This window comes from Puma concolor, chromosome A1 (assembly GCF_028749965.1).
Source record: "Puma concolor isolate L17-30 chromosome A1, mPumCon1.1.hap2, whole genome shotgun sequence".
NCBI lineage: Eukaryota > Metazoa > Chordata > Mammalia > Carnivora > Felidae > Puma > Puma concolor.
Window position 1 is genome coordinate 96,519,055 of NC_141667.1, and position 128,884 is coordinate 96,647,938.

At 43.3% G+C, this 128,884-nt stretch overlaps 1 protein-coding gene and 1 long non-coding RNA gene across 2 annotated transcripts; one reads left to right on the forward strand and one right to left on the reverse strand.

Annotated features, from left to right (window-relative positions):
* The first annotated feature begins 323 nt into the window (after positions 1-323).
* SERINC5 (serine incorporator 5) lies at positions 324-99,999 on the forward strand. Its single transcript, XM_025924768.2, has 12 exons — positions 324-521; positions 43,089-43,256; positions 69,495-69,673; positions 70,587-70,669; positions 72,354-72,447; positions 78,560-78,771; positions 81,505-81,600; positions 85,332-85,458; positions 92,426-92,492; positions 95,444-95,483; positions 96,099-96,243; positions 99,027-99,999. The coding sequence occupies exons 1-12, from the start codon at positions 495-497 to the stop codon at positions 99,172-99,174; spliced, it is 1,386 nt and encodes a 461-aa protein (XP_025780553.2). The 5' UTR covers positions 324-494; the 3' UTR covers positions 99,175-99,999.
* LOC147584313 (uncharacterized) lies at positions 32,295-33,330 on the reverse strand. The gene is made up of 3 exons (XR_015248355.1): positions 33,006-33,330; positions 32,833-32,919; positions 32,295-32,425 (listed from the first exon to the last, which is right to left on the reverse strand). It is a non-coding gene; the product is annotated as an uncharacterized LOC147584313 (long non-coding RNA).
* Positions 100,000-128,884: the final 28,885 nt, after the last annotated feature.

Sequence of the window (128,884 nt, forward strand, 5' to 3'; positions counted from 1 at the left end):
GGATTTAGGCTTTACTGGAGCTAGCAACCAGCTCCTTGACTGGAGCTGGGGGTCAAAGGGGCGCTGCGCTCTCCTCAGGACCGAGCGCAGTCAGGCCGGCGCGGGAGCACGGGAGCGCCGGGCCCGCCCGACGGTGGGCGGACTTCGGAGCTCTCACTGCACCGGGAAGTGATGGCAGCCGCCCCGCCGCCTGACGCCAGCGGAAGTGCGAGCCCCGGGCGAGCCTGCTCCGCGGCGGACCGCCTGGGAGGGGGCGGGCACGGGGCGGAGCAAGGGCTGTCGTGGCTCGAGGGGGCGGGCGGGGTCTGCAGCGGCGGGGCGGGGTTTGGCGGCGGTTGTTTTCACCCTGGCGGCGGTGCCTGGCGCTTGGCTGGGGCAGATCGGCGTGGAGGCGTGAGCTGGTCCAGAAAGGGGTGATCGCGGCTGGAGGGAGCCAGGAGGGCCGGAGGGACGCGGGGAGCGGGCGAGCAAGCCCGTGGTCGTCAGCCGCCAGGATGTCAGCGCAGTGCTGTGCGGGCCAGGTGAGCTGGAGAAGCGTGCGGCTGGGTGGGGGGTGGGGGGAGGTGGGTCGGGCTACGGGGTGGGAGCCCAGGCACCTACGGCTTCTCTGGGTGCAAGTCCCAGATCCAGATCTTCGGCTGAAAGTGAGGCGGGTGGTGGGTCGCCCGGGGCTGACACTGCGCAGTCTAAGTGAGTGAGTGCCTCGGGCCCGAGCGCGGCGCTCAGCCGTCGGGGAAGCCCTGTGCCGCGCGCGAGCTGGAAGGCACTCGGGGAAGCCCAAGACGAGACCCTGAGGTCTTCCCGTCCGGTCTTAGGGACTTCGCTTAGGGCGGGGCAGGCAGGGCTCGGGTGAAGGATCCAGACTGCTCCTGGAGAGTGTCGCCGACCCCTCAAGGCAAGGGTATGTGGGGTTGAGCCCCGTAGCCCACCAGGTTCGGCTTACCTGATGAGTCCAGAAAAAGACGTACGTTTGGGCAACGTCTTCTTTCTCATGCGGTGAACAAAACTCGGGTCATATGGCGCAGGCAGTTTGCCCTTGGCATCTTGCAAGCCTAGAGCATTGGCTCTGTGCCTTCCAGAACGTCTCGAAACCTTGTTTCCAAAGTATGGTTCTCAGGGCCGCGCGCAGGGAAGACTAACCCAGCTCTGCTTCCTGAGTTTCCCGACGCAACCCTCGCTGCACGCTACCTGCAGCCTGGGCAGAGCTCGAGCCTTCCCGTCCCTTCTTTCAACTGAACTTGCCAGTTACCCCCATATAATATCTTAAAATATATTTGTCTACTTTGGATAGGCGACTCCTACTGGTTAGTAGCGCATCTGGGCAGAATTACTAGGTTTTAACTCTTTAATGCTAATTTCACGCCTTCCTGCCGAGTAAGAAAAAACGAAGTAAGCAAAGCCTTCCGGATGTCGAACTCCCTCTTGCCTATCCTCCCTATTCTGTACAGCATTTCTGCCCATAATTTTAATGGGGTGTTTTTGTTTGTTTGTTTTCAAATGAATGTAACTCCGGGGGGCATTCAGGTACGGAGATATTCTTGCTTCCGAATCCAGTCAACCTCACGGCAGTCAAAGCCTGCCGGTAAGTGATGCAGGGGTTAAACTGTGAGTTTTCGTTACTGGCCGATTATTCTGGCAGATAATACGCCCTCTTTCGAGTGGCCGTGTGACGCTGAGAGGTCTAATACTGTACCTGACATGCATTCGCGTTGTTCTTCTTGGAGATGAGGAAACTATTTTTAACTCGAGGTGTAATGCCTTGCCTTGAGTACGGCAAGGAGAGAGAGGATGCTTACCCCCTTACCAGGGCTTCTGAGACCAATGTGGACTGGAAAAGCTATTTTCTGAATGTTCCCAATCTCAAAACTTTGCACATCTTTCATTGTTTCCAGTTGCTTTCCAATTTGATGCCACACTTTCCATTATTTAGTAATTATAGATATTTAGGAGCATCTGTCCTCCCCTATTCCCTTGAAACGCCCTTGAGGCCTTCTGTGACTCCAAACAGCTAATTTAGGGCTTTGAAAATGATTACCAGTACTGAAGTGGGTCTTGTAAAAGAATTATTGGTATGGTTGATATTTTGGCAGGATTGAAGGACTCGTTTCTAAAATCCCCCTCTCAGGACTTTGGAAAGAACCAAATCCTGGCCATTCATCACAGGAAAGTTAACTTCTGCTTTCTCTGGACTGCTTGAGGCAACACTGTGGTGGGTCTCAACACAGTGAGGGGGTGATGACACTATGGTTTCCTACGAATGAGGCTGTTAGGTGTACATTAAAAGGACTCGGCATATTGTAATTAAGTCTACCTACCTATTTATTTAAATTAATTAATTAACTGTGTTATTTAGTTTATCTTTTATTCTACCAAGCTTTTGTTTAATCTGAGCACCTACAAACTTTTTACTCACAGCATTTCTGATACCAAATGTGTGGGGTTTTTCCCCCCTCATACCAACCAGTTTCCCAACTCCCTGGACACCAATTGGACATACAACAATTCAATTCAATTATGACACCACCTGGATTTAGTGTCCCACAAGTTAAGGGCTTAGTTGGGTAAGACTGCCCCTAGCCCTGAATTTCAGAAGCCAGTCACAGGTCTCCTTGGCCTCCCATACCAGGGAGGAAGAAATAATCATATTTCTGGCTATCTCACGATATCATAACATCTGTTTTGTTCCAGGAGCTAGAGATAGGGCAGTGAGCCAGACAAAATCATCTCTGCCCTCAGGGGTCCATTTATTTGTGGGTGGGAGTATTCCGCAAACCATGTAAACAATGAAACAGTAAGTGCTAGTACTGGAACAAGACCTGGTGGCAGAGTGCCTTTGGGTGGGACCGAAGGGAGTCCAGGGGGACTGGAGTATCATCGGTGAGGCCGGTGAGGTAGAGAGGCAGGCAGGTCCCGATGCGGCCAGGGACTGTCAGCTGCCTTTGGAGTTTGGGCTTTGTTCTTGTTTCAGTGGGAACTGTGGTTTGATTTACACTTTGATCACTTCGGGAGCTGTGAAGACTCAGCCATATTAGGGACTGGAGTGGAGGTAGGGAGAGCAGTCAGAGCTGTTCCTTCAGTGAGTATTTTTTAACTGCCTGTTCTGTGTGGAAGCAGGCTGCAGCAGTGAACAAAAATGCCTCCTGATGGAGCTTAAATCTTGGCGATCTGCTGTTGCTATAGCCCGAGGAGGAGAGAGTGCGGTACCTTAATGTAGGCTGTTGTGCTTACAGTGGGATGTTGCTGGCTTCTGGGCAAATTTTAGAGGTAGAGCTGCACTTTTGTGTGGATTAGAAGTAGGGTGTGGGAATAAGAACGATTCTGTATTTGGCTCCAGCAACTGGACTGATGATGGTGCCATTTATGAGGTGAGATAGGAGGCTTAAAGGGAGGAGGAGGACATTAGGGAAGGAAGAGCCATAGTTTTCTTTTGGCTTTGTTACATTTGAGATGCCTATTATAGATATTTGTTTGTTTGTTTATTATTTATTTATTTATTTATGTATTTATTTATTTTGAGAGACAGAGAGGACAAGCATGTACACATGTGCAGGGGAAGGGCAGAGAGAGACAGACAGACAGCCAGAATCCGAAGCAGTGTTTGCACTATCAGCACAGAGCCTGATGTGGGGTTCGATCTCGTGAACCATGAGATCATGACGCCAGCCGAGGTTGGACACTTATATGACTGAGCCACCCAGGCGCCCCGAGAAACCTATTATAAATTAAATGGAAAGGGTAAGTCACCAGTTGGATGTTTAAGTTGGGAGAAGTGTGAGGCTGGAGATAAAATTTTGTGGGCTTTAACTGAGGACGGGATGATGTGTAACTCAGAAAAGAGCCTGGGCTATGGACTCACGTCTGGGTTTGAATTGGGAAATCTGGACAACAAGGGCTGGTGTGAATGTGCACCTACCTACCTACCCTCTATTAACCTCAGTTTTCCTCAACTGTAGAATGAGTGTGATAATACTTCCTGGGGTTATGAGGATTATATGTGATCTAGACATAAAGTCTCAAAGTACGTGATTTAGCACACAGTAAGGAATCCCAAAACTCTTAGTTTGTTAGTGGCCCGTACCCACCTGCACCTCACCTCTAGTTCATCTTATTTTTGCCCTAACTCTGCTATACACTTAGATTTTGCTCATGCTGTTGCTAATGGATGCTAACGTAAGGAGAGATTACAAGAGAGAGTGGTCACTCAACACTTTTGGTCACTCAGCACTGTGGTGGTAGGTCCCTGAGGACTGGATGATGAACAAAGAAATTCCTTGCTCTCCTGGAACTTAAGGGCTAGTTAAGGGTGGAAGTGTGGGGGAAACTTGCTACAGAAAATGACACTATACACCGTCAGGTGAAATGAGATGTGTAAGTGAAAAATCCAGAGGTGTGTGGATGCCTCAGTCAGTTAAGCATCCGACTTTGGCTCAGGTCATGATCTCACGGTTCGTGAGTCTGAGCCCCACATCGGGCTCTCTGCTGTCAATGCAGAGCCTGCTTCACATACTATGTCTCCCCTTCCCCCACACGCGCGACGCTCTCAAAGATAAAAATAAAACATTAACAAATTTTTTTTAATTTTTAAAAAATTTAAAAAAAGAAAAAAAGTCCAGACAATGCTTTCAAGGCAATTTGAGAATAAAGCTTGGCAGGGTTTACGCCAGGCAAGTATAAACATTTATGATAGTAAAAGCAATAGCTGAAGTTTTAATTTCATGTCTACAATGTGCTACCTGTTTTTACCTACATTATGTCATACATTTTTCACAGCAACCTTCAGGGGCAATTAATGTTCTAATTGGCCTTCTTTTGCAGGGGAGGGAGCTGAAGTACAGAGAAATAATTAACTTGACTGATGTTACCTGGTAGTGGAGCCAGGCCTTGAACACTGGCCCACCTGACTCAAGTTGGGGCTCTTAACTGCAAGACTGCCATTCCTCTTTATTCTTGCTCTGTATAAATAATGAGTAACTGTTGCTTATTATGGTTGCCTATAAAGGACCAAAGGCAGTTGCATACGTAGCTATTGGGCTGTTTTGATAGATATTGCTAGCTGCCAGTCGTGGGTGGATAAGGTCTAGCTTCTTCCAGACCAGATTTTGCTGTTCTAGCCAGCACCTGAAACAGGCCCCAACCTCCTTTTCTTAGAGCATTTACCAAAGAGGGCTTACAGTTGTGCATTCTTCCTGTCCCTTTGAGATGTATAAGTATTCCCTACAGCTCAGAGCTTTTCCAGACTAGAACTGAAAGGCAAAAGACAGCTGGGTCATCCCAGGGATGCAGCCTTAGGCTTCCAGAGGCCATGTTAGAGTTTGGTCAAGTTCCTTCATGCAAGGGTTTGTGAAGAGTGGCTTTGTGTTGAGATTTCTTGTAATTTCCACCGTTTCTCACTATTAACAGTGGTTAACAAAACCTGGGTTCCTCAGAGTTAGAGGTAACCAAAGCCCACACAGGAGACTCTTAGACTGTGGCCTCTGAGGAAGTGGGAACTGGAACGGGTCTTCCTCATCAGGGCATCTGATCACCTCCAGATTGTAGCTGAAAACACACACACACACACACACACACACACACACAGAGTGGATGAAGACTTCCACAAAAAGTAAATAAGCTCAAGAAGCATTTCCTTAGGAATGATCTTCCCTGAGCTTTGAGAGTTCTCTCTGAATGTGCACTTAGATTTGTCCACACCACCTAGTACTTGGTCATCTGATGCACAGGACTTGTTTCCTGGTTACTGCATGTATGAGTTTCCTTTCTCCCTCTAGACGGAGTACCTATCATGAACTAGGTGATCCCCCTGTTGAGTGCTTTTGTTTTTTTTTTTTTAATTTTTTTTTTTTAATTTTTTTTTTTTCAACGTTTATTTATTTTGGGGACAGAGAGAGACAGAGCATGAACGGGGGAGGGGCAGAGAGAGAGGGAGACACAGAATCGGAAACAGGCTCCAGGCTCTGAGCCGTCAGCCCAGAGCCCGACCCGGGGCTCAAACTCCCGGACCGCGAGATCGTGACCTGGCTGAAGTCGGACGCTTAACCGACTGCGCCACCCAGGTGCCCCTGTTGAGTGCTTTTGGATGGAAAACTCTCCCGATAGCTCTTTGTTGATAGTGATTGGAAATATTAGGTCCTCATTACATCACATGATGCTTCCACCCTTTGGAAAACATCCAGGCACACATTCTGTTCATGACTGATGTGCTTTTGAATGAATTGGGGGTATTTGTGAGACTCAAAGGGAAAAACATCACACTTACCACACAGAGAACCATATTCTGATATTTTATAGTCCAGTCACCCATATTTAGTATATGTGATTTTACTTAGCAAAATTAAGGTTATACTGTAGGTGCTGTGCTGTATTTGGTCCTACTCTTTTTGTGAAATATTGGGTGATTGAGGAAGTTTTGTTTCTGTTTGTTTATTTATTTGTTTACTTTTGAAAAATACTTATTTATTTTGAGAGAGAGCATGCCTGAGCTGGGAAGGGGCGGATAGAGAGAATCCCAAAGCAGGCTCCTTGTTGTTGGTGCAGAGCCCTACATAGGGCTCATGAACTGTGAGATCATGAGCTGAGCTGAAATCAAGTCAGACGCTTACCCAACTGAGCCACCCAGGCATCCCTTGTTTATTTTTTTAGAGTAATCTCTACTCCCAACGTGGGGCTCAAACTCACAACCCTGATATCAAAAACCGCATGCTCTGCAGACTGAGCTAGCGAGATGCCCTCTGGTCAGGGAAGTTTTTAACAGGCACTGAGTACTGCTTTGCAGCCATTCATGTTTTCTGAGCTAACAGTCAGGTGTAGGTAGTCTTTTGCCTTCAAACATGATGAATTCTCCAGAGGTGTTAAATAAAGTTGGATGAGTGGAAGTGAATTCATAAGCATATGTGTTAATAGGTTTGTGTGTTTTTCTATTCCTAAAATACCAAAAATAATGAAGGAAATCTGAATTACCCTCTTTCAGTATCATTGAAGATTTATTTCAGTCATTTTTAACAATTTCTTTAAATTTGATTTTCTTTATATGTATAGATTTATATAGATACTATCTACCTAGATGGTGTTTGAGTCATTTTTTTCCTGCTGTACGAAGGTGCCCATCTCTGTTTCAGTTACATTAAGTTTGAGTCTTGTCGTATCACTAGTATCAGCACTTTTATTTTTCTGTTCATTTTTGAAAAACACAGGCAGAATGCAGTAAAGTGCCCACATAGTTGCTCTCCCACACTGACAAAGGGTGGGACAAGGGGACTGGCTGATGTTGAACTCTTGACTAATATAGCTCACTGGTGAGCTGATACAGAAAGAACGTTCAGAGATGTGTAGTTAGCCAAGTTCAGGTTGTTATGAACACCAGTCTGTCACTTACTTTAAGCAGTAGAGAGTGAAGGTGGCCATGTTGGTTGGAGAGTTAGCTTGAGGGGTGATCACTCAGATTTGTTTTCTTGGGCTGCTTTATAGCTGACCTGGGCAAGCTGACAAATAGCTTTCAGCTGTGTGGGATGCTTGGCTGGGAGTCTGAGTGGGATGCCTTGGCTGGGAGGCCTGAAGAGGGCCGACCTGTAGGGAGTGGAAGGCAGCCTCTGACTGTAATGAGATAATCTCTTCTCCATTGTTTGCTTCTGCCTGGTTTTCTGTATAAATGTCACCTGTAGATTTGCTACAGCTATTCAAGACCTGGGAGTGAGTCAGCTGTGATCCTTGGAATCTTACCTTTCCATGTCCTGGGTGTTTTAATGTGAACTGCAAGGGTAGAACAAGAAGGATGGCATCGTCTGCTTACAATTCAGAGTACGTTGTGGCCAGTTCATCCATGATAGATAGTTTGACATTAAAAAGGAAGTCCTTATATAAGATGGGATGTCTGCAGAGCTAGCCATTGGATACAATTACATTTTATCTTTTGAGTTGTTTTCAGTACCTGTAATTATAACTGTCGTTAAATTAAAAAAATTTGGGGCACCTGGGCGGCTCAGTTGGTTAAGCATCCAACTTAGGCTTGGGTCATGATCTCAACGGTTCGAGAGTTGGTTGGACCCCCACATAGGGCTCTGTGCTGATAGTGTGGATCCTGATTCGGATCCTCTGTCCCCTCCACCCTTGTCCCTCCTCCCTCTCTCAAAAAATAAATAAGAAAAATCATTTAAAAAATTCAGTTGAGTAAATTCTAAAGATCTAATTGGCTTTATTAATTGTTTCACGAATCAAGCTTATCCCATCTAGCAAGTAGAGGGGAGCATCACAGAAATACAAGAAAGGAAGGTTTTTTTAAAGAAGAGAGGGGTGGAAAAAAGGAAACTATTAGCAAAGAATCCATTGTGTTAGGCAAGGTCGCCCTCTTAAGGGGAGGGGAATGGATGTATCAGTAAATTTCCTAGTGCTGACCAGGAAATTCTCATGCCAAGTGGTTAAGATTACATATTTGGAGGGTTGAAACTGCACTTAGATTAGATGCGAGGTCTTGGTTTACTGACTTGGGGGTCTTTCTTTTTAACACTCTAAAGATCCTGTGTTCTGTGTGTCTAGTGAAATTTCCTTACATGTTGAGGTTGTCAGTTGAATTTGGGTTGAGATTGGCTCTTCAGAGCAATATTAATCCAGTTACTAATCTAAACCACTGTGATTGTCTTAAATGATCAGGTTTTCCAAGTAGTCTAAAGTGAGCCTTTGCAAGATTTTAGAACATAATGTGGGAATCAGTGTAGTGTGTGTGTAAGGAAATTCAAATAGTGGGTTGGTCTGGTTACATAAAACATCTGTTTGAATTTTAAAGGAAACAGGATTTTACTTTGGCTTTTCTGCTGTAGTTTGCCTTGTAAGATTAAAGTTGAGCTGATTGTTTAAGGAGAGCAGCTGTTATGGAAAAAGTTAGAGGAGGTTTTTATCACAGAATAGATTTTGAAACCACTTGCGGGTTTGGAGTAAGGTTGCAGTAGACAGTGATTAAACAACATTTTTTCCCCCTCATGAACACTGTCCAGTTGAAACAAAAGTGGGAAAAACACGTACACACAACCCCTTAAATCTTATTTATGCAAAGATAACTAGGAGAGCTGGAAAATCAGACTTCGGTTTGTTTATCGTTTTTATAAACTGGTCAGCTACACTTTGAAATAAAGCCCACAGGGTCTTCATAGGATTTATTTTCCAGTTTTTTGTTCTTGCCTTGTATCTCCATGATTTCACAGAGGACTGTGTCTCCTAATGCTGGGATCCTTGGTGTGTGTAGTTCACCAAAACTAGGAAAGAATTCAGTCTTTTGGGGTTCACTCCACGCTCATTGAACTCCTCCTGTGGTGTTCTCAGAAACAATGGCAGTATTTTGTAACCATAGTAATGAAAATGTTCTCTGTAATAGGATTCTTTTTTTTTTTTTCAACGTTTATTTATTTTTTTGGGACAGAGAGAGACAGAGCATGAACGGGGGAGGGGCAGAGAGAGAGAGGGAGACACAAAATCAGAAACAGGCTCCAGGCTCTGAGCCATCAGCCCAGAGCCTGACGCGGGGCTCGAACTCACGGACCGCGAGATCGTGACCTGGCTGAAGTCGGACGCTTAACCGACTGCGCCACCCAGGCGCCCCTGTGATAGGATTCTTTATCAGCACGAATTTTCTTCAGCTTTGGTAGCATTATTCCTGTTAAATAACAAAAGATTCAACCGACTAAATTTTAAAGACCTAATTGGCTTTACTAATCGATTCACGAATTGGGCAGCATTCCATCCAGTAAGTAGAGGGGAGCTCCAGAAGTCTACAGAAAAGGAAGCCTTTTTCAAACGTTGGAGAGGGGAAAAGGAAATTATTGGTATAGAATCCATTGTTTTAGGCAAGGTTGCCTTCCTAAGGGGAGCAGAAGGGGGAGGGTTCTATCAGTAAACTTCTAGTGCTGATCAGGAAATTCCTTGTTGACTGGTTAACAGTTACATTTTCAAGGATTGAAACTGCATTTAGGTTAATCTAAGTGACACAATTTTGGGCCTGTGGTTTTCTTTTTAACGACACTGTCAACTTCTTTACTGTTAAAAAAAAAAAAAAAAGCTTACAACTCTTAAAGCAATATGTCAGTTGATAAATATTCATTGGGTACCTAGCATAATATTAGTCCAAGGCTACTAAGCCTACTTTCATGCTTGGGAACAACTAGTGAATTGATGCTGGCTTTTTTTAGTATAAGATCTCTCCTGGGGCAGAACATCTTCAAAGACTTATTTGAGGTTTGTATATCTCAGTTTTGGACCTTTTTTGCCTGTGAAAGGGTCCACTGGGGGAGATGCTTCCCTAGGAGTAAATGAACCAACCCATGGGGACATGTGGGGGAACTGGGGTCCTCAAGAATGTGTTCTAGTGGTTTCCTGCAGTTACACAGTTTTTCTGAATACTTTTCCTGGAAGAGAGTTCTTAGTATCTCTCAGCTTCTCAAAGGAATCTTACAACCTGGAAAAACCTAATGTAGAATGAGAAGGGAAAGACCAGCAGTGGAGACCTCTCCATTTAAAAGGCAGGCAGGCATTCTGAGGCATCTGGCTGGCTCGGTCAGTGCATCAAGCGACTCTTGATCTCCAGGGTGTGAGTTCTAGCTCCATGTTGGGTGTAGAGATTACTTAAAAAAAAGAAAATCTTAAAAAAAAAGAAACCCAAAAGTTAAAAGGCAGACATTCCTGTAGCAAACATAGAAAGAAAATAAAGTGATGGAGGTTACAACCTGTCTGAAGAGGAAAGAATCTGGGGGTTTGGGGTGGGAGAAGCTTGGGTTTTGTCAGACAGCACCCTATACTCTAGAAGTTAGTAAGGGGGAGACCAGGATTCCTGGGGTTTTTGGCATCTTTGGTTTCCAGAGAGCAGAAGCTATGGCACTGGGGGTTGGAGAGTACTGGGGAACTAAGGAATTGAAGCCAGGGAGGGGAGGTTATGATCTTTTAAGACCTTTGGCAATGGAGGGGAGACGAGTAACTAGTGGGGGATGTGGCATTTCAGTGGAATGTGGTTTGGTGTGTTAAAAAACGTATATCACCTGAGTAAATATGAAGATATAATTGGCCTTACTAAACACTTCATGAATTGGGAACGCCTGGCTGGCTCAGTCAGTGGAGCATGCAACGCTTGATCTCCGGGTTGTGGGTTCGAGCCCCACATTGGGCATAGAGATTACTTAAAAATAAAATAATTTGAAAAAAAAAAACCCAACAATTCATGAATCAGGCACATCCCATCTAGCAAATAGAAAGGAACTTCAAGTTTTATAAAATGGAAGATTTTTATAGAAAGGAGAGTGGAGCAAGGAAGTTACTAGCCAAAGAAAAGAAAGAATTGTTTCAGGCACTGTCACTTTCCCTTAGGAGGAATAACATGGGGTCTTAACTTGTAGATTTCCTCATATCCTTTGGGTGGGGGATAGAGAGGGCCATGCAGCAGATGACCTCATTGGTGCTGACTGCAAAATTCCTGACTAACTGGCTAAGACTATATTTCTTGATGGGGGTGGGGGGGAGGGAAGACTACCTTTTTCAGAGGGGTTGAAACTGCAATTAGATTAGGTATTAAGCCCTAGTTTGGTTACTTGCCCTGGTGTCGGTGACTCTGTCATGGGCCTGTGGTTGATTTTAGAGAGGGATGTGAACAGATTGTCATTGTGAAAGAGGAGCAGGTTACATACAACCTGAGTAGAGTTGGGGCTGGCCCTTGGTATGAGTAGTGAAGAGGTTTGGATACTTCCTGTCTCCAGATTGCAGGATGCTGAAGTTCATGTACTCTTAAGTTCAGTAACCTGTCAAAATTTAGTCTGGAGGTAGCCTCCATCCCCTCGATTTTTCTCTCCCCCTCTAACTTCCTTCCCCTTATTTTTCTGTTTAAATTTCTTTGATCCATTTGGATTTTATTCTTTAAAAACATTTTTTAATGCTTTATTTATCTTAGAGACAGAGCACAAGCATGGGAGGGGCAGAGAGAGAGGGAGACACAGAATCCAAAGCAGGCTCCAGGCTCCGAGCTGTCGGCACAGAACCTGACACAGAGCTCGAACCCATGAACCAGGAGGTCATGACCTGAGCCAAAGTCGGCTGCTCAACCGACTGAACCACCCAACCGCCCCTTTTTGGATTTTATTCTTAGGAAAATCCTGTTCAGTGTGGAGCCCAACACAGAGCTCAAACCCACAGACTGAGATCATGCCCCGAGCTGAACTCAAGAGTTGGATGCTCAACTGAACCACCCAGTCTCCCTTGGAAGACATTAAAAGGCATCCCTTTTAATTCCCCATCTGAAGCTTAGATGTCTTTTTATTTTATTTATTTATTTTTTTAAGTTTATTGTTATTTATCTTGAGAGAGATGTTGAGAGCAAGTCACGGGAGGTTAGAGAGAGAGGGAAACAGAATCCGAAGCAGGCTCCACACTGTCAGCGCAGAACCCAATGTGGGGCCCAAACTCACAAACCATGAGATCATGACCTGAGCCAAAATTAAGAGTCAGGTGCTTAACTGACTGAGCCACCCAGGCGCCCCCTAGATGTCTTTTTAAAATGCCCTTTCTAATTTTTTTAATTTTTAAAAGATTTTTTATCTTTTTAAAGTTTGTTTATTTAGTTATTTAGAAGAGGGGTAGGTGTGGAGAGAAAGAATCCCAAGCAGGCTCTGTTGTGAGTGCAGAGCCCGCTGCAGGGCTTGATCTCACGAACTGTGAGATCATGAATTGAGGTGAAGTCAGTTGCTCAACCGACTTGAATCACCCAGACACCCCTCTAATTTACTTTTGTGGTAATCAAAGAACATATTCTGTACATATTAATTCCTTTTAAAGCTATTGTTTTATGTGAATGTTCCATGTGCTCTTAAAAAGAACATATATTCTACATTTATTGGGTACAGGGTTCAAGTTGATTGCTGGTATTGCTCAAATCTTCTCCATTACTGATTTTTTGGTGGTGGTGGTGGTGGAAATCATCTAATTCTCTCAGTTACTGGGAGAAGGGTGTTTTCCAAACATGATTGTGTTTTTTTTCTCTCCCATTCTGTCATTTTTTATTTAATGTATTTTGAAGTTCTATTAAGTGTACACACATTTATGATTGTTGTTTCCTTAATGAATTGATCCTCTTATAAAATGATCCATTTTATCTCTGGTAATATTCTTTATCTTCAAATGTTTGTCTGATGGTTATGCCATACTTTTAACTTTCACCCCATTTTAGCCTTTTTTTTAAAAGTAAGCTCTATATCCAATGTAGCACTTGAACTCAGAGATCAAGAGTTGCATGCTCTACTGATCGAGCCAGCCAGGAGCCCCATCAACCAATTTGTGTCTTATACTGTAAAACCTTGGTTTGTGAGCATAATTCATTCTGGAAGCATGCTTATAATCCAAAGCACTTGTATATCAAAGCTCATTTCAAGAACCATTGGCTCAGTTGTGATCATGTGATATTTGGCGTCACATACTAATCGTATTGCAAGACATGGCTTGTTTCTCAAGTTAAAGTTTATTAGAAATGTTTGGTAGTCTTATGGAACACTTGCAGAACAAGTTACTCGCAATCCAAGGTTTTACTATATTCAAAAGTGTGTCTCTTATAAGCAACATGTAGTTAGGACTTGCTTTTTGATCCAGTCTGACAATCTTTGCCTTTTAACTGGATGTTTAGATCATTTACATTTAATGTAATTATTCATGTTTGAACCTGAGACTATGTATTATTGGCCATTTTCATTTTCCCTTCGGTTCTTAATTTTTTATCTTTTTTTTGAGGAGGGGAGCATTCATTGAATGTTTTTAAGTAGTCTGTCCTCCTCTATTGCCTTTTTATTTCTTAAAATGTTGTAAGCATTATGGTATTGTAGCATCTTGAAGAAGGGATATAAGTCAGAAATTCACCATTAGTAATGGAATCCATTATAGGTGCGTCAGTACTAGATACTGACCAAATCTTTATAGCAAATGATGAATTAAGTAACATTCATGATATTTTAAAACTGTATTTCTGCCTTATAAAAAATAATACATAGTTATCAGAGGAAATCTAGGAAATAACAGAAAATTATAAGGAAGAAAGTAAATATCATTTGTAATCCCAGAGAGAACAAACCCTGTTAGTATTTTGTTTTATTTCATTCTAGTATTAAAGTACAGTAAATTAGGGTTGCTTGGGTGGCTCCGTCAGTTAAGTGTCCAACTCTTGATCTTGGCTCAGGTCATGAACTCACATTTCATGAGATTGAGCTATGTCAGGCTCCGTGCTGACAGTGTGGAGTCTGTTTGGGATTCTCTGTCTCCCTCTCTCCCTCTCTCTCTCTGCCCCTCCCCAGCGTGTGCTCTCTCTTTAAATAAATAAATAAATAAGTAAACTTAAAAAAAAAATGCAATAAATTAGACCATACTGTATACACTGTATGTATGTATGTATGTCTGTATTGTGCATGAGTGGGGAGTGGGGGCAAAGGGAAGGAGAAAGAGAAAATCTCAAGCAGCCTCCAGGCCCAGCTCAGAGCTTGATGTGGGGCTTGATCTCATGACCCTGGGATCACTACTTGAGCTGAAATCAGGAGTCAGATGCTCAACCAATGGAGCCACCCATGTGCCATGGTGTGTACTATTTTATATCCTAACTTGTTATCACATGACATTGTGAGCATTTTTACATAAGAATTCTGTTTACATATATTTTTGAGAGAGAGAGAGGCAGACAGACAGACAGACAGAGGATCACAAGCCAACTCTGCACTGACAGCAGAGAGCCTGACGTGGGGCTCGACCCCACAAACCACTAGACCATGACCTGAGCCGAAGACCAACGGTTAACTGAAAATTCTTAAAAGTAAACATTGTAATTGGTGTATCGCATTTAATCTATCATATCAACATTTATTTCATATTTTTCTTTTATTAGTGTATCTCTTTTTCTTTTTCTTTTTATTTATTCATTTTTTAAGACTTTAAAAGTAATCTCTGCCCCCAACATGGGGCATAAACTTACAACCTGAGATCAAGAGTCACATGTTCCACCAACTGAGCCTGCCAGGCACCCCTATTGTATTTCTTACAAACAAAAACAAAAACAACACCACATACACACACACACACACACACACACACACACACACACACACACACATACACACACACACAATTATTATAAATAAGTCTTATGTACTCTTTCTCTATGCCCTGCCTCTTTAGGTTAGAGCTCTGGAAACATTCCTGTTGTCACACAATGTGAACATGCATTCCTAAAAAGTCACACTGCAAAATTGCGTAATAAAAACCACAGGCCTGGGGCGCCTGGGTGGCGCAGTCGGTTAAGCGTCCGACTTCAGCCAGGTCACGATCTCGCGGTCCGTGAGTTCGAGCCCCGCGTCGGGCTCTGGGCTGATGGCTCAGAGCCTGGAGCCTGTTTCCGATTCTGTGTCTCCCTCTCTCTCTGCCCCTCCCCCGTTCATGCTCTGTCTTTCTCTGTCCCAAAAATAAATAAACGTTGAAAAAAAAAAAATTAAAAAAAAACCACAGGCCTTAAGGGAAAATGGGGACGCCTGGGTGGCTTAGTCGGTTGACCCTCTTTGACTCTTGATTTTGGCTCAGGTCATGATTTCAGAGTTATGGGATCAAGTCCTTTGTGGAGCTCTGCACTGAGTGTGGAGCCTGCTTGGGATCCTCTCTTCCTCTCTCTCTCTCCCCTCAATCCTCATCTCACCCCACCTGTACTCTTTCTCTTTCTAAAAACAAAACAAAACAAAAGGCAAACTATTTAAAATGGTATTACGGTTTTACAAATGTTAAGTGGTTAAGAAGAAATACATAAATACTATGAAAAGTTTGGTGCTTGATCTCAAAAAGATGGAAATTTGTGGAAGTGGGTGTTGAAAGAGTTGTAGCTTATGAGTTACTGTGAAGTTGTGGAAAGAGGGTTATCTGAAATTGGATGTGTGTAACACCACATGTGCTTTGGAAGTTCCTAAGTGCTGTTTGAACTGAGGCATGCATTTCAAGTATTCCTGTGTGGCTCCATTCAGCTGAGTGCAGTTTTCTGCCTTCAGTGAGTGTCTCCCACAGACATAATTACACGTCTTGCTGTGTTCAAATTGTTCTCTAACATGGCAGGGGAGGAAGAAGTTTTCTTTGACTTTCCTAGTATGTCTGGCTGACACAGACAGATTAACAGGAGAAAGCCATACACGTTTATTTAATATAAGTTTTATGTGATTTGGGAGCCCTCCGAATGAAATAAAGACCTAAAAAAATGGCATAACCTGCTTGCTTTTATATTAGATTGAACAAAGAGAGGCAGGTGTGGAAAAGTGACTTAACTGTGTGGGCAGATCTACTAGAAAGAAAAGAATTATTTTAAAGTTTGTATATTTATTTTGAAAGAGAGAGAATCCCAAGCAGGCTCTGCACTGGTGCAGTGGGGCTCGGAACCCACAAACTGAGATCATGACCTGAGCCGAAATCAAGAGCTGGATGCTTAACCAACTGAGCCACCCAGGTGCTCCAAGAATTATTTTCACAAGGAATGTTTGTTTAGGATTTGCTCCATCTCAACTTCTGGTCCTTCATGGGTCCTTCATAAGAATGTCTTCCTTCTTCCTGGTAAAGGGAGGACACCTTACGGGAATTATCCCCTGCTTTCAAGGAGAAAAAGGAAGGCCAGAGTGCCCTTCTTGTACCTGCTGTTTCTCGGGTGCCTTTAACTCAAAATAATCAATATAGCAAAGTATTGTATTTTGGGGTGACATGCTCTAAAGTCCTTTAGAATCAATTCTCTTGGAACAAATATAGCTCAGAAGCCCCGGGCATTGGAGATGTTCCTCACTAAGGGTGAGCTACCAATTCATGCTCCTGTTAGCCGTATGAGGGAGGAGTTGGCCCCCCTGCCTCCCTTTGGACTAACTCCCAGAAAGTTGGTGCTGGAAGTGGCTGGAAGGGTCTTCTGCTCCTCCTCCCCAATTGTGCTCAGATTTCTTGTACTATAATAAGCAAATAACTCCAGAGACCGGAACTTCCTATCTTTGGAAGCAGCTCTCCTTCATTTTAGGGAGCTCTGGTTTAATTCTTCCTGTGGGCCTCCCAAGGCTGAAATGACCCAGTGGCTGGGATCTTGGAGGGGGAGGCAGTCATTTTGCATAGTAGTAAGAAGAGGCAGGCAGTGTTGAAGGTGGGCACAGGCCATAAGAGGACCACAGTTGGGGGCACCTGGGTGGCTCAGTTGGTTAGGCGACGGACTTCGGCTCGGGTCATGATCTCACAGTTTGTGAGTTTGAGCCCCACGTCGGGCTCTGTGCTGACAGCTCAGAGCCTGGAGCCTGCTTTGGATTCTGTGTCTCTCTCTCTCTCTGTCCCCTTCCCTGCTCACATTCTGTGTCTCTCTGTCTCTCAATAATAAATAAACTTTAAAAAAATTTATAAAAAAAAAAAAAAGAGGACCACAGTTGTATTGATGCTGTTGCTTATGGGAATCCACAGAGTCTATCCAAACCATATACTGAAAATTGGGACATGCTGACAAAGGGGAATTGGGCCTCTGGGTATGAGAAATTTCAGTTGGAAGCCAAAATATTTGGAACTTTTAGTAGACTTAAATAGTTTTTAAGGATAATGGTCAGGCAGTTTGAAATTAGAACCATCTTGGGATATCTTTGGTTGGTGGCAAGTCACCTAAAGTCTCACTGCTGACTTTCTAATGGGAGCAATAGCTGTCACTCCTGGTCGTGGGTTACTGTTTTCACAAACAAAACACCCAGGTGTCCCATCCCCTCTCTTCTCTTAAACTCCCACGTAATTGTTTAAATTTTTTTCCCAGCGAGGCACCTGGGTGGCTCATTCAGTTGGACATCCAACTTCGGCTCAGGTCATGATCTCGTTGTGGTTTGTGGGTTCGAGTCCCATGTCGGGCTCTGTGCTGACAGCTAAGAGCCTGGATCCTGCTTGGAATTATGTCTCCCTCTCTCTCTGACCCTCCCCTGCTCATGCTTGCTCTCTCTCTCAAAAATAAGTAAATGTTTTTAAAATTTTTTTCCCTAGAAAATTCTACTCTGTCTGTGAGTCATGGGATTTAACAGAAAGCAGTTTTTAAGAATGTGCTTTCTTACCCAGTGATGTAGTTTGTGAAAGTTGCAGGTTGCTGAATACGGGATATTAGGCCATTTAGAAAGAGCTGGTTAACCAATGAGCCACTCTATGCAAATTATCGTGCTCAGCAGTAGCTTCTGGTTGCAGGCTTTGAAAAGCATGAAGTAGTAAATTATTTCCTTATGATGAGGGGAAGAGAGCAATGAGGGTTGTCATGGGATTACATTTTCTTTTTTTAAATTTTTTTTTTCAACGTTTATTTATTTTTGGGACAGAGAGAGACAGAGCATGAACGGGCGAGGGGCAGAGAGAGAGGGAGACACAGAATCGGAAACAGGCTCCAGGCTCCGAGCCATCAGCCCAGAGCCCGACGCGGGGCTCGAACTCACGGACCGCGAGATCGTGACCTGGCTGAAGTCGGACGCTTATCCGACTGCGCCACCCAGGCGCCCCATATTTTCTTAGGAGCAAGAGGTCCAGCAGAGCTGAGTCTCTGACTTCTTTTACCTGCTGTGGTGTGGCAGAAAGAAAGCAGGGCTTGGAGTGCTGGAGAGGAAGGCTAATTAATGCTCATTCCACTTGCCTCTCATTATGGAGAGTCTGAGGGTATTCCCAGGTTACTTGGGAGATGCCCCTCCTCTCTTCCAAGTAGCATTATCCATCCATTACCTCTTCCTGATGTTTGTAAGACTTTGAGAATAGTAACTATTAGTACTGTTAATAAAGTCTGGAGCTCCTGATCACATATTATCTATTCTATAAGGCTGTCATTAGAAGAAATAAAGAGAAAGCTGTAGACTGGTTAAATGAGCTATAGCATTTGGAAGGACGGATGTGAGCTAGTGTGTCCCAGGGCAGTGCTATTGGTATGTTGGGTACGTCAGTTCTTTCTTGTGAGGGACTCTTATGAAGAGCTGATATATAGCATTCTTAATAACCCTCAGATGTCAGTAGCACTCACCAGCCTTTGTGAAAAAACTGTCCCCACCTTTATGACCTGTGACCCACAAAGCCCCAGGAGGATGGCCTGGTGCTGCCTAGATAAGAACTACTGAATGCTCTGGGCTTGATTTTTTTTTTTTTTTTTTCATACAGGTTAGAGTTCTTGCAAAACAGACTGAAAATCCTCCCCAGTGTGGTACAGCTATAGAGATGAAAAAGGACACAAGCAAAGTAGATTATTCTCTCCCACAGCACCACCTTGACATAAAGGAAATACAGTAAAAATTTGACACAATGATGGCAGGTTGTACTTTGGATGTGGTTTACTTTATTATTATTATTTTTTATTTAAAAAAACTTTTTAAAGGTTTTATTTTTGAGTAATCTCTACACCCAATGTGGGGCTCGAACTCATGACCCTGAGATCGAGTCGCATGTTCTACCCACTGAGCCAGCTGGGCACCCCTGGATGTGGTTTACTTAATTGTTTTATTTTTTAAAGTTTATGGGGCGCTTGGGTGGCTCAGTCGGTTAAACATCCGACTTCGGCTCAGGTCATGATCTCACAGTCCATGAGTTCGAGCCCCGCATTGGGCTCTGTGCTGACAGCTCAGAGCCTGGAGCCTGCTTCAGATTCTGTGTCTCCCTGTCTCTCTGACCCTCCCCCATTCATGCTCTGTCTCTCTCTGTCTCAAAAATAAATAAACATAAAAAAATAAAGTTTATTTATTTGCGGGGAGGGGGAGACAGTGGGAGGGAGAGGGGCGAAGAGAGAGAATCCTAAGCAGGCTGGAACCCATGAACCGTGAGATCATGACTTGAGCTGCAATCAAGAGCAGGGCGCTTAACCGACTGAGCCACCCAGGCACCCGGATGTGGTTTGCTTTAAATGTTACTCAGAAGTATTATATTAAGATTTAGTGCTTTAGATATGCAAGTTAAATGAGCTTATGTTTGATAGGAGAAGGAAAAAGCATGCTTTATCGTGGGAGAAAGAATTCATTTAGACCTATTTCTGGTGTGCATTAAAAAAATTTTTTTTAATGTTTATTTATTTTTGAGACAGAGAGAGACAGATCATGAATGGGGGAGGGTCAGAGAGAGTGGGAGACAGAATCTGAAGCAGGCTGTCAGCACAGAGCCCAACATGGGGCTCGAACTCACAGACTGTGAGATCATGACCTGAGCCAAAGTCAGAAGCTCAATGGACTGAGGCCACCCAGGTGCCCCTTTCTGGTGTGCATTTTAAAAAGGCTTTATTGTTGTTGTTGTTGATAGTCCAGAGGCAGTATAGTTGAGTAGCTGTGATGGGCAGCTTGAGTTTAGATGTAGTCTCTGCCCCTTACCATTGGTGTGCCTTTCATTGGTCCTTTAGTTTACTTACCTGTGAATGTAGTCACTGATATCTTCACAGGATTTTGCATTTGGAACAGACTCAGAATGTGGGTTCATAAATGTTCCCTGTTAGGGGTGGGCTGGCACTCTTTGTTGGGATAACAGTACCCAAATTCTAAGTTGTGAATAAGCCTCTTTTGAGGTTTGATCCGTGCCCTGTACATCAGAATAGATAATGTATAGCTCTAATATTTAACCATATTAAAGTAGGTTAAAGGGATCCAAAAAAGTCTTAAGAGAAAAGATTAGTGAACTTCTAAAATAATGATCTTGGAATGCCTAAGGTTTTTCTAGTTGTGATGAAGATACATAAAACAAATTGATGAATTTGACTATACGAAAGTTTAGGAACTTGTCCTGAGTAAAAGATAAATAAAGTTGAACAAAGTGATTTATAGGAAAAAGGTCTGTTTTCCTTAGTGTGCCAAAAGAGTTTTTATAAATCAGTGGAAAAGACACACAGTGGAAAAATGGACAAAGGGTAGGGATAGATACCTTAGGGAAAAAAAAGAAAATGGGAATAGCTGGTAAATATGTGAGAAGGTGCTCAGTCTTACTCATAACTAAAAGAAAAAAGTTTTTTAATGTTTATTTATTTTTGAGAGACAGAGCATGAGCGGGAAAGGGGCAGAGAGAGAGGAAGACACCGAATTTGAAGCAGGCTCCAGGCTCTGAGCTGTTACCACAGAGCCCGACACGGGGCTTGAACCCATGAACTGTGAGATCATGACCTGAATTGAAGTTGGATGCTTAACCGACTGAGCCACCCAGGTGCCCCAACAGTCTTACTCATAATTAAAAAATTCAATTAAAAATGGAGATATTTTTTCACTAATCAGATTGGTAGTTAAAAAGTATAATACCCTTGGGGTACATGGGTGGCCCAGTTGGTTAAGCATCTGACTCTTGATTTTGGCTCAGGGCATGAACTTACTGTTCCTGGGATTAAGCCCCGCACAGTACAGAGCCTGCTTGGGATTCTCCCTCTCTAATAAATAAATAAACATTAAAAAAAAGAAGTATAATACCCAGAGTTGACAAGGTGATAGAGAAACCAACCTTTGTGGGTTCATGGCTCATTCATTTCTGAAGGAATATTTAAATTAGCATAATCATTTTGAATCATCATTAAATTGGTCTGTTCGTGGATCTAGTAATTCTACTGTTTTTTTGTATTGGAAGTAAACGTGGAACATCTTAATTCATCATTAATCATGAAAACTGATTTAAAAAAATTTATTAGTCTTCCATCAATGGAATATTAGGTCGCCACTAAAAAAATGAGGTAAATTTGTGTGTGCAGACAGGGAGAGATGTCTAAGATGTGGTGTTTAATAGGGATTAAAGAAAAGTGTGTGTATAATGAACCCAATGTACAGGGGTTCAAAAGGAATAGGCACATATGTATGTAAGTATGTCAGCATTTGTATATGCATAAAAATTTCTGAGCGTTTTAAAGACCTATTGTCATGTGTAGAAACTGTTACATATGGAGGACTATATACTGTTATATATACAAGATATATATAGAAACTGTCAACCGTGGTTATTGCTTTGGAGTAAGAACAGGAGGTTGGGCGGTAGGGGATAATGTAGGGAGCATTTGTTTTTCATTTGATATCTTGATGGGCTGTTTGAATTTATTGTGAGCATGTGTTGGTTACTTTCAAAATTTTCAGTCTTAGAGTGTAGCAAACTGAAACAAATGTGTGAATTTCAGCATGTTGTATAATTGCGTTTTCTGGCACTGTTTTCATTCTTGATACTACCTCTACCCCTCAAGGAGATGGTGGTGGTAGTATATATGTTATATATATGAAATGGGTTTAGACATAATAGATTTAACTCATTTTTACATTAAGACAGGAAACTGAGATGATTAATTTGGCTGCACAGTTGGTACAGATATGTAGTGTATCTGCATTATCCACAAGTTGCCTATGTAAATATAGATTTTTCATAACTAAAGTATACTAAAGTGAATAGAGCTAGAAAAAAAAGAAGATTATAGTTAAACTGTCAAATCAGTTTTTGTAAGTGTCTCCAGCTGGCTGTGGATTATTAGGATGCATTGAAAGGGCTGCTTTGATATGACGAGAAAATTGTTGGAGAAATGGGAGCTCCAATATCATCCATTGCCATTGTACAGTCTCTTAAGAAAACTAAATGTTGAAAGGTCCATGAAATACTTTATGTAAACTTTACAAAGCATTTTATAGCTGACCAATAAGTTAAGCACATGAAACAATTTCAGCTTTTCCAAGCGCTAGGTATTTGTCCTTGGGGACACTATATTCCTGTTTAAATTAACAGGTGTTCAAAAAAAATCTCATAGTTTCATTTTTATTCTTAAAGTGGAGTTGGAGAAATGCCTAAGCTTTTACTTTTCTGTTGTGGAATATCCAACTTTAAAAAAAATCATGGGGATACTATCTGGGTGGCTCAGTTGGTTAAGCATCCGACTTCAGCCCGGGTCATGATCTTGGGGTCTGTGAGTTCAAGCCTCTCATTGGCCCCTGTGCTGACAGCTCAGAGCCTGGAGCCTGCTTCGAATTCTGTGTCTTCCTCTCTCTGCCCCTCCCCTGCTCATACTTTGCCTCTCTTTCTCTCTCTCTCTCAAAAATAAAATAAACATTAAAAAAAATTGAAAAAAGTCATGATTTGAGGTTGTCCCCCCCACTGCCCTGTTTCTTTTTAAAAATAATGCTTAATTGTTTTTTTAACATGTATTTATTATTTATTTTTTAAGTTTATTTATTTTGAGAGAGAGCAGGGAAGCGGCAGAGAGAGAGAGAGAGAGAAAGAGAGAGAGAGAGAACACCCAGAGCCAGATGCGGGACTTGAACCCATGAACTCTGAGATCATGACCTGAGTGGAAATCAAGAGTCAGAGTCAGACACTTAACTGACTGAACCACCCACGCACCCCATAATGTTTATTAATTTTGAGAGAGAGAGAAAGAGCATGTGTGTGAGTTGGGAAGAGGGGCAGAGGGAGAGGGAGAGAGAGAGAATCGTAAACAGGCTTTGTACTGAGAGCTTGATCACACCACCCTGGGATCATGACCTGAGCCAAAATCGAAAGTCAGATGCTCAACTGACTAAGCCACCCAGGTGTCCCTGTATGTCCCCTCACATTCTCACCAACTGTCATTGTCCTTTTTTTTTTAAATTAAAAAAAGTTTTTTTAAAAAAAAAATTTTTTTTAATGTTTATTTATTTTTGAGACAGAGAGAGATAGAGCATGAATGGGAGAGGGTCAGAGAGAGAGGGAGACACAGAATCTGAAGCAAGCTCCAGGCTCTGAGCTGTCAGCACAGAGCCCGACACGGGGCTTGAACTCACAGACTGTGAGATCATGACCTGAGCCAAAGTCGGACGCTTAACCAACTGAGCCACCCAGGCGCCCCTAAAAAAAGTTTTTTTAAACTAGAGTCACCCTAGTGGGTATGAAGTGGCATCTCATTTTGATTTTGATTTGCATTTTCCTGATGAGCGATGATGTAGAACATCTTTTCAGGTGCTTACTAACCATTTGTATATCTTTGGAGAAATGTCTGTTCAGATCCTTTGCCCATTTCTAAACTGGGCTTTTTTTAAAAATTACTGAATTAAAAAAAATTTTTTTTAAGTGTTCATTTCTTTTTGAGAAAGAGACAGAGTGCAGGGGAGGGTAGATAGAGGAGAGACAAATGCAGAATCCAAAGCAGGCTTCAGGTTCTGAGCTGTCAGCACAAAGCCCAACATAGGGCTTAAACCCACAATACCTGAGCCAAAGTTGGATGCTTAACCGACTGAGCCACCCAGGTGCCCATTTTATTACTGAATTTTATAAGTTCTTCATATATTCTAGATACCAACTCCTTATAAGGTAGGTAATTTCAGATATTTTCTGTTACTCTGGGAGTTTCTTTTCACTTTCTTGATGATATCATTTGTAGTATAAAATATTTTAATCAGTGTAGTTCAGTTTATCTATTTTTTCTCTCATTGCTTGTGCTTTTGGTTTTGTACCTACGAAATTTTTACCTAACTCAAGGTCATGAAGATTTAGTGCTGTGTTTTGTTCTAACAGGTTCATAGTTTTCACTAATACGTTTAGGTCTTGGGTACATTTTGAGTTAATTTTAGCGTATGGCATAAGAAAGGGGTCCAACTTCATTCTTTTGCATTTGCATGCCCAGTTCCAACATCATTTTTTGAAAATACTCTTTTTTTCCTCCATTGAATTATCTTGGCCCACTTGTCAAAAATTCATTGGACCATAAATGTTAGGATTTATTTCTGGCCTCTCAATTCAATTAATTTCTAAAAATTGACTATACATTGGAGGAATTATTCATCTGGGATTTAGACACAGTGGGACTGTCAATCAGTGGGCTGGAAATTGCAGTTTGGTGACTGGTGACTAGTCACTCTTAGATGGTTGACTCATCTCTGTGTGATCATGAGGTTAAATATTACAGTGGTTTAATTATAAGTAACACAAGACTGTTGTTAGAGGCGTGAGAAATGATTTTCTTTGTGCAAATCACAGAATATAAATACTGCAGCAGTAGAAACCGGGGCCATTCATATATCACAGTTAAACTGCTCCTGGGTAATGGAGTTGTCAGGATTAAAGTGCACTTCCTTGCCATATGGAGCAGTAGCTGGTTCTTTATTTGATATTTTCACTTATCAAAAAATAAGTTGGGGTGCCTGGGTGGCTCAGCCGGTTGAGCGTCCAACTTGAGCTCAGGTCCTGATCTCACCGTTCCTGAGTTTGAGCCCCGAGTCGGGCTCTGTGCTGACAGCTCACAGCCTGGAGCCTGCTTCGGACTCTGTGTCTCCCTCTCTCTCTGCCCCTCCCCCGCTCGTGCTCTGTCTCTCTCTCTCTCTAAAACAAATAAAACATTAAAAAAATAAGTTAATTGGAAAATGAATTTTCATTCAGTTTTCCAAAATAATAATTTTTTAAAGCGCTATTACCTTTTTCCTTTTTAGCTTTTTTTTTTTTTTTTTTTTTTTTTTAAGTAATCTCGACCCCCAGACATGGGTTTCAGGCTCATGACTCAGATCAAGAGTTGCATGCTCTACTGACTGCGCCAGCCAGGTGCCCCCCCTTTTATATTTTCTATATTCACCTGGTTAGGTGGTTAAGAATGCTGACTTTCTTTTTTAGTTGAAGAGGGCTGGCTTTGAAGTCACGTCTGGGTCTGGCCCTTGTCCTCACCCCTAATGAGCTGTGACCTTGGGTGACTTATTTTCTCAAGCCCAAGTATGTCATTGCTACAGTGGAGATAATAATAAAAGTAACTGCCTCCTGAGTTGGGAGAGATTGTCCACATATAACAGAGCCATCAGAGCACTTGGAACTGAGTGCTGCACAAATGGGTGTGGTTGCCTTTGTTGTAATTTTTTAGATAGTTCTAACCTCCCGCTCCCTGTGCTCCCACCATCCCCCAAGCCCTCTCTGGAAAACGTTGACAAACAGGAACACTGAGGGGATTCGCTTTTTGGTCAGATGTGACCTTTGGGTGATGGGGCTAAGAGTGCTTGAGCTGCATGTTCCTGGAGCAGGTTGAGCTGCTGGGAGGAAGGGAACCACTGGGAGTTTCCTTGAGTGTTGGGAAGCAAGCTGGCAACCCGGGAAGTCTTCCTAAGCGTCAGCTTCATGTTGAGTGCGAGGAAATGAGATGATAGCTGCTTTGGAGTAGCTAGGTTCACATCCTAGTCCTGTAAATCTCCAAGCTTCTTCCTTTTTAAGAACACTAAGAATAATATCGGTCACTAACATTGTTGTAAGTGCTTTGAATACCTTTTCTATCCCAATAATCCCATGATGTGGGAAATACTATTATTTCTATTTTGTACATGAGGCGACCAAGGCGCAGAGTAGTTAAATAACCTTATAGTGAATGGGATGAGCGTTTATTATTTTTTTTTAAGTTTATTTATTTTGAGAGAGTGTGCGAGCTTGCAAGCGGGAGAAGGGCAGAGAGAGATGGAGAGAGAGAATCCGCACTGTTAGTGTGGAGCCCAGCTTGGGGCTTGAACCCACAAACCATGAACTCATGACCTGAGTCAAAATCAAGAGTCAGTCGCTTAACCGATTGAACCACCCAGGCACCCCTGGAACGAGCATTTAATATAAGCTGCTGTAGAACACTGATTTATGTGCCAGGCACATGGGCTGATAAATAAGCACTTTAGAGGGCTGATCTCCTGTAATCCTTACAGATGTTCATCATCATAACTTTGATCATGGGGGAACTGTGCCTCGCTGGCTAAGAGATTCTGCCTTACGTTAGGGAGCAAGTTTCTGTTGTTCACTTTTACTCTTTTATAGTGTTGACTTAAACTACAAATGTTTAATGCAGGGGAGTCCAAATTCTTATTTGTTTCTTTTGATCATTTTTCAGTCTTTTTTTTAACTTTATTTTTGAGAGACAGAGAGAGAGACAGAGACAGGGTGTGAACTGGGGAAGGGCAGAGAGAAGAGGGAGACACAGAATCCAAAGCAGGCTCCAGGCTCTGAGCGGTCAGCACAGAGCTGGACATGGGGCTCAGTCCCATGAACCATGAGATCATAACCTGAGCCAAAGTTGGATGCTTAGCTGACTGAGCCACCTAGGCGCCCCTATTAATCATTTTTCAGTTATTTGCTAACTTCAAGGTTGGTCGCAAAACTATTTTATTTCATGCAGTCTGAAAAGAGATGATTCCAAGATGTTAAATTGGCAAAAATTTGTTTCTGTGTATGTAAAGTCTTCAGGTGATATGTGTAAATAAAAAAAATATATATATGTATGGTAATTTTTATATGATCCATGATCTTGGAAGGTGGTATTTTGAGGGAAAGGGAATTTTCTGAACTTATCACTAAATTTGCTTTAAGCCTACGTATAATTTTTGTTTTCTGTCTTTTGCTTTTGAATCAAGTTGTAATAGTTAATTTCCTATGTATCTTAGAAGGAGTGGAAGGTATTCTAGTATTAGCAATGGGAAAAGTGAATCATGGGACATTTTAGAAATGGACGTTTTGTACAGAATCATAATGAATGAAAACGGAAGCACCTGTAAAATTCTGTACTTACTAGTTGAAAGAAGGCGGCTAATGGTACAGGAGACTTGGATTATGGGTTGGATTCTAGACTCACTACAAGTGCCAAGCTTGGTTTCACTCTATTTTATGCTTAGTGTCTGCATTAAAAAAAAAGTTTTTTTTTTTTTTTTAAATGTTTGTTTATTTTTGAGAGAGAGAGTGCACGAGCAGAAGAGGGGTAGAGAGAGGGGGACAGAGAATCCAAAGTGGGCTCTGTGCTGACTGCCCAGAGGCTGATGATGCTGGGCTCAAACTCAAGAACCGTGAGATCACAAAGTCAAGGGTCAGACACCGATCTGAATCACTCCAGGTGCCCCAGTGTCGGCATTTTTAACTGGGGCCCCAAATAATTGCTAGAAACTTTTGAACATTACCTCTCTCTGTAGAACATAATTTTATCACGAGCGTGTATGTCTGCAGATCTTGATGGCTGCTCCATTTTAGAGGTGGCACCGGAGAAGTCTGGGTAAGTTTTAGGGCATTGCTGACTGAGTTCATACCTCAGGACCGTAGGAAATTTCCTTCTCTTCTATCTGCCTCAGCTTTCTCATGTGTGACAAAATGGAATCTACCTTCTTTTTCTGTGTCTTTTGTTAAATAACAGAAATTCAACCAAGTCAATTTTAAAGATTTGGCTTTATTCATCCATTCATGAAGGGCGACATCTGATCAAGCAAATAGAGGGGAGCTCAAATGGCTAGAGAAAAGGAAAGGTTTTTAAAGGTAGACAAGGAGTGGAAAAAAGGAAATTACTAGCAGAGAATCCATTGATTTAGGCAAAGTCCCCTTCCCCCTTCCTAAGGGGAGTGGAAGGGATCTGTCAGTAAACTTCCTGGTGCTGGTCAGGAAATTCTATGTTGATTGGTTAAAGGTTACATTTCCGGGGAGTTAACACTGCAGTTGGGTTAGGTATTAAGTCTTGGTTTACTGACCTGGGGTCTTAATCTAAGTGACACCGTTTTGGGCCTGTGGTTTTATTTTTACCACATGGCTACTTTACTATTTTGTCTTTCCAATACCTTTTTAGAGTCCCTATAGCTTATATAAGTTTTCATGCCAAAAAATTAAGTGATACTTTCTCATTTGTGAAAAATGGCAAAAATGCCAATGAAAAAATGGTTAAATGAGTATCTATCTTGTGAGGTTGTGAGGATGAATTGAGTCTATGCTGCGGCGCCTGGCTGGCTCAGTTGGTGGAGCATATGATTCTGGGTCTCAGGGTTGTAAGTTCGAGCCCCACATTGGGTGTAGAGATCACTTAAAAATAAAAACATCTTTAGGAAAAAAAAATATGAATCTATGCCAAGAACTTAGGACCCTGCCTGGCCCCTGGAAAATACATAACACAGTTTTTTATTATTTAAAGTATTAGTATTACTACCACTGCCAGAATTTATAAGAAGAGTGAAGAATGCCTTTCAGAAACACGGGGATGCCAGAGGCTGTGTCTGTGTTCTTACAGCAAGCCATCGGAGTGGTGGGGGCAGATCAGGAAGTTGCAGGTCTAGCGGGCTCTGCCTCAGGCCTTACGTGCATGTATCTATCTGCTTTACCATCTCTTGATTTTAAATTTTTTTTTTTTCAACGTTTATTTTTGGGACAGAGAGAGACAGAGCATGAACAGGGGAGGGGCAGAGAGAGAGGGAGACACAGAATCGGAAACAGGCTCCAGGCTCTGAGCCATCAGCCCAGAGCCCGACGCGGGGCTCGAACTCACGGACCACGAGATTGTGACCTGGCTGAAGTCGGACGCTTAACCGACTGCGCCACCCAGGCGCCCCTACCATCTCTTGATTTTATGTACCTCTGTGGGGTCAGGTGCAGGAGGCTTCAAAACCCTGCACTCCAGGTCTCCTGGAGATGTGATGATGTAGCAGAACTGTTTTTGGAATCCTCCTGGTCGTTGAAATCAGAAAGTCAGGTTTCCTCATGTGTAAGATGAGGATTGTGACACTTACAACATAGGGCTCTTTTGAAGATTAAATGGAGGAATGTCACGGAAGCACCTTACTGCAGTGCCTTGATACAGAGGAAGTGTTTAAGAAATGGTAGGTAAGTATTATTTATAATGAGTACAGGGTAGAAGGATCCGGTTGCCTGAGACAGTCTCATCTTTAATTATCAGTGTTTAGTAGCAGCGCAGCATATAATTCTCTGCCTTAAGTTATGGAATTCTCTGCTTAAATTGTGGAACTTGCTGCAAAGTTTGTTTGCCCTTCTTGAATTCACGTGCTCCGTGCACAAACATGCTTACATATGCAACTGCATATTATACCTGCACAGGAAATAACCCTATGCTCTCAAGGCAGTATTGAAGTTATCTCAACTGCCTTTTCTAGTGTTAGCGATCTCCACTCTCTCCTTGGTGCCGTCAAGGTTTTGCTGCTCATTACCCTTATCCTTGCACTGTGCTATGTTAGAATAAGAATGAATTCTGAAAGGGATGTAACTTACCTAGGCTTTACATTCAAGTCTATAATGGGAATAATGCTACTCTGCCTGCTCATCATGTAGGGTGGTTAACAGGATAGAACAAGAGGAAGTTTGTGAAGGCATGATCCAAGTGTTACCCTTGAAAAAAAATTTATATGTACGAGACCAGTGCTCTAACCCCTGAACTACGGAGCCAAAAAATTTATATGTATACATACATATGTATATATTTAAATGTTTCTTTTTGAGCGAGAGGGAGGGAGAAGGCAGAGAGAGAGAGAGAGAGAGAGAATATCCCAAGCAGGCTTGCACTGTCAGCTCAGAGCCCAACACAGGGCTTGAACTCATGAATGGTGAGATCATGACCTGAGCCAAAACCAAGAGTTGGGACGCTCAACCAACTGAGTCACCCAGACATCGCCAAGTGTAACCCTTTGATGGGAGTGTAAGAATGGAGCGTTTAGCCTCATGCGGGAAGTAAGTACAGGGCTCAGCAAAGAGTTCAGCCCTTACGAGTGAATGAAGTCAGGGTACAGGCCCCTGGAACATAGAATTCACACAGTTCTGATTCCATAATAGGCCTACCTGCCGTTATAATCTTTAAAATGAAAAGAGAGGAGCACCTGCCTGGCTCGGTAGGTAGAGCTTGTGACTCTTGATCTTGGGGCCATGAGTTCAAGCCGACCATGTTGGGCATAGAGCTTACTTGAAAAAAATAAAATGAAATGAAACAAAAAAAAATTAAGAGGCAAATGCCTTCTCTTAGGTGGTAGAAATATTTTTATATTTGTCTTTGGTCTATGCCAGACATTTGGCGCTAATAAAAAAACAAATAAGCAGGCAAAATAAAACACGACCTGTCTCGCGAGCATCCTTGATGACCTCAGTTCAAAGTAGCATCTCCCTCTTGGGGAGCTGCACCATTCATTTAGCTCTCTGCCGGTCCATCTCATACGAGTTACTTCAATAAGAGTTCTGTCTCTCCTGGTAGACAATGAGCTTCTGAAATATTCAACAGATATTTACAGAGCACCTGCTTTGTTGCAGGCCTCAGGCGAGGCACTGCAGACATTGCCTAGAATGAGATGGACAGTCTTTGCTTTGATGAAATATAGAGTCTAGTGAGGGGGACAGATTTTAACTAAATCATTCCCAAGAGACCTAATTCCAGTGTGATTAGTTTTATGAAGTTAAGACAGTTTATAAAAGGAACTTAATCCAGCCAGTAGGATTAAGCCGGTCAGGCAGCAGCTTGGGGAAGCATTAGCCCTAGGGCCGCCATATAAGGTTGCGTAGTACTACGCAAAGGTAACCAGCTGAGAGGGAAGGTGGGAGCTGAGATGCTATGCCTGCTGGCTTGCTCATGCTGTGCCTTTTTCTAATTTCCAGAAATGCTTCGTGTAGAATACCAAGGGGCAGTTCCTGTTAACCGAGCCCCCCCATCTTTTCCCACCCTCCCAGCCCCCCGCAAAGGTATTACACTGATAATTACACATTATAAAGCAGTGGGAAGAAATTGACTTAGAAGGCACCCAACTGAAGCAGAAACCTCAGTTCTTTCATTTACTGGGTGTGTCTTTGTTATTTGATCAACTTTCTCATGCATAATAGAGCTGGATAACACCATAGGGTTATGGTGAACATTAAATTCTGTAACATATGTAAAGAGTTGAGTAAAGTATATGATGCACAGAATAGGTACTCACTAAATTGTGTTCGTAACAAACTTGTCAGTTGCTTATGTTAGCATTGTTGCTGTTACCCATTTTGTCCTAAGTTTTCTCAGTATTTCCCCAGTTTCTTCCTTGCCTTCTTTGGGAAAACTGGACATTGGCTAGAATTTCTGCATCACGCCTTCTTCCTTTCTAGTTGTTGAATGGGCAGTTGTATCATCAAAGGTTTAAATCTTCCGGGTTTCTGCATGTATGTCTGACAACTACTTTTTGTTTTGTTTTGTTTTTCCTGCTTTGGATTGCTTCATTTCAAGGTCTCCTGGATGCCTAAGGGTAACCTGGAATTTAGTCTGCAAAATGAGTTTTAATTTGATCAGAGCATTGACTCTCAGACTTGTTCTCGGAGTGGGGATCCGAGAAAGTAAAGTCTGGTGTCCCTTACGGAGTATTCTGAAAAACTAGATAAGTTTTTACGGCAGAACATGATTATTATATATGGCCTATAAAATCCCAACATGTTTGTTCATGAAAAAGCAAGCTAAATATCACCTTCTGATTCCTGGTATTCCATTCCATGAATGGTTGTGATGTGTTCTTTCTGCTTGCCCTCTGCCTGTATACCTAATTAATTGAGAGTAGGTGAAGTTTCCCCAGGCCTCCTCCTGTGGCATCCACACGACTCCTGAAACAGAATGCTACGGGCACCAGTGACTGTCACAGCAAAGTTTATTGCAACGAGAGGCAAGGCCGACGGATCAGGACTGACACTCTTGATCAGAGTGCAGCCTCGAACAGCTGGGGTGCAGTTTTTATAGTCGACCACATCGTCTTATCATCACCTAGGAACAGAAAAAAGAAATAGTTCCCAGATGGGGGTGGAAACAGTTCTGCCCTTAAACCACAACCAGTTGACCTCCTTGACCCTGCCTCTGGCGCCCCTTTTAAAACAAGGCTGTTATCTCTTAGCCTACAGTGTCAACCAAAGCTGTTATTTTTCAAGGCTACAGGTTAGCCCTACACTACAGTTTAACCCTTACACTCCCACCATCACCAGCAAGTCTGGGTCCAGACAAGTTTCTCAGTTATTTCCTACTTTATTGCCATCCTCCCTCACCCCTCAGCTTCCCACCTGGGAACTCAGGCACAGTGCTGATTCCTTGGTCTCCATGGAGGGTGGTGGTACCCACTTAACTGGCAGCCCCGCCCCAACCTGTCCCACCCCCTGGGGTTCCCTGAACTACAAGACCTTGGATTTCTCTGGTGAAGGAAGGAGGGGCGAGACAGGTCCAGAATCTTCAAAAGAGCCCTCTATTTGGTCCATCACCCACTTTGCCTAGATGAGAAATGCTAGGTTTGATTGAACAAATAACAGTAATTAAGGTCCATTTTCTGAACTGCCCACCCCTGGGGCCTGTTTACCTTGTAGCCGGATAACCATTCGTTTGGTGTGTGTGTCAGCCTAGTCTTGTGGGCCATTGTGTTCCATTTGATGCAGGGTAACTTCAGTCTAGAGCTGTTGGAAGAGCTCTGTCTTTATAGTTTTAAAAAGCAGAGGGAACACCACTCCCAATATGAGTAAGTAACTTCCTGCATTAAAAAGAATGCCCCAGGGGAATCCTCTCTCTTAGGCTCCTCTGCTCCACCTTGCACTTGGTCACATAACCAGTGCTCGGATGAGTAGAAAATAAGAAGGCAAAAGCTGGGGTAGGGTCCCCTCTATGAGAATATTTACATTTCTGTTGGTATTTTGATAGAAAAAATGTGACTCATAGGTTCCTTCATTTGGCCCTGGTTCCTTCTGCAAATTTTAGGAACAGCAACAGGACGCGTCTCAAATTGGGGGTTGGTTGCAGGGGAGGAGTTGCACGTGTATGACACTTCTCTGCTGGTTGGTATCATCGAGGCAGCTATACTTGAAGAAAAGCATCATCATAAATGCTGCCTTGGACTTTGTGCCAGCTGGCTTTGTCATGAGGACCAGGCTCACAAGAGGGGGTGGTGATGAAATTCGCTGGGCATCTGCACAGCACTTCAAATGAAAAAGGCAATTAACTGCAGATATTTGCTTGGGGGGGAAAGGCATACACCCATTCATTCCTTCCTCTTTAAGCTAGAAGTGGGAGACAGAGAGAGATTTTGAAGATGAAAGGAGAGTAGAATTGATAAGGCTTCCTGAAGTTTTGAAGGACTGAGGAAGGGTGGAATTAATGGCAAGAAAGTTTTTTCTCAGCTGTAGGAAAGCAGTACAGCTGTTACTTCAGCTCCAAGAAAAAGCTGTTAAACCAGGAGGCTTTCATCCTGAAAGATAGAGGCAGTTAGAGGGTGGAGGGCGGCCAGTGGGAGGGACGTGAGTTTACCCATGAGAAATGAGGAGTCCAGGCCAGCGTGGGCCTTTCCTCTGTCCCCCTCCTCGCTCCTGCCCCCAAGTGCTGGAGCCCTCCGGGTCCGCCCACGGGTTTTCCAAACCAGAGGCCCCACGCCTGACATTTTTGTTTCCAATTTATGTATTCATTTACTTGCAAAGAGGTTCTAGATGTCACCTTCTATTGGGCTCTTTTGTGAATCTTAAAAAATAGGATCGAATGAAATCCTGACTGCTGGAAAACCCGAGGTAGATGGTGCACACAGGTTTTTCCTTGCACAGCTAGACTAACCTTCACAGAGAGGCATCTTGCCAGCGTGCGGAGGGTCAGAGGTGTCTCTTGAGTAGTGGCTCCTTTCTATGGCCTGGAAGAGGACTGGCCAGCACTTGACCCTGCACTTAGGTTGTGTGTGAGATTGGGGGTGGGGGAGGGACTTCCTGCTCTCTGTCTTCTCAGAATGGGGGGAGGGGAGGGGAAGGGAGGTGCAACAGGGTACTGGGCACTTACCAGCCACAGCCTGTGGCTGTTCAACAGCATTCAGTTTTGTGGCCACCCCAGGGTTAACTCATCGTGTGCCAGCCTTTCATTTTAACTGTTTTGTGATGGAAACTTTTCAAACTGTACTAGACGCTTAGACCCTTACTGCCTTCTTACTGTGGTCAACAGTGTCATTTAAACCAATTTGTGGAGGGGCACCTGGGTGGCTCAGTCGGTTGAGCGAGCATCTGACTTTAGCTCAGGTCATGATCTCACAGTCCGTGAGTTCGAGCCCTGCATCGGGCTCTGTGCTGACAGCTCAGAGCCTGGAGCCTGCTTCAGATTCTGTGTCTTCCTCTCTCTCTGTCCCTCCCCTGCTCATACTCTGTCTCTCTCTGTCTCAAAAATAAAAAAAAAAACATAAAAAAAAATTTTTTTAAACCAATTTATGGGGACTTCATTTAGTTGTTTTGAATATCCGTTAGTCTTTGGCACTATAGATACAGAGGTGTGGGATCCAAAGGCTTGTCCCTCCTCCAGATGTACTCAGTTGTCTCAAGTGGCGCGTGTTTCCTGGTCCACTGATGCTCGTCACTGAATTTGTCCTTGAGCCAAATCACCTAACATTTCTGGGCCTCAGATTTCACATCAGCAACATGAGAGGACTGGACTGGACCAGAGGCTTTCACCCTAAGTGCTGGGTAGAATCTGGGGAATGCTGAATTTGACCTAAATCGACTAGAATGCAAGCTTCATGAGGAACTGTACCACCCGCCCCTGGTAGTGCCTGGTCGCCAGTAAGCATTAGGTAAATTTGGTGTATGAACACGTAAACACATTTGTAGTATTATAGTGCATCCGTACGTTTTATACATTGGAGTTGCACAAAGGCTTCCATTTGTTGGGGAGAGGAGTGCCCTGCCAACCCACCTGAGCTCTGAGGTCACCCCCGCCCCAACTGTCTGATCCGCTGAGACAGGCTCGTTTCTGTTCTCCATCCCAGAACATCCTTGCATCAGGTTGGCTCTGTGGCCTCCATCCCCAGCCTGGGAAGTGCTCCGTGACTCGGCGGGGTTTGGGGATCAGGCTGGCAGGAGGCACCTCTTGGAAGGGGTTTGGCAGATTTTTCCCGTTGCAACATAACCCCCATGACAGAATTAGGCAAATTTTGGGGTTTGTGTTTCAATAATTGCTTGTTGATAAGTAGAACAAGCAGGATTTTTCCTCTCTTATTTTGATGAGAAGATTGAAAAAGTTTTAAAAAATGAACACCTCTCTTCCCATCCTACACTTACAATTTTGAATTTCAAGGTTTCGTTTTCTTACACTTTTTTTTCCTTCTCCCTCCAGAACTTGCTTAACTCCTCCTTCTTAGGTCTGTTCTGCTGCTGGTATTTGTGGCTTCAGTGGGTGCAAATGAATGTTCTGCCTGCCTTGTTTGTTCTTTACTGGAAGCAAAGTACAAAGACGGCTGTAGCTTTTGGCGGGTGGGAAGTGCTTCTATGTAAGTGGTCCAGCTTTTTCCCAGGTTGCTAGGATGCTCTCCTGGGTTTGGATCTCAGGAGCTTTATTCCCAAAAGTAGTTTCCTTCCAACAGATGGATTTATCAGCCATGTTAGAGCAGGAAATGAAAACATTGCTATAAAAGAGGTATTAATCATTTGGTCCCACCCCCCTCTCATCCTTACGTCTTTCTTTAGAACCTCAAGGACCAAGGAGAATGGGGATCTAGGGAGGAGGGACATGACAGACGGACTGATGATGTGTATACCTGGCTCTTTTTTTTTTTTTTTTTCCTATCACCTTGTGCCAGGCTCTGTGTTAACTTTATCTGAATTGTCTCATTTAATCCTACTAACAGTCCTTTGAAGTAGATGTTTTTATTCCCATTTTACAAATGAGGTCATTAATACTTAGGAGGTGGTAAAGAATTGGTGCACGGCCACATAAGCAGGCAGGATTCAAGCTTGGGTGTGAACCCAGATGGCCTGACCTCATAGCTCTTGATTTTAACCCTGAAAGCTGTGGTTTGCAGCAGAAGGGGGGAGGCAATTGTTCGAGGCATTTCTGATTGTCACCACTTGTGAAGGAGACAGGGAGGGTGCTCCTGGCATCTAGTGGGTAGAGGCCCAGGAGGCTGCTTAACATCCTACCATGCACAGGACAGCACCCCAACAAAGACTTACAGGGCCCCAAAATGCCCTAGTGCCGAGTTTGACCTGCCTCCCGGGAATGTTTGTTTTCTGTTGAACTGCCAGGAAGTGGAGTTAGTTAACCTTTTAACCTTAAACATAATAGATTCTGTCCTCTGACCTACAGAACTATATCAAATGTGGTGTTTTTTAGAAGAGATATAAGTGGAGGGTGGCATGATGGAATGAGTCAAAGAATCCAGCTGCTGAGGACCGAGAACTTGATCAGCTTTTTTTTTTTAATTTTTTTAATGTTTGTTTATTTTTGAGAGAGTGAGAGAGACAGAGCGTGAGTGGCGGAGGGGTGGAGAGAGAGAGACATACAGAATCTGAAGCAGGGTCCAGGCTCTAAGTGGTCAGCACAGAGCCCGATGTGGGGTTCGAACCCACGGATCACGAGATTATGACCTGAGCCAAAGTTGGAGCTCAACCGACTGAGCCACCAGGCCCCTCCCACTTTGTTTTTTGGGTGCTGAACGTAACCCTAACCTTGTGAGAAAAGAGACTCTCAGGGAGAACATTTTTGTCCAGGTACCACTGTTCCCCAGAAGCCAGCGCTGGCATCGTGTGTGTTCATAGCGTGCCTGTTTCAGACTCAGTCCCTGGGTACCCAGTGCCATTTAAGGAAGGACACTGACCCTTGACAGTGCTTTTCACTGAAATGATGTTAAGGGTAGAAACCAGTATATTCTGGTATGTCGAAACCTGCGTGAGAAACTACCTGTCAGAAACTCCTTTCTGGCAAACCCCCAGAATCTGGTTCCCACGGTCATGGCCAGGATTGTAAAAACCTCAGAGTTTTAAGGGATTCTTGAACTCAAAAGAGAAAAACTTAACAATTTTATTTATTTTTGATTATTGTTATTAATTGTTTTAATGTTTATTTATTTTTGAGAGAGAGAGAGTGAGCAGGGGAGGGCCAGAGAGAGAGGGAGACACAGAACTCAAAGCAAGCTTCAGGCTCTGAGCTGTTAGCACAGAGCCTGACATGGGGCCCGAACTCACGAACTGTGAGATCATGGTCTTAGCTGAAGTCCTATGCCCAACCAACCAAACCACCCAGGCACCCCGAAGAACTTAAGAATTTTAGATGAAGGAAATATAAGAGCAGATTTTTGGGTTAGGCAAATGTATAGCTTCTTGTTCAACTCCTTGAACTTTTAGGTAGTTGTTTAATTTTTGTCGTTTCATTTTTATTTGCTTCAAATTCCACCAAGTAGAGGTTTCCTTATATGTATTAAATACTAACAAATATTACAAGGGTTAAGGAATTATCACTTTTCTATTGTGGTAAAAAATAGAAAATTTACCATCTTAACCAATTTTAAAGATACAGTACAGTAGGAATTTTCTGGTTTTATCCCCCCAGTTACAGAGATGGTTCACTCTGGCTTTTCTCTCTCATATAGCTAAATTAGTAGTTTTCTTTTACTTATTGGCTGATTAAATTAATAAGTATTTGAATGTTTACCACCTGTGAGAACAGAAACTTTGTTTTGTTTTCTTCCAAAATAGAAACGTGTTGTCATGTTTTTCTAATTAGAAGCTATGTGCTTGTTGCAAAGAGCTTAGAAAATACAGAAAAACATAGTTAACTCCTAATCCTACAGGTCTATTAATGACTGTTGCCATATTGGTATATCCTTTCAGATTCCTTTTTTTGTTATTGTTACTGCTCTAGGTCTGGGTATATTGTTACCTCAAATGCTTTCATACTCTATATTGTTGTGTGTTATTTACTTTCAGTTAATACATTGTGTATATCTTTCCATGGCAATAAATTTTTCTGTATCCACTATGTAATCATTGTGGTGGGTGCATTGAATTCAGTGATGTGAATGTACCATAATTTCAGTGGTTAGTACTCTTTCATTGAACATCCAGGTTTCCTTTATCTTTCCAAAATGGCACGTAGATGGTCGTTCTTAACACATATCTTTGTATTCTTGCTTAGCGAGGGAAGAAAAAGGTCTCTTGTTTTAATTGCCTCATTCCCAGGAACTAATGCTGTGCATAGTAGGTTTGTAGCATAATAAATATTAGTTGAGTGAATGAATGGCTTAGTTATTTCCATAGGATTGGGAATAGGGCTTTTAACGTGGGGTAGGACGCGGTGGTTCAGGGAGCTTGGTGATTGGGGGTGTTGAGCTGCTTGGGGCAGGGCTGTATTTAAGCGGGATCATTCAGGTCCACTGAGGCCAGAGATTGCCTGCGAGAGTGAAAGGGGCACAGAGAAGGAGATGCCTTCTTCAGATATTTGTTGAATGCTTACTGCACACCCAAGGGCAGGCAAGAAAAAGCGCTTCCTGTCTTGCTGCCTCCTTCCCACGCAGCCAGCTTCCCTTTTGTAGGGAACCAAAGTTTCAGGCCAGCGTTGTCTGTGCCGCTCATCCTCTCTGTGCCAGCAGCAAGGAGAGACAACCAGATTCAAATTCAGGCTTCCCCACTCATCAGCCTTCTGACCTTAGGTTGCCTAACCCCTCTGAGCCCCTGTCTCGGCTCTGGAACTTTGGGGTGACAAAACAGCTAATAATACTATTTGTGCCTTGCAGCGAGTAAGAGATCAATAAGTGTTAGCTATTGTTAGCTAATATGATAAACTAAATAAGCTTTAGTAAATTGCCCTATGTTCTTTTGTATGGGAGAAATCCACTGTAAGCCCCAACCCAATTTACTAACGCAATTGTAGCATGGTTGAGTTTCCGACAGCATGATCATTTTGTGTGTTAGGGACTACCTGCCAAGTGTATTTGTTCTTTGGGGAGCTCCTCCTTTATTGAGCAGAGGGAGCTGCGTGTTCTTGACCTCCTAGTTTTCAAGTTTTACCATTCCCTTGCACAGCTACCACTAAAGGACAGCACGTGGCCCCATGCTGGCAGGAATTGAAATTTACCACTACCTCTGCCTTCTAGTAGTAGTGAGAGATGTGTACAAGTTTGATGGGAAGCTGTTTTTGCACTTGGGGCCTGGAGAATGAGCTGCAAAATGTTGGTTGGGGGCTCTAAAACTTAAATAAATATTGCTTGTCCAAGTGGAATCAGTTGACTATCTCTCTGCTAACCCCCGGTGATTCATAGGTAAGCCTAAAACCTCAAAAGAGAAGGAAGGAAAGCAGGCTGTGACATTGTATGTGAAGTATTGTATATTACCGAAAGATGTGGAAATCCAAATTTAGTTAAAGGATAGAGAACGCTTTTTACCTGAATTAAAAAAAAAAAAAGGGGCGCCTGGGTGGCTCAGTCGGTTAAGCGTCCGACTTCGGCTCAGGTCATGATCTCACAGTTCACGAGTTTGAGCCCCGCATCGGGCTCTGTGCTGACAACTCAGAGCCTGGAGCCCACTTCCGATTCTGTGTCTCCCTCTCTCTCTGCCCCTTCCCTGCTCACATTCTGTCTCTCTCTCAAAAATAAATAAACATAATAAAACCCAGTTTTATGCTTTAATGTTTTTCTTCTATTTCTTTGATGTTATAAGCCCTGCAGCATGCTCAGGAACACCTGGGTTCTGCTTTTCACAGCTTCAACAGCTTCAGTATTTGGGGAACTTCCTTACTGCTGCCCCCTCTCTCTCCACCATTTATTAAGGGACAGTATTAGAATTATTGTAGTTAACAGAAGTCTCTGATGTCTTTCCTCTATTCTGCTAGGGCTCCCATATTTCTGAGTTGGGAAAACCAACTGAATGACAGTTGGTGTCAGGTCAAGATTTCTTTCTTTTTCCAGTTGGGACTTAGTTTAGACAAACCAAAGCCAACTGGGCTATCCAGAACTCTCAAGGAGTAAGTCTTTCTGAATGAAGGTTTTCCACATTGCTTAGGGATTTACATGCTCCTAAACTAAAGCAGTGGAAGTAAAACATGTGACCCTCTTTGGAATGGTTCTTGCGGCAGAAGTATCCTTCTTAGCCTTCCCAAGAGGAATGAAGGGGACGTGGTGAATGAGTTCTCACAGTGCCCTGTGAGCTATACCCTGAATGCACAGGCCCCAAGCAAGTGCTGCTCACTTGCTCTAGTGGGAGGGCTCCAGTTGAAATGTTAGGTGTGTGTATATATGTACACAGATACACTCACATGTACATGTACACACACCTACCTGTATATATACACACAGATACACTCGCACATGTATATGTATGTTTTAAAAAACATCATAGCACTATATAGAGTGAGAGTGAAATGAGAAAAGTTTGAAAAGTCAAATCCATACAATGATACATGACTTTAATGATAGGATAGGATTATTCTAAGTAAGCAGTGTGATTTTCATTTCACAGTTTGCATGATCACATTTCTTTTGTTACTATTTGCCTTTGAATAATAACAAATAATATATAAAATAATTTATATAAATATATATAATAAACATGATATAAATAGAATATATATATGTATATATATATTTATATATACACATAAAATCCATTTATTTTCCCCCTTCTGTGGAGATAGTTTAAATGTTGATTGTACTATGGGAATGGCTATCATGGGAAGGATTAACTGCTTTAAAAATATTTCTTTTGGGGCACCTGGGTGGCTCAGTTGGTTAAGCGTCTGACTTCAGCTCAGGTCATGATCTCGCGATCTGTGGGTTCGAGCCTTGTGTCAGGTTCTGTGCTACAGCTCAGAGCCTGGAGGCTGCTTCGGATTCTGTGTCTCCCTCTTTCTGCTCCTCCCCTGCTCGTGCTCTGTCTCTCTCTCAAAAATGGAACAAACGTTAAAAAATTGAAAGAAAATAAAAGTATTTCCTTTCCCAAATAGAATAAGTATCTTACTGCATTTGAATTTGAAATGCAGTCAGTAAGACTGGTTATTTAAGACCATAGAACTATGTTGAAAAAAAAAAAAATTAAAAAAAAAAAAAAAAAGGGGCGCCTGGGTGGCGCAGTCGGTTAAGCGTCCGACTTCAGCCAGGTCGCGATCTCGCGGTCCGTGAGTTCGAGCTCTGCGTCGGGCTCTGGGCTGATGGCTCAGAGCCTGGAGCCTGTTTCCGATTCTGTGTGTCTCCCTCTCTCTCTGCCCCTCCCCCGTTCATGCTCTGTCTCTCTCTGTCCCAAAAATAAATAAATGTTGGAAAAAAAAAATTAAAGACCATAGAACTAAAAAAAGTTGGCAGGCAACGAAGGAGACAATTGGGAAAGAATTTGGGAGGCAAGGAGGAGGAAGGCAAGGCCCAGAGAAAAGCCAGCCCTGCCAGTGGGAGGAGAGGGGGAAATTTGAACAGATGGGTTGACAGAGGCCTGTGACATAGGGATAGGGAATGTGAGTGAATTGTGAAGGAAGGTGGCCTATCAGGACCCCATACAAGCAGTAGTGTTAGATCTCACCCATGTGATCTGTTAGCCCCGCCCGAGTAGAGTAACTTAACTTACAAAGCAGCCTAGCCTTAGGATTCCAGAAGAGTCTTGCGAGGAAGATGGTTTGGAAAACAACGTAAGATGGAGGGAGCCCATTATAAGCATGTGAAATGATGAAATACTACACACAGTGCTCAAACAGTGGTGTTACTGGACAGAGCACCTGTTCTGAACTCTGGTTTGGCTGCTCGCCTCTCAAAAATCAATACTTGAGAGACAGGTGATGGTGGGAAAGGAGAGGTTGGCATTACTGAAGAAGCCAGCAGCTTCGGAAGATGGCGGACTAAGGTCCCAAAGATCATCTTCTCGTCCAGGCGAAGCCGGAGGGTTTTAAAGAGGAAAGTGTGGGACACTGGGGTTGGGGGTGGGCTATCTGGAGGAGAAGGTGGTGCCCAGGCATTTAGTCTGCATATGCCGACATAACCTTCAACAGGCTTGCGGGCGCCAGCAGCAGCTATTTTCAAATGTCGTCAGGACTTCTCTTCTGGGCAAGACTGGTCCTTCTCTCCTCCAGGCCAGTGGTCTGCAGATCTCAAGGAAGGTAAGTGAGTCTGGCTTACTCAGACCAACGGAGTGCATAAGCTTAATGCTGGTTAAGCCCTAAGACCTATTGGAGTGGTGTTACAAAGGCAGTTTCCTGCAGTAAATGAAGTAAGATGTGATTATAGCCTCTTGTCTGATACCTATGATCTCTTCTCATTGGCAGTGATGTTTACAGTGTGATGCTTGTTTTCAAACCATTGCAGGGTCCTGAAGTGCCTTCCAAATCATCACCAAGAGATTGAATTTTTAGGTTTTAGACTTCTTCTCTTACTCCTTAGCTGATCCCTGAAATCTTTGTTTCCCCTCAGAGTAATGATTATAGTGCTTCAGGTGAACTGTGACTTTTCTTTTTTAATGATTGGGCATCTCCCAAGCCACAGTCCCTTCTTTTTATTAAAGACAATATCAGACCAATTCTGGTGAAAGCTTCATTTGCACACTAAACTGTTCCTGCACGTTCTGTAGGCAAGATGGCTCAGAAGACTGATAGCCTGGGAGGTCGACCTGCAGCGGTCTGGGGTTAATGGGTCTGTAAATCAATGGCTCTAAGAGGATGTTTTGTGTTCCTTTCCTAGTTGGCCTGCTGCTGTGGGTCCGCTGGCTGCTCCCTCTGCTGTGACTGCTGCCCCAAGATCCGACAGTCCCGGAGCACCCGCTTCATGTATGCGTTGTACTTCATTCTGGTCGTCCTTCTCTGCTGCATCATGATGTCAAAAACCGTAGCTAATGAAATGAAGGAGCATGTAAGTCTGCCTCATCCTCCCTCCCTCCCTCCTTTTCTTTTCTTTTCTTTTCTTTTCTTTTCTTTTCTTTTCTTTTCTTTTCTTTTCTTTTCTTTTTTCTTTTTCTTTTTCTTTTTCTTTTTCTTTTTCTTTTTCTTTTTCTTTTTCTTTTTCTTTTTCTTTTCTTTTTTTAATGCTTTGGATTTATTTATTTTGACAGAGAGATTTAGAGCATAAGCAGGGGAGGGGCAGAGAGAGAGGGAGAGAGAGAGAGAGAATCCCAAGCAGGCTCCATGCTGTCAGCACAGAGCCCGATGCCAGGCTCAAACCCACAAGCTGTGAGATCATGACCTGAACCGAAATCAAGAGTCGGATGCTTAACCAACTGAGCCACTCAGGCGCCGTGGCCTCTTTTTAACTCTTCTCATTTGATGATGATTGGTGAGGGTGTGTGGGAAAACTTTCCCTGTAAAGGATGGGGCCCAGCCACGCTGGTGTGGGTAGGGGTATACTCATTATCTCCAGACCTTCCTGAAGCCTCTTCAGTGCTTTCCTGCCAAGCAGGGGAACCATTTAAAGTCTTGAACTTTAGCAGTAGAACAGATACAGTCTGTTCTTTGGTGTATTGTGTGTTTGGTCTATGCCTTGTTTATAACTGTTCCTCCTAGATGTACAGTCTTTTCTTGTAGACTTGGTACTTTTCCCTTGTTGTAAGGATGGCTTCCAGTGTCTCAAGTAGCAGCTGTTATAATAAACTCTATTTGGCCTACTTGGGAAGCCTGATAAAGCTTAGAAAATTCCACAGATGATGAGGAGTGGGCAGTAGGGTGATTTTTACTTTGCTGACATGTCATTTGTGGTTCGGGTGTCTCCAGGGGTGAGGAGTGGATTTTTAGACATTTCTTGGGCAATGTATGCAGAAGTAAGCCTGGTTTGTGATGCTGATGAAGCAGGGCGTTTTCCTGGACTTTCCCCATAGAAGGCATTTTTTTTTTTTTTTTATAAACATTTTTTTTTTTCCGACGTTTATTTATTTTTGGGACAGAGAGAGACAGAGCATGAACGGAGGAGGGGCAGAGAGAGAGGGAGACACAGAATCGGAAACAGGCTCCAGGCTCTGAGCCATCAGCCCAGAGCCCGACGCGGGGCTCGAACTCACAGACCGCGAGATCGTGACCTGGCTGAAGTCGGACGCTTAACCGACTGCGCCACCCAGGCGCCCCTAGAAGGCATTTTAATCAGCCAGATGACAGGGGCACGTGTTGGGGTTTTTGAGGGAGCCCAGTAAATAACATTGCCCCTCTTAGTCTCTAAACAAACAGGCAAAAAAGACCGAAGTGTCAGTAGATAGATGCCAGACATCACCCTCTTTCCCTCATAAAGCTCATATGAGAGAGTATGGCTTGGATCTGCAGAGAAGTGGGCCTCCTAGTACTGAACCCCAAAACAAGTTAGACTTTTCCACTGAGGGAGCCTACCCAGGAGCCAGTCCCCCTAGGCTGGGCCATACTTCCCCTGCAGAGATACAGTTTCCCGATAAGAGTGGCAGGGGCACTCTTTGCCAGGGGCAGCTCTTGTCTAAGGGAAAGGGGGAGAGCAAAGGCTAGCTATCCAAACCCCATTTTCCTGGGGCCCAGCAGAATGAGGAGGGAGAGAAGGCTAGGGCCAGCACTCTGATGGAACCCCATCACCAGGAACAACTCCCGAGCAAGTGTCTCTTTTCCCCAACCTCATGGTGAAGCTACAGGCTATCTTAAATATACTCTCAGTGTAATGCCCCTGATTTCGAATCCGAGAGACCACCAAGGAGCCGATACCGATGGAAACGCACGAGGGTTTATTTGCAAGCTCGAGCTTGGGCCCAAGTATACCTGACACAGCGGAGCAGGGACTTGGACCCCTAGGTTAAGAGGCGTAGCAGTTTTATAGGGGCCAGTGGCCAATGAGATTGTAACACACACAGAAAGTTGCATAGTCATGTCGGTCCACACGCAGGTGGCCAATTGAATTACAATTTACCCTATAGTTTGAACTAGCCTATCACTCTGGTCATAATTGGCGCGCAAGTTTGGCGGGCAAAAGGTGGGGTTTAAGAATTGGCGTGCACGTTTTGCGGGCAAAAGACAGGGTTTACATTCTTTGGCGGTTAGGGGTTCCGCATTCCTGTATGAGCCGGTTTCCAGTAAGGGTGTGCTCAGCGGCTTGACTGGGGTGGGGGAGTGTCTTAAGCAATAAGTAGGTCATGTGGGGGTTATACATGAGATGGTGGGTGTAGCACAAAATGGAGTTAGTCTTGCTCTGCTTGTCCAGGGGTAGGGGATTTTTGTTAAATTCCTTGGGTCCCACATCAGGGGATTCAGAACAACCATTGCCTTAGAAACACTCGACATATTCTTATCCATTAGGCTCTCTGAAGTTTTCTGTTGTGCATTACTTTTTTTTTTTTTTTTTAATTTTTTATTTTTTTAAAAATTTACATCCAAATTAGTTAGCATATAGTGCAACAATGATTTCAGGAGTAGATTCCTTAATGCCCCTTGGCCATTTAGCCCATCCCTCCTCCCACAACCCCTCCAGTAACCCTCTGTTTGTTCTCCATATTTATGAGTCTCTTCTGTTTTGTCCCCCTCCCTGTTTTTATATTATTTTTGTTTCCCTTCCCTTATGTTCATCTGTTTTGTCTCTTAAAGTCCTCATATGAGTGAAATCATATGATTTTTGTCTTTCTCTGACTAATTTCACTTAGCATAATACCCTCTAATTCCATTAGTTGTAAATGGCAAGATTTCATTCTTTTTGATTGCCAAGTAATACTCCATTGTATATATATATATATATATATATATATATATATATATATATATATACATACATACATACATATACACACCACGTCTTCTTTATCCATTCATCCATCGATGGACATTTGGGCTCTTTCCATACTTTGGCTATTGTTGATAGTGCTGCTATAAACATGGGGGTGCATGTGTCCCTTCGAAACAGCACACCCTTGGATAAATGCCTAGTAGTGCAATTGCTGGGTCATAGGGTCATTCTATTTTTAGTTTTTTGAGGAACCTCCATACTGTGTTCCAGAGTGGCTGCACCAGCTTGCATTCCCATTGGGCATTGCTTTTATAATTGCGAATGTATGGTCTGGAATTTGGGGAAACTACTGTCAAAACCTGTGACACTGTACTTCTCCCCTGATTACTTTAATTTTTTTTTTTTAATGTTTATTTTTGAGAGAGAGAGAGAGCGCGCGTGCAAGGGAGGGTCAGGAGAGAGGGAAACACAGAATCCATAGCAGGTTCCAGGCTCGAGATGTCAGCACAGAGCCTGATGCGGGGCTCAAACTCGTGAACCATGAGATCATGACCTGAGCCAAAGTCAGATGCTTAACCCCTGAGCCACCCAGCTGCTCCGTGCTTTAAACATTGGATGTCTCCTCAGTAAGGCACTGCAGTGGGAGCTCTGGGGCATTCAGACTTGTGAGAAGTGGAGCTTATCATCCATCAGTCATCTGAGGCATAGAACAAGGGGGAAATTAGTCAGTGCCATATGAGAGGATGCATGAAGCGCTTTGGAAATTTGGAGGTGGGGAGACCCAGATCTAAGACTGCCTCGTTAGGCTACATCAGGCTGTACTGCACCTTGGTGGTAGTTAACACCAATTGTCTTCCGCATGCCATGGTTTAATCTTGTATGTTTGTGGCAGGACGTTTGAGAGGAGGAAAACTGAAAGGGCATTTCATCTCCCTTTTATTACCTTTGTTTTTCAGGTAACGCCATATTCTCTTTGTCAATTCAGCAAGCATCAGTTTGAGGATCCATTGTGGTTGTGATAGGAATTCTCAGTGTGTGTCAGTTGCCTGTGGTGCATTTCCAGCCCTTAAGAAGTTTTCAGTCTTGGTAGAATTTAGCTTTGGATCCAAGAAACAAAACCTGAAAGTATACAAATGTGTAGTGGTGAACCCATGAGCAACATTACTGGAGGTAGGGTTCATTTGGGAGCCACCGGTATACATTTTAGGACATGACTTTCTTTTTTTAAATTTAATTTTATTTTAGAGAGAGAGGGTACAAGTAGGTGAGAGGGGCAGAGAGAGAGAGAGAGAGAGAGAGAGAGAGAGAGAATCTTAAGCAGCTCCATGCTCATGAGATCATGACCTCAGCTGAAATCCAGAGTCAGATGCTCCACCAAGTGAGTCACTGAGGCCCCCCTAGGATATAACTTTCATAATACTAATTTTAATATTTGATTGCCATCCAACAAACCTGCCCCATGAAATAGTCCCTGACAACTCCAGCTAGCATGTATGGTTTCTAAGTGTTGGTAGAACATTTAAGAAACAGAAAGCGTTTCACTAAGGGAGTGGTATCACTAAGGGAGGCTTGATGGAAGTGACTTGTGTGAGAATAATGAGTACTTTAATTGCTAATGTTTATTGGGTAATACCACGCACCAGGTTTTATTCTGAGCATTTTACCTGAATTATCTCGGTTCATCACTGCTGCACTCAGCTAAGCATTATTCCTGCCTTACATATGAAGAAACTGAGGCATTGCATCCTTTAAGTACCTTATCCGAGGTCTCCAGCTCTAAGGGGTACAGTTGGGATTTGAACCCAGGCTGAATGCGTTCTTAGTGATTGGCTGTGTAGGTTGACAGGAGGGAAGAGAACAAGGACGAGGCACGTGTAGAAGGACAGAGGTGAGACATGGGGAGGTAAAATGACCTTGCGGGAATTTTATTGCCAAAGTTAGGCATTTGACCGTGGTCTGATGGCCAGTTGGAAGCTATTATCAATTCTTGAGTAAGAGTATGTCCTTGTCAAAACAGATGGATATTTAGGGAGGTGAGCCCAGCAGTCCTGTGTATGTACAGTGTGATTTGGGGTCATTGCAGAGGGAGGGACGGAGGAAGGGAGAGAGCGAGAGGGAGACGGGGCTGCCCGGACACCTCACACTGGCTCTTGTAAATGTTTCTATGCCTGTCTCCTGAATGTACTTCTTTAAAAATGGTTTGGCTGGGCTTTCTGCATAAGGAATGAGGTCCCTGTGGGCGAAACCAATCCTTTTCCATCTTTAGGGCTTCATAGTGGGCAGGCCAGCTGGTCACAAAGTCAGCTTGTTTGCAGCCTATAGAGTAGAGGCTGACCTCATCCTCAGGCGATGCTTGAGGGCGGGCGTTGAAAGGTCCCCTTGTGGGGACACACACTGGGCTTCTGCTGCAGTCCTTCCCCCGCTTTGTTGGGCTGTGGTAACGTTTGAGGATGTGACTGGAAGAGGAGAAAGCGTGTGTGCTTGTAACTGCCCAGATGGGAGTGTATAATTGCCTCCCATCCGGCATTCTCACCTTTATGTGCAAGGGACGGGGGCTGCTGGGGTTAAGAACACGAGGGCAGCCCTCCTATTCAGTTGTTTTCAGTGTTTGCCTTGGTTTCAAAAGGTGGCCTGTGTTTAAAATTGAGCAAGAGGGAACTGCAGGGAGCTGCGGGGCCGCACTTCATGCTGCCTTGTGTCACTAGGCAAACTCCTCTTTCCCGTGAGAACTTGGGCTCAGAGGAAATTGCTGTGCTGGTGGAGTGGGGCGAGACTTCTGTCTTCTCCTGGAGTATGGTTCCCATCTTAAATGGAGGAGCCATTTTACTGCAGGACATTCATGTCATTAGGCATGTAATTCAAGCAGGTATGGTCTTGAGATACTTGATGCCTAGGGGATTAAAAATCCATTTCAGAATATAGGGTGACCAAAAAAACCCCCACAAAACAACAACTCCCAAATGGGGAGGGTAGGTATTTTGAGAGAGATTTAAGTCTGCTGACCTGCACCACTAAATCAAGATGGAACTTCTCTGGAAGCAAATGATGACACTTTGAGGTTTTGACCCCCCTGTAATCTGCACTGGCTCCCCCCCCCCCCATTTTTTTTTTTTTTTTTTTTACATTTATTTATTTTTGAGAGACAGAGACAGACAGAGCACAAGCAGGGGAGGGGCAGAGAGATAGGGAGACACAGAATCCAAAGCAGGCTCAAGGCTCTGAGCTGTCAGCATAGAGCCCGATGTGGGGCTCAAACCCATGAACCATGAGATCACGACCTGAGCCGAAGTCGGACGCTTAACCCACTAAGCCACCCAGGTGCCCCTCCCCCCACCTTCAATAAATGTTTATTCACTTTTGAGAAAGAGTGAGCAGAGGAGGGGCAGTGAATGGGGGACAGAGGATCTGAAGCAGGCTCTGTGATCATCACCTGAGCCGAAGTTGTACGCTCAACTAACTGAGCCAGCCTCCCAGGTGCCTCTGCTGTTTTTTTTCTTTCTTTCTTTCTTTTTTTTTTTTTTTTAATTTTTAAAAGTTCTTTTTTTTCCCTTAATTTGAAAGAGAGAAAGAGAGAGAGCGCATGCAAGCAGGGGATGGGGCAGAGGCAGAGGGAGAGAGAGAATCTCAAGCAGGCTCTACACTCAGTGTGGGGACCAATGTGGGGCTAGATTCCATGACCCTTGGATCATGACATGAGCTGAAATCAAGAGATGCTCAGTCTGCTAAGCCACCCAGGTGCCTCTGCACTGGCATGTTGAGAGGGACAAGAAAGAGAGGTTCTTGTTTCCTGTGGAGGAGGGGCCTCTGAAACCAAACGTACATTGGAGAAGGAAGGACAGGTGATTGATATGGCCCTCGAGCCTTCTTCCCTCTGAGCTCAGTGAGCCAGGCCAAGTAGGAAGAGCCCTAAATGCACCTGATCAGAAACTTCTTAGGTCCTTTCCTTCACTCCCATCCTATGTTATCACCACACTGCTCTAATCCTTGAGATGGGTGGTAGGTCAGTACCTGAGATGGCTGGACCTTTGCGTTTTGTTTTCTTCAGAACCAAAACACATCTTCCACATTGTGGAAGACTGGTTTTTGTGCTGTATGTTTGTTTTAAATTTAAATTTTGAAGAATTAGTTTGTGTATCGAGAGGAAAGGCTACTAAGATCTTTTGTTTTTGATAGCAGCCTTTTTTTTTGTTCCTTCATTTGTTTTTTTTATTTGTTAATTAAATAATTAAAGTAAACTCCATGTTTAACATGGGGCTCGAATTCATGACCCCAAGTTCAAGAATCGTGTCCTCTTCCAACCGAGACAGCCCGGCGCCCCCCTTCATTTGTTTTAGAAGGCATTCTGCTTTGTTTGTAATCTTACTTTTGGAAACATGTTTTACTTTTTGTGCTATTTTCTCCTCATGGGTTTAGGTCCATTTTCCTTTAAGGGAGTAATAATGGCAGAAAACTGCAGTGCTCCTGTCATTGGTTATTCTTGCCCTGGATGAAAAGAGCTTTTTGTCTATTCAACACAGGGTAATAATGCTACAGGGTAGAGTGGGCTTTAAAAGAACTGTGGACCAGGTCTAATAGGATCGTGAGCAGGACTCTTGGCTGCAGTTTCCTCAGTGTCTTAAAAGCATTTTCTAAACTCCATTCTCTCCCTGAACTTGGTGAAAGTTAGCCAGTCTGACGTTAGAACCCTGCCCTTGCCATCAGCCAGTGCCACTCCCAGAGACTGCAAGTGAGTCTGGCCAGTGGTTATTATCGTTGTTGGTGTTGTTATTTTAAAATTTATATTTGGCTCCTTCAGAGAGGGCGAGCATGCCGTAGCTCATCATAGGTCCCAACACAGGTTGTTTGCTTACAGTGTCTCACACATTTACCTTTACGCCTTGCCCCGAAGAAAGGCATTTGGATTTGCCACTCCTGAAACAGCTTAAACTCTTGAGAAAAAGCTGTAAGTATGAGAGTGGACACCAGGCTTCTCTTCACCCAACCTCTGTTTCGGTGAGCAATAGGGAAGTTGCTGAGTGGAGTGTGCTAGAGCGGTCTGTGCACGTCTACACCCGTAGCCCCAGGCTGAGATCCAAGGACCCCTTCTCCACCGGAACTAGTCTACCCCTTGCTTACTGCAATCAGGCATTTTTATCCAAGTAACTATTTAGAATTTTTCTTGATCCCTTTGGTCCACTGGGCTCAATGGACCATTCCATTTCTGGACTAATGTGTGGTGGAGGTGGGACACTGAGTTGGATCTAAACCAGGCCCTTTCTTTCCCAACTAATAATCATCACTACACCCCCCCCCCCCCGCACCCCACCACCACTTTTAAAATCTTAACTACATACTGTAATTACAATTTCTACATTTATTGTGAAGTCCAAAATGCACCAGGTAACAGGAAAGGAGGTGGATGTTAAGGCTGCTAACTGTGGATTTAGGCTCTTTGAACAAAGGTAACAAGATAGGCTTAAAGAATTTTTCTCTATTTATTCAGAAAATTCTGTCTCATGACACATTCCCTAGTGTATGCTATATAATTTTTTTTGATCTGTATTTTTCAGTAATTTTCACTGTTCATTATTATCTTAGTTAGAAGGAGAAAGGAGAAGGAGATGTGGTATCAGGAAATTCATGTATATTACCAACATTAATATAAAATTACGTGGAAGTAGATGAAAGCAAAATAGTTAAAGAATTATTTTAAGCCAGGGGCGCCTGGGTGGCTCAGTCGATTAAGCGTCTGACTCTTGATCTTGGCTCAGGTCATGATCTTAGGGTTCATAAGTGTGAGCCTTGCATTGGGCTCTGGGCTGACAGCATGGAGCCTGCTTGGGATTCTCTCTCTCCCTCTTTGTCTGCCCTGTCCCCACTCAGGTGCACAACATACATGTGTGCTGTTTTTCTCTCAAAATAAATGAACTTGAAAAAAAGAAAGAATTATTTGTAGCCAGTTTAGTGCCAAGGCCACATCCAAATCTTGTAGTATCCATCATCCAGAACAAAGCGGTCAACTCCTCCTTGCCTAAGCCTGAGACACGGTCCTCTGCCCTTCTCATCTGCTGCCTTTCCCCTTTCCCTGGGGCAGCTCATTCATTTCTAGCTTCGGTTGTACCTGTATGGATTATCTGCTAGTTAGGGCATGCTCTTCTCAGGGCTGTGCTGGGGACTCTGGGAGTTGCCTTCCCCTTCTTTTTTCCAGATCTAGTGCTGACCACGTACTTAACCACAGACAGGTCATAAAAGTATTGGGTTTCCACTGTGCATTCCAGTCAGTTCTGATTCACCTCTACCATGCTCCTTGATGTCACGTTCCAGTTGTGTTATTTGGATTTGGATTGTTCCTGAATGTCCCCAGCTTCACACGTTCACTTCCTTTTGACATCTTTCTCCAGGTGGCTAAATCCCATGAATGACTGCTTGCCATTTGTATTTCTCCCAGATGACACCCCATTTCCAAATTCTGTTCTCACCACAGTGTACAGATGAGCTTTCTAAGGAAAACTACTTTCCTTAGAAACAACTTTGAATTCAGAAGGCTTTTTACAAGTACATGCTTTAGTCCATTGACATTTAACAATACTTCGGTAGTTCCTAGTGTTGACAGAGTTCTGATGCAATATGTTTGAGGCTCTGAAATTTGGTAGATGAGCATTTTACTTTTATTTTTAACCTGTAGTATGAAGAGGAATGTGAAGGCATTAGAGTTGGTATTGTTGGTGGGAAAGCCCTCCCTGTGGTAGTCACAGGCGATTTAAAAAGAAAGAAGGAAAGAAAAAAAAAAAAGAAACACTGAAACACAGTTTCTAGGCAAAGGATCTAGTTAAACAGATAAATGGGAAAAAAATCCAGCTTACATTTATGATGTGTTCTACTTTGTGAAGAGACAACAAGTATCCTTTGGTTATGATATGATAAGGTTTATGCAGAGAAAATTATTATCTCTTTTAGAATATGATTTAAATGATAAGTTAGAAGGTATTTTGGAGTTTTTGTTGTTGTTGTTGTTGCTTTTAAAGGTTTTTATTTTTGAGTAATCTCTCTCTACACCCAGTGTGAAGCTCCAACCCCCCAAACCCAAGATCCAGAGTCACATGCTCCACCAACAAAGCCAGCGAGGTGCCCCAAAGGTTAGAAGTTTTAAAATGGGAGAATCCTAACATCTTAATCCTAACCAGACCCCTCTTTTGCCAGGTGAGTGGGTGGGGCCCCGGGAAGTGGCTTGTCCAAAGCTGTGACCCCAGGTAGAGCTGAGACTAGAACCCAGGAGTGCTGGTCTCCTGGCTGCCTGGCCAGTGCCTTTTTCTGCACCGCTGGGTCTGGTTGTCGCTTAGATGGTGACAGAAGTATAACAGGGAAGGCCTTCACAAACTTCTTCCTCCTGACTGCCAATCTTTTTTCTGTAGCCAGTGGAGGAGGAGGATTCCTTCTGGAAACTACCATCTTTAGCAGCTTTCTTAGCTTATCTCCCCCACCTGCTTCCTTCCTGTTGTGAGAGCCAAAAGCTGGGCTCAAGGGACGACTTGTTGGTCTGAAGTAGAAAATAGGAGCAGTCACAAATCTAGTATTTATTTATCCAGGGGCTTTGCATGTAAAATAGAAACTGCCTTCAAGTTGTGTGTGCTGTAATTATATTTTAGAAGTAAGCAAACAGCAATGAAAAATATTCCAGTTTGATCCAAAACATTGAGTGGTTTGTCCCAGCATAGAATGGCAGGTATTCACACCGAAGCTGGAAAATCTGGCTCTTATTTTGATTTTGATGTTTACCGGCTGAATGTTAAGAAAAGTGTGTACCTGAGACCTGGCAGGTGTTATTATGGAGCGTTAGAGCTCTGTAGAGTAGAACTCCCCATTCTTAGCTGGCATTTTATGTTTTTGTGTTAGAACAAGAGTCACATTAGCAGAAAAATAATAATAATTGCTGACCTGACCCAGTTCTTTGATTCTGGAGTTTGTTCTTTTTGTTTTGTTTTTGTTTTTGTTTTTAAATTCAGCTGGGATAGAATGCTTCCCAGAAGTTGTCTTTCTGAACAGCAGCTGAGTTCATGGTACTGTTGTGCCTTGCATGTGCCAAGTTTATCAATGAGTATGTTTCTCAGGTTAAAGGTGGATTTGGGCCATCAAACCCCAAGTCCTTTGTGAGGACACCGTGGGAATATTCTCACTGTGCCCTAATGAAGATTTTCCTGTGGGGAGCTGGTAGTGAGGTTCCACCTCTTAAATGCTCTAGGTCCCCTCCCTTCCAAGGGGGAGGGACTTTGGGGACACATGTTTCCAAACAGTTTTATCTTTGGTGTGAATTCCATCTAGACCTAACAACATGTGGGAGAAAACAGAGTCCCTGCAACCCTCCCATCCCTCACCCCTCCCCTCCCTCAGGCCTCACCCTTCTGCACACAAGTGAATTCCGAATTCCAGGGGGAAAATGATGGTGGGAAATAGTTCTGTACTACAAGCAGTCATTTGAACTAATGGATACCCTGCTGAGAGTCTTTTTTTTTTTTTTTTTTTTTTTTTTTTTCCAGTCTGAACCAAGGGCAGAGAGGTTTGATCCTTGTCCAGTAATAATGAGCTTGCCCGGAGCCAGAGAAAAAGAAACAATAGTTATTGTCCTTAGACCTGCGGGTCTGTTACCTAGAAACTTTGGGGGAGGGGCATCAGGTGTTAAGAGGATCACTGTTTCAGGGTGGATCTGGCTATGGGAAGTGAAGAAATGATAGGATGTGAGAACTCAAGTTTTCCTGCCCCCTTTCTCTGTCATCCTCAAAAGCATCTCTTCAGCAGCTGTCTGCCAATGGGACCTTGGAGCGCTCCGCAGATAAATAGGGCAGACAAGAGCTTACAGTTGGAAATGAACAGTTCTGTCATTATAAAAATGGGCCCGAGGGAGCAGACAAATGGCACAATACAGAGGGAACTAGGAGTGGGTAGCCTCAAAACGCTACATAAATTTTTTTTTTTTTAAACGCTACATAAATATTGTGAATAGTTGAGTCTTGATGCTCTTCAGAATTTAACAGGGTGATCGTGTTACTTGGTTACACTGTAATCTGAGTTCGTGCTTGAAAAAGTCTTTTAAGTCCTATAATTCCTTCTTTCCTCCTGTCTTTCCTTCTTTACTATGTAGATGCCAAGCACTGTGCAAAGTGCAGGGGATGTAAGTATGAGTAACAGGGTTGTTGTCCTTAGAGAACCAGACCTCAGGTCGGGGAGAAAGAGACCAGTTTGGTGAGTGTATGCAGAAGGAACCCCTTGATGTGAGAGAGGCCGTATGCACGTGGGTGTGTTTGAAAGCTCCAAGTACGAGAACTCCATTAGCGACTTGGAGACCTTGCTGTCAGCTTAGCCATCATTTCTATTGACCTTTGGGGTCACATTAGCACTCAGGAATGTTTTCTCTGCGTCTTTGGACACAGCGAAGCTAAGGTGAGGTGGGAGGTTTGTAATGGAATGGAGCGTGTTGACCTCTAAAGCAGCCTTGAGCTTAATCACTAGGGGGTCAGGCATTTTGGGGCTGTGGTTTTTACATTTCAGTGAGACTGTTTCTACAGTTTTAAAATAAGTCTAAAATTATCTTCCGAAATGTCGGCTTTCATCAGTATGGCTTTTATTTTTGGTTGCACATGGTGTGTTTGCATAACAGATGTGAGGACTTTTTTCTGTTAGAGCTATTGAGGGCTTTTGGCCTGCAGAGAGGAGCATTGGAACTCCCAGGCATGTCCTCCCCCCATCTCCTCCACCACCCGGCAGATAAATTAAAACACTTAATGTACTGCTCTAAAAATGGCATATAGGAGATGTACAGTTGAATTCATTTAAAGCAATAGTTCCATTTTGGGACAGCAGTGCTCTGGAGGAGGGAAAGAATCTCAGTGGAGGTGAGAAGGCAGGGTGGAGTCCTGGACACTCAGAAAATCCTCCAAATGGACCTCTCTGTTCTCTGCTGGTCCTTTGGCTTTTGATCTGTAGAGTAAGTCATCACCACTTGTCATTTGCCTTTGAGATGTTAATTTTATTCACCCTTGCTACACAACTCCTCAGCTGTTATTTCTGGTAGTCTAGGCTGTTAACTTTTCCTGTGGAGAGTCAGCTAGAAAACATTCTCTGCTCTGAGGGCTTTGTGGCCTGTAGCAACTACTCAGACCCTGCCATTGTGGGGCAAAAGCACCCAAACAATGTGCCAACAAAGGAGCATGGCTGTGTTCCAATAAAACTTTATTTGCACAAACAGAAGCTAGCTGAATTTGACCCATAGGCTGTGAGTGTTTGATTCTTGTGTTTGTGGCTCTATGCTTGTCGTATGCAGTTAATTCTCTCCTCTCTGGGGGGAGAAATTCAGTGGCTTAAACTTTGTGTTGAAGACACCAGAGTCCTGAAGTTGCAGATAACTGGGATGGGTCAACCACATGTTGTGTCAACGAGACGAGAATAATGTACCAATAAATTTAGTGTGACACGTTTAACAGTCTGTCTTATTCTATGTGGCCTTTTGAAATAAATGGTAATGATTAAAAAGAAAAGAAAACTTACATTTTTTTTATATAGCCAAACCAAGCATTTTGGTGGTCAGCAAGAAGTGGGGATGGAGAAAATGAGATTGTGGGTCCCCTGTTGCTGGGGACACCCCATTCCAGGTCCAATAAATGGCAAAATGGGAAAGATGCTGGGTCAGAAACCTGAGTGTCTGCCATGTCCTGGTCCTCAGTACGAGGACTGGGGACTAGGATCTCTCAGAAACTTGAGGTTCTGTGTATGGTAGAGTCCGATCCTTTGGGGATTTTAGATTCTCATGTCCCACTTAAGGCAAAAACCATGCATGAGCAGTGAAAATTAACCATGAAAATACCCATAAAGGAGAGCACACGTGGTTCTGTGTGTACAACATTTCACTAGAAAGTTAGCTTCTTGTCAGCATGGATTTTATTATTAATATTATTATTATTATTAAGTTTATTTATTTTGAGAGGACAGAGACAGCACAAGTGTGAGAGGAACAGAGAGAGAATCCCAAGTGTGCTCTGCACTGTTATTGCAGAGCCCAATGCCGGGCTTCAGCCCATGAAGCTGTGAGATCACGACCTGAGCCGAAACCAAGAGTTGGATGCTTAACTCACCGAGCTGCCCAGGCACCCCAGCATGGATTTTTTAAACCCATTTTATTCACTGCTTGTATCCCTATAACCTAGCACAATACCTGCACATAGTAGATGTGAATGAGTGAGTGAACGATGATCTCTGTGCTATATTGTATATTGAATTGTACAATGTAATGCGTAGTATGGAAGAAAGATTGCACATGCAAGCTCTAGTTTCGCTGGTTTAAAGAACTTGGTTATAGAAGACGGTCACACACAGTTGAATTTGTGTATAACATGTCATCGCTGTATTGCAAGTCCACATATTCACAAAGAAAGCCTGTTTGGGGCTCACTTAGGCTACAAGCATGTCTTTTGTCTGATAAGTTATCCGAATAGAAAAGTGTTCCTGTTGAGATGTTTAGTCTTCTTGTTATAGAACCCCCAGCATCTCTGTGTTCACGAGTGATTCTTTATTGACCTTTCTCCTCCCAGGGCAGCAGAAAGTTCTGCATCCAGACCCTGTGTTCTGTGGGAGGAGTAGGGGGGCAGTAACCACTAAAACAAAGTGCAAACCTCTGTAGTGAGTTTTAAGTTGTTTCTGGGGTGAAGTGTAGATTTTCTCCTTGATCTCAGAGGGTCCCATTCCCACCCCACTTGCCTTGATTATCGGGGCAGTGTGTAATGGGTGAAGACACTCAGGAAAGAGGATTGAGATGCTGACCCCCAGGGGGCCAGTGGAGGATTTCCTGGCTCCCAGGAGTATGTATGTGGCTCTCCTGACATTTTCTTTCCTTTCTTCTACTCACCCTCTTACTCTAACCCTACAGTTCACAAAAACCCTCCCTGGGGAGAGTTTGGCAATATCTGTTAAAATTTAAAACATACTAAGTTTATGACCCAAAGTTACCTTCTTGGTGTCTGCCCTCCTTAATGTTTTACACGCATGTAGAGAGATATGTACAGTGGGGAAAATATCCATCATGCATTTTTTTTCAAGTTTTTTTTTTAAATTTGATTTTTTTTTTTTTTTTAAGTTTACATCCGAATTAGCATATAGCGCAACAATGATTTCAGGAGTAGATTCCTTAGTGCCCCTTACCCATTTAGCCCATCCCCCCTCCCACAACCCCTCCAGTAACCCTCTGTTTGTTCTCCATATTTAAGAGTCTCTTCTGTTTTGTCCCCCTCCCTGTTTTTATATTATTTTTGTTTCCTTTCCCTTATCTTAAAGTCCTCATATGTGTGAAGTCATATGATATTTGTCTTTCTCTGACTTGTAAGGGTTAAATTGTAGTGTAGGGCTAATGCTTAGCTTGAAAAATAACAGCTTTGTGTTGACACTGAAGGTTAAGAGATAACAGCCTTGCTTTACTCTTGTAAACTAAGCCTCATACTCTTGTAAATTAGGCTTCACCAATTAAGGAAACAAAAGTTCAAAGAAAAGAGCATCAGAGGCAGGGTCAAGGAGATCCACTGGTTGCAACTTAGAGGCAGAAAGTCTAAAATAAGCACCTCATTAGGCAACTGTTTCTAACTCATCTGGCAACTGTTTCTAACTCATCTGGAAACTATTTCTTTGTTCTGTTCCCAGGTGATGATAAAACGATGTGATCGGCTATAAAAACTCTACCCCGGCTGTTCAGGGCGCTCTCTTATCAAGAGTGTTGGTCCCGATTGGTCGGCCTTGCCTCTCATTGTAATAAACTTTGTTGTGACTGTCACTGGTGCCCGTAGCATTCTGTTTCAGGAGTCGTGTGGATGCAACAGACTGACTAATTTCACTTAGCATAATATCCTTCACTTCCATCTGTGTAGTTGCAAATGGCAAGATTTCATTCTTTTTGATGGCTGAGTAATACTCCATTGTATAGATATACCACATCTTCTTTATCCATTCATCCATCGATGAGCATTTGGGCTCTTTCCATACTTTAGCTATAATTGATAGTGCTATTATAAACATGGGGGTGCCTGCCCCTTTGAAACAGCACACCTGTATCCTGTGGATAAATGCCTAGTAGTGCAATTGCTGGGTTGTAGGGGAGCTCTATTTTTAGTTTTTAGTTTTTTGAGGAACCTCTAGTTTTAGTTTTTTGAGGAACCTCCATACTATTTTCCAGAGTGGCTGCACCATCTTGCATTCCCATGCATTATTTTTATAAGAGTGAAAAATCAGGAACAACCTAAATGTCTGGCAGTTGGGTAACAGAAACTAAATTAGGGTTGGTACAGACATGCAACCATCCCCAAGACATAGTGAGTGTAGAATAACACATCAAAGTGTCCATAAGGGTATGCATGCAGCTGCAACAGTGCTTACCTCTGGGGAGCAATCAAGTTGGAGGTGGGGTGATAATGGTCAAGAGGGTTGTATTTTCTCTACCTTTATTGTAATTTACATTTTCCTTGGCAACAAGAATGTAATTATTAAGTATTGCATGAGTAATCACAAATCAATACAATTTAGGAATGATCCTTGGCCTTTGCTGCTTGATTTCTTGGAAGTATGGGCAAAAGACCCTGCTGGGTTCCCTTCCTGACCCATTCACAGACCTGGGCTATCTCCTCAACCATCTGTAGTTCGGCTTCTGCTCCCACTGGCTCTAGAGAATATTTTGATTCAATGTCCCAAATGACTCTTGGCTGCCAGACCCAATGTTACTTCTCAGTCCCCTCACATTGGCATTATTTGACACTGCTGACCACACTCTGCTTCCTTTTTTTTTTTTTTAAATGTTTGTTTTCATTTTTGAGAGAGTGAGTTGGGGAGGGACAGAGGGAGAGGGGGGACAGAGGGATCTGCATGGACTCTGTGCTGACAGCAGGCAGTCTGACTCAGGGCTCAAACTCATGACCTCACAAGCCGTGAGACCATGACCTGAGCTGAAGTCAGATGCCAGAGACTGAGCCACCCAGACGGTCCACATTCTGCTTCTTGAATGCCTCTCCTTCCACTTCTCTTCTTCAGTTTGTAGTTTTTCAGTTTCTTCCTTGAGTTTTTTCCTTCTCCCCAGCCCCTGAATATTTGCATTCCCCAGCATTTGGGGCTGTGTCCACCCCTGTCCCCCCTCCCCTCCTTCACCGCATTCCTCTCCCCGTGAGTTTACCTATGATTGCCTCTTTTACCACTTCTGCTGGTCTACCAAATCTTTGTCTCTAGTCCAGCTATCTTCCTGGAGCACCGCACCTTGCTTAGTCACCGGCTCATGCTTCCCATTGATACAGACACCTCCAATGCAATCTGTTTTTTAAGTGAATTATTGCCCCACCACTGGTCTGCCATCAGATCAGCTCTCAAGCTAGAAACCAGGATTCCTGTACCTGAGTTCCTCTGCCTTAATCTGTAGGCTTACATCAAATCAGCAAATGGGACCTATCCATTCCATGGCACCCATTCCCCGATGCTGTTGCCTCCTGAATGCAGAGCTATAAAAGCTTTCACTGGGATTAACTCTTACTTGTGTTACTGGTGTGGTGTAGTTTGTACATTCTACCTTCGATGTTACCTAATTCTCTTCTAGAGACTGGCATTAGTTGATCCCTGTTCTCCCGTGGAAGATCCTTTCATTCCATCATAATTAGTCAGTCCTCGGGGAGTTGTTTTGTTTCTGTTGAAAGCTTTTTGTTGACAGTTTGAACAGAGTTGTTTTCTGTCTAATCATATTTGGGGCTGTGCCGATCCTGATGAAATGCTTGAGGTGGAGGAGCTGTGAGTGCTAATGCCAGCTCTGTATCATGCCTCTGTGATTCTGCAGAGTTACTGTTGGAGGCATTGAGTTCCTGATTTCAGAGGTGGCAGGGTCAGATAAAACTAGACTGTGGAAGTTTCGTTCCTCCTGTGGTTTTTAACAATGACAAATGGAGACTTGCATCTTAAAAATATTTAGAAACCCACCCCAAAGAGAAGTGAGTGTTGGTTGTTGGTACTGATTTTAAATAGTCCCACCCCTACCCCCAGGGGGCGCTTGGGTGGCTCAGTCCATTGAGCACCTGACTCTTGATTTGGGCTTACTTAGGTCATGATCTCACGGTTCCGTTCGTGGGATTGAGCCCTGCATTGGGCTCTGCGCTGATCGTGGAGCCTGCTTGGGAGTCTTTCTCTCCCTCACTCTGCCACTCTCCCCTTCTCATGCGTGTGCGCTCTTTCTAAAATAAAAAAATGAAAATAAAAACCTGTACCCCATCACAAAAAATGGCCTCAGAGATAATCACTTATCAAGGAATGAGCCCAGAGGTGGTCTACAGGAGGATCGAAGCTGACTTCGGTGTTCCCCATTTCACAGCTCCTGTCTGTTGGCGGGTGACAGACATCACTGATACAGACCTGACATTATTCCACAGAGAAAAACAAATTGCCTTAGAAAGTTTGAAGATAAGTGGAATACCAGAAAGAGGAGAGGCAGACAGAAAGAGGCTCTGGTTATGAAATTCATTGTCAAGAGATATTAAACAGAACTTGCAGAGCTAGTTCTTCTGGTTTTCATGCTATTACTCATGCCAACCTGCCCAAAGCTTTCCTTGCAGCTTTTATATGGAAATTTTAAATGGAAATGTCCTGGAAATTTTATATAATGTAAGAATCTTTAGCTTTACTAATATGCCATTTTCTCATCTCTCCCAAATAACACTTTCATATTAGGAGGACACACCTCTCATCTTCCTCCTCTCTGCTTCTGTAAGAACCCTCCCAAAGTCCATACTTTTTTCTAAGTTTGTAGCATCTGGGCCTTGGGCCAACGAGACCTGTGTGTAGGCCTTTCCATAGCTCTTCTGTGGGTTCTTGATACTTACTCCTCTGAGACTGAAGTTGTTTGGGGGGGCGTAGCTGGCATCTCTCCTGTGTAGGAAAAATTGTGTGGATTTCCTTCCAGCTTCCATGTCTTTGAGCTTCATACTTGTGTTGATGTTTTGAAAATATCTTCCCTGATTTGGGAGTTCATATATATTTTCTCTGACCAGTGGCTAGGTCTCTGAAAAACAGATAAATGAATGTTGTTTTTTGGAACTCAGTTCTTATATAAATATACCAGAGAAGGAGTCATCTTATTGGAAGTTAGCCTGTATCTTGCAACACCAATCCTTTGGTAAAGTGAGTAGAGTATCTCCTGATTTCTAAGATGCTTATTCCCCACTGTGTTTAAGTCAGAATGCAGCAACCCGTCAGTTGTTCATGTAATGTGCTGATTCCCTCCCTGGAAAGATCTTTCTTCCTCCCTCCCTCCCTCCCTCTTCCCTCCTCCCTTCCTTCCTTCCTTCCTTCCTTCCTTCCTTCCTTCCTTCCTTCCTTCCTTCCTTCCTTCCTTCCTTTCTCTTTAAAATGTGGGGCTTGAACTCTTGACCCTGAGATTAAGAGGCTCATGCTCTGAGACTGAGCCAGCCAGGCACCCCAGGAAGTTTAGTTAATGGCTATTATGGATTAGGAACTGTGGCAATCACTTTACAAGGACTGACTGATTTAATTCTCAGGACAACTTCATAAGGTAGATGGCAATTTTATTTCATTGTACAGATACGGAAATTGAAGCTCAGAAAGGGTGTGTAATTTGCTCAAGTTAGTAGGGGAGTTGGGGTTGGAAGTCCACTGAGTCCTTGTTTATTTTTTCTGATAATTTTATGGCTTTGAGTTTGGCTGCCTTGAGGATTGAAAGGAAACCTTTTGCCCACAGGTCCCTACAGAACCAACATAGATGTAGTGTCCTTGGATGCCCAGGGCCCGACTTAAGGAGGCAACACCCTGAGCCAGCCCATTGCCTTCACTCCACAGTGTGGAGCCTGTGTATGATGTGTGTTTTCTTTTTTTAAAACTGGGATGGAACTTGGAAGAGCAAATATTGAACCAGAGCAAATTCCCCCTTCGTGAATCCTGCCAGCTTGTTCAGTGTAGAGGTTCTTTGCCTAAAAATATTCACCATTTACTGAGGACTAACTGACTAAGTCACCCACCGAGTATAAAGCAGGTCTTAGTACTTACAGCAGTGGGTAGTTTGGCTACTTTTATTTTGGATGAAACACATACTCACCTTTTGATGAGCCTGAGAGCCTCTGGGAGTAAATAAGCCGGGGGGGGGGGGGTGTTTAGAGTGGAAGTTTAGGCCTCCTGGCATTAGTGTTCTCCTTGAAATGGGTTTGGGGAGGAGAGGAGAGAAGTGGATTTGTGGGGAGTTAGGCAGAGAAGCGCCTGAAGTTAAAAGATGGGCTGGTGTAGATGAAAGGGGTACTGACATGCTTGTGTCATAGTTGAGGGGGGAATGTCAGAAATTAGTTTTGCTGACTGAGTGGAAAAGAGAAGGGAAGGAGGGAGAGGTGGATGAGTATTGTAGAGCAATAAGTTCTGTATAAGCAAAACAGCCTAATGGGGTGTCTGGGTGGCTCAGTTGGTTAAGCATTGGACTCTTGTTCTTAGCTCAGGTCATGATCTCACAGTTTGTGAGACCGAGTACTGCGTTGGACTCTGTGCTGACAGTGCAGAGCCTGCTTGGGATTCTCTGTCTCTGTCTCTGCCCCTTTCCCACCTGTGTGCGTGCTCAGTCTCTCTCGCTCTCTCAAAATAAATAAATTAAAAACATTCTTTAAATTAACCTTTATCTTAATTCCGGTTAGTTAAGGTGCAGTGTGAATATATTAGTTTCAGGTGTACAATATAATGAATCAATTCCATACATCACCCGGTGCTCATTTTAAGACAAGTGCACTCCTTAATCCCTATCACTTATCCCCCCATCCCCCTCCCCTCTGGTAACCATCAATTTGTTCCCTATAATTAAGAGTCTGTTTCTTGGTTTGTCTCTCTCCTTTTCCCCCCTTTGCTCATTGTTTTGTTTCTGAAATTCCACATAGGAGTGAAATGATATGGTATTTGTCTTTCTCTGACTTATTTTGCTTAGCATTGTACTGTATAGCTCTATCCATGTCATTGCAAATAGCAGGATTTCATTCTTTTTAACGGATGAATAATATTCTACTGTATGTGTGTATGAACACCACATCTTCTTTTTCCATTCATCTTTCTTTTTTTAAAAAAAAAATTTTTTTTAACGTTTATTTATTTTTGAGACAGAGAGAGACAGAGCATGAGCAGGGGAGGGTCAGAGAGAGAGGAGACACAGAATCTGAAACGGGCTCCAGGCTCTGAGCTGTCAGCACAGAGCCCGACACAGGGCTCGAACTCACGGACCGTGAAATCACTACCTGAGCCGAAGTCGGCCGCTTAACCGACTGAGCCACCCAGGCGCCCCTTTCCATTCATCTTTTGATGGACACTTGGGCTGCTTCCATAATTTGGCTGTTGTAAATAATGCTGCTATAAATATAGGGGTACATGTATCCCTTTGAACTGGTGTTCTTCTGTTCTTTAGGTAAATACCCAGTAGTGCATTTGCTGGAGCATAGGGTAGTTTTATTTTTAACTTTTTGAGGAACCTCCACACTGTTTTGCAAAGCGGTGCACCAGTTTGCATTCCCACCAACAGTGCGTGAGGTTCCCCTTTGTCCACATCCTCACCAACCCCTTTTGTGTCTTGTGTTGTTGATTGTAGCCATTCTGACAGGTGTGAGGTGATATCTTATTGTAGTTTTGATTTGTATTTTCCTGATGGTAAGTCATGATGAGCATCTTTTTATGTGTCTGTTGGCCATCTGGATGTCAACTTTGGACAAATGTCTGTTCGTGTCTTCTGCCCATTTTTTAATTGGATCATTTGGTTTTTGGATGTTGACTATTTGACGATTTTTAACCCTGTGAGTTTGCTCACTTATGGTAAAACACAAGCTAAAAAGTGAGACTCCTTCAGAAAGCACTTGCTGACTTCTCTTATTACCTGCATGGGAGTGCTTCCTGTGCCCTTGGGCCTAGTCCGAATCGCTGTCCTAAAACAATTTCCAGACTAGACATTTTCACTGGGATGCCCCAGGGTGCCTCCAACCCTGTATGTTAAAACAAACGCCTGATGTGTTCTAGTTCCCCTGTTTGTCCTATGCCAACCCCATTCCCCCACCACCCCAAACAGTACCCACCGCCCCCTCCTTCACTTCATTCTTGTCATTCATATACTCCTACCAGTTAGGACTTTTACCTACAGAATTTCTAGTCTCCCTACCAGTGGCTTACCTTCTTCATCTGTTACCTGGACTTTTGAACCAGGGCCTTCCACCATACCCACCTACTGAAACCAGTCATCTTTTCATCTTTCTAGCATGGAGTACACCTGGCCCCTTCCAGAGAGAGCCTGACTTCTTTTGAGCTTTATTTTATGACAAGGAATGCTTTTTTTTTTTTTAGCATAAGTATGTCCCAAATATTGTATGGAGCATTCATTGTTAGAAGGTAGAGGAGGAAGAGTAGTAAATTATTTCTCCCAAACTGAGAAGGCAACTTTGAGACTGGAAACCGAAGCAGGCAACTCGATACAATTTATACAGAGTTTTATTTAGGGTAACTTACTGAGTGTGGGGGTGAGGGGTTGTGGGGAGTGGATCTGGCAGAGAAGGATCTGCGGCAAGTGCAGTTATTCTCTGCAAAGTCTGGGCCTTAGTTTGGATTTTACAGAGGGAGGGGACATGCGTGAGAGCACTGTCATGAGGTCAGAGGGTTCACATGTACCTAATTGACAGCTAACCTTTAATTAGATCTTTTGGCACCACCTGTGCCTCAGGAAGAGGGAAGACCGTGTTCTATCTAACTGATTCATAGGGCCCAAACAAGCCTCCCCCAGCCTCCATCTGGGCTTGGCAGGCATTTCTAAGTATATTAATCTCCAGGGCGCCCTGAACACCCAGCCCCAAGAGAGGTCATCAAGTGAACACAAACCAGCAGGAGGGCCAGAGATGGAGTCCGTACTGTCAGCACTCCTGCAGATGTACTGAGACTAAAAAATCTGTCATTGTGCAAAATTTAAATTTAACTATACACTTTGTATTTTATCTGGTAATCCTACACATCCTACTTTGTTTTGTAGCCTGTTAAAAAATACAGTAGTGTCTCTATTCTTTTACATCTTGAACTGATCTAAAAAAAAAAGAAAATTGCGGTTGTAGAAACTTTCTGACTACAAAATATTTGAAATTTCTTTATGAAATCTTGTGTATCTGTTCAGAGACAAGGACCTATACTAATTGGTTCTCAGCAAGAATGCATTTTTGCCCGAGGCATTTACTTGAAAAAACATGCTATTTTGGAAAAACATGTTTCAGATTCAGGTATTATAATGACTGCAGACATTTTCTGAGTGGAGGGAATCTTCGTTCAGGAAAATGAACTCCAATTAAATTTAGTTTTCCTTTTGCTGATGGAAATCTGAGTAGCCTTTAAGATAATTTCTGGAGAGGGGCATCTGGGTGGCTCAGTTGGTTGAGCGTCCAGCTCTTGGTTTCGGCTCAGATCATGATCTTGCAGTTTGTGAGTACAAGCCCCGCGTTTGGAATTCTTGCTCTCTATCTCTCGCTTTGCTACTCCTCTCTCTCTCTCTCTCTCTCTCTCTCTCTCTCTCTCGCTCTCAAAATAAATAAGCTTAAAAAAATCTTTTCTGAAGAAAAAACTAGCTTGTCATGCTTCAATTTTACTTCCAGCTTTGTGTCATTTTTTTTTCCCTCTGCGATATTTTTTTGTCTTGTGAATAACAGTTACAATGTGATTTTCAGCTTATTGTTTTGTTCTGAAGAATGTTCCACTTTGATGTTAATAAGAAGCAAAGTTTCTTTTCTTTTTTTTTTTTAATAACCATTGACTAAATCTTTATTTTCCAACATTAGTTAGAAATATACTGCTTGTTTTTATTATGGAAGATTAAAAAATTTTTTATTTTATTTTATTTATTTTTGAGAGACAGAGAGACAGAGCACAAGTGGGGAGGGGCAGAGAGAGAAGGAGATAGAATCCGAAGCAGGCTCTAGGCTCTGAGCTGTCAGCACAGAGCCTGATGTGGGGCTCTAACTCACAAATCATGAGATCATGACCTGAGCTGAAGTTGGACGCTCAACCAACTGAGCCACCCAGGCACCCGCCCCTATTATGGAAGATTTTAATCATTCTGGTAATGCATATAGGTTTTACATTGAAACCTTCTAGTTGGACTAGAAGAAACCATTGCCAACATTTATCAGAAGATTAAGACTCATAAATAACAGTGTCAACAGATCAAAAAAAAAAAAAGCTCAATTAATAGCCAATTCAGAGAGAAAAATGCAGATAGCCATAAATTTAACAAAAGATGTGAACACTACTCATAATGAGGACATTGAAACAAGATAGTGTTTTTTATTTTGGGGGAGGAAAATTTTTCCTCACCCTTCAAGAATTTCCTGGCTGGTCTAAAAATTAAATTGATACAAGACAGATTAATAGGGGAAATCAAACTTAATGTCATACTTTCACAGAATCCACATAATCTCATAAACATGAGATTCCAAAGATAGACAAAATGAGGTATATATGTCATTCTGAACTAAGGGGGAAGGGGCTTGAGACTTCGAGACTCCGATGGGAAGGAAGGCAATTTACTGGAAGATAAAGGGTAAATGCTTGGTAAACAGATTTGCTGGGCCATATGGAAGCAACGGACAGAGGAATTTTCATAAACAGACCTTGCTGAATTCCTCCTTGTCTACTACCTAGTTCATAGTATGCTGTAGTTTGTTCGTTTTTTCTTTCTTTCTTTCTTTCTTTCTTTCTTTCTTTCTTTCTTTCTTTCTTTCTTTCTTTCTCTCTCTCTCTCTCTCTCTCTCTCTCTCTCTCTCTCTCTCTTTCTTTCTTTTCTTTCTTTCTTTCAAAGAGAGAAGCAGGGCGCACCTGAAGCAGGGCTCAAACTCAACGAATGGTGGGTGAGATCATGACCTGAAGTCAGATGCTTAACTGACTGAGCCACCCAGGTGCACTATGCTGTACTGGTCTATGGTGGTAGCTGCCTTCCTGGAACAAGTCCTCTATTAAATTCTCCCCTGCCCCCATCTAATTTTTTTTTAGGCAATTAGCAAGGAAGGCCAAAGTTTTTTGAGTCTTCTGGAACTTGATTGTTTTCAGATCAATGTAATTCTCACACCAAAGTGGCATATCTTGGGGCCATTTGTTATGAACCTTTACTTTATCTTTAAATTGCAGGTTCAGGTTGGAAATGTGAGCAGTCTCAGATATTACTGATGAGACATGAATTGCTACAGTCTTTGAAGTGTGGTTTGACTCTAACTCTTGAAACTAAAACTTGATTCCATTTCTAGGTCAGGAGTCTTTCCTGTATAAATAATGGCATGTGTGCAATGAGGAGGCATAGCAATGTTTATTGAGTCAGCATTTGTAATAGCAAGAAAACGTATAACAGGAAACAAAAAATTGTCCCTAACAAGTTCAGTGTGGGAAGCTTACCAATTTTGATCTAGAATTCTTACTATAAAATATTAAATAGTGGTTAAGAAGTGGGTTGGGATTTTATGTATAATTAATAGGGAAAGATCTCCATGGCTTACTGTTAGTTGGAAAGAAACATCACAGAACAATATGTATAATCTTTTATTTAATAAAGCTGTTTTTTGTATATACTATATACATGGTACCATACGTGTGTGTGTGTGTGTGTGTGTGTGTGTGTGTGTGTGTCTGTGTGTCTGTGTGTGTGTATTGTGACTAAGTATGGGGATGAGGACACACACACCTGAACTAATAAAAATACCCACCAAATTGTTAACTCTCTTGAGGAGAGGAGTGACATTTTGGGTCAGGAGTGAAGGAAGTTTCTCACTTTTATTCTGTATGTTTATGCTTTTCAAGAAAAATGACAAGTATAATTTTTAAAAATTCTGATGCTAGATTTCAAAATTCATTAGGTTAAGTAAAGGTGAAGTGGTATGCTATGAGCACTGTGTCTTTAAAAATGATTCAGAGAGGGGCGCCTGGGTGGCTCAGTCGGTTCAGCATCCAACTTCAGCTCAGGCCATGATCTCACAGTCCGTGGGTTCGAGCCCTGAGTCGGGCTCTGTACTGACAGCTCAGAGCCTGGAGCCTGCTTCGGATTCTGTGTCTCCCTCTCTGTCTGCCCCTGCCCTGCTCATGCTGTCTCTGTCTCAAAAATAAATAAAAACATTAAAAAATTAAAAAAAAAAAATGATTCAGAGAAAATTGTTTGTTTCTCTATGCCCAAAGTACATTTCCACATTGGACTTTGATTTGCAGGCTCAGGGAACACTTCATGACAGCCCCTCTTTACCCAACTTTATTATTATTATTTTTTAGAAGTTTGTTTATAAAGTAATCTCTGCATTCAACATGGGGCTCAAACCCACAGTCCCAAGATCAAGAGTCAAATCTCTTCCGCCTGAGCCAGCCAGGGACCCCTCTCTTTACCCAGTTTTAACAGATGACTTTTTTCTGTTTTTTCCTCAGATTCCTTTTTACGAAGATATCTGTAAAGGCATTAAAGCTGGTGACACCTGTGAGAAACTAGTGGGGTATTCTGCCGTGTATAGAGTCTGTTTTGGAATGGCCTGTTTCTTCTTCATCTTCTGCCTTCTGACCTTGAAAATCAACAGCAGCAAAGGTTGTAGAGCGCATATTCACAACGGGTGAGTCTTCAGTCTTGGGGGGTTGGTTTCTCCCTTTTTATTTTGAATAGTTATTTATTTTGAGAGAGAGGGAGTGTGAGCAGGGGAGGGGTAGAGAGAGAGGGAGTGAATCCCAAGCAGGCTTGGCACTGTTAGTGTGCGGGGCTCTAACTCACAAAGCATCAATCCGATCACGACCTGAGCCAAAATGAGGAATCAGACGCTTAACCGACTGAGCCACCCAGGCGCCCCTAGTTTCTCCTTTCCTGATATTCAGAATAGTGTTCCTTGACCTCTTCTAATCCGACCATCTGACTGCTCTTCCTGTAGTTGAAATTGTTGACACTTGTTTTCGGGAAGGGGGGATTTGTCACCCCTCAGTGGCCCAAGAATTAGAATTCTATTGGTCACGCCAGTACCACAGTGAGAGATGCAGCAGAGATAGGCGTTTTTATTTCTAGTACTAAGACCTACCCCTAGGTCATTTCCACCCCCCTGCAACAAAGTGGTGTTTTGCACAATCAGCGGCTGTGCTGAATTGGTCTTAATTATGGGACAAGGCAGTCTCCAGTCACTTAATTACTTCCTCTCAATTTGGAAGGAACAGTACCAATGGTAGAAACATGGACTGACATGCTTACCTTCTCTCTCTCTTTTTTTTTTTTTTTTGAGAGAGAGAGACAGAGCATGACTGGGGGAGGGGCAGAGAGTGAGGGACACAGAATCCGAAGCAGGCTCCAGGCCTGAGCTGTCAGCACAGAGCCCGATGCGGGGCTCGAACCTATGAACCATGAGATCATGACCTGAGCTGAAGTCGGACGCCTAACCGACTGAGCCACCCAGGTGCCCCCTGACATGCTTACCTTATAAAAGGTCTTTTGTCCTTCCATGAATATCATTTTAATACATTTCCTCTTTTTTTTTTTCTTTCCAGCTTTTGGTTCTTTAAACTTCTGCTGTTGGGGGCCATGTGCTCAGGAGCTTTCTTCATTCCAGATCAGGAGACCTTTCTGAATGGTACAAATGGGGTATTTGGGGTACCTATTTATTTTGTTCTTACCCATTTTGTAAAATTGTTCAAAAGTGTAGTCCAGGGTGCCTTTGATATTTCGAATTAGTGATTTTCTTGTGGTTTAATAAAAAAAAAAAAAAAAATTCCTGCCTTACCTGCTCACACTGTATCCACCTTCCCCACTCCCTATCCCTTCCTGTTCACTCCTCTTTCTCCATCTAGGTCTTTCCCCTATTCCCTCCCTTTCTGGCCAGGTGTTACTCTACAGCCTGGAGAATTCAATTGATAATTTTAAGGTGATTGGCCTGAAGGGAAAATGGGGCCCTGCAAGTCTGTCTGAAAACCAGTTTAGCATGTCAGCATGGCACCATCACTGAAGGGGTTCTGGGACGCCTTGTTCTTTCTGAGCACTGCCCGGAAATCTGCCTACGCGGAACACGAGGCTACTGAGTTTTAAATCAGCTGCAGCTATAATGAGATAAGAAAGGCATCATCCAGCCTTATTTCTAAACTTACCTATGTGAAACTGTATATAATATTGGATTACATTTCTTATTCCTAGAATTTCCCAAACTTAATTTAATTTGGAACCGTTAATCATAGCTGAAACAGGGGCCCTTCTACATGAAAACTAGGGAGATTCAAAACATTGTTTAACCCAAACGAATTCATTTTCCTAATTAAGGTAGTAAAAACATTCACACTGTGTCAGTCCCTAAGGAACAGCCTATGGCCCCTCAAATGGTCACTAGGGTCTGGCTAGTTTTTAGGGGCATAACAAGCTACATGCACTCCTGAAGGAGATCCTCTTGGAGTCTTATTTTTTCCTAAAATGCTGTTAACTAGTTTTCTGTTCCCCACAGATGTACTTTTATGTGTTAGAAAGATAGATTTAGAATGGGATGGGGCCAACAGTTCTTTTTATAGACAACTGCAGTTCAGCCATTTTCATAGACAACCTGTAACCTAGAGACATGGCACAGAAGGTTAGAGCTTCCTTGTAGCAGAGTGAGGAGTGGATCTGAGTCCGTGGCCCCCAGTCTGACCCTCATTTCCCTACTAATCTCTGGTGGCTCACTGCCTTTTTTCTTCTTAAGATGTGTTTTTACTTACAAATCGTGGGTCGTTGTTGATTTTGTGAATAGCTGCGTCTTTTAGGGTAGCTGTCAGTTACAGTGTGTAGATTCAGCTTAGATGCTCAAGAGCCACACACATTGCTTTGTGTTCACATCCCAGCTACGTCCTTTACTGGCCATGGGATTTTTTTTTTTTTTAACGTTTTATTTCTCTTTTGAGAGACAGAAAGAGACAGAGTGTGAGCTAGGGAGGGGCAGAGAGAGAGAGGGAGACACAGAATCCGAAGCAGCTTCCAGGCTCTGAGCTGTCAGCACAGAGCCCCATGTGGGGCTCACACCCACAAACTATGAGATCATGACCTGAGCCGAAGTCGGACACTTAACTGACTGAGCCCCGTGGTTGTGGGACTTTGTCAATTTGCATAGTCTCTCAATTTTTCTCATCTGTAAAGTGCGTATAACAATAGCACCCATCTTATACGGTTGCGTGGAAATTAAATGTGTTGCAGGTACAGTAAGAATGTAGTAAAGATAAACTGTAGTCATTATTCTCCTTTAAGCTCAGCACTTGGAGTGATCCCCTCACCTCCTTTTGGATGGTCTTCTTTTGCAGCCTGGCGCTATGTGGGAGCCGTCGGGGGCTTCATCTTTATAGGCATCCAGCTCATCCTGCTCGTGGAGTTTGCACATAAATGGAACAAGAACTGGTATGTGCATTTTGGGAAGGTTTCCAAGTGAACTCAGTCGTTGCTCGGGGAAACTGCCTTCAGTACGGTGTTGATAGAGGGTCTACCCCGAGCTGTGTTGGCAGGGGTGGGCAGCCTGCTCGTGCGAGAAACAGGTTGGCGCACTTTCCCTTCATTCCTCTCCTACCGGTTTTCCTCTCCTTTCTTCCTTTCCTTCTTCCATGTTATTTCTTTTTCACTTTTTGGCTTTTCCCTCTATTCTCCCATTTGGGCTCTGAGTCAGCTGCTGTTGTGACTTAGCCACACTCACATCCATTGCTGGCACCTCTTGGCCCTGGCTCCCCGGTTGTGACGCTAGGTGCCTGAAAACCTGGGCAGGTTTTATCTTATGCCTCCATCCTCAGGAGATTTAGAAAAAAGTACTTTGGGGGCACCTGGGTGGGTCAGTCAGTCTAACTCTTGGTTTCAGCTCAGGTCATGATCTTTCATGAGTTTGAGCCCCATCAGGCTCTGCACCAACAGTGCGGAACCTGCTTGGGATGACTCCCTCTTTCCCTCCCCTCCCCCACTCGTGCTGTCTCTGTCTCTCTCAAAGTAAATAAATACACTTAAAAAAATTTTTTTTGGTTCTTTCTCAATCTGCCTAAGATTATAAAGACCCTTCATTAGGAAGATCTGTTGTGCGACCTTAGAAAGCCAATCTGAATTTAAAAATGTAAATTCTTTCTTAGCGCCTTGAGCGTGGAATTCACATCCTAGGATAAGTAGGAAATGCCGAATTATTAATAGCTAGTTTTATTTCTCGCTGAGCCACACAATTCAGGAAATGGCAACTAGGTAAGTGTCAGCCCCTTGAGTGCTAAAGGCCAGGCTGACTCCCTTTGTGCCCCCAGGCAGGGCACTTTGCTGCTCTTGTTTGCTCAGCTTCCTTATAAAATAACAAATGAGAATAACTATCTATTGTGCCTAGGAATACTTCTTGTTGTTTTGTCATTTTTATTCGCATCATGTTATTTTAAACTATTTTGGAAAAAAGAAATCAGAAAATAATGTATGAACATGAAATTTATTTTTTCTCTTGGACAAAACAAAATATACGGTCCAGATTCCCTCAAAATAACTTTTCATTCTGATTATATTCCTCAGCTTGGTGGTAGTTAGTGTTTCATTGGGTTTGGTTTTGTTTCTTTAGAGATCAAATCAAGAGATGCCTGAGTGAAAGGCTAGTGTTATCATTTTATAATTTAGTGAATACTAAATACCCAAATACTTAATAGTCAGTTTCTAAAATATTTACAGCACATAGAGGAGTCACATAACTGATACTACAGAAATTTATTTTGTCTAATATAAAATCATTCTAAATGTTTCCTAAAATTCTTACACATATAGGTCAAAATAGGGAACTTCATGGTGGAAGAATACCGTTTTTGATACTGGGTGCCTGATTTACCCAGTAAGCAGTATGTTCTCTTGACAATATTTGAGCTTCTTTACTCTGACTTGAATGTTTTGCTCAGTTCTGAAGCCATTTTCTGGGACTAATTATTCATGCTAAGTTTTAACAGGCATTTTGGAAGAGTTTGGCTGCTGTAAAAACCTTCCAGAAACCACTCAGTAAGAACAATTTAAGCGCTTTGCAACCGATGATGTTGCTATTGTCTACACATTGAGGCCAGTATCCCAACAAAATCCCTTAATGTCAGCATATTCATAGTTGATTTGTCTGCCTAAAATTAGGATTAAGCTAGGCAGCTCACTAATAATGTATTTTCAGATAAATTAATCAAATTTACTAGGTTTGTTTTTTAACAGAGACTATTGCTTACAAGGATAGTCTAGAAAATATAATACATCACTTTTCATGGAACAACCAAACTGCTTTTTCTTCCCTTTTCCTCTCTGTTTTCTCTCTCTCTCTCTCTCTCTTTTTTTTTTTAAATTTTTTTTAATGTTTATTTATTTTTGAGACAGAGAGAGACAGAGCATGAACGGGGGAGGGGCAGAGAGAGAGGGAGACACAGAATCGGAAGCAGGCTCCAGGCTCTGAGCCATCAGCCTAGAGCCCGACGCGGGGCTCGAACTCACGGACAGTGAGATCGTGACCTGAGCTGAAGTCGGAGGCTTAACCGACTGATCCACCCAGGCGCCCCATCTCTCTCTCTTTTTTTAAGTTTACTTATTTATTTTAGAGAGAGAGAGAAGGAGAGTGAGAGGAGAGAGACAATCCCAAGTAGGCTCCCTCCCGACTGTCAGTGCAGAGCCCCATGTGGGGCTTGATCTCACAAACTAGGAGATCATGACCTGAGCTGAAATTGAGAGTTGGCCGCTTAACTGACTGAACCACCCAAGTGCCCCTGTTTTCTCTTTTCAAGAAATATCTTGAGAAGAAGATCCCAAAGGCAGTAGGACGGAGGCCATGGGTCCGGAAACCAGGAGACTGCAGGTGTCTGTCCCTCTGCTCCTCTAGATCGCTGTTTCCCTTTGGGCATATTACTTGGCCTCTCTGACCGCTGTTTTCACACCTGTAAAATAATATGGTCACGTTAGATGTTTAATTTTCTTTTTCTTTTTGACCTCAGATATTGTGATTTGAAGTGACACTTCTATATCAAAATTGAAATAGCAAAAAGTAGAAGGTACATTTAGGTGTTTCTATCAAAGACCCATTTTCTAAATGTGCTAGATTTGTCATTTCTGTTGTGGTTAGGTGTTATTTACTCCAGAACCCGAGCCCAGCCTGGTGCCAGCATACTGCTGGGTTGGTGCACTCTGCCCCGTTGTCTGGTCCTTTTCTAATCTGCTTTGAAGCACTTCTTCTCGTTTAGCATTTATTCACAGTTTTGGGGAGTACTAACTGTGTCCCAGACAATGTGGTAGGCACCGAGAGTATAAAGATAAGTAAGTCATGGCACTTGGGTTATCTGCAAAACAAGAGGTCATCAAGGAGGATGTCATGAATATGGAGCGGCAGGAATAGCAGCCATTCTCCTAAAACACTGCTGCACAAAGTTACTATTTTTTAATGCTTGTTTGTTCCTGAGAGAGAGACAGAGAGAGACAGAGAAAGAGACAGAGTACAAGTTGGGAGGGGGGGTGGGGCAGAGAGGGAGGGAGACACAGAATCTGAAGCAGGCTCCAGGCTCTGAGCTGTCAGCAGAGTCAGACACAGGGCTCAAACTCACAAACCTTGAGATCATGACCTGAGCTGAAGTCGGATGCTCAACCAACTGAGCCACCCAGGCACCCCCACAAAGTTATTTTTTAACAGTTGACATTTCTTACACTAATATTCAATAGGCACCTGTTTGCCAGGCACTCAATAGCAGGAGAAGAGCAGTGAACACAGTGATGTCCTGCTCTATGAAACTTACCTTCTCCTGTTGGGGAGGGCAGGAGGCATGGACAGATAACCAATTTATGATCAAGTAAATAAGTAACAGGTTCAATGGGAAAAGACCAGAGAAAAAGAAAGCAGGGTATGGGGGTTGAGGAGAGCAGGGCAGGGAAAGGCTTCATGGTCAGGTGTGAGGGAGACCACTGCAAACAGAAGGAAGTGTGGAGGCTGAGGCAGGACTGTGCCGGGCCCGTGCCCGGCTTGTTTGGGGGCAAATGGGGGCCCACTGTGCTGCACCCCTGTGGTGAGGGATGGGCACCAGAGGTGAGGTAGGAGATGCCATTTGGCCAGATGCTGTCGGCCTTCTGGGGCATTTATGTGAGGTAGGAAGGGCATTAGTGGGGTTTGAAACCAGAGGAAAGTGATACAAAGTATATTTTAATTCCAGTAAAGGTTTGGGGTGTCAGAGGTGCAAGTAAGGAGGCCCGTGGAAGATAATCCAGGTGAGAGATGGCTGTAGCTCAGACAATGGTAGCAGCAGTCAGATTCTAGTCTATTCCAAAATTGGAACTCACGGACTTTGCTGGTGGTGATGAGGAGGTGGGGTTGGGTGGGGGGAGGGAAAAAGACTGTAGTCACGAGTTCTTTTCTTTTTTAAAAAAAGTTTCCCTTCCCAAAAGGAAGGAATGGAACTGCCATCTTCTGAGTTTGGGAAGATGAAGAAAAGCAGGATTAGGGGGTAGAGATGCGCATTTGGGAAGTCAGTTTGGCCCAGGCCCCTTCCCCCGCCCCCTGCGCTGAACAGTTGGATAATGTGAGTCTAAAGTTGAAGGGAGAGGTTAGGGTTGGGAATTTAACTTTGGGAATGTAGACCTATATTGACTATAAGAAAGTCTTCATATGCTAGCGACAGCCCAAAAGACCAGTAAAGGAACAGTTGCACCCCACCCACACCCTGGTCAGCAGTGTTTGCCTTTCTCTATACATTGCATTCTGTTCCTGTCATCGATTACCATTTGGCTTCTACATCCACTCCCCCCCACCCCTTCTCGAGTCTTACTCTATTATTTCCTTCGTGTGCCTTTTATGTTAGATGAATTCTGTGGTCACTGGCGTGGTTTCAGGAATATGATGGTCATTATGATTTTGGTCTTCCCTCCCTATTTGTCTCTGGCTGCAGTAACTTTTTCATCATTAAAACATTTTAGCTGAGTTGCCTGAATACTTTCCAGTTCTGTGAAAACATTAAGCAAGTTGCTTTCTCTGTGAAGGTTTGTGAGAATGTGGTTACAGTGTGGCAGTTTAATCATAAGGCAGATGACAGTGATTCACCCGTGCTCCCTATGGTTCTATCGTCTTGACTGAGCGGTTTTGAACTCTTGTTTTGTTATTGTCCTCAACGATTTCTATAGATTGTTAAACCACCGCTCATTTCTCTTATCCCTTTATTAATATTTACATAAACTAGAGAGAAAATTAATCTCTTCTTTAAGGGTTTTTATTGTAAATCCCATTACAGTTTTTTGCTCCTTTCCTAGCTGATTTTATTCTTTTCAGACTCTCCCTTGGAGCATCTGGGTGGCTCAGTCAGTTGAGCGTCCGACTTCAGCTCAGGTCATGCTCTCATGATCTCATGAATACAAACCCCTCATCAGGCTCTTTGCTGACAGTGCAGAACCTGCCTGGGATTCTCCCTCTCCCTCTCTCTGCCCCTCCCAAAATAAATAAACCCCTCTCAAAATAAGTAAACTTAAAAAAAAAAAAAACAACAAAAAAACCAACTCTCTTTTAATCCTATGTGGCATCGCTTTGGAGAAGCAGTACCACTACAGACCCACCTTTGCAGAGAGGGTTGAAAGGGCTGAGGTCATCCAGTCTTTGAGTGAAGTTTGTCTCTCCCTAAAGAGAAGATGGACATTAGCAGAAGCTGCTACAGCAGCCCCTCCAGGCTCTGTGTTGAGAGGGAAACCACAAAGAGAACTTAACTAAGAGCTACTTTTTTTTTTTTTATTAAAAAAAAATTTTTTTTTAACGTTTATTTATTTTTGAGACAGAGCATGAATGGGGGAGGGTCAGAGAGAGAGGGAGACACAGAATCTGAAACAGGCTCCAGGCTCTGAGCCATCAGCACAGAGCCCGACGTGGGGCTGGAACTCACGGACTGTGAGTTCATGACCTGAGCCGAAGTCGGATGCTCAACCGACTGAGCCACCCAGGCGCCCCAAGAGCTACTTTTTAATACTGCCGAAACCTATCCCAGGGCGATTCCTTTTCAGAATGGGGAGGTTACGGAGCACCTGGGTGGCTCAGTTGGTGAAGTTTCCAACTTCAGCTCAGGCTGTGATCTCATGGTTTGTGTGTTTAAGCCCTGCATTAGGCTCCACACTTGGAATTCTCTCCCTCTCTCAGCCCCTTCCCCGCTTGCACCCATGTGTATGTGTGTGTGTGCACTCTCTCCCTCCTCTCTCTCTCACAGTAAATTAAAAAAAAGAATGGGGAGCTTAGAGTCAAGTCTGTGCAAGTACATTTTAGTTGATGAATACATATTTAAAAACGGAATGTTGTAGTGTTTAGGAAAAATTCTAAGCCTGAACCAAAATTGTTTTGAGATGTTTACCTGTACCTTCTAGCTTTGATTGAGCCTAACTGTTGATAAAATGATAATCTTCTGGACAACTGGGGTGATAGCGGCCTGGGGGCTGATAGCATTAGTTACCGCCTGAGAGATGGTCAGAGAACAGGGGCCTCATCACCTTGCCTTCTCTCCTCTCCCTCTTACCACTTCTGGAGAAACAGGACTGCCGGCACAGCTACCAACAAGCTGTGGTATGCTGCTCTGGCCCTGGTGACACTCGTCATGTACTCCATCGCCACCGGAGGCTTGATTTTGATGGCAGTGTTTTACACCCAGAAGGACGGCTGCCTGGAAAACAAAATTCTCCTGGGGCTGAACGGAGGCCTGTGTCTGCTTATTTCAGTGGTAGCCATCTCGCCTTGTGTCCAAAATCGTAAGCACAAGTTTTTTCCATCCCTCCTGATTTATATATTTTTTGTGTGTTTTTGACCAAACCCGGTGTTTTTCTTTGTTTTGTTCTGTTTTTAAATTCTGGCCACTCCATAATTTATCATGGATGGGTCAGCAATAGGAAGGGTGGGATTGAAGTCTTCACTTGGGCTGAATGGGATAGTTGGCATGCTTGTTGTCAAGAAAGATCTCAATGTAGTAAAGGCAATAAATAAGATAGCTATTACCATTATTATTTTTTTTTAATGTTTGTTTATTTTTGAGAGAGACAGAGACAGAGCGTGAGCAGGGGAGGGGCAGAGAGAGAGGGAGGCACAGGATCCGAAGCAGGCTCCAGGCTCTGAGCTGTCAGCATAGAGCCCGATGTGGGGCTTGAACCCACAAACCGTGAGATCATGACCTGAGTTGAAGTCAGACGCCCAACCAACTGAGCCACCCAGGCGCCCCAGCTATTAACCATTATTAATGAATGTACCACAAGGAGCGTTTAAATGGAAGATGCCCTGATTGTATATTACGTTCTTCCCTATAATCTCTGTGTAAAACTTGAATGAGAAGGCTGAGGAAGGAGTGCTTTCTGGGCTCATCTTTCACTCAAGGCCTGTGGACCAAAAATCAGGGCCCATGTGGTCTAGGAGTCAAGAAGCAGGGAATTTGATCTGGCTGAGCCAGCAGCTGGCCCACGAGCTAACCTTCCTCAGATCCAAGTCCTTTCTCAGTAAAGCCAACAGAAATCTGTAAACCTGACGTGACCTAAGGTTGTTTCAAAGGCAAATGGAAGAGGGGTGCCTGGCTGGGTCAGTCAGTTGAGCATCTAACTCTTAATCACCTGTTGATGAGTTCAAGCCCCATGTTGAGCATAGAGCTTACTTAAAAACAAACAAACAAACAAACAAACAAACAAACAAACAAACAATCCACAAAGGCAAAGGGAAGAAATAATGGGATTTTGGAAGTGCTTTAGAAAGTACAGACTCGGGGCACCTGGGTGGCACAGTCGGTTAAGCGTCCGACTTCAGCCAGGTCACGATCTCGCGGTCCGTGGGTTCGAGCCCCGCGTCGGGCTCTGGGCTGATGGCTCAGAGCCTGGAGCCTGTTTCCGATTCTGTGTCTCCCTCTCTCTCTCTGACCCTCCCCCGTTCATGCTCTGTCTCTCTCTGTCCCAAATATAAATAAAAAACGTTGAAAAAAAAATTAAAAAAAAAAAAAAAAGAAAGTACAGACTCGAGTTGTCTTTTTTTTTTAATAAGATCTTTTTTTTTTTTTTTTTCAACGTTTATTTATTTTTTTTGGGACAGAGAGAGACAGAGCATGAACGTGGGAGGGGCAGAGAGAGGGAGACACAGAATCAGAAACAGGCTCCAGGCTCTGAGCCATCAGCCCAGAGCCCGACGCAGGGCTCGAACTCACGGACCGCAAGATTGTGACCTGGCTGAAGTCGGACGCTTAACCGACTGCGCCACCCAGGGGCCCCTCGAGTTGTCTTTTATAAACAACTTATGATGTCTTAAGCCAGACTGCCATCTTTGGTTATAGAAAGAAGTGTCCATGGCCTAATTTCCTTGTAGAAAACCAAATGACATTCAGGTTTCTAGATAGGAAAAGGGCAATGTGGCCAATAATTTATAGCTCTTCAAATCATTTCTAAAATGGTGATTTAATAAGTTAACTAGTATTGGTGTACCTGGATGGTTTAGTCCCTACTGGAAGAATGATCTCCAGATTGTAAGTTCAAATCCCACATTGGGTATAGAGATACCTTAAATAAATAAACTTTAAGGAAAAAAAAATGAACTAGCATTGGATAATTTAAAGGTTTTCTGGCACTGAAAATTTCAAGTACATTATTGAAATTGAGAGTACTAATCTCCCAGTCCCTTTAACTGATCAGTTAAGAATTCCCTAAAACATATTAGTGTTCAGATTAAAATACTGTTTGGGTTAAATCCTACCTTTTAAAATAGTTGTAATATTTTGAAATATTTGGTTTAATGTCATTAGTTGCTAAGGTGAGTCTTACTCTCGTGCCAAAGAGCAACATTATAAAAGAGTCTATAACTCTTAATAACTACAACTCAAAACACATTTAATCAGAGGGAAGACTGGATGAAATAAATTTTTTCATGTAGACAGGTGGTAGAAAATTTCACCAAAATTTGATAAATTCTTTTTATCATATCTTGGTTATTCTGAATGATAAAAACACTTAGATTAGTTTAAATATTATAACATATTAAAGCCCTTCCTCAATGAATGCGGAGCCCCAGTGCCTTCCTCTTTGACCTGAACTTGTATCCCCACAAGTTTTTTTTTGTCTGTTAACAGATTGGGCTTTTTTCCACTGTGCTATCTCTATCATTTACCTCACTAAGCTATGTGGTCTCACAAATAATGATGGTGAATTTTCTTCTGAGATCTTAAGATTTAAGAGCTAGTGTTAACCTCAGGAAGACTAGGCAGAGCGTTTAAGTACAGTTGTAGTAAAATAACGTGATGGTACGTAGAGAACTCGGCAGAACGTGGGAGTTAGGTTTGGCCTAATCAACCTTTTTAATATTATTTGGAAAACATGTTATACCTCTTCTTTCCTTTAACGATGGGGGTCTCAGTTTGAAGAATATCATTTAGGGGTGGGGAGCCTTTTTTTTGGGGGGGGGGCTTATTTATTGTTGAAATGTAAAATGCTGTGTTGAAATCTATCACTTTCACTTTCTAGGACAGCCACATTCCGGGCTACTGCAGTCGGGGCTCATAAGCTGCTATGTGACCTATCTCACTTTCTCAGCTCTCTCCAGCAAACCTGTAGAAGTAGGTAAGCCAGCTGGACTCTTAGGGAGCAGGTGTTTGTGGTATTAATATTTTCATTGTGGAGGAAGGGATATGTCTCTACTGAACTGTTGTTTAGAATGTCAAAGATGCAATAAATCGAAATAGAGAGATCTAGATTTTTCTCTAAATAAAGTCCTTAACGTGGGATGTGAAAATGAAAATTCCTTCTTCTGAGTCTTCCTGCTGTGTAGGAAAGACGGAAACAAAGATGGGCTGTTGAGTTTGCTTTTGGGCCTAATCTGTGTTTTCGAAGAACTTTTGTGTTTTGCTTATTTTTTTTAAATTGGTTATTAATTAATTTTCTTTAAGTGGTGGTCATCTCTCTATCAGAGAGACTGGGAAGAACATGGGAATGGGAAGCAGGAGACAGGATTTGACTTGCCTCTATCATATGCTGGCTGTGTGACTTCAAATCGCTCATCTTAAATAATGTTTATTTTTAGAGACAACAAAACATGTGTGAACTTTGGAGTCGGACCGCCTGGCTTTATAGCCTGGTTCTGCCCCTCCAGTAACTTGTAGAAAGTTATTTATCTCTCTCTGCCTAGATACCTTGTCTTTAAAATAAGGATTTTAATTATTATTTTAACAAGGTAATTAAGATTCTTATTTTATAGGATTGTTTTTAAAGAATTCAAAGAGAGAGAGAGAGAGAGAGAGAGTGTGTGTGTGTGTGTGTGTTCCTGGCATGTAATAGGTGCTCCATAAGGGTTAGCTGTTATTACAGAGTAGTTGAAATGATTACTGAAGAACTCTAAGAGTCCTATTATGTTATAAATTGTTATAATAATGAGCACCTGAAACTTGCCAGTAAAAGACCAAAAGACCATTCCATCTTTTGATTTCTGAGCTCATTTTATTTCATCATCTGTTTCACTTTTGTGGTATATAAATGTGGATATAAATGTATACACACATATATACACATAATTATATATAAATGTGTGTGGGGGTACATTTTGTCTTGTATAAATAAGGTTAAATAAATATACTGTCTTTAGGAAATTGAAGTTGTTTTCCTTTTTTAAATGTAGAAAAAATGCAGGGGCGCCTGGGTGGCGCAGTCGGTTAAGCGTCCGACTTCAGCCAGGTCACGATCTCGCGGTCCGTGAGTTCGAGCCCCGCGTCAGGCTCTAGGCTGATGGCTCAGAGCCTGGAGCCTGTTTCCGATTCTGTGTCTCCCTCTCTCTCTGCCCCTCCCCCGTTCATGCTCTGTCTCTCTCTGTCCCAAAAATAAAAAACGTTGAAAAAAAAAATTTAAATGTAGAAAAAATGCAAAGATAATTTTGAAAGTTTTATATACACATACTGTGTGAGTCTTGTCTTTATGGCTACTTTTGGTGCAAAATGATACAGTTGTAGGTCTTATATTAATTATAGTCTATCCTGGCTTCAGTTTTTTTAATAGCTCTATCTTGACTCTACTTAAAAAAATTTTTTTTAATGTTTATTTATTTTTGAGAGAGAGGGGAGGGGTAGAGAGAGAAGGAGACGCAGGATCCAGAGGAGGCTCCAGGCTCTGAGCTGTCAGCACAGACATGGGGCTCGAATCCGTGAACCATGATGAGATCATGAACTGGGCTGAAGTCGGCCTCCCAACTGACTGAGCCACCCAGGCGCCCCTAAATCTAGTTTCTTTAAGACTTTCTTATATATGTATGTGTGTATTACACTTCAGCAGGGGAGGGGCAGAGAGAGAGGGAGAGAGAGAATCCCAAGCTGGTTTAGTGTTTTCAGCGCAAAGCCCAGGGGGCTTTTCCCAGGAACTGTGAGATCGTGACCTGAGCCGAAATCAAGAATTGGATGCTCACTCAACTGAGCCACCCAGGTGCCCCAACACTTTCTTTTATGACTATTAGTTTTTGGTTTTAATTTAATGAGGTTTTTGGTTACAGAATTTTTCTTTTAAATGGCAAGTATCACTTAAAAACAGAAAAAAAACTTATTTTTAATTTCAGGTGGTACTACTTAAATAGAAAAGTTAGTATTTTGGTCAATTAAAAACATTTTATTGGGGTGCCTGGGAAATTTTATTTTTTGTTGGCCTAAGAATAAAGATTCCTTAAACCACAGCATACACAGTTATTTTTACTGTTTCAAATGTGGTACCAGTAATAATTCTAGTCTGAATTCAAATAATTAGAATGTACATGTGTGTAAGATGATTTTTCGACTGTTAATTTATGTTTATGTTTCTTATTGGCAATCAGATCTAACTTGGATATTTAAAATTGAAGTTCTGGGGGTGCCTGGCTGGCTCAGTCAGTAGAGCCTACAATTCTCTATCTCAGGGCCATCAGTTCAAGTCCCATGTTGAGCGTAGAATTTACTTAAAGATAGATAGATAGATAGATAGATAGATAGATAGATAGATAGGAGATTCCGTGTTAAGTAAAAAGTACCACTGATGGTAATATGATAGAAATCTTTATTATGATGTAGGCTTTCAAAATTTTTAAGAAATCCTGAAAATCTCAGAATATTCCCAGATTAGACACTATTTTTTCCTCCATCTTTGCACAGGTAATTTTCTTCTCTCCCATGGGTATCGGCAGCACTCATAGATTGTAATTTGAAACATTCAGAAAGCATGTACCTGAATATTGTCACATTTCTTTTTTTTAATGTTTTTATTTACTTTTGAAAGAGAGAGAACGAACATGAATGGGGGAGGGGAGAGAGAGAGAGAGAGAGAGAGGGAGACACAGAATCTGAAGCAGGCTCCAGGCTCTGAGCTGTCAGCACAGAGCCTGACGTGGGGCTCGAACTCATGAACTGCAAGATGGTGACCTAAGCAGAAGTCGGATGCTTAATTGACTGAGGCACCCAGGCACCTCTCACATTTCTTTACATTATGATTTAGTAATATTAGCCAGTTATGCCTATTAAATACAGTGAACAAAATGATATGTTTATACCATCCCCTTGTAAGCGAGGTTTTTGTGCATAATAGTAACAAATGGAATTAATGCAAACCGCAGTATTGTTGAGGAAAGACCTTTTCTTTAAATAAGCTATTCTGTTTATAAATAAACTGATTTTTTTAGCACCATAAATTTAGATACCTGATCAATAAAAAGAAACACGACATATATATAAATTTTTTTAACAAAAGTATAAAGAATTTAAAGAAATGAATCGCTATGGGAGAACTTTCCTGGGAAAGTGGGTAACAAGCAAGCAAAGGATACTAGAGTCATGACCATCCTGTTACTGGCAATTAAGGGACTTCACATCTGGGTAGAGGCTGTTGGTCAGGTGGCTATTGACCAGCTAGTCATGTCTGGTTGTTGAGTAGCCTCACCGCTCTTCCACAGAGGATAGACAACAGTGGAAACTCGCTAATGTCTGCATCCTACCTCTGTTCAGAGCCTGCTGAGTCAGCTGATAAATGGATCTAATGTTACTTTTTGCTACTGTTTGAATAGTACTGAGAAGAGCAAGACTCTTATTACATCATGGAACAGAAGAACCCTTTGGCGCTGGAGCTGGAATCTGAGGGTCTTGTGCTAAGAGGGTGCTTAGGTGGGAGGGAGTGCTTTGACATAGCAACAATCTAGTCTAGTCTGAGTCAAGTTGGGCTGTAGACTAGAAGTTTCCAATGATAAGTCTTCACTCTTCTAAAGATATGCAGATTTTCCCAAAATGAATGCGTCTGTGAGTTACAAAAAGCTTTTCTGATTAACTGTGATTATTTTGTCTTTTCGTCGTAAGTTATAGATGAGCATGGGAAGAATGTTACGATCTGTGTGCCAGAGTTCGGCCAAGACCTGTACAGAGACGAAAACTTGGTTACTGGACTAGGTACCACTCTCTTGTTCGTGTGCATCTTATATTCATGGTAAGTCTTAGGAGATAACTTGAGACCATCCTTGCAGACTTAAAAGTGCAGAGAAAAATTTAAGTAAGTTGCAGCAAGTATGAGATAGCAAAACAAATCCCATCTGAGGAAGAGGAAAAATAGCTTGAAGCTAAAAGTTTGTATTACAGCATGGAAGCACGGTGTTTGGACTTCACTTTCCTTACTTGCATTTATATGCATAAATAAATTAGATACATAGTACATTGTAGCCATTCAGGAGACGGTTGGATATTAGTTGGCCATTCAGCCATTCAGGAGACGGTTGGATATTGGAGGGCAAGGGAATACAAAGCAGGGAAGAGATAGTATGTGCCAGAATGTTTTGGCAGCTTTCTAATCCAAGGGAGGTATCATTTGTTCTGCTGCTGATGGAAAGAATACAGAGCAGTACTTACACAGTCATTTTGTGTTTGGCCCGAGAAAGACAGGAAACGTCCCTTTTCTTTTATGCTAAAACCCACAGTGCTGTTAAAGCAGACTGTAGTTCACATGCTAGTCGTGGGGTGTGTTCCACCTTTATTTAGAATGTTTAAGGGTTTGCCCAAGGGAGAAAAGTAACAGGTAGAAATGCTTAGTTACTGATTCTGATAGGTATTTCGCTGATCACTAAGCTTCCTTTTGACAGTGACTTTTTCATGTTTAGGTTTTCCGCTTTGTTTATTACGTTTCAGTGTATAAAAATTTCAACTTGGCATAGGTACATTATGATCTTCCCTTGGCTAATAGAAATAAAATGTCTTTCTGAGAACGTTGGCACGTTCTCTTACAGCTTCTAACACTCCCTACTTTTAGAAAGGGACCGGCAGACGTTTTGAAGATGCGGGAACTGGGTCTTGAGTACTTGTTCAGTCACGCATCAAGCCATGAAATGCTTGTTTGTGTTGCAGGTGGTTGTTCCAGGGACAGTTGTGTGATACAGGTTCTTATCCTGCCCCTGACATAGTGACAGATTCTCCTTCTTGCAGCAGAAAGAACCACGGTCACCATTTCGACCTTTCATTCTTATTAATTCCATAGTTGTTCACTGAGTACGTACTACGTCCAAAGTAGTGGATGGGATTCAGGCTCAAGTTCGTGAATGTTTTCAGGAAAACCATAAAGCCAGCCAAATGCTGACTGCCAATTCTCAGCTCTCCTTTTTCTGAGTAAGCTTTTCCTTCCTGAGTCTGTCATTGAGCTTTGGGGGAAATGGCAGTAGCGTGACTAATTTCATCATTTATCACTCAGTTTTTTCTGTATTAGTATGTAAAAAAATATTGGCAAATTATGTGGGAGGAAGTAGATTACTAAAATGTAATGATAGACGGTTCCATTTCAAAAATAAAATATAGTTGGGGTGTCTGGGTGGCTCAGTAGGTTAAGCGTCTGGCTTAGGCTCAAGTACTGATCTCGTGGTCCACGGGTTTGAGCCCCATGTTGGGCTCTGTGCTGATAGTTCGGAGCCTGGAGCTTGCTTCGGATTCTGTGTTTCCCTCTCCCATCCCAGCCTGCCCCCCCGCCTTGCCCCCCCTTGCAGTCTGTCTCTCTTTCTCTCTTTCAAAAATAAATAAACATTAAAAATTTTTTTTAATACAAATGAAATATGGTTATGTTTACTTATATAGAAAAAAATCACCAAACCTATAATAGTGGTGGTATTAGAGATAACTTATTTTTGTTGTTGGTTTTGTTTTATAGGGAGGTAGCATTTCTTTTGTTTTTGTATTATTTAAAAAAACCTAGAAAGATATTTGACAGAATAAAACTCTGTGTTTGTGTGGGTTGCTGAATGCCTCATCACACATGAAAAAAGGTGTCTGCTGCTTAGATGAAACAGGGCCTAGATTTGCTATAAATCTGTCAGTGGAAAGATGGCAACAATTCTACTTAGTGTGCTGATAGAACTGCCACATGGTGTTGTTTTGCAGCATGGACTTTTCACCGTGTCAGATTTTCACTGCCACCCTTGCGTGAGAGGTGATAAATAAAACCTCACCCCTTTTGGTTGATATTCCCAAAAGATAACAATTTTCAAAGCTGACCACTGCTACTTAAAATCTGTCTGAATGCTGGTAACAAATACTCTGAATGCTAGTAACGAGACCTGATTTGGGGTGGGGGTGGGGGGCGTTAACAGCATCTCCATGAGCGGAGTGCAGAGTGACCAGGAGTGTTTGTGGGATGCAGGGCACGAACACACTCCCTGTGATGGGCAGCTACTTTTCCCAGGACTCAGTGAAGCGTCCCTCCCGAGGCTGGTGATTAGTGTTCGCTGTGAGGATCCGTGTAGCTCCAGGAGGAGTCAGCTTTGAGAACTCTCTAGCCAAGTGTCTTGGGCTCCCAGGGAAGTGAGATCAGGCCCAGTAGAGCCTCAAGTCAGGGAATGCTGCTGGGAAGGGGAGGCAGCCCAGTTTACGTTTTCGGATCTTGACTTTCTAGAGATTATGTCTCTTCCCAGACTCAGAGGAATGAGAGATTGGAAAATGTTACAAAACGAAGCTCCATTGCTTGCGTGGAAACTGTCATTTATACATGATTGCAGAAAGGGCGCCTGGGTGGCTCAGTCCATTAAGCATACAACTCTTGATTTCAGCTCAGGTCATGATCTCACGGTTCATGGGATTGAGCCCCACAACGGGCTCTGTGCTGAAGGTGTAGATTCTCTCTTCCTCTCTCTTGTCTCTTGCTGCGCGTGTGCTCTCTCTCTCAAAAAAAAAAAAAAAAAAAAAGAAAGAAAAAGATGATTGCAGGAATATCTAGAATCCCCCCCCCCCCGCCTTTTTAAGGAATATTTAGAATTCTTGATAGACATTGTAGGAAAACTGAAGACTGTGTAGTTTGAATGTTACAAGGAGAAGTCACACATTTTCTTTTCTTTCTTTTATTATGCTTTGAAATGTCTTTTTAAATTTTAATTCCAGTATAGTTAACATACAATGTTATATTAGTTTCAGGTGTACAATAGAGTGGTTGAACAATTCTATACTCAGTGCTCATCGTGATAAGTGTTTTTTCTTTTATCTAATTTTTAAAAAAAAAATTATATCCAAGTTAGCATATAGTGCAACAATGATTTCAGGAGTAGATTCCTTGATGCCCCTTACCCATTTAGCCCATCCCCCCTCCCACAACCTCTCCAGTAACCCTCTGTTTGTTCTCCATAATTAAGAGTCTCTTATGTTTTGTCTACCTCCCTGTTTTTATAATATTTTTGCTTTCCTTCCCTTGTGTTCATCTGTTTTGTCTCTTAAAGTCCTCATATGAGTGAAGTTACATGATATTTCTCTTTCTCTGCCTCACTAATTTTGCTTAGCATAATGCCCTCTAGTTTCATCCATGTAGTTGCCAAATGGCAAGAAGAAATCACACATTTTCACTGAAAGTCACATGATTGCTTGGGATTGGGGTTAACTTTTTTGTAAGGTCCTGGAAGGCTCACTGCACTATCTCTTTCCCTCTCTGGAGCCAGCCAGCTCCACTGTCCCTCCACCAACACACAGACATACAAGCTTCTTTAGGGAGCTCTCATGACTCACTATGAGTATGTTTTATCTTTGCTGTTTTAGCTTGAAAGAGGGCTCAACCTAAACCTACTCCCTAGCTTTCCAACTGAAGTCAATTTTCCTCCAGATGCCCCTTCTACTGTACCCAGGCATCATTGCTGTGAAGAAGTGTCACAGCTTGGACCCCATGTAGGAGTTTCCCCAATGGCTCTTTCTATAGATCCACCCTCCTACCCCCACTTAGGCCTGGATCTTTGCTGTAATGGGCCCCACCCTCCACTAACTATTCCTTGATCCCCTTCTTGGTCTCTAGATTTTTTAAAAATGTTTTATTTATTTATTTTGGAGAGAGAGGGAGTGTGAGCAGGGGAGGGGCAGAGAGAGGAAGGCAAACAGTCCCAAACAGGTTCCACACTGTCGGCACAGAGCCCAATGTGGGGCTTGAACTCACAAACTGTGAGATCATGACCTGAGCAGCAATCAAGAGTTGGACACTTAACCAGCTGAGCCACCTAGGCATCGCTGGGTGATTGAAATTACTATTTTGTTGGCTTCAAGTTGAGACTGTGCAGTCTGGCAGGATCCTGGGGGCAAGCAGCTTCAGTTCCCTTGTACATAAAAAGGAAACTGAGGGGCATAGAGCCTATTTCTGTGATTCTCTACCCCCGATCTCAGGAAACTTCTCCTTGAGTCTCCTTTGCTAGAGTACTCGGAGAGGCATGTTCATAATCACTTTTGCCCCTGGAATTGCTTGGAGTCAGATGCTTCTCTGAGGTACAAGGATAAGGTGTATGATTTGTCTCATTTTGTTATCCGGAGGTATTTGTGCTGTAAAATGGTCCTGGCTATTTCAGTGTCAACTATGCCTATGAGAAAAAAATTATTTAAATGTTAAGAAATTTGAATAGAAAATTAGAAAAACTACGGATTTTTATTAAATGTCAAACAACTTGCTAGTTCCAAATGAAACTTTCGTGGCAATGGAGTAGACTATGTAGAAGTAAGAATAAGGTTGGTAAGAGAATTGAAGAGAAGATTGGCTTAAACTGAGAAGAATTGGCAAATCAAGGTGTCTATTCTTTTGGTGTGTTTTGTGTCTGCCACTTTTATTTAAGAAAGGCGGGTCTATTAAAAAAAGAGGAGCAGTGTACAGCCTTTATTTTGGGAATCCTGCCACTTCCTCACCTATCAGAAATCTTCCTGGCTCAGGGCACCTGGCTGGCTCAGTCAGAAGAGTATGCGACTCTTGACCTAAGGGTTAAGAGTTCCAGCCCAAGGTTGGGTGTAGAGATTAGTGAAAAATAAAGAAACTTAAAAAAATTTTTTCCTGGTTCTGCATCGGGGGCATGTAAAGGCATCCCCCTCCCCCCACCCCCACCCCCGCCCAGTTCACATGGGATGGTGGTCTCCTTTGGGAGCTGTGAATCACCACTTATACTGTGTACCGGGAACATAATTGAACTTCCTCCCTTTAAGGGTGGGAGTAGTCATGGGATCCCTCAAGGGCCCTGTAAGTTTGTCAGGGAGCAGAATCTATGGTCTCCAACAGGAAAGTCTGGACATGTTCTGTAGAGATTTTCTTTGATCTGGGGGAGTTTGGCCAGTTCCAAAAGCAGCTGAAGCAGGTGTGGAGGGCCACCTGCATTTTGAATCATTCTGCCGATATGGAAGAGGCCCTGGGCATGGCGGTGGGAGGGGGTGGGTGGCTGGAGGGGAGGTGTTTTTTTTTGGTTGTCACAATAACTGCCAGACAGTGCTGGCTTTTTGTGAGTGAAGACTAGAGACAGTGAATAGGCTATGACTTATCTGTATGGTGATACACTGTCCCAACCAAATGTTGTCAGTCTCCTTCCACCCCCCGAAAGGAAGCACTGGGTGAAAGTTTCTCGTACCTTAGCCCTGGAGAGGAGGAGGTTATGCATAATCCAGGGGCTGCTGTTTAGCAACTCATCTTGTGCTCACCAAACAGATGGCTCTGAGTAATAGAATGCAGACAATAAGAATTTCCTAGGCTTTTAAGGAGTTTGTAAAAACAACGTTTCTAAGGTAATTCCAAGAAGAGTATTTTGTGGGTAAAGGCCATGACTGAATTATAGTAATATTTTATAGTAGCATCTACTTAGAGAAGTTCTGTGTCATTAATGATGAACTGAATGCAGCTATTTTTAGAAGAACAAAAGCTTAGTTTATTGCTCTCTGACGATGGAAGTAAAGTAACAGAGGTGCCAGAATCAAAACCTAACTTTTCCTCCACAGAAATGATATATTAAATCATAATTTACATGCAGAAAATACAGCACGCTCTTACATGCAGGAGCAAGGTGTATGTGTTTCTTGGGTGCACAACCATCAGGAAGTATCTCTACAATTCCTCTGATTAGGCTCGAGGTTAGGAAGTGGGAATGGGGTGGGCCTCCATTAGCATCCATCTGTTCAGAGCAGAAACCAAAGTGACGCTATTGGGCTTGAGTGGCTCACAAAAGGAGTGCGCTTGGATCCCAGAAGACTTTTTTATGAGGAAGTCTTTTTATTGTTTATTTGCATCTCATTGATCTCTTCTCTCCTTGAGAAAGAGGATGAGAATGAACAGAGAAAAGCAGTGTTGCCTCTTGGGGTTTATTTGGTTGAAATGAACCTGCTAATTCCTGCTTCTCCAGTGGCCACACTCCCTACCCGCCTCCAGGCTGGCACATAGGATATGTCCGTGCGTGTGTGGTTTTGTGCAAGGGGCTAGGGTTTGTTGTCTTTTTCACTAAATTCCCCGGGGCTTAGAACAGGACCTGACACATGGCAGGCCTTCAGTAGATATTTGCTAAAGGAATTTATAGAGTTAGCTGGAAACTTAAGTATTTATACATTTCTGTTTGCTTAAAGTATTTCCTTTTCTTCGCCCCAGAAGATATACCTATATTACCCTTGTAAGCCAGATTTTATAACATTTTACCTATCTGGGTGTAGGGAGAGTGGTAGGAAGAATTTTTTTTTTTTTTTTTTTTAATCACACTCACAGCTACTCTATTGAATTTGCAAACAGAAAACCTTGTTCTGCCAAAGGTTGATTATCACAGTAAGTAACTGTGACCTTTGCTTTTCACGCCCTTGCTTTTTTTACTGCTGTCTCTGGGTTCTTTTGTTGATTTCGATCCCTTCTAAGTGAGAGTAGTCAAAGAGAGGGGAAAGATAAAAGGGAAATCAGAAAATTATTTTGGGCAGCTTGAGAGAGAGAAGTGAAAACCAAGATAATAGGACCAAAAGATTTATTTCTTCATCTGCAGACCTCTCTTTGCTTAAAATGATCTAATGCAATCCGTGTAAAAAGACATGAACTATAAAAACGATGCATCCATTTTGGAATAAAGTGGGGTACTGAAAGATGAAATAGACTTAAGCAGCCCCAACAAGAGGGTGCAGGGAGGCGGCTCTGCCCTTCCTTTGATGTGATATAACATGTGTTTGTTTCTTAGCTTGACGTCCACGACAAGGTCAAGTTCTGACGCTCTTCAAGGCCGATATGCAGCCCCTGAACTGGAAGTAAGTTCATTTCCTCCCCTTGTTCTGCTTCATCTCAGAAGACCTATTTTCCAGGAAGGCTCTTTACGTGTTTTTGCATCTTTATTGATTGGCATTCCACGATCCCATTTTTCTCCTCGAAGAAGAATACCATATTTTTGTACAGAAAAAAACAATGCCTTGTAGATACTATGGGGATTCAAATGTACCTTTGATTTTCCTCCAACGAAATTAGCCTCTGCTGGGCCTTGCTGCCCATCTCCACCAGAGGCCCGGGTAGCTTGGTCCGTCTGCTCTCTGCTCTTTTCCTCTGTCATAATGGAATGTGTGTGAGTTTTGTTTTGTTTGGTTTTGTTTTAACTTCTAGTGCATTCCTCTGACACATACCTGTCTTTGTCCTCCGTATATAGCATGACCATGAGGTTATATGTAATAGCTGTTTGAAGAAGGAGAAAAAGACGGAGAAGGGAAGGAACCAGCATCTGCTCCATGCCACACTGCTGAGCAGTGTCGGTGCATGAGCTTATTTAACTGTGTCCATTCCTTCACCGCGTAAAGAATTGTGAACAGTAGGTGTCCAGAGAATCAGGGTGGTGAACAGATGCCTATCAGTCAGCAGAATGCCTGTTATTTCCTTATTTGTGCAAAAGTCTTTTGCTGGGGCTCTCTGGAACATCCACTAAGGTCAGGAAAGTTCTAATCGCATGGAGGCAGCCAGGAAAAGACTCAACCCTGAGCCCAGGAATGGAACAGGAGGTTTCAATGATGGCTGAGACTTACAGCACTTGCTATATGCCAGGCACTATTCTAAGCACTACATTTGTGATTTCATTTAATCCTCCTAAAAACCCAGTAAGGGTTTGATCTCTGTTTTACAGAGGGGAAAAAGCAGAAGTTATTTAAACTTTTGATTGGCTGGCATGTAAACCGTGCGCTCTGGCTCCAAAGTCTGTGTTCCTGAATGCCCCTGCCCGAGAGCTTGGCTCCTGGCTCCTGACCCTGCTGCCAGCCCTGCCTGACACGGGCCCCAGACAGTATCCTGATAGCTTTCCCTGGATGGAAGAGCCCTGGTGTCTCTCCAGATACGGGCACTCTTCTGTGCAGCTGGGTCTCTGGGGAGGGTCTTTCCTGCACCTGACCTGGAGATAGTGAACATTATGAAGGGTTGTCAGTCTGCCAGCAGCATTCAGCAGCTCTGTCACTTGAAAAAGGAGAAATCTGTGCTGAGTCTGAATAGGTTACTGCTTATTACACAGAAAAGAATGGTCTCTAGAAGGCAGGCGTTTGTTCTCACCACTGGCTGGGTGACCACCTGCTGCGGTTGTGCCGCTGTGGCTTCAATGTCCCGATTGTGTAGAGCGTAAGCTCAAAGAACAGCAAGTCTCTAAGTTAGATTTAAGAGGATGTTTTCCTTCTCATTCTAAGGAAAGTGTCCCAGTGTTTCCTTCTGAACTGAAGAACATGCAAAACGGAAGTTGGTTTGCTCTCCTTCTATCCCGTTTCACAGGATACACCTTTGAAAGAGAGAGTTGGTAGTTTCTTATGCTAAATGAAGCTTCAGAAGAACTAGGACCCCAGGGCACCATGTCTTGAGCCCACTGAATGATTAGACTGTGTAACTTGATCCAAGATTCTGTCAAGGCCAATCCCTTTATTAGAAGTTTCCCTGATGTAGTAGGGAAACAGGGGCTTGGCCTTGAAGTATATAAAAGAGACAAAGGCTCAAGCACCTATGTCCTTATCCCTGGCTCTCTGTTCTTTCTAGTAAAAACATGGTCAGCCAGGAAGTGCCAAGGACCCAGCATTTCCCACCTTGTCTTGGCACATGTAATGTTTTTTACCTCGTTTACCAGAGTCCTTCTGCAATCATGTAGTAATTTTTCATAATCCAATTTTTTTTACTAGTTTCTTGTTTTGAGTAGGTCATGAACATGGTACCACATTTAAAAGGTGCCAAAGAGTCTTCAAAGGAAAGCATCCCATCCATCCCGGTCCCCGGCTCCCCTGTCTCCATAGAGGCAGACAGTTGAGCAGCCTGATTTCATAGGAAATGGAGGTGGGCCTCCTGCTTCCAGACCTCATAGCCTTAACCATTTCTGATTCTGCCAGCTCCACCGTCTCCTACATTTCACATGCTACCTGTTGCCTTTTGTGAATTGCGGGCCTTGGATTTCCCATCCTGCATTTATATCCCAGCTCTGTGACTAAACTAGTTTTGTAACTTCAGGCCAGTTATTCACCCTGCCTGACCTCAGTTTCCTTACCTGCAAACGGGATAATAATCCTAGCAAGGAGAGCAAATCATCACCAGGAGTGAGCTGGTGAGAATCTGTCTCATTCACCTTGTGATTCAGGTTGAGTTTTCCAGAAGCAGCTGCCAAGGCAGAGTTGATGTGCAGTGTGTCTGTTAGTGATCAACACATGTGGAAGGAAGGAAGAGGAAGGAAGCAGAATTGGGCAGAGGGTGAAGTCGAAGGGCACCGGAGGCCGGACAAAGCCACTGTTGACTGTTTTGGTGCTCCAGAGCAGATAGGACCCATCAGAGCTGTACCCAAGGGTCAATGGCTGTGCCTTTACACCCCTGCCATGTGCAGTCATTTAATGTAGCAAAAAAGCTTGCTGTAGGGCAGAGTAATGCTCTGTGGCTGAGCCAAAGCCTAGGAGCTGCCATCCAGAGGATGCTCACAGCATTCTAAGTAGCTGAGCAATCACTAAGTGAATACCTTTGAGGGGCTGTGCGTGGCTCAACCCATGTGTGTTGTGTTTCCTATCACCAGCACAAGAGCACTTGGGAAGAACAGATGCTTAATCAAATCCTTTGGAAGGGAAACAATGTGCGCAGTTCAGAGCCTGGGATACAGTTCCCACGGGAAGGCTTGGCATGTCACACAGACGGCCATTAGTACTTTACTGATGTGGAGGTAGAAAAGTGGGATGCAAGCCACCTGACTCTGTTGGGTTTGTTCTTCCAGGTGGCTCGCTGTTGTTTTTGCTTCGGCCCCGATGGAGAGGGTGAGTAGAGAACTTCCCCTTCCTTTCAGCCTTGTGGTGCTGCGGACCTGTGGCACTAGGCTGTAGGAGTAGATATTTGGGATTCAAGCAAAATTACTTGAATGGTAAGAGGAGATTCTTACTCCAAAGCTGGTTTACTGTTGATATACTTTCCATATTCTTCCTGGTTACTGGGTCTTATTTGTGTTCGTATTCTAGCAGGCAGGAATCAGTTTATGTTTTGGTTCACATGTAAGTTAAATTATACAGAGAGACTTAGAGAAGGAGGAAGTACATTTTTCAAAGGAATGAACATTTGTATCGGAGCATCCCAGGGGCTTGAGAACCCCTGGTGTGCTCCCTCACTGTCATCTGAGCTTATCATAAGTTCACGTTTGGAAGGGCTCTCTTCTGCTCTGTTCAAGTGAATGTGATGTTAGGTAACTCATCCTGTGGAGGACGGTTCTAGAGTCGGGGTGGGGGTTGTGCTTAGGGTGTAGATGTGGATAAAGATGGCTTTCGACATCTTCCCTACTCAAGAGCCCCTGGGATTGAAGTTAGTGAGTGTGGCTTTGCTGACGTGGCAGGCGTGCATGTGTTCACTCTATGAGCTTGCACTCGCTCTGTCGTTCACAGACACTGAAGAGCAGCAGAACGTGAAGGAGGGACCACGGGTCATTTATGATGAGAAGAGAGGCACCGTCTATAGCTATTCCTATTTCCACTTCGTGTTCTTTTTGGCTTCCCTCTATGTGATGATGACGGTCACCAGCTGGTTCAAGTGAGTGTGACCCCTTGTCTTAGACCGTTTAGAAGGGATGATCTTTAGAAAACCAAGTGAAGTCTTATTCTTTAAGTGCTGAGGCCCACTGAGTCACAGACCTGATCTCCTACAGTTGGCTTAACTCTTCTCCAAGTCCTGCTGTGCTCACCTACACAGAAACAGTGCTGGGGTCTCAACAGTCTGTGGTTATGCTCTTAATTAACCCTTGGAATTGACGATGCTCCCTGCAGCTTTAAGAAAATAAAAGGTTGGGGCACTTGGCTGGCTCTGTCAGTGGAGCATGTAACTCTTGATCTCAGGGTTGTAAATGCAAGCCCCATGTTGGGTGTGGGGATTACTTAAAAATAAAACCTTAAAAAAAAAAAGAAAGAGAAGGAGATGTTAACCGCATATGGGCAGTCTTGAGGAACACAGTAATAGTAATGGAGGAAGAACTTGGAATTCTATTTCTGTGTTTTTAAAAATTTTTAAGTGTTTATTTTTGAGAGAAAGAGAGAGACAGAGCATGAGCAGGGGAAGGGCAGAGGGAGAGGGAGACACAGAATCTGAAGCAGGCTCCAGGCTCCGAGCTGTCAGCACAGAGCCTGATGCAGGGCTTGAACCCATGAACCATGGGCTCATGACCTGAGCTGAAGTCGATGCTTAACTGACTGAGCCACCTAGGTGCCCCAGAACTTGGAATTCTTAAGCAGTCATCTGCTTTTTTTTTTTTTAAAGTTTTAATTTATTTAAGTCATCTCTACGCCCAACGTGAGGCTTGCACTTAAAACCCCAAGATCAAGAGTCGCGGCTCTTCTGACTGAGCCAGACAGGCACCTCAGCAGTCATCTGCTTTTTTCTTTTTTTTTTTTTTAACATTTATTTATTTTTTGAGAGACAGAGACAGAACATGAGCTGGGGAAGGGACAGAGAGAGAGGGGGAGTCACAGGGGGAGTCCGAAGCAGGCTTCATGCTCCAAGCTGTCAGCATAGAACCCGATGCGGGGCTCAAAGTCATGAACCATGAGATCATGACCTGAGCCAAAGTCGGCCGCCTAACCAACTGAGCCACCCAGGTGCCTCAGTCATCTGCTTTTAAGAAAGAGAAAATACCTGTTTTTTCTACTTTGTATTTTGTCTTTTTAAATTTTACACTTTTATTATGAAAGTTTTAAACATCTTTTTTAAAAAGACTGACATAGAAGCATGGGAAGTGACAGTGTCCTCTCCCTGACCCCCCGCTATGCCCCACGACTACTGCTAACATGGTGCATACTCTTTCACTCCTTTTCCATGCATTTACAAGCCTGTGCCACCTTGAAATTTTTATTTATTTATTTATTTATTTATTTATTTATTTATTTATTTATTATGTCTTTAAATGTTTGATAATTTTTAAGTGTTGAGAGGGAGAGAGCCCACGAGCTGGGGAAGGGGCAGAGAGAGAGGGAAAGAGAGAATCTCCAGCAGGCTCCACACTGTCCACACAGAGCCCGACGTGGGGCTCGATCTCATAAATGTGACATCATGACCTAAGCTGAGATCGAGAGTCAAATGCTTAACTGGCTGAGCCACCCAGGTGCCTCAAGCCTGTGTCATTTTTTAAAATATAAGTATGATTATACGTGTTTCCCCTTGAGATTTTTTTTGTTTCATTTTGTTTTTAAAGCTAACAGTACGTGTTGGGTCTGACTTTCCCTATCACTGCATGGAAGTTCTTTTTAATTCTTTTTTAATCACTTTTCACTGATCCAAAGTTTTTGTTGGATAATAATTTGTTATAACTCAGAATAAACATGGGATAGACATTTAGGCTCATTGTGCTTTCTTTTATCCATTCTTTCAGCAACTGTGTGAGTGGCTCCCATGTGCCATGCTGTTACAAATGGCAGGGCTTATAATTGAATGGATGACACAGACCATGATCCAAATCAAATACAGTGTGCTAGGTAGTGCTAATAACTATTAGGGAGAAAACTGAGGAAGAGAAATGAGGAGTAACAGGTGAAGTTTGGGGATGGTGGAGATAGCAGAATGCTTCACTGGGGAGATTTTTCCAGAACATCTTGAGGGAGATGAGAGGAGGGAGCTTCTAATATGTCCCTAATGCTTCTAATGCTTTGATAATCCCTAGAAAGGTTTGGTGTGGAAAGCTTAAAGGAGAGAGCTTTAATCAATAAGGCAGAAAGGAACAGATGTCGAGAATGTGGGAAAAATTGGAAGCTCTTATGCTCCTGGTAGGATTGTGAAATGGTGCTGCCACTTTGGAAAACAGTTTGGCAGTTCTTCGAGATGTTAAACGTAGAGTTATGACACAATCTGACAGTTCTAATCCTAAGTATCTACCCAATAGGGAAAAAAAAGTACGTCCACACAAAAACTTTGACCTACGTGTTTATAGCAGCCTCATTTATACTAGGGAAAAGGAGAAACCACCCAAATGCCTATTGGCCGATGAATGGATGAACAAAATGTGCCATATGAGTGCAATGGAATATTACTCAGCCATAAAAAGGAATACATGGTTAAACCTTGAAAACAGTGTGCTTGGTGAAAACCAAGAGGCCACATGATTCCATCTCTGTGAAATGTCCCAAGTAGGCAGATACATAAAGATAGAAAGTAGGTGGAGAAATGGTGTAAGTTGTATCTGAATTGAGCTGTTAGGAAAACAAAACAAAAAAACAGAAAGACTGGAGGGGATGGAATCGGGGAGACACCGGCTGGAAGATACCTCCCCCCCCCCCCCCCACCTCGTTCTGTTCCTGCTCTGACCACAGCTGGGTCTCTTGTTTCCACAGCTATGAAAGTGCCAACATCGAAACCTTCTTCAGCGGAAGCTGGTCCATCTTCTGGGTCAAGATGGCCTCCTGCTGGATGTGTGTCCTGTTATACCTGGGGACCCTGGTTGCTCCCCTCTGTTGCCCCTCTCGGCAGTTCTCCGTGTGAGGGGCATCTGACCAGGCCCGCAGGCTGGAAGTGACATCCTTTGAACAAGGGTCTGAGTAGTGACTGGTGCTTTGTGAAATGCTAGCATCTTCAGGCTGGTTGAAGTGGGTCTGAAAAGGCCTTCAGAAAAAAAAAAATCACCTGATTAGCTTTTTAATTCTGAAAATCAAAAAGAAATTACCAGTTTATCCCAAAAGAACTGAAATTTTCAGCCAGGCTGATCCCGAGTGATCATGTATTTTGTGTGTGTCATAACCCTAAAAACTGGAATAGGCTAGTATTTTGCTTCTGTATGTTTTTACCAAAATAGGGTTTGGGGCACGACATCTTATCACAAGGATACAACTTCCTTTGTGTGGCCTGTCATTCTTATCCTTGGAATAGAAAAACATGCCAAAATCTTGAGCCCTCAGCCCCTGATAGAATGCAGACCCCTCTCACACACCTTAGCTCGGAGTCTCATCCCCAGCGGGCTCTGCAGACAGAACTCAGCCTACAGGCCCCTTGCTCACAGCTACTTGGTATTTATAGGGTCCAAGAGGAAGCACCTGCTTGCAACTCCACCCTTGTGCTGTTTCCTCCTGGCCCCCCAGCGTTTCCCTTTGAAACTGTGATGCTGGGAATCACAGCTTCACTCTCTGCCCTTGCCCTTCCCAGAGGTCCCCTCTTCTTTCTGGGCTGAGTATCTTTGCTTAATAATGTGAAAAAGCACAATTTTGCCATCACTACCGTGTGGTCCCCACTGTATTCTTACTACCTGATCTGAGTTACTGCAATAATTGTGACTCCCATTTGTGGTGTTTTTCACATGATTATAGAACAGTATTCGGGTTGTTTTCTTCGCTTGAACAATGGAGGGCTATAGTTCTTATAGTTCTCACATGTTTATACTTATTAATAGTAATAATATTCTAGGACCTTACCTGAAAAGTTGCTTCTTGACTGAAGCCTGCTGTACCCCTCTTTCATTTATGAAAGTCAACCAGTTTCTCTTCCACCTTGAGGCCTTTGAAATTCTAACAGCAAAAGGGCTTTTGTTTCCAGGATCTGTGATGTGACCATGGCATTAATATCCACTGTGGTTTTTTAGAGTAGATTTGCTGAGGTAAGGATCCCAGGCAGCCCCTCCAACTGGGCTGACCAGATAAAAGCCTATTATACAAGTTGTAGAAATGGCCAAATATACCTAGAAGAAATGGTGAGGGGTGGGGCGTGGGGAGGGGTATTTAATTAAGCCATAAACAACGTGCATGGAGAGTTCCAAAAATACATACTTGGAACACTCCTAGGAGATGTGACTTTACGCAGCTGCCCAAGAAGATTTCCATGTTCAGTGTTGCTCTCCTCAGTCACGGAAGAGTTTTCTCAGTGGAAAGGCCGTTAGAGACCCCAGTGGAGACACGGTGGGGGTGCTTCTGTTAGTGTCTCACACAGGGTGGAAAGAGTCCTCTCGAGCTCCCTGGCCATAGAGGGTCTGAAAATGGAGAGACTCGGCCTGTATTTTGTGTGCCCTACTGTACGAGTTGGGCAGAATTGGGTCCCAGTGTGCCAAAGGGCTGGTGTGGGGAATTAGTCAAATTCTTCATTTCTACTCCTTTGCCCTTCTCCCAGGAAAATCAGAGGGGAAACAAATTCAGTGGATGAATTCCTGTAGACTCTTGCCTTGTTTATAATGTTTAAGGTTCCATTTATAAAGGCACTCGTGTGTGTGTGAGGGCCTTGTTTTGTAAACTTCATCCATTTGATTTTTTTAGGCCGAGGCTCTTGGAGCTTGGCAGTTGACAGGTCCTCTGGAGTCACAAAATGGATAGCCGCTGTGTGCAGCCCCTATTAAGCCGGTGGGACTGGGACTTCTGTGGGTTGGGGACAGATCGAGGGAGCGGGCTGTGGGTATGTGTGACAGCCCCCCGGGAGAAGCTGCCACAGTGCCATAGTGCCACGGGGCTCTGGGTAAGCTGAGGTTGGCTTTGGGAACTCAAGAGCTGGGATGCCAGTTTCAATGTGGGTTTCTTCCTGGTAGGGTCTAGCTGGCTTGAGCAGCCAGCTGTGTGACTTTAGAACTGGTCCTCGGCAGCTCACAGTCCCTCTGACAAGGCTGCTGTTACTTGGCTGTCCTTCGTTGGCCGACTTCCCCTGCAGAAAGAAGCTCAGGGAAACACAAAGGAAAAGGACATCCACTGCCAGTGGCCGAGCCCTCAGAGCTTCCTTCTTTAGCTGGCCCAGCCAATCCCATGGTTGCCAGCTGCTTAAAACTTGGTTTGTGGCCCAAAGTTCTTGAAGTTTAGTCTGACGCGAGAGGAACGGTTGCAGCCACTGATTTTTATGCTCAGCTGGGTATTTAAGCAAGTTTATCTGAATGGTGCACGCGATGTGGATATACTCTAAGGATTGACGGCATACAAATAAGTTGACTTTAATGATTATTAATTGTAATAAACAATACTCAGGTGATGAGTCAACGTTTGTGGGTTTAAAGAACCTACATTTTTATGCTACCGTGATTTAAGAAACTGGAAAAATTGTGCCAATTGCTTTGAGTTGCTGTCATGGTGTTCATTTGAGAAATTCACTGATCTTTTATTAATATAATTTTGCTTCCTACAACTTTTTGTACGTGATTTAAAAAAGTACATTCCCTGTAGCTGCTGGTCAGACTCCTTTAGTGATGAAAGTGGAAGAAGTTTTTTAAAAAAACTATGTGTATGTTTCCCCTGTGCTATTCCTTCCATGTGGAGATTTTTTCCCTTCTCGTTTTCATGAGTAAAAACACTAAGTGGGGGAAGGGAGTCTTCTGGGAATGTTGCTGTGTACCTAGATGTGTCACCTCACTGAAGGCCAGAGATGTTTCTGTCCCAGGCTTTTGGCAACCCGACTTCATCCAGACTGGGTTGAGTTTTTTAATACTGGTTAGTTGGTTTTGCTTTTGTCCTCTTGGTTTCTTGGAAATGGCTTGAAAGAATTGTTCATCAGAGATACTTGGGGCTCTTTTGTGAATAGATGGACTGTGTGCATGTGAGCTGTTGGAGGGTGGGGTTACTGGAGATTTGGGGAACCGCCTCCCATTGCACCCCCACACCTCATTGTTTATTTCCAGTTCCTCAGAGGAGCCTTTGTTCTGGATGACCTTCATGCAATGCTAATCCCACTTCCACCCCCATATTGTCCCCCTCTCTCTATTTAAGATTATGTACTTATTTAATTTTAGCCAGAAGTTTACCACCATTGGTGCTGGTGCTTCATGTTACCCTGCAAAGGGAATTCGAGAGCCTGTGTTTAAGCTGCCTTGGCTTTTTCCTCCTCTGACTGCCTTTCTAAATAGCATTTCGTTTTGGCATACATTTGTATTCTACTCCTCTTGGAAATGAAGGTGATTTGGGCTAAGGCCCTACATGCTCAGAGAGAACGCTGGGTCCTCCTTAAGGACAGTGCAGTAGCCAGTCTGCTCATAGAATTCTGCTCATATCCAGTTCTATCAGGATATTCTCCTGATAGAACGAGCTCCCTCTGCTTTGTTCTTTTTTTTTTTTTCAACGTTTTTTATTTATTTTTGGGACAGAGACAGAGCATGAATGGGGGAGGGGCAGAGAGAGAGGGAGACACAGAATCGGGAACAGGCTCCAGGCTCCGAGCCATCAGCCCAGAGCCCGACGCGGGGCTCGAACTCACGGACCGCGAGATCGTGACCTGGCTGAAGTCGGACGCTTAACCGACTGCGCCACCCAGGCGCCCCCCCTCTGCTTTGTTCTTAAGGTGGCCACCATGTGTCCCACCATCTTTAGGATGCTTGTAAAGCCTCAGACACTTTAATGTAGTGTTGCATTTCAGGCAGAGGTATGTTGGACCTGTTGGACCTACCTTACAGGACTAGAGAGCTGTTCACACAGATCTTTCAGACTAATGCTGGTCATTCTAAAGATCTTTCTCTTTTAAAAATTTTTTTCACCAGTAGATCATTCGCAGAGGCGTTCGTTTTGAAAGAAGGAAATATTTGGCTTTTACCAAAGAGGGTTTTTTGTTTGTTTGTTTTTAGGCAAAATTCCTTCAGAAAAAGTTAATTGGGTAAGGATACATTAAAAATGCCTATGGCCAAATCTACTTCTGTAGGGGTTTGATCATATTTATGTGAGTAAAATGATGAAGCATTCTTTAAGGTAATCCTCTGGGTGAAGGATCCTGGGAAGTTCTCTCAGGTAAAGAAAGCTTGCAACAGATGTGTAATATATGTCTTGAGAGTTATTTATGAGAAATTTAAGAGGATTATTTTGCTTTCCTATATTAAAGATTTAAGTTCTTTTTTTACTTTGCAAAAAAAATTCTACGAAAGTTTTATAATCATAACTTTGTTAATTTTTTAAACTTTTGTGAAGTAATTAGCTGTAGCCAAATTATTGGTTATGTTTTGCTATATTAGAATTTGAAATGTATAATGTGTGGTAAATTTACTGTTTGAAATTTATAATAGTCTTGGATATGGTTATAGTTTTGGTAACTTTTTAAGAAGTTATTTTCTACCCTCTAGACACAAAGGCAACTGTGGGTTTGTATTTGTTTTTTGAATGCTAATTTTTCTATGAAGCATCTGAAGTTGACCAGTCTTTTCCTAGGTAGAAAACTCAAAACTTGTTAACTCTGTACTTTAATAAAACTTAAAATGGAGAACTATGTTGTTGTTTTGTGTGTGTGTGTGTGTGTGTGTGTGTGTGTGTGTGTGTGTGTAACTGAAGTCTTCTAGGTGGTGTTTTCCAAAGTGTTGAAGTGTTAATCAGCTTTCTCTCAAGCTTCATAGAGTCTGTTCCAATTCTTGAGAACGAAAATAAACACAAAAACCCAAGTTTTTTGTTTCCTTCACCCCTGAAAACTTCTGTGGTCTTGCTTTCTTTTTCCCATTCTTGGGCTGGTGCTATACTTTCTTAAATATGAGAATTAGAGTAAGTCTTCTGATCTAGGATAGTGTTTCACTTATGTAAGTTTTTAAATTTTTTCCTTTTTTTTTAAGTGTTTATTTTTGAGAGAGAGTATGGGTGGGGGTGGGCAGAGAGAGAAAGAGACAGAGGATCTGAAGCAGGCTCTGCACTGACAGCAGAGAGCCCAATGTGGGGCTCGAACCCACCAAGTGTGGGATTGTGACCTGAGCCAAAGTTGGTTCTTCTAGTCTTTTTTTTTTTTAATTTTTTTTTCAACGTTTTTTATTTATTTTTGGGACAGAGAGAGACAGAGCATGAACAGGGGAGGGGCAGAGAGAGAGGGAGACACAGAATCGGAAACAGGCTCCAGGCTCTGAGCCATCAGCCCAGAGCCTGACGCGGGGCTCGAACTCACGGACCGCGAGATCGTGACCTGGCTGAAGTCGGACGCTTAACTGACTGCGCCACCCAGGCGCCCCTCTTCTAGTCTTTTAAAAAAAAATTTCTTTTTAATCTTTATTTATTTTTGAGAGACAGAGTGTGAGCAGGGGAGGAGCGGAGAGAGAGGGAGACACAGAACCCAAAGCAGGCTCCAGGCCCTGAGCTGTCAGTACAGAGCCTGACATGGGGCTCAAACTCATGAACCTTGAGATCATGACCTGAGCCGAAGTCGGACTCTCAACCGCCTGAGCCACCCAGACGCCCTTCTACTCCTTTTTTAAATGTGAGGTTAGTTTCCTGAGTTTTAAAATTGTGCATATCACATAATATAAAATTGACCATCTTAACCATTCCAAAGTGTACAGTCAGTAGTGTTGAGGACATCTATACTGTTGTGCAGCAAATCTCCAGAACTCTTCTCATCCTGCAAAGTGAAGTTCTACACCCATGAAACAGCAATTTCCCACCAGCCGCTGGACAGCACGATTCTACTGTCTCTGTGAATTTGTCATTTGCTTCATTTCCTCCCCATATCTGCTTCTTCCCACATAGAAGATGATACTGTTCAGGTCTTCTGACCCATTTGCACTTTGGGGTTCACTGCTTCATGTTGCAAATGTTGTCCGTGTGTTTTTGGTTGCGCTAATTCCTCTTTTTATGTGGGAATTCAGGAATATCCAAAATCTCTGCCATTGTTTCTTCCTTTCACTTGAATTGAACCCTTTGCAACAAGGCTTTACACACACCTTTTCCCTGAAACTGCTTTTTCGGGTCATTGGTAACCTCTGTGTGGCTGACTCCAAATGAGAAGAGACATCAACTGTAGGGGGATTCTTGTTCAACTGACAAAACCAAGACTCTTACTAAAGCCCGGCCAAGGATTTATACATCGAAGGTGAGGAATTGAAGAACATGAGCGGATATCAAGGGTGGGGGATTCTTGCTAAGATGGGGCTGTGCAGGCCCAGCAACGAGAGGATGGACACAGAAGGCCCAGGCCTAGTCAAGAAGAGGGCCTGGAGGAGCCTGACTACAGTTTGGTCGAGAAGAGAAGGTCTTTATCAGAACACACGCACAAGCATGCACATCCAGAAAATGTACCCACATGTTCATCTCTCGTCTTCATGGCAGCACCCCTCTGGAAATTTGGGCTTAGGACTGAAATTAGAGCTTTAGAGTGGCTGCTGTCTTGAACCAAAGAGGTGGGAAACTAAACGATGTTGTTAGTGACTTAGGGAAGAAGCCAAATTACAGGAAAGCTACAGGATTGAAGCAGACAAGCAGAGAAATAGTTGTGAAAGAGAAAGGGGAGGCGGAGGGAGCGAGGACGGGCTTCTGCATGTCCTATGGCATCCAGTCCCCCCAGCTCTAATCCATTCTGGAATTCCATTTTATTTATTTTTTTCATTTTTTAAAAATGTTTATTTATTTTTGAGAGAGACAGAGACAGGATGTGAGCGGGTTAGGGGCAGAGAGAGAGGAAGACTCAATCTGAAGCAGGCTCCAGGCTCCGAGCTGTCAGCACAGAGCCTGACGTGGTTGAACTCACGAACCATGAGATCATGGCCTGAGCTGAAGTCGGACACTCAACCGACTGAGCCACCCAGGCGCCCCTCTGGAATTCCATTTTAAAACCATAATGGTAAATTCAGGTTTACGTAGTCCTTGATGTTGTGCCTGGCATAATTCTCACAAAGATCCTATGGGCCTTAGTGTTCTAACCCTCATTTACACATGAGGAAAAAGGGCAAATTTTCTTAAGATTCTTACGAAATGCATTTGTTTTTACAGAGGTGGCCAAATCTCCCCTCTCCCCACCCCTTTTCCCCTCTTTACTCTCTCTGCCTCCCACCCCCATCACCCCTTTAGGTCAGTTTTTCCATTTTACGTGTATAGCTTTCTCTTGGTTTCTCTATTTGTATAACAATTATATTGGTGAGAAATTGCATTTGTGTGACCTACTGGACCTCAGGGTCTTAAACACCGGAGATTTTGGTTTAGCATCTCAGGGATGTCAGGCAAAAGGTTACTGTGAATTTCTGACTTTTCCTTTGTGGCCCTCAGGGGCTACTTTGCAAATCCATCTTCTGTACATTCCAGGCAAAAGACCAAGGTAGGGCTCAGGGCTCCCTGGTGAGGAGAACATTGCACATTTGAGGGCAGGAAATCTAAGGGTCTGGAATATTCCATTATTGTCAGTAAATAAGAATACTTTCAAAGACTCTGATGACAAGCTAAGTTATGTCTAGTAATGAATTTTACCTAGAAATAAGTTTTGTAATCATTATAATATGTAGTGTGTTTTTCTGCTTTTTAGGGTGAGAAGGTGAGTAAAGAGACTGATTTTAGAATTATATCAATAATTCATAAGAAGATATAGGTAATTAAGTTTGAAGTCAATGTTTAAATGTTTAAGTTTTAATGTATTAAATTTATATGGTTAAACTTTTTACATTTAGTGTGTGTTTTTTTTAGGGTTATTTATTTTTGAAAGAGAGAGGGAGAACAAGCAGGGGAGAGGCAGGCGGGGGGTGGGAGCGGGGGGGTGGGGTGGACAGAGGATTCGAAACAGGCTCTGTGCTGACAGCAGAAATCCCAATGAGGGGCTCGAACTCACAAACTGCAAGATCATGACCTGAGCCGAAGTTGAGTGCTTAACTAACTGAGCCTCCCACGTGCCCCAATTTAGTGTGTTTTAAATATTTAGAAAGATTTAGTCTATAGGAATGTGAATCTACTTTTTTTTTGAATTTGAAGAAATTTGACAAGATCAAATTTATTAGATTGTAATTTGAACTTTGTAAAAATTTTAAAAAGCTGATAAATATTGGGGTGTACTTTATCAAATTTATAAGCCTAATTATCTAATTAGGCTTATAAATTTATTAGTCAAAAACAAATGAAATTGGACAATTAAGTATTAACACAAAATTCATCAATTTGAAAATAAAATTACCTGAGTTTAAAGGCTTAGAAATTAAGTTTTAAAATACATTACTTAAATATATAAAATGTAAGTTGAAACTCAACTTATTTATTGCAGTGCATGAAAGCTCTCTTCAGACATAAAAACTCCTGTTGACAGTGGGTGTATCAGTCAGCATAGGCTTAGTTATGCTGCGGTAAGGAGCAACTCCAGAAGTCTCAGTGATTCACAGTGACCAAAATTCTGTTCTTACTCATGTTACTTGTCAACTGCGGGCCATCTGCTTAGTTCTCTTCACTCTGGGAGCCAGGTTGATATAACAGCTTCTATTTGGGAATAGCTTCATTCTCTGATGAAGGGTGACAGAATGTGTCACACCAAAATAGGCCACTTTGGCATAAGGATTATTGTGAGCTGAAGGTAAGTGAGAAGAAACAGAAGAAAAGCTCTGCTCTCTCCCTATTTACCTAAAAGCAGGGCATAAAATTACAAAGTTATCCCCCAACCTCTCTGTACCAGGAAGGAGAAATGTTAATCCCAGAAGTCAACAATGGAGGAGACACTGACTTAAATTTTAAACCTTACTCTGGTTTGCCGTGCTCTTTCTGGTTACCTGTCCGTAAATGACCTCCCCTCCACTTTTCTCTCTTTTGTCTTAGCTGAAGATGTTATTTAAGCCTGAGTTGTAAGCCATTTCTGAGAGTTACTTATTTTATCCTGGGTATCTCTCATGTTTACATGGGGTATAGAATGATGGGTAGCAAACATGCCACTTGGGCATATTGATTATTTTGAGCTGTATGAACTTTAAAAACAACAAATGCAGGGAGAAATTTTTTATCAAATCTCCTTGTCTGTGTAAAGATAGATCCTCCAAAAGGAACTCAGTTATTATAAATCCCTCCCTGGGATTTTCATCAACCAGGGAGGATTGACTTTCATCACAGAAGAGACTAGAAGTTGACACCACACCCAGATGAACCATCCCAAACTATCATACCTCTCATCCATTCTCCTAAGGGCCCATTCATCTTTCCTAAAAATCCTTTACTCTCCCTATGAGGCCTACATCCCATCCCACCGCCTCATCCCTTTTCCTGTTGAGATTGTAGTTAAGCCTGAATTCTAAGCCATGTCAGGGAGTTACTCATTTTCTCCTGGATATCTCCCATGTGTACATGAAATATACACATTAATAAACTTATGTTTGTTTTTGTCTTGCTAATCTAGCATTAATATAAGAATCTCAGCCAAGAACTCCAGGGTAAAGTGAAAATTATTTTCTCTTTCCTATGAGACGTCAATAAACTTCTGTTTGTTCTGTTTTTAAACTCTTGTTATAGGGTCCCCAGTCTAGAACTTAGAAGGGTAGAGGGAAATTATTTTTTTGCCCCTACACTGGTCTTTTGGAAGAAAGAGAGAAGAGGGCAGAAACACATGGTGATTCCTAAATCTTCTGTTCAGAGGTGGTACACATTTTCTGTTACCATTACATTGCTCAAAGCAAGTACTATGGCCACTCTTGAGGTCAGCAGGGAGGGGATATATAATCCTCCCACGTGGAGGGCCACACAAGTCACATACCCAGGGCTGATGTAATGAGACAGGGAAGTAATATATCCCCCCAAGGGTGGGGGAGCAAATATTTAGAATAATTGTATAATCTATAATAGGGAAATAAGGAGATTTTATATTTCTTTAAATATTTATTTTGAGAGAGAGAGAAAGAGAGCATGGGGAGTTGGGGGTGGGGAGGAGGGGGAGAGAGACAGACAGAGAATCCCAAGCAGGCTCCATGCTCAGCACTGAACCCAATGGAGAGGTTGATTCCATGACCATGAGACCATGACCTGAGCCAAAATCAAGAGTTGGACCAACTGAGCCACCCAGGTGCCCCAGGAATCAGGAAATTTCAAAAAATTTCTTACATTTTCCTTTTTTTCTGTCACACATGTTGTCAATATGTCCTAATTTACAGAATTGATTGCTGCCGACTGTTGGAATTATATGTTTTTAATTTTCTTATTTGGAATTTCTACAATGAATATGGCCAGATACTGTGGCCAGATTAAACACTTTAAATTAAACTTTTTAAAAAAAATTCTTAACGTTTATTTGTTATTTTTGAGAGAGAGAGAGAGAGAGAGAGAGAGAATGGACAGGGGAGTAGCAGACAGAGAGGGAGACACAGAATCCGAAGCAGGCTCCAGACTCTGAGCTGTCAGCACAGAGCCTGACGTGGGGCTCAAACTCATGAACTGCAAGATCATGACCTGAGCTGAAGTCGGACACTTAACCAACTGAGCCACCCAGGCGCCCCTTAAATTAAAGTTTTTAATTAAAAATTTATTTGGTAGCCAGATTAAAATTTATAAATTTTATTTGGGCAAAAAGGCAGTGGATAACATTGTTTTTAATAACAGCGGGTGGTATGTGTGCAACTCTTCTAAAAAGATAAATGTCACAACATTGAAGGAAAAAATGATTGTTGGCAAGCTTACATTTTAGGTATATCTCTATTCAACCTGTCAGCATAATAAGAACATGGCTACAAAATGGAATGTGTTTTTTAAATATATCAGTCAGTAAATGATGAATGTTAGTTAATTAGTGGGGAGAGCATAGTCTCATGATGGCTTACAGACATCTTGTATTACAAGATACATTCTTTTGTGGTTATCTGGCTAATGTTATGAAATTCTGACTTTTGCCACCAGGGAAGATTATATTTCTCCTTGGCAGGAAGTTTCATATTTAGTACAGTTTGGATCTTACTGCATGACATCACAGCAAAACTTTTGTGCTTAATTGACTCTTCATTTGCTTCTGATTTTATAGTCAGTACTGATCTTACTGATGAACTAGCTTTTTATAATCCAAATTGGATCTCTGCTTAGTTGGTCATTTTTGTCCCAGTTCTACTTGATTGAGACTCAGTCAAATTTTCAGTTCTCCTCCCACCCCCACTATTTTGACTTCACATTGTATTTAACTGAATTTTCATAACAATGACGCTGAAGTGTTCTCTTCCTCTTTGTCCCACGGAGACAGAACCGAGACCACATTGATAGATGACCCTTAAACTCCTCCTCACTCAGTCTCTGAACTGCACAAATTTTAGACTAAATTTACAGAAGGTTCATGATTCAGCCTTGTGTGTCTGCTCAATAAATGCTGATAGAATCCATCTCTTAATCTTTTTTCCACTATTTCAAGTATTAACTTTATTTATGTATCTTTCTCTCACCACCCCACCCACTGCATGGCCTTTTCTTGACCCATGCAATGACATCTCTTGAATCACTTTGCTCTTCTCCATCTTCAAAGCGACTATCTTAGTTTGTCTTGGCCATCCCAAGGTCACTGCAACAACTGCCCACCTGCATGTTTCCATCTTCGGATACTCCCAATCCATTACAAGTCACGCTGACCTTTCAAGAAGATAACTCAAGTTACCTACATCATGCCTATATAAGAAGCCCATTGCCTTCATCATATGCTTATGTTTTTCATGTCCCTTCAGATCTAGTCTCTGTCCCCTTTTCTAGTCTACCTCCCAGTACTCTCACCCCGACATACCTCATGTCAACCTTTCTGTACTACTTTTGGTTTCCCCAAATGCTCTTCCTTGGCAATGAACCTTACTGCTGCCTGGAACACTTTTCCTTCCCCTATTTCTAACAACCATGCTAATTTTCAAGATTCCCTTAAAGTATCCTGTTTTTAGGAAGCATTTCTTGACAGCCTTCTCCTCAGGCCCACCCCTGATCTGATTTGGGTCTTAGTCTATAATATTTTGTACAGTATTGTAATTTTCCACTTATGTGGTGGTATGGCCCTCTCCAAGAGGGCAGAGATTGTAGTTTTACCAAGTACCTAGTGTAATGTTGGGTTTGCAATTTCTATTTGTTAAATGAATGAATGGGTGATTGGCTGCATAAGGAAATCTGACTATACCACGTTGGTTAGTGATATTGAGATACTGGGAAGCACAGAGTCTAGCACCATATAACTACTATCTCACTGTGCTATCAGGAATGGGGTAAACCCCTTTGGCTTGTCTGCCCCTCTACATTTTCTCTGGGAACTGTCCTCTCCCCAGCCTTTCCTCCAAAGCATTATAGGGGTGGGATGATTGCCACATTCATAAACAAGGCTGCCCACAGCCACTCACTGCCTGCGTTAGAGGGTTGGGGACTTAGTGAATTATTCTAGAATGGTTCTTGACCCAAGGTGGTCTGGTTTGTGTCCCTTCCCCTAGAATTTGTAATCAAGATGGGGTGTGGAGTGGGGAGGGAGAGTTGTCTCTCTACAGGTGGCCAATCTCCATTAAACACAGGCCATTCCCATAGTCACATTTTTTGTCATGTGGACCAGAGTACAGAGAATGAAGCCTGTTTTCAATTAGACAAGGAAAAGAAAGATTTTTAAGACAAGATGCAAGACAATGAGAGATCTGTGGTGGGTTTTCCAGACTCTGGTTCTAGTGTCTTCCTGTGGCTCAGATGCTTTCCTGACCTTGAGGTTCCACAAAACACTCTTGTAGCCTCCTTATATAAAAATTCCCTTTTTATTATTGGAATTAGTGTGAATAATTCACATTACTAAAAACAACTAATATGTTACTTTATCTCAGAGCCCTCAATCTACTTGAAAAAGAAGTCTGGTATAAATAGATAAAGACCTCCTACGTGGGAACAAGCAACGCCTATCCAGAGCTTGCTACAGAGCAGGAGACTCAGCCCCATTACTTGAAGGGAAGTACATTGGCCTTTGAAATCACTTTGCTCAACGTTTTTTCTTGACAGCAGTGCCACTTCTAAGTTTTGGGTGTGGGGGCTGGTGAAGTGGGGGGTAGATTGTCACTGCTATAAAGCTGAAGCTAACATCCAGCCCCTGCTGTGCTCCCACTGCAAGGAGCAAGGAGCTCCTGAATATACAACTGGGCACTAGAAACTGAGCAAATGGTATTCTCCACACATTTATTTATTTATTTATTTAAAAAAAATTATTTAAGTTTATTTATTTATTTTGAGAGCTTGTTTGGAGGTTCTAGCAGGGGAGTGCAGCTACTCATATACCCTTGACTGAAGAGCGGTCCTCCTCTATCTGGGAAAGTCATCCTCTGCGACCAAGCACACAGCTTCTGGAGGGACACACATGGAGAGGTGAGGGAGGAAGGGGACGCCCACCTAGCCAGCCAGATCAGCCGAATCAACCCTGGCGATCTTGAGAGAGAATGAGTGAGAAGAGAGAATGGCAGAGAGAGAGGGAGAGAGAGAGAGAGAGAGAGAGAGAGAGAGAGAGAGAGAGAATCCCAAGCAGGCTCTACACTGTTAGCACAGAGCCTGACACGGGGCTCGAACTCATGCACCATGAGCTTGTGACCTGAGCCAAAACCAAGAGTCAGACACTGAACTGACGGAGCCACCCAGGCACTCCCATGCCAATATTTTTTTTTAAGTTTTTTTTAAATGTTGATTTTTGAGAGAGAGAGAGAGAGTGAGAGCCACATGAATGGGGAAGGGGCAGAGAGGGAGACAGGGGATCCAAAGCAGTCTTTGCACTGACAGTGGAAACCCAACATGGGTGTCTACTAACTGCAAGATCATGACCTGAGCCAAAGTCAGAGGCTTAACTGACTGAGCCACCCAGGCACCCATCCCACACCATATTTTTTACAAAATAAGTGAAAAAAAGGTTTAGGGAACGTATTACTCTTCTATTGTTGTTATAACAAATTACCACAAACTTGGTGGGTTAAAACACAAATTAATTAGTTCACGGTTCTGAAGGTCAGAAGTCTGGGTGGGCTTGGCTAAGTTCTATGCTCAGGGTATCACAAAGCTGTAAATTAGGATGTTGGCTAGACAGAGCTCTTATCTGCAGGCTCTAGGAAGAATCTTCTTTCAAATTATTGGCAGAATCCAATTACTTGTGGCTGTATGTCTGAGGTCCTTGTTTCCTTGCTGGCTGCTAGCCAGGGGCCGACCCCCCATTCCTTCTCACAAAGCCCTCCATCTTCAAAGCACCAAGGGCATGTGGACTCTTAGCACACTTGAATCTCTCTGACTTCCCCTTCTGTCTTTTAAAGGGTTCAGGGGCGCCTGGGTGGTTCAGCCAGCTAGGTGGCCGACTTCAGCTCAGGTCATGACCTCGCGGTCTGTGGGACCAAGCCCCACGTCGGGCTCTGTGCTGGCATCTCAGAGCCTGGAGCCTGCTTCCGATTCTGTGTCTCCCTCTCTCTCTGCCCCTCCCCTGCTTGCTCTCTGTCTCTTTCTCAAATAATTACCATTAAAAAAAAAAATTAAAGGGCTTATGTGATTGAATCAGTCCCATTGGGATAATCTCCTTACTTTGAGGTCAGTTGTCTTGGACCTTTAATTACATGTGAAGAATTCTTTTACAAAAGTACCTAGATTTGTGTTCAGTTGATTGAATAACCAGTGGACAGGAATCTCAGAGAGGCCGTTTTTAGAGTTCGGTCTATCACAGAGGGATCATGTTTTATCCTATAAAGATATTTTGAGTAGAGGGGTGCCTCAGTGGCTCAGTTGTTTAAGCATCCGACTCTTGATTTCAGCTCAGGTCATGATCTCATGGTTCATGAGATTGAGGCCTGTGTTGGGCTCTTTGCTGTCTGGAACCTGTTTAGGATTCTCTCTCTCTCTCTCTCTCTCTCTCAAAGTAAATAATTAAATATCTAAAAGAAAAAGACATTTTGAGTAGAATAAAATTTGCACCAGTTCTGGGTAATGTGTAATGATTATTTGGAGGTGCAGAAAGAAGATGAACATTTCCTGACCACTTATATATTAGTGGTAAAAAATAGATTCCAAAAATATACAGGCTTAGTTCTCATTTGCAAAAAAAAAAATCCCAAGGCAAGTATTCTTGGTGGCGGTGGCTCTCCTCTATCTAGTGATTCAGAGACCCAGGGTTCTTTCATAATTGTAGCTTGCCTTTTCACTAGGACTAATCACCTATATCCAATTGGTTCAAAATGGAAGAGAACATGGAGGAGGCACATCTGTTCCTGAAACCTTGGTCTAGCACAAGCACACAACACTTACACTCATTTCCTTGGTGAGCACTAGTCACAGAGTCATACCTAACTACCAGGAGTTTGGAAATATGGCCCAGGTGTGTAGCAGTGAAGAGGAGGAAATGAATTGGTGAACGGTGGCAGTCTCTGCTTCAACCTACTGCTGGCATTCTACATAATTGTCATTTAATCAACCCTGCAACCCTGAGTGATATATTACTCCCACTTTACAGAACTGGAAGCTGAGATCCAGAGAAGTCAAGTAATTTGCCCAGGGTCCCACAACTTTCATGTGGAGGACCTCAGTTTGTAATCTTTATTTATTTTTGAGAGAGAGAGTGAGACAGAGACAGAGCATGAGCAGGGGAGGGGCAGAGAGAGAGGGAGATAGAGTCTGAGGTAGGCTCCAGGCTCTGAGCTGTCAGCACAGAGCCTGACATGGGGCTTGAACTCACAAACCATAAGATCATGACCTGAGCTGAAGTCAGATGCTTACCCGACTGAGCCACCCAGGTGCCCTGAAGACCTCAGTTTGGATCTCAATCCTGTTTGACTCCCAAATTCTTACTCTTTCCAGTTTGACATATTGGCACTCAGGTAGAGGGTTTGGAGACTGAACCCATGGCTCTGGATTGGTTGGTTGGGTTATAATTTCCTTATCATGGCTGGTTTTCTCCAAGTGAATCAGAATTACCCAGGGTACTTGTTTAAAACGGTTAGTTCCTGGGGCACTTGGGTGGCTTCATTGGTTAATCATCTGACTCTTGATTTCTACTCAGGTCATCATCTCAGGGTTTTTTAGTTCAAGCCCCATGTCAGGCTCTGTGAGCACAGAGCCTGCTTGGGATTCTTTCTCTTTGTCCCTCCCTCCCTCTCTCACCTGGGCGCTCTATCTCTCCCTCAAAATAAATAAATAAACATTTAAAAAATAATAATAAAATGGTCAGTTCCTAGCCCCACTTCACTAAAGCTTCATTCTGCCAGTCCGGGGGGCGTGGGCAGGAATATGCATCAGCAAGCTCCCTGGGTTATTCAGATATGTTGTAATGTTTGTAAAATGCCAGTGCAGCTGGCTCTTTCAGAATAGGAGAAATGATTAGGTGAATTCCCAGTGGAGGTCTGGAAAAGTGCCCCACTCTGGGAATTGGGGTTCATGAAATTCTGGGTCTTCTCCAGAGTAGCTTCCCCTGCCCCACTCCAAGGAATGAGGTCACCAGGAAGGGAGTCCAGAGAATGGTAACAACGGGGCCAAATGAACACAGTTCTGTGCCTGCCCTGGTTGCCCTATTCTCTGCTCATGGCCCGTGCAGCTGGGCCCTCTAGCAGCCTCTTTCAGATCTCTGGAGAACTTGAACCCAAGTTTGCTGTTCACCTGTGGGATCTCATGAATTTAGTGATGCTTGCTGTCTAGGTCACTGTTGAGGCAAGTTTTCCGCCCGTCTTCGCTGAGCGTGGGCCACATGCACTGTGCAGACCCGTGAAGGAAGCAGAGGGCTGGCAGCCTAGTAGGGTAAACCTACCATTAATGTGAGCTAGCGTTTGCTCAGGACTTTTTTTACCTGTTGGCTTCTTGAATTCTCACAAGCAATCCTGAAGAATTGGCATTGTTGGCCCTTTCCCAAAAACGGAGGCTCAAAGATGTGAAGTCACTTAATCAAAGTGATGTAACTAGTTAGTGGTGGTGGAATTGGTAGGCATCCAGGTCAATATGATTCTAGAGTCTGTGTTCTTAGTTACCCTGAGTGGTGGACTAGAAGGTGGCTTCCCTCAGATGTGTCCACATCCTAATCCCCAGAACCCATGAGTGTCACCTTTGCAGATTTGATGAAGTTAGGGAACTGGAGATAAGAGCATCCTGGATTAATAAGGTGGGTGACAAGTTTCTTTATAGGAGACACCGTAGCGGAAAACAGACACAGAAAAGAAGGTGTTGTGCCCACTAGGCAGAGATTGGAGGGAAGCAGCTACAAGCCAAGGAATGCCAATAGTCATCAGAAGCTAGCAGAGGCAAGGGATGGACACAGAGGGACACAGAGGGAGTGCGACATCTTGATTTCAGACTTCTGGTTTCCAGAACTGTTAGAGAATAATTTCTGTGTTTTAAGACACCAATTTGGGGTAATTTTTTCCAGCAACCACAGGAAACTAATACAATCTGTTTGTTTGGGTTTTTTTGGTGGGAGGGAGGGGGTAATTTATTTTTGAGAGATGGAGAGAGAAAGTGTGAGTGGACAAGGGGCAGAGAGAGGGAGGCACAGAATACGAATCAGGCTCTAGACTCTGAGCTGTCAGCACAGAGCCCAGTGCAGTGCTCGAACTCACAGACCATGAAGTCATGACCAGAGCCGAAGTTAGACGCTCAACCACTGGGCCACCCAGGTGTCCCTAACCATTTATTTTAAGCAAAAACATCAGGGAGCATTCAGGGCTGATGGAATGGCATGTGCTGACAGATTGGGGAAAAAAAAAATCAGAGAAAGAGATTGCTGGAACTGGGGAGTCAGTGTGCCCATGTAATTATTGGTCAGCATCTGCCGCCTTCCTCTTGGTTGTGGCAAACTTATGTCATCATCATCATCACCTTCGTCATTTCTAGTATTGAGCACCTAATATGTGCTAGGCACCAGGCACAGTGCCGGACCAGCACACCTCAGTTAAACCTCCCACCAGTTCCCAGGTAGGTACCGGTATGAGGCTGTTTTACAAATGAGGAAAAGGAGGCTCAGAGAGGTCATATTCCCTCTGCGGTTGGATGGCGTTAAGTGGCAGAGCGAGAACTGGAACTCAGGTCTGTCTTACCTGCAAGTGTTGGATTAAGCCATTCCCTGCGCCACTTTCCTTCTGAGTTATTTCTCTAGCGAGTGCTTAGGTTAGTCATTGCAGTTCAGGGCTCCACAACTTTAGATGGCCAGAGCAGGGGTGTGGAATGAACAATGGTCTCCAGGAGGCTAAGCCCTCCAGGCAGGTCTGGCTCCGCAGAGGTGTGCTAATGAGTCAGATGCATGGGGCTGGATGCCAGCTGAGCTCTGGCTGCTTCCGGGCCACTGGAGGGGTGTATGACATCCTCTTGGAGGTAAGCCACCAGTTTCTGAGTTCTGCCACTGAGCTTCTGCCCACAGTGGGGGAGAGGGTCTGTGAGCGCTCCCTGTCACTCCCCACCTCAGCCACAGGGCATGGAGAAAGAGCACGCAAGTCCCATAGAAGGAAATGGGGACTATGGACTGAAGTTTCCTATAAGGTTCGTGGTGACCTGGACTGATTAGGCCTGTCTCACCCTTTTTTCAGCTAGAGGAGGCATAGCAAGGCTGGATTTTCATTTCTGTTTTTTTCCCAGAAACTATCGATGTTACAGAACTTGAGGCCCAGGTAAAATATCCTCAGTTCAAGAGGCAATGGAAAGTGTCTGGCCCTGACTCTTGACAGGAAAGCCTGGTTTTAGAGTTTGTAAAGGAGATTGAATATAGCCTGCCTCTCCAAGGAGAGGAAAGACAAGACAGAATGCCAGCCGCGCCAGAGGTAAGGGGCCTGATTTTGCATTGCAGCAGCCGAGACGAGGCTTTCAGCCCTGCCCCATACTCATCTACCACCCCCAGCCTTCCTCAGCATGGCTTTCCCAGATGAGGCCAGATTGTTGATTTCTTTCACATTTGTTGGAACTGATGTCTTCTATCCATTTCAATGTTGAATTGACTTTGTGACCAATCTATTAAGCACCCCAATCAAGCACCCTTCTAAAATTTTCATTTGTTAGCAGAGGTGGGAATCCCCACTGAACATTTATCGTAGATCCATAGGAGAGTTCTAGATGGCCTTGCTTGCAGAGGGTAACTGCACTTGACCTCTATTTGTATTTTTTGTAATACCCTTACCTAGCCTTCCGAGATTCACCTGGTATCGAAATGAGCAAAACCGTATAATCTTTCATGCAGTAAGCAATACAGTCAGGAAATTTTCATTTATTCAACAGAAGTTTGTTGAATACCTACGATTTGTCAAATTCTAGGAATATTAAAGGGAACAAGTCCTGCCCTCAAGTTGCTCAGAGTTCATTTGGGGAAAGTATTATGTAGCTATTGAAAATCATGCTTTCAGGGAATCTGGGGAGCCCAGCGTGGAACTGTATACTGATGACACTTAAGTACATACAAGATGGGAAGGACATTTTTCAAAATGTTAAAATGGATTATTTTTTGACTTCTAGAATTGCAGGATTATTTCCTTCTTTATACTTTTCAATGTTTTCTGAATTTGCTAAAGTGAGTTGCATGATTTTGATAATCAGGGGGAAGAAAGATGCCATTAAAAAAGGATTGCACCTGATTAGCCGCAGCCTGCGCTCTCGGTTGCCAGCTGATACTCTGCCTTTGGCAAGAGACAAAATTCATAAGCCTGGAAACCCTGCCAGGAAAAGTGCAATTAACCAGAACGAATCCTCCCTGGGGCCTGGGCCAGCCCTCACTGGAAGGAGGGAAGGTGCAGAGAAGTCCATCTGGAGAGGGGCTGCGTTGTCCCTGAGAAACAGTTCAAAACTGAACTGTGCCCACCTATGGATTCCAGGGCCCTAATTTACAGATTAATTGCTGGCGCCGGACCGAAAGCCAGCTAAATGCCGCCCTAACTCTGGGGCCGTGTGCCCACCTTGAAGTGTGTGCAAATGTGTCTGGGCAAAAGCTCAGGCGGATCTGCATCCCCCTCTGAGCCACCGGGGAGAGCGGCACACTTTCCTCCAAACAACCATCAAGCCGCTTGACTGGGAGTCCAGGTTTCTGCCACAGTGCGTGTGAGACTCCAGTTCCCTCCTGCTGTATTGTCTAGCACTTTCCCACCCTGACCAGTAACATCTGTATCACCAGGGGGAAATGCAGAAGCTAGAGTCTGCAGTCTAACAAATCCCCAGGTGCACTAAGTTTGCCTAACACTGCAGGGAGCGGGAGGAGAGGGGCCCGGCTGAGGAGCTGGAGCCTCTGGGAAGCCTCGCCTTCAGTCCTGTGGGCTAGAGGCAGCAGGGGCTCCTGAGGCCAGGGCAGCCGGAGAGAGCAATGATGCACATCTTCTGCTATTTAGGGTAAAGGAGGCTGGACAATAGCCTATTCCAGGGCAACCTTCTCTAGGAATGTGGGGGCTTAGTGGATAATCTCTCCCTGTCCCTCACGGGGTCCTTGGGGCTTGCTAGGAAGCAGAAGGTATTATTTTCATTTTCCAGATGGTTGTGTGGGGGTTGGGAGGAGCGGGGCTGGGATGTTGCCAGCCTGCTGAGAAAGCTCAGAGCCCTCTCTTCAGTTCAAGGGTGCCAGCTGGCTGTCGGGCCAGATATGAAGGCTGCGTTTAGGCACACTATCATTTCGGATCTCCAGAGAGTTGACAGCAGGCTGCTGGATTCTCTTCTCACAGACGAGACACGGCATCCGGGCTGCTCGGAGGTACAGAGAGACCCGAGCCGCTTTCATTTTTGAGGGGTGGTAGTGGTTTCCAATATATTGAAAAGGCAGAAATACCCAGATTAAAATGTTATAGTCTTTTAATATTTTCATTTAAAAATTAATGTGAAAGGGGCACCTGGATGGCTCAGTTGGTTGAACATCTGACTCTTGGTTTTGGCTCAGGCCGTGATCTCACGGGTTTGTGAGTTCGAGCCCTATGTTGGGCTCCGTGGTTGGCAGCATGGAGCCTGTTTGGGATTCTCTCTCTCCCTTTCTCTCTGCCCATCCCCTGCTTGTGCTGTCTCTATCTCTCTCAAAATACATAAATACACTTAAAAAAATGTGTAATAACACACACAATAGGAATATTGATAGGAATATTGATTTGCTAGGACTGTAAGTACCACAGATTTGGTGGCTTCAACAGCAGAAATTGTCTCACAGTTCTGGAAGCTGGAAGTCTATAATCAAGCTGTCTGCAGGGCTGGCTTCTTATGAGGTCTCTCGTCTTGGCTTGTAGATTTCCATCTGTTCCCATGTTTTTTTCTGTGTTCTGTGTCCAGTTGTCTTCTTATAAGGACACCAGTCATGTTGGATCAGGGCTCACGCTAATGACCTCATTTTAACTTAATTACTTCTTTATAACCCTATCTCTAAATCAAGTTACATTCTGAAGTCATAGGGGTTAGGGATTTCAACATTAGAATTTTGGGAGTGTTATGCCCAGAATTCGTGATTCCCAAAGACCACCAGGGAGCCAAGTCCGATGCAAAAGCAAAGAGCCTTTATTGGAGTTAGCTCCAGCTCAATCCTCTACCTGCACCCACGCAGCTGTGAGATGCCGGGGAGAGAGAGAGCGAGTTTCAAAAGCACAAAGGTTTTATTGGGGTCTAGGGGCAGTTGGTGAAGTAATGGCTGTGGCCTCAGCCGATTGGCTGGGGAAGGGTCGTGGCCTCGGCCGATTGGCTGGGGAAGGGTCGGAGTCCTATTACACAGGTCGCTGGGCGTGTTTTGATTGGGAAGTTTGAATGGGTGAGCGGGAGGTTACTCAAGGGGTGGAGGCGTGGTCTGAGGTTTCACTCAAGGTGGAGGACACAGAACAAGATGGAGTTGGCCGGCGTAGGCCCGCCCTTTCAGGAGCACACAACTCAGCTCATAACAAACACATTTGGAAATAACATCAGAAGTAAAATGTAGATCACGAATGTAAGGCAGAGGCCCAGTGGCTCTCCTTCCTCTACCCTGTCCGGGTCCTGGACCCATAAGCCATTCAAGAGGGCAGGGGGAGGGGCTTGATTTTTCCGGTGTTTGTGTGTGTGGTGGTGGTCCTCCCTCCCCCTTAGGCAACTCTGGCTGCTTGCTGTCCTCTGAATCAGTCTCCACTATGGTCCTCAAGGGGTATCCCAGCAGATTTCCCCTTTGGTGGGAAAACTGGGGGACTTGGTTTTAGCCAATGCCTATGGCTGGGCACAGTCTCCTCAGAGGCCAGGATTCTGTTTTACCCATATGTGGGGCATATGCACAGGCATAAAGAAGGCCTCTGCAACATGGTATCTTTTGGCCTTGAAGATGTTCCTACAGTTCCAAATCCTACAGTTAATTCAGTAATCACAAAGTGCAAGACTACGCAATACCTACCTGTGCTTGGGGACCTCCCCCTTCAAATGGCCAAATTTCAAGTCTTTCAAGTCCCCCTCCTGGAAGCCACCCATTATGAGTTAAATTGTGTCCCCCAGAAAAGATATATTGGAGTCCTAACCCCCAGTACATCAGAATGTGACCCTATTGGAAAAAAGGGTTTTTACAGAGGTCATCAAGTTGAAACAAGGTCATGAGACTGGGCCCTGTCCAATATAACTGGTGTCCTGGTAAAAATAGGACATTTGGACACAGATATGCAGAGAGGGACAGCGATGTGAAGAGAAACGGGGAGAAGATGGCCATCAAGAAGTTGAGGAGAGAGGCCTGGACAGATCCTTCCCTCTGGGCCCTCAGAACAAACTTTGATTTTCAAGACGAATCTCTGGAACCGTGAGATAATAAATATCTGTGGTTTAAGCCACTCAGTTTACACAACTTTGTTACAGCAGCCCCAGCAAATTAACAGAATGCCTGTGGTAACGTCTGCCTCACTGCCTCCCCGCCCGCCCCCCCCCCCCCCCAACTTTACAGTTTGCATAGCTCACTCTTCATTACACAGACTTGTCTTGGAGAGAACTTGCTCCCTCCCGATGGTGGCTGGTCTCATTCACATATGTGAGAATCTTGGTTCTCTTCAATGATCATAAGCTGCCTGAGGACAAGGATCAAGGTTATGTTCCTTTTAGAAATTCCGCTGGCCCTTTACCCAGTACTGGCTAGAAGATCAGTGAAACTATGTTGATCTGAAGGATTTTCCTCCCTGGCTCTGTTCCTTTTATGCTCTTAGACCTGCCTGCATGGTTAGGGTGGGGGGCTGAGCGTAATGTGATCCTTCCAGGTGGGCCCGGGGCACAAGAGTAAATTCATCCACGGGACAGGTTCTTGCGACTTGCTCTCACTTTGACCTTTCAGTTTGATCCTGAGAACAAGCCCTCTTAGTAGTGGAGATTGTCAATATCTCCTTGAAAGGACATTGGAGAGCAAGCGTGAGAATCCCCAAGAAGGGAAGGAGAGGCCACATAGAGAGGTGAGCTCCAAAGTGGGCCCTGTAAAGGGAACAAAATAGACTCACAAGTAGGGTGCAGGCCTCAAAGCTGCACACAGCCTCTCCTTGCCCAGTGCTTAAAGAGGGAGATGTCGTCTCCAACTTAGTAACCAAGGACGGGAGCCTGGGAGGGACCAAGTGCCAAGGGCATTTTAAAGAAGAGACCACATCAGGAGAGTGGCAGGAAAACATGTTTGCTTTGCTTTGCTTCTCCCAACCCCCACCCCAACACACACAAACTTGGACCTGAAAGCTGCTGATTTTCCAGGCCCTTTGCTTCAGGTAAGGAACGTGACAGAGAGGAGAACAGGACCAGGCCTCAGATTCTGAAACCTAAAGCCACTCCAGGACAGAAAGGACTCTGGATCTAAGCAAAGTATTTGGGATGTAGTATTTGTTGTATTTGAAGAGAGGGTGATTTCCTCTGTATATGAGAAAAGATCCCTCTGGGGTGGTGGAAGGGAGGAAGAGGAAAAAACAATGACAGGACAGAAATGGTGGTTCCTAGATGGAGAATAGGGGGTGTCCTCCACCCTGCAAACTAGAAAGAGCCTTGGGAGATCCCAGATAGGAAATAGCTTATGTGGTGTGTTCAGGCAGAGGGGACACCTTGGCCTCTAGAGGTCCCATCCTGGTGTGGTTCAGAGCAGAGCAAGTGCCTTCCCATGACAGCCAGAGTAATAATAGTGAGGCTTCAGCGTTAAGAGGACCATGACCTTGGGGCGCCTGGGTGGCTCAGTCAGTTAAGTGTCTGACTTGGGCTCTGATCATGATCTTGCATTTCACAAGCACAGAACCCCATGTTGGGCTTTGTGTGACAGCTCAGGGCCTTCAGCTCAGGGCCTTCTGATTCTGTGTGTGTGTCTCTCTCTGCCCCTCCCCTGCTTGCATTCTCTCTCTCTCTCAAAAATAAATAAAAACATTTAAAAAAAAAAGGGCCATGATGTTGAAAGATTGGCTCATGTTCCAGTGACCATGGGCTGAAGGGGCAAGCGATGTCTCAGCAGCTTCTATGGCAGCTGCAGGCACACCTCTGGAAAGCCTTCACACAGGGGTCTCCATGGTAGTTGGAATTTCAGAGATCCCTCCCTGATCCCTGAACCATTCTCCCACCCTTGTTATTCAGATCAAACACCAATTTAGTACAGCTGGGAAGGGACTTTGCAGGTGGAATTAAGGTTACTAATCAGCTGACCTAAAATAGGGATGATAGGGATTAACCAGGTGGGCCTGATGGAATCAAGCAGAGGAGGAAAGCGGAAGAGTCCCTCAGAGAGCTGCAGCAGGAGGCTAAGTCAGAGGCTTAAGCATGAGAGGGATTTTCTTCTTCTTTGTTGGTGCCCACGAGTACCATGAGCTACCCATGAGTAAGGCCAGGGAGGAGACCTCTAGGAGCTGGGGGTGACCCTGGCCTACAGCCAGCTGGAAAATGAAGACTTCAGTCCCTCAAATACAAAGAACTGAATTGTGGGGTGCTTGGCTGGCTCACCCAGAAGAAGAGCATGTGACTCTTGATCTCGGGGTCATGTGTTCAAGCCCCACATCGGGCCTAGAGATTACTTACTTAAACAAACACACTTAAAAACAAACAAACAAACATCACAGAACTGACGTGGGCCAAAAACCTGAACAGGCTTGGAAGATGACTTTTCCCTATGGCCTCCGATAGAAGCCCTGCTCAGCCAACACCTGAGTAAAACCTGTGTTGGACTTCGGACCGATGGAAGCCTTAAGATCATATATTTATTGTCGTTTTAAGCCGCTACATTTGTGGTGATTTGTTACAGCAGCAGTAGAAGAGTTTTGGATGGTGCGTCTGCAGTTGGCAGGGCACAAGGTAAGTGACCGTATGTGACACCCTCCAGACACCGAAGACCCCATCCCTCAAACCCCAGAACTGTGACAAGATCTGGGGTTCAGGGGGTAAATTCCAATTTGAGATTACATCCCTGCCTTGTCAGTGAGACAGGGATCAAAACAAACTGAAGGATAGGAAAAGTTTGTTTTTCACACACCTGAATTTGTGGCCTGAGATTGGGACCCCCTTCAAGAACTTTTATAGAGATCTCACATTCGATGGACTTAGAATGTTTCCTATGGAACTAGAGTGTATTATGCTAAGTGAAATTGTCAGAGAAAGACCAATGCCCTATGATTTCACTCAAATGTGGCATTTAAGAAACACAACAGATTAACACAGAGGAAGGGAAGGAAAAATAAAAACAGAGAAGGAGACAAACCTTAAGAGACTCTTAAATACAGAGAACAAACTGAAGGTTGCTGGAGGGGTGTTGGGTGGGGGATGGGCTAAATGGGTGATGGGCATTAAGGAGGACACTTGTTGGGATGAGCACTGGGTGTTATATGTCAGTGATGAATCACTAAGTTGTATTCCTGAAGTAAAAAAAAAAAATAAAAAATAGAATAAGAAAAAAGAATTAATGTTTCCTAAAGGCTGAGAGCTTCTCTGTCCAGGTCAGCATTTTTTAAAGAAACGAGCAAGGGAGAGAGAGGCAGAAAAAGATAGAGGTAGGGGCTCCAAGGTGCATCTCCACCGAACCCATAGCCTGTGCCCACTGAACCTTCCAGTGCCAGATGCTCTTGGCATAGTTGCTCTTGTGCTGGTGAAGGACTGGAGGCCTTGTCTGTTGCTGCCTGGGAGAAGGTGTCACCTGTGTGGGGCGCTCTCAAAACCACCTGAGCTTCTGCTTTGGCAGCCCCTGAGTGAGATGAGGGAGGAGAGGTGAGGCTGGTGGTTCCTGGGTGTGGGAAGGCGGACAAAATGTGTAAGAGGGTCTAAAGGTACACACTTCCAGTTATAAAGTAAGTCCTGGGTGGGGGGGGGACATAATGTACAACATGGTGACTGTAGTTAACAATACTGTATTGTTTATTTCAAAGTTACTAAGAGAGTGTTAAAAATTTTCATCATAAGAAAAAATTTGTAATTGGTGACAGATGGTAACTAGAGTTACTATGGTGATCATTTTGCAACATACACAAAAATCAAATCATTGTGTTGTACACCTGAAATTAATGTGACATGTCAGTTTAAAAAAAGCTGAAAGGTGAAGTCTGTTGGACCTCCTCTGGGTGGCCAGGGTGCCAGAGGCTCCCTAAGCTGAGGTGTTGAGCTCCGTGCTCCTGGTGCATTGCTCTGCTCAGGTTATCATAACCGTTTAATGACCCACCTGCGATCCTCTTTGGGGATCTTAAGGGCAGTGCGGCAACTGGGTCTCGGAGAGAGAGCACTGGTAAGAGGAATATAAAGTCTTGGGGATGGATAAGAGGGCAAGCTTCATGGTCAGATGAACTTGGCCCAAATCCTGGCTTTCATCATTAGCTGGTGAACTTGCTTCTCTTTTTTTTCCTTTTTAATTAATTTTTTTTTTTTAAAGTAGGCTGCTTGCCCAATGTGGGGCCAGGACCCTGAGATCAAGAGTTGCATGCTCCACCGATTGAGCCAGTCCTACGCCCCAAGGGTGAGCTTGCTTCTTGACCTTTCTGGGCAGTAGTTCCCTCATTTGCAAAATGGGTCTGTTGCTCTGTTGTAAGGCTTTCGCGAGAGAACCCATGTGAAACAACTGGCACGTAGGACATGGAGGAGCAACCTTACCTCTCTGTGATGATGCACAAAACGTCTGGAGGGGGAGATTTGATAGGATCATTTGATAGAATTTGATAGGATTCTCAGATTCTATTAAAGGTATTCCATCAGAAGTTAGAGAAGAATGTTTGCCTACTAGGAGGCAGCATGCATTCCTGATTAGTGGCATTTGTAGTTTCTGGGTGTCCATTGATGAGGTTTTTTTGGGGGGAGAGTGGGGTTCGCGGGGTCCAGAGCCAACAGCCAAGAAATAATTCTTGAAGACCTCTTTGGTGCAAGAAGGTGATTTTATTAAAGCACAGGGATGGGACCCGTGGGCAGGAAGAGCTGCCCCGGGACCATGAAGAGACACAAGTGATATACTATGGAGCTGGGGGAGGCAAAGTCCAGGGGAAGTTTCCAATGAGATTTTCATGTGCTAAAGAAGACTCACAGGATACTGGGAGCCCAGCTATTGATTGTCAAGCTAAAGTTATTTTTCCCTCTAGCAAAACATCAGCATTAAGGCAGTAGGGAGTTTCTGGAGAAACTACCCTCACGTGTTGGTCAATGGGCTGCAGGTGGTAAGGAAATTTTATTTTATCTGCCATTTCCTTCTGCCTTTGTTTCCCACATCATCCAGCGCTTACCCTCTCTTGCCAACAACACCTATTACTTTACTTTTGCGGACGTGTTCTTGTTTGTGGTCAACTTTGAGAAAATGCCTTGTCTTGTAGAACCCAATGGGGCCAGATCCTCCCCCCCATCCAGCTGTGGGTTGTGCAAATGTCTTTGGCTTAGCCAATTAAACTTTTAAAATTAAACTTTTAAAATTTCCTGGAAATTGTCTCTGATTTTTTTTTTCTGGACTCTATTGTGTAGATACTGAACCTTCTCCGTTGGTCATCTTTTCTCTTTCAGTTTCTACCTATTTACTTTGTTCTCTTGACTGGATAGCCCCCTCCTTTTATCTTTCAGAGTTTCTGTTGAATTTACTATTTTAGCTATCATAATTATAACTCACAAGAGCTCTTTTCTGTTTCGTGATTATTCCTTTTCTTTCCTACATATAGTATTCTGTTCTTGTTTCATGGATGCATATTGCCTTAGTTCTTTCAGGCTGTTATAGCAAAATACCACTGACTGGGAAACTTATAAAGAACAGAATTAGATTGGTATGGTTGCCTTCAGGTGAGGCCTCCTTGCTGATTCATAGCCAGCACCTTGTCACCGTGTCCTTTATCGGTTCAGTGCAAGAGGGTGGGCTCTCTCTAGAGCCTTTTTTTTTTTTTTTTTAAATAAGGCACTAATCACATTCATGAGGGCTCTACTCTCTTGACCTAAACACCTTCCAAAGGCATACCACATGATACCATCACCTTTGGAGATAAAGATTTTAACATTTGTAAATTTGGGGGAGACACAAACATTCAGTTCATGGAGAGTATTATTTAGTTTTTTTTCTTTTTTTTAAAGTTTATTTGTTTTTTGAGAGACAGAAAATGAGTGGGGAGGGGCAGAGAGAGCAACAGAGAGAAAATCCCAAGCAGGCGCTGCATTGTCAGCTTGGAGCCCAATGGGGGGCTTGAACTCACAAACCGTGAGATTGTGACCTGAGCTGAAACCAAGAGTCGGAAGCTTAACAGACTGAGCCACCAGGAACCCCTATAGTATTTTTTCTTTTAAGTTTTCCTCTTTTTATGGCCCTTTTCTCTCCCTGCTGAGTTGCTTTTATTCTTTTTTTTAATATATAAACATCTATAATTTTTTTAAAAGTTTTATTTATTTATTTTTGAGAGACACAGAGACTATGTGAGCAGGGGAGGGGTAGAGACAAGGAGAGGGAGAAAGAATCCCAAGAGGCTCTGCACTGTCAGTGCAGAGCCCAACATGGGGCTTGAACCCGAGAAATGGCAAGATCATGACCTGAGCTGAAAATAAGAGTCAGACACTTACCTGACTGAGGACTGAGCCACCCAGGTGCCCCGAGCTGCTTTTATTCTGATTGCTTGGTGTCTTGCCTTTTAGAGGAAGACACTAAAAAGCAAATCAAAAGTTCTCTGGGCATTCCCACCCTATCTCCCCATAATTAACATCAGTCATGATGTTGCTTCTCTGTTCCACTTCTTTTCTCTGAATGTTAACACTTTCCATTGTTTGATGTATTCTGCTACATTAATGACTTTATTTACTATAATTCCCAATTGTTTTGTAGGGTATTAAGGTTTTTTTTTTTCCTTTTACAGGTACCTTGCCAAACATAGTTTTCCACATATGGCTTTTTTTTTTTTTTCATCTAAATCACTGTCTTGGAATAAATTCTGGGAGTGGGGTTACCAGGTCAGAATCTTGTGGGCATTTCCATTACTTTTTTCTGTGTGTTACCAAATTTCTTCCTAAAGGTAGTAGATACAGGTCCAATGTCAACAGCAACAAATGAGTACAACCTTTCAAGCATATGATTTCTGAGTCTTTCTTGTTAATTTCAAAAGTACAAATTAGCACTGTTTAAATCTCATTATTTAGATTTCTCTTTTCTTTGGTTACTAATGAGGTTGAATAGTCTTTCACATGGATCTGCAAAAACAGCCTGGAAAAACACAAGGAACCCCACTGGACATAGAAAAGCTCCTCAAAGAACTTTCAAACAGTTGTGAAAGCAAAATATTTTGTGTTGATGTATTGGCAGTGGTTGTGTGTGT

Coding starts and splice junctions, on each gene's coding strand:
- SERINC5 (XM_025924768.2), top strand. CDS start 495: ATGTCAGCGCAGTGCTGTGCGGGCCAG. Junction 43,257..69,494: donor CTAATGAAATGAAGGAGCAT/GTAAGTCTGCCT, acceptor TTTTTTCCTCAG/ATTCCTTTTTACGAAGATAT. Junction 92,493..95,443: donor ATGCAGCCCCTGAACTGGAA/GTAAGTTCATTT, acceptor TTGTTCTTCCAG/GTGGCTCGCTGTTGTTTTTG.